Source organism: Dasypus novemcinctus, chromosome 2, assembly GCF_030445035.2.
Source record: "Dasypus novemcinctus isolate mDasNov1 chromosome 2, mDasNov1.1.hap2, whole genome shotgun sequence".
NCBI lineage: Eukaryota > Metazoa > Chordata > Mammalia > Cingulata > Dasypodidae > Dasypus > Dasypus novemcinctus.
The window spans coordinates 103,987,951-104,132,129 of NC_080674.1; the positions used below are offsets into that span (position 1 = coordinate 103,987,951).

General features: G+C 36.3%; 1 protein-coding gene, 1 long non-coding RNA gene and 1 pseudogene across 2 annotated transcripts; 1 reads left to right on the top strand and 2 right to left on the bottom strand.

The window, feature by feature from the left end:
• Positions 1-24,139: 24,139 nt before the first annotated feature.
• On the bottom strand, positions 24,140-25,410 carry LOC131273445 (uncharacterized). The gene is made up of 2 exons (XR_009180667.2): positions 25,275-25,410; positions 24,140-24,355 (listed from the first exon to the last, which is right to left on the bottom strand). It is a non-coding gene; the product is annotated as an uncharacterized lncRNA (long non-coding RNA).
• FAM174A (family with sequence similarity 174 member A) lies at positions 25,247-66,665 on the top strand. Its single transcript, XM_023588456.3, has 3 exons — positions 25,247-25,937; positions 45,243-45,377; positions 60,089-66,665. Exons 1-3 carry the CDS (start codon positions 25,501-25,503, stop codon positions 60,090-60,092), a joined length of 576 nt encoding a protein of 191 aa, XP_023444224.2. The 5' UTR covers positions 25,247-25,500; the 3' UTR covers positions 60,093-66,665.
• Positions 66,666-103,898: 37,233 nt separating this feature from the next.
• On the bottom strand, positions 103,899-105,654 carry LOC101426977 (pyruvate kinase PKM pseudogene; annotated as a pseudogene).
• Between the last annotated feature and the right edge of the window lie 38,525 nt (positions 105,655-144,179).

The following is a 144,179-nucleotide window of genomic DNA, read 5'->3' on the forward strand; positions in this document are numbered from 1 at the left end:
GGATGAGCATGGGAAGCTGATGCTTAATGTCTGTAGTATTTTTTTTTTTTTTTAGGTACTAGGGCCAGAGATTGAACCCCAGACCTCATATGTGGGAAGCCAGTGCTCAACCACTGAGCCACATTGGTTGCCCTGGGTGGGAATTTTGTTTGTTTGTTTGCTTGTTGTTTGTTTTTGTTTTTAAGAGGCACTAGGTACCAAACATGGGACCTCCCCTGTGGGAAGCAGGTAATCAACTGTTTGAAACATATCCACTCCCTGTAGAATTTTTAATAAGGTTGATTGCAAATGGAAATGGATAGAGATTATGGTAACATGTTACTGTGAGTATCAGTAACAGTGCAGATTAATGGATGTGATTGGGATTGAAAGGGGAAATTTTGCATTGTATATGCCAACAGAAGAAAAATTAGGGGATAAACTTGGAACTGTATAACATAGTGGCAGATGTTGAGGATGAATGTGGTTGATAGTACAAATAAAGTATGTTCTTCTGTGAACTTTAACAAACTTATGTCACTATTGCAAGGTATTAATAATATGGGGTTATATGGGGAAAATACAGCTAATGCAAACTACAGACTATAGTTAAAAGTAATACTGTATTTTTTTCATCAGTTATAGCAAACTGATGAAAAATGTTAAGGGTCAATAATATGGGGGTATAAGGAGTATTGGATTTTTCTTTTTGGAGTAATGAAAATGTTCGAAAATTGTGGTGATGAGTGCACAATTCTGTTGTTAGACTGAGAGCCATTAATTGCACACTTTGGATGGATTGTATGGTATGTGAATAAAGTCATTAAAAGAAAAATACACATATATTGAGATCAGTTAAAATATTTTTCTCATCTTATGTTTTTTTTTCTTATATCCTTTTTTGATGAAAAATTCCTTTTACAGGCAATTTTATTTTACCAGAATTATCTAAACTCTAATATTTTAAAATTCTCCCCATGTATACATTACATATACCTCTACCTTCAACAGATACTTACTCTAGTGACCTCAGATAAATGTCTAATACCATACTTTAATTTGAATAGGCCAACAGTCTTAAGTTTCCAGACATTCAAGATCTGCCACCCCAAAGTATAAATCTGCAAAGTTCTTTTTCAGAATGAGATGGATTTCCCAGACATAAATATTTCCACCCTCACCACTCCTCTTCAGTAATACAGTATTCCTGGGAAAGACCTTTCCCTACTTTGTACAAAGACCTTTCACACATATTCTGCTTTACAAAAGAAACAGTATTTCTTAATTCAAAGCTACATTTTATCTCATAGTCATTCTAATAGGAATCTTAAAGTCATTTATCTTTCCATTTAAAAGCCTTAAATCAGAGAATTTTAGAAATATAAACTCTCACTCATGTAACACAGTTCCATTTGGGTAGAAATACTTTATGAGTGATTAGTTTTGTGTGAAAAGATAATAATTCTCTGATTGACCAACACATATTGCACACATGGTATATACAATTAATCATTCTTGTTTTATCTATTTGGGGAAATTATTAAACTCTCTGTATTAAATATTAAATAGATCTTAAGGAGAAATTTACAGTAGACATTAGGAACTTAGATGTAACTAAATTGAATAAAACCAAAATACCTATTCCTGTAGTAACTTATTTTACACAATTTTTATAATACCATTGGGAATTCCCTATCCTTATCATATGTAATACCATAAATTATTGCTAATTACCATTTTTCTTAACATTGGCTGGTAGAGAACTTATGTATATCAATTTTGACTGCAGCAATGCAGTCAAAGTTAGCTAAAGCAGATTACATTATGTGGCATAGTTAATGTGTGACTTACTCCAATGAAAAGAGATGTCAAAAATGCATTTTGTTTCTAAAGGACAATTATTTATTTTAACTGAGTATTTGTAAAATTTTAACCCATTGTTCAACAGCATATCGTATTCTCACAGCATCTCTCTACTCTTTCTAGAAAGTCATTGCAATTTCATTGAATGTATGTTTATTATATTAGCTCCTCTCATCTGACTATAAGCGCCTCAAAAGTTGGGACTATATGTTATTTGAACTATCAATGTCAGACACATTAAAAAGTTCCTCCTCCCAGAACTAATAATAATTGATATTGTTTTAGAATCAAGCAAAGGACAGCAAATTAATGCTAGGAAAAACTAAAAGGGAATGTATTATAAAAGCAAAAATTCAGAAAAGCTAATGGTATGAAAGTAGCTAGACCTTAGAAAATGTTAGAATTAGAAACTATAATACTGTTTAAAACAACCAAGCAACCAGCCGAATAACAAGCAAACCTACAGTAATTGTTTCTGTCTTCCTATCACATTACATTTCATTCTATAGCCAAATAAGCTTTGAGTAAACCCAAGCCCACATGGCAGAAAACTTAGCTGAGATTTTTCATTTGATTCACTCAAAAAATATTCTCAGATTGGAGTCAAATCTTAATGCCAATTCTAACTTCATCATACTGGATTCTGAATGGTCCTCCTTAGGTCAAGTACCCATCTAGAACTGACCATGTATGGCTAGGAAGTGGGGTCACAATGCCTAGTGGGCATGGGAGTGTGGGTGTGAAGCAGCTACCAAAGAGGGGTGCTGGGAATGTCTATATAGTACTCACTGAAAAATTGGAAGAATGGATGAATGAATGAATCACATTAAAGCATATAACACCTTTAAAAAATTCTCACCAATTATCTTTGATTGACAGATGCTTGTGGTGTGAAGTATTTTTCTCCTGGTGACCAGCAAAATAAGCATTAAAACATTTTTTTGTAAATGACATCATTCTTGGATATTTGTTTTCCTTCCTTTTCCTTCTGCTGTATTTGTCTTGAATTCAGAAGAGTTAGGAAGACTTTAAAAGTACAGTATTAGCTTTTCATCTTATTGTCTTATCTTTATTTCCCCTTCTGCTGTGAGAGAATATGTAGTTTTCACATAACAGGATGTTCAGTATATGCTTTTAGGATTGCTATATTTATTAGTGTCCTCCAGTGATTCATGTGGAACAAAGATTTTTGTTAGCAAAACATAGGAGGAGTGCAGATATTGAACACTGAAATTCCCAGTTTCTACTTCCCTTAGTTTAATTCATTGTCTCAAATTTAGTAATGCTTTCTCACACAGACACAATAAGATATATGAAAAATAAATTACCAATTCTGCAAACATTCTTTAAATTTTCAAAGTCCTTTCCTAGGCTACAGTGCTCTAGGTCAGGATGCAGGCCAAGTGCACCATCTGTATCTCCCCCAGCACAAGAGGTCAGCCAAACCTGGAAAAGCATCGTTATGCAATGGGGAGCAAATAAGCAGGTGCTGGGAAAATATCTGGATGGCATCATGAGCTTGTGGATGGTGTTTACTTGTTTGTTGTGCCATGGTGTGCCCATAAGCCAACTGGCATCATTTAAAGTTCTAGGCATAGGATAAATCTGCATACCTCTACATCTTAATATGCATTTATATAATGTAATTAAAACCTAGCAGTTTTATATACATTATGGGACATTCCTAAAGTGACAGTTAGGCTGCCATCACAGCTTTATTTTACTGTTCCTTTCCTACAGACACAAAATTGGAAAATCACAACAACGTTGGTGAGAAGGAAATGCTTCTTTGATAACAAACACAGATCCTCATTCTTGGTATGAGAGTGTTGGTTGATAAGGGGAATCATGGGTGTCAAATTCTGAAACTTATTTGCTTTGCAGGAAATCGTTTAGATAGAAAATATGTTCAGTGCTGAATTTTTAAAGACACATTCTTTTTTAAATATATTTTTTATTTTTATTTTTTTAAAGATACTTAGATTACATAAATGTTACTTAAAAAAACAGGAGATTCCCATATGCCATGCTCCCTACCTATCCCACATTTCCCCACATTAACAACATCCTTCATTAGTATGATACATTTGTTATAATTGATGAATGTTCTGGAGCACTGCTACTAAGCATGGATTACAACTTACATTGCAATTTACACTCTGTCCTCCACAATTGTGTAAGTTATGGCAAGATATATAATGGCCTATATCTGTCATTGCAATGTCATTCAGAATAATTCCCAAGCCCTGAAAATGCCCCTATATAATACCTGTTTTTCCCTCTCCCTCCCTTCAGAACCTCCAGGAGTCACTGTCTCTACATCCATGATATAAGTTCTTCCATTGCTAGGATCACAATAAGTCTATAGTAGAATAACAGTAAGTCTACTCTAGTCCATTGTTCATTCCCCTATCCTGAGAATTCTGGGATGGTGATGCCCACTCCACCTCTAAATGAGAGGGGCCTGTGATCCTAAAGGGCAGATGGATGGGATTAACTTGCTCACAGTTGCAAACTCTCTGTTCCTTGGGATGGTCACTGTCTGTCATCATCTCCCTGTTAGTTGCCCTGGGTGAGTCCAGTGAACTGGAGAGTAGGTGTTGCAACTCTGTTGAGATTCAGGGCCTAACTGGACATGGACAGCTCAAAGATTTAAGTCTCTTGGGCATAAACATATCAACTCTAGTACTGAGTATAGGTTCAAATAGAGGGGGCAGAATAGCTATGTGTAGGAAAACCATAACTGAATCAAACTGTCACAATGGGGAGCATAAATTCCAAAGCAGGGCCCACTGGCAGGGCACCAAACTCCTGAGCTGTCTGCCATGCCTGTAGTGTCTGAATAAGACACATTCTTAATATTTCTTTTCAGACATCAATATTTCCATTTTCACATATGGTTCTAGGCATACTTTGTGATGAATTTTATACACATGCTGGATGATTTTCAATTTTAAAAACACATTTGCCTGATAAAACAAGAACAATCATTCACTGATGTTTGTAAACTGTACCATAAAATGGTCTGCAAACCACAGCTGAGATTTTATTTAGCTTTAAATGACTTTTGAGTATATCATAAGCATAAAATTAAACATTTTCATATTAAATGTTTAGCTATATTAACTTACTTTAGAATAAAAAACACAATTTAATTTTTTAAAAATTAATTTATTGAAGTATATCACTCATACATAAACATATATAAATAATAAGTGTATAATAATAGTTGTGAACTTACAAAACAAACATATATAACATACAGGACTCGCATAACTCACCCTGCCACCAATAACTTTCATTGTTGTTAGAACTTTTTAACTAATGATTAAAGAGCATGTCAAAATATTACTACTAAACAAAGTATTTTTCCCAACCAATCCTATTATTATTTTTATATCATTTATGTATGAACATATGTAAACAATTAAGTGTGTAGTAAAAGTTGTGAACTTACAAAGCAAACATGCATAAACAAACTGGGGTCCCATACATCAACCCTCTACCAACACCTTGCATTGTCGTGAGACATTTGTTACAAATTATAAAGGAATATTGTCAAAATCTTACTACTAATCATTTTCCTTATCTTACACTTGGTGTGTTTTTCCCTCAACCCACCCTATTATAATTTTAAAAATACTTAAATATTTAAATTTAAATTATTTAAATACTTTTTATGACAGAAGTTGTAAACTTATAAAACAATCATGCACATGTGTAGAATTCCCAAACAACACCTCTCTATCAACACACAACACTGTTGTGGAACATTTGCTACAGATTAGATAATATCACCTGACTGTTACCATGTCCATAGTGTACATTTAGCTCTCATTTTCCATACTGCCTCATTATAAACACAGTACATTTTTTGCATAGATGCAAGAATATTATATTATTACTACTAGCCATAGTCCATAGGTCACTCTTGTTGTATTTTTCCCATGCTTCTCCACATTCCCAACACCCTGTAGTAGTGATACACATTTGCTCTAGACCACAAAGAACATTCTTGCATCTGTACCATCAACCACAATTCTCACCCACCTCTTGGTTTACTGTGCTATTCAGTTCCTAGATTATTCTCTAGCATTCTGTCAACTGGCATTTACATAACTAAACTATTATTTTCAGTCACATCCCCATTTATAAACTAGCTGTTACTCACTGTATGTTACCATCCACTCTATACATTTCCACAATTTTACAGTAAAGCTAATTAAAACTTCTACATACATTAAACATCAGTAGACCATCTCAGTCTTCCTCTTATCTTCAAGAATCCACCATCTACCACCAGGTCTTGAAGATATTTTCCTACGATTTCTTATAGAAGTTTTATGGTTCTTGCTTTTATTTTTAGGTTTTGATCCATTTTAAGGTAATTTTCAGATAAGATATGCGATTGGAGTCCTCTTTCATTCCTTCGACTATGGATATCTAATTCTTTCAGCACCATTTGTTGAATGGATTTTTCCACCTGAGCTGTGTGGGTTTGATGTAGGCTGGTCAAAAACCAATTGACCATACATGTGAGGGTCTGTTTCTGAACCATAAATTTGATTCCATTGGTCTACATGTCTGTCTTTAGGCCAGTACCATGCTGTTTTTACTACTATAGCTGTGTAATAAGATTTAAAGTCTGAGATGAGTGTTTGCTTTTCCTTATTATGAAGTTTCTGGCCATTCAAGTCCCCTTATCCTTCCAAATAAATTTGATGATTGTGTTTTCAATTTTTTTTTTTAATGCTAGTGGAATTTTTACCGGGATTACATTTAATCTGTATATCAATTTTAGTAGAATTGACATCTTAATTATATTTAGTCTTCCAATCCATGAGCATGGAATGTTCTTCCAGTTATTTAGGCCTTTTTTGATTTCTTTTAACACTGAGTTGCAGTTTTCTGAATACAAGTGCTTTACAACATTGGTTAAGTTTATTCCTGACTATTTGAGTTTTATCTGTCATATTTTATTTTCACCAATCTTTTGACAATTTCAGTTACTTTTATTGATGTATTATTCACTTCTAGACTCTATTCCAGCCTCTCTCTCCTGTCTTTTCTTTTCAAGCTCTAACACCCCCTTTAGTATTTCCTGAAATTCTGGTCTCTTGCTTAGAAATTCTGTTTCTGTTTATTTGTGAATATTCTAATCTTGCCCTTATTTTTGAAAGACAGTCTTATTGGATATAAGATTCTTGGCAGGAAGTTTTTCTCTAGTAATATCCTAAATATATTAGACCACTGACTTCTTGCCTCCATGGTTTCTGGTGAGAAATCAGCACTTAATCTTATTGAATATCCATTATATTTATGTTTTTCTTTTCTCTTGTTGTTCTCAGAATTCTCTCTGTCTTTGGCATTTGACATTCTGATGAGCATGTGTCTCAGAACTGGTCTGTTTGGATTTTTTTCAGATGGGAGTATGTTGTGCTTCTTAGACAGGGATATATATGTCCTTCAACAGGGTTAGGAAATTTTCCACAATTATTTCTTCAAATATTCCTTTTGCCATTTTCCCCTTCTCTTTTCCTTCTGGAACACGCATGGCATGTATGTTTGCATGTCTTTTGCTGTCATTTAGTTCCCCAAGAACTTGTTCAATTTTTTCCATTGTTTTCTTCATCTGTTCTTTTGTATGTTCACTTTCAGAGGCAATTTCTTCAGGCTCAACAATTCTTTCTTCTGCCTCCTCAAATCTGCTATTAAATGATCCAATTTTTTAAAATTTCATTTATTGCACCTTTCATTTCCATAAGATCTGCTATTTTTCTATGTATGCTTTCAAATTCTTCTTTGTGCTCATCCAATGTCTTCTTAATATCTTTAGTCTCTTTAGCCATCTCATTAAATTTATTAAGGAGATTTGTTTGAACATCTATGACTAGTTGTCTCAACTCCTTTATGTCATCTGGAGGCTTATCATGTTCCTTTAACTGGGCCATAGCTTCCTTTTTTCTTTGTGTGGATTGTAATTTTTTGTTGGAATCTTGGCATCTGGCTTACTAGAGTATTTATTCCGGGTGCAGTTTTTCTCTTTAGTTTAGGCCTTCCTACCCTTTCTCCCTTGCTGGTTGTGCAGTAGGAGCCAAACATGTAGTTGGTGCTATAAGCTGTGAAGGCTCAAGCTGCCCTCATTGCACAAGGGACCAAAGAAGCTTTTTCCAACTTTTTCATTTGCCAGGGATAGGGACAGAGTAACAGCTGTGTGGGATAATCCAAGTCATGCAGACCTAGACTGTAGTTGTCCAGAGAGACTAATGAAGCTCTATGCCCTGTTTTCCCCTGCAGGTGTGGGCAGCAATCTATACAGTGTGGTTCCAAGATGACCACAGTTGTCCTGGTAGACTTCCAACTTTCCATCTGTGCCAGCCAAAGGTATCTGCAGTTATCTGGGGAGGCTGGTACAGGGCCTGCCAGCCTTCTACCTGCTAAAGTTGGGGCTGAAGCCTAGTCTAGGGCTACAGGCCGATCTGGGTGAAAGAAACTGGTTCCTACTGTCACTGTGATTTTCCATCAGCAGGGCATCCCCTTGGGGCAGAGTCAAAATGGCAGCCACTGGCCTCTTTCCAACTTGGGCAGATTCACACCCTAGCTGTTCCCAGGGTGATATCTTAGCCAGCTGAGTCTACCAATCAGTAGCTGAAATCGGCAGCCAACCGTCTCCTTCTCCCCTGTTTTTGGGAAATAGAGCCTCCAATTCCAGCCACAGAACAGCTCCTGGGGTGGCTCATGCCACCAAAGTAGGATTATCACCAGCCTCTATAGCTTGGCTGGTAATTTCCTAGATAGGCTGGCACAGGTCCCTGCAGCTTCCTCCTTGCTGGAGGTGGGCCTGGGGCCTAGGCTAGAGCTGCAATTTGATCTAGATGGAAAGAAGCCAGTCCCCACCAGCACTAGGGTTTTCCATCCACCCTGCTTCCCCTCATGCCAGGCATGGAGTGAAGATGGCAGTTCTCAGTGTCTTTCTGATTTGGACAGGCTCAAACTTTTAACTGTTCTTAAGATTACGGTTTAACCTGCTGAATTTACTCATCAGTAGCTGAAATTGGGGCTCAACTGTCTCTTCCTCCCCCATTTTTGGGAGGTGGATCTTTCAATTCCAGCCATGGGACAGCTCCTGAGACAGCTTGTGCCTCCAATGGAGGATGGGCACTGGCCTCCGCGGCATGGTGCGCCCTACTTACAAGTCTTCTCTGCAGATGGGCAGTCTCCTTTCATTCCTCCAAGTATGTTGCAAGATGATCTTCTGGCCTCCTGGAGCCCTCAAACAGGTGCTTCAGCTAGCTTCATGTAGCTCTGGGTGTTTACTAACTGCATTATAGCAGCAGCTGATTCTAGAAGTTCCTTACTCCACTGCCATTTTACTGGTTCTCCAAATAATTTAATTTTTAAGTTTTTTTCTTGTTAAAAGGGGTTTTAAAACTTTTAAAAATGTAAAATTGTTATGGTTGTCAGGAACTATATCCTTCTTATCAAATTGTCTATTGAGGTATAGTGTTAGTGTCAGATTAGAAAATAATCTGTAGTACAAAAGGGCCCAGTTCTCAAAATGTGGAGATTTGAGTTCTGCTCAGCCTTTAACTAGCTTTGTGTCCACCATGCAAATCATACAATCTTCCTAGATATCTGTGATGGTTAGGCTAATGTGTCAACTTGACCAAGTAATTGTGCCCAGTTGTTTGGTCAAACGAGCAATGGGCTAATTGTAATACAAGAACATTTATGACTTTAGTCACCAGGGACTTTACGGCATAGATAGCTGATTACACTAACATCAGTCAGGGAGATTGCCATCAGCAATGAGTGATGCTTTATCCAATCAGTTGAAAGCCTTAAAAGGGGAGGTGAATTCAGCATTCAGAGAGAATTTCCGAGCTCATGTTTGGGCAGCCAACATCTCCCAAAAACTCATCAAGGACCTTCATTGGACTTTCATCAGAGTTGCTGGTTTGTAGTCTGCCTGCAGTACCTGGACTTGTGCATCCCCATGGTCATGTGAGAGACTTATAAAATCTCTTACTATTGGCAGATACCCCCTGTTGATTCTGTTACCCTAGAGAAACCTGACTAATATAGATTGGTACCAGGAGTGGTTCTTGAGGAACAGAGTCTTAAACATGGGATGTCTCAGGTGGTTCTGGCTCTTGCAATTGGTTCTCTACTCTAATTGGACTCGGGGTACTAATGACTCCCTTTCCATTAATGAAGAGGCCATGAATAGTCCTTGGCAAGAGTTGGCAATTGAGATACACAAAATATCACCACTGCATTCCCCTACTTCCACGCTTATAAAAAGTAAGGTTCTGGGTGAGAGTGTTTCCAACACCTTAACAGAGTTTTGTGGAATGAAAAGGTATAATGATGTTGGCTGGCTTCTCCTACTCTGGATAGTGTTAAAAAAGAAAGAGATGAGTTAAAGGCTTCAAATTTGAAACTTAAACACTGCATAAATTATCAAAAGTTTCTATGTGTGCTCTGAAAGAAAATCTTGCTTCCTGTAGTAACAGGCTCAAAATATCTAAGAACCAAACTCAAAATATCACTGTATGAGTCGCAAAGTTACAAAGGAAACTAAAATCTCAGCCCCACAGGGTTTCTGCAGTTAAAGTGAAGGCACGGATTGGAAAGGAGTGGAACCCAGAGAATTGGGATAGAGACATAAAGGATGTTGACAATATTGGTGGGATATTGGAACCCTATATTCTGCTGAGAATTTACCAGATAAGCCTATGATGGCCTGCTCTGTGGAGACCACACCTTGCCAACCTTGTATCACTCAACCTCCAGCCTGCCCCAGGAAGTCTGGACCTCCTCCCAGCCCTGATGCAGGTACCAGCCAAACTCCAGCATGCACTCCTGGTGTCCAGACTGCCCTGAAGAAACTGCCTTCCAACTCCTGCCTGAAGAAATTAAACCTTTCTCATCAGAAAAAAATGCAAGATTGCCCTGAGGTAGGTAGCTTACAAGGCATTTCTTTTTTTTTTTCTTTTTTTAAAAAGATTTATTTATTTATTTAATTTCCCCCCTCCCCCCTGGTTGTCTGTTCTCTGTGTCTATTTGCTGCGTCTTGTTTCTTTTCTGTTGTCGTCAGCAGCACGGGAAGTGTGGGCAGCGCCATTCCTGGGCAGGCTGCACTTTTTTCACACTGGGTGGCTTTCCTTCTGGGCGCACTCCTTGCGTGTGGGGCTCCCCTATGCGGGGGACACCCCTACGTGGCATGGCACTCCTTGTGCGCATCAGCACTGTGCATGGGCCAGCTCCACACGGGTCAAGGAGGCCTGGGGTTTGAACCGCAGACCTCCCATGTGGTAGACGGATGCCCTAACCACTGGGCCAAGTCCACTTCCCGCAAGGCATTTCTAATCCTTTTCCATACCCACCCCTACCACCTCTTTTGTCTTCCAGACCTATTACTAGACTAAAATCACAACAAGCCCACAAAGGTGAAATACAAAGTGTGACCCATGAGGATGTACAGTATACACTGAAAGAACTGCAAGAGTTTTCCAACTTATATAGACAGAAATCTGGAGAATATGTGTGGGGATGGATACTAAGGGCATAGGATAATGGTGGAAGGAATATAAAGTTGGGTCAGGCTGAATTTATTAGTATGGGCCCACGAAGCAGAAATTCTAGATTCAAAGCTCTAGCTCAAGGGGTTAGAAAGGGCTCTAACAGTTTGTTTGGGTGGCTGACTCAAACATGGACCAAGAGCTGGTCTAGCATGTCTGGAGGTTGAGATGGCCAATTTGCCCTGGTGTACAGTAGAAGAGGGGATTCAAAGATTTAGAGAGAATGCAATGCTAAAATGGATTTACCATTTGAGAGCTGCCCACCCACCCCAGGAATGTCCATAGGACACACCTTTAACCAGGATCGTGAGGCATAACTTTGTAAGACTAACTCCATCTTCCCTGAAGAGCTCTGTGGTTGCTTTCTCTGTCATCCAGATATTACTGTAGGGAGGGCTGTAATGGAATTAGAATACTTAAACATGTGGATGATTGGATCTCGGTCTGGTACAAGTCAAGTATCAGCAGTTAATAACCAAAAATGAGGTGGGCATGGCTACCACAATGAAAGGCACATTCAAAGCAGCACTCAAAATAGTCTGAGTTGCAGAGAATTATGGTGTTGTCTAATAGATCATGGGGTACCTAGAAGTGAAATAGATGGGCAGTCTACTAAATTTCTTCTGAATCTGTATAAACAGAAGAGTTCTAGGTTGAGAGAACAAAACCTCAACTCAAATTACAGACAGAGAGAATCATTGCCCCATAGTCAATTCCCAGACTTGAGACAGTTTACATATCCAGAGTTCCTTGAATGAGGAGAAGGCCATGTTCCCTTGGGAAAGGATCCTGTTAAAATGCCAAAAAATGTATACTGTTAAACTTCCTCCTACCTTTCCCCAGAGACCTATAGTCTTCTACAAGAGTAACTGTATTGGGGAAAAGGAAATGATCAGATATCTTGGGGATTATTAGATACTGGCTCAGAAATGACATTAATTCCAGGAGACTGAAAACATCACTGTGGTCCACCAGTCAGTTGATTAATGGAGTTTTAGCTCAGGTCCACTTCACAGTTGGTCCAGTGGGTCTCCATACCCATTCTGTGGTTATTTCCCCAGTTCCAGACTGCATAATTGGCATTGACACAGTTAGTAACTGGCAGAATCATCACATTGGATCTCTGACTTATGGAGTGAGGGCTATTATGGTTGGAAAGGCCAAATGGAGGCCATCATAACTACCCCTACCTAACAAAATCATAAATCAAAAGCAATATCAGATTCCTGGAGGGATTGCAAAGATTAGTGCCACCATTGAAGATTTGAAGGATGTGGGGGTGGTGATTCCCAGCACATCCCCATTCAACTCTCCTATTTGGCCTGTGCAGAAAACAGATGGATCTTGGAGGATGACAGTAGATTATCATAAACTTAACCAGGTGGTGACTCCAATTGCAGTTGCTGTGGTATCACTGCTTGAGCAAATCAACACATTTCCTGGTACCTGGTATGCAGCTGTAGATCTGGCAAATGCTTTTTTCTCAATTGCCATTAGAAAGGACTACCAAAAATAGTTTGCTTTCAGCTGGAAAGCCCAGCAGTATACCTTCATTGTCCTCCCTCAGGGGTATAACAATTCTCCAGCCCTATGTCATAATATTGTCTTCAGGGACCTTGATCATCTCTCCTACCCACAAGACTACATACTGTTCCATTATATTGATGTTATCATGTTGATAGGAAATAGTGAGCAAGAGGTAGCAAACACTCTAGACTTATTAGTAAGGTATTTGTATGAGAGAGAGAATGGGAGATAAACCAACCAAAATACAGGGTTCTTCCACCTCAGTGAAATTTTTAGGTGTCCAGTGGTGTTAGGCATGTTGAGATATCCCTTTTAAAGTAAGGGATAAGCTGTTGCATCTCATCCCTTCTCCGACAAACAAAGAAGCACAATACTTAGATGTTCTCTTCAGATTTTGGAGACAACACATTCCTCATTTGGGTGTACTACTCTGGCCCATTTACGAGTGACCAGAAAAGCTGCTAGTTTTGATTGGGGACCAGAACAAGAGGAGGCTCTGTGGCAGATCCAGGCTGCTGTGAAAGCTGCACTACCACTTGGGTAATTTGATCCAGCAGATCCAATGGTCCTGGAAGTTTCATTGGTAAATAGAGATGCTGTCTGGAGCCTTTGGCAGGCCCCTATAGGAGAATCACAACACAGACACTCAGGGTTTTGGAGCAAAGCACTGCCACCCTTTGCAGATAAGTACTCTCCTTTTGATAATCAGCTTTTGGCCTTCTACGGGGCCTTAGTAGAGACTTTACATTTAACCATCGGCCATCAACTTACCATGAGATCTGAGTTGCCTATCAAGAGCTGGGTATTGTCTGGCCCACCAAACCATAAAGTTGGGTGAGAACAGCAGCACTCCACAATAAAGTGGAAGTGGTATATATGAGATAGGACTCAAGTGGGTCCTGAAGGCACAAGTAAGTTACATGAGGAAATAGTCCAAATACTAATGGTCACTATCGCTGTCATGCTATCTTCTTTCCAGTGCAAAGTTTTGGTTTCTTGGGGGATCCCTTATAATCATTTGACTGAGGATGAGATAACTCAGGCCTGGTTTACAGATAGTTCTGCCTGATATGAAGGTACCACCTGAGAGTGGACAGCTGCAGCATTGCAGCACCTTCCTGGGACATCCCTGAAAGATGGTGATTAGAGCAAATCCTCCCAGTGGGCAGAACTTTGAACAGTGCACCTGGTTGTTCATTTTGCTTGGAAGAAGAAATGGCCAGAGGTGCATTTGTGCACTGATTCATGGACTGTTGCCAATGGTTTGGCTGGATGGTCAGGGAAATGGAAGGAACATGATTGGAAAATTGGTGACAAAGAGGTCTGAAGAAGAAGTATGTGCCTAGACATTTCTGAGTAGGCAAAAAAAAAACATGAAAATATTTGTGTCCCATGTGAGTGCTCACCAGAGGGTGACTTCAGCAGAGGAAGATTTTAATAATTGAGTGGATAAGATGACCACTCTGTGGTTAATGCTCAGTCTCATACCTCATACACTCCTGTCATTGCCCAATGGGCTCATGAACAAAGAAGCCATGGAGGTAGGGATGGAGGTTATGCATGGGCTCAGCAACATGGAATTCCCCTCACCAAGGTTGACTTGGCTACAGCCACTGCTGAGTACCCAATCTGCCAGCAGCAGAGACCCACACTCAGCCCCCAATATTGTACCATTCCTCAGGGTGATCAGCCTGCTACCTGGAGGCAGGTTGAACATTATGGACTACTTCCACCATGGAAGGGGCAGCAATTTGTTTTAATTGGAATCGATACATACTTCAGATATGGGTTTGCATTTCCTGCACAAACTACCATCCATAGACTTACCAAATGTCTTATCTATTGCCATGGCATTCCACGCAGCATTGCTTCTAATGAAGGAACCAATTTCACAGCAAATGAAGTGTGGAAATGGACACATGCCCATGGAATTCACTGGTCTTACCATGTTCCCTGTCATGCTGAAGCAGTTGGATTGATAGAATAATGGAATGGCCTTTTGAAGACTCAATTACAGTATCAGCTAGCTGGCAATACCTTGCAGGACTGGGGCAATGTTCTCCAGGAGACTGTGTATGCTCTAAATCAGCATCCATTCTATGGTGCCATTTCTCCATTAACTAGGATCCATGGGTCCAGGAATCAAGGGGTGGAAATGGAAGTGGCACCACTCACTATTACCCCTAGTGACCCACTAGGAAAATTTTTGCTTCTTGTCTCTGCAACCTTAAGCTCTGCTGATCTACAGGTTTTAGTCCAAAAAGGAGGAGCGCTGCCACCAGGGAACAGAACAATGATTGCGTTGAACTGGAAATTAAGACTACCACCTGGCCACTTTGGGCTCCTCTTATCTCTGAATCAACAGGCAAGGAAAGGTATTACTCTACTGGCTGGGGCAATTAATCCTGACTATCAAGGGAAAATAGGACTGCATCTACATAATGGGGGTAAAGAAGAGTTTTCTTGGAATACAGAAGATCCTCTAGGGTGTCTCTTAGTACTGCCATGTCCTATGATTAAAATCAATGGAAAATTGCAACTATCTAATCCAAGCAGGACTAACAATGGCCCAGAATCTTCAGGAATGAAAGTTTGTGTCACCCCACCAGGCAAAGAACCATGGCCAACTGAAGTGCTTGCTGAGGGTAATGGGAACATGAAATGGGTAGTGGAAGAAGTAGTGATTAATGTGAATTTCGACCATGTGACCAGTTACAGAAATGAGGACTGTAATGGTCATGAATTTTCTTCCTTGTTTCATTTGATTATGATTGTATATGTACACAAAATGAATTTCTTTGCCTTCTCCCCCAACCTTTTCCCTTATTATATAACAAGTTGTATCAGTTTGATGTCATAATATTTGAGGACTTCAAGTTTTAGAGTAAATGTTATCCAATAATTTGCACCCTATTCTTAGGGAATTAATGCATTTCCTGTTGTATGCAGGAAAGTTGAACATTGTTAGGCAGAAATATATATATATGCTTGTCTGTTATTGTTTTTACTTAGAGACTAAGTATAGTTTAAGGTTATATGTGTGGCTCCCAAGTTGACAAGGGATGGACTAATGTGTCAACTTGGCCAGTATCTGTGCCAAGGTGTTCAGTCAAGCAAGCAATGGACTAATTGTAATACAAGACATTTATGGACTTTATTCACCAGTTACTGTACTGCAAAGATAGCTGATTACATTTATATCAATCAGGGAGATTGCCATCAGAAATGAGTGATGCTTCACCCAATCAGTTGAATGCCTTAAAAGAGAAAGTGACAGAATTCCCCAGCTTGTGTTTGTTCAGCCAGCATCTCCCAGAAACTTGTCAAAGAGCTTCATTGAACTTTTATCAGAGCCCCTGGTTTGCAGCCTGCCTGCAGAACCTGGACTTGTGCATCCCCATGGTCACATGAGATTCTTATGAAATATTTTACTATTGGCAGATATCTCCTGTTGATTCTGTTTCCCTAGAGAACCCTGATAAATTCAATATCCCTTTTCTTTTCTTTTCTTTTCTTTTCTTTTCTTTTCTTTTCTTTTCTTTTCTTTTCTTTTCTTTTCTTTTCTTTTCTTTTCTTTTCTATAAAATTTACAGGAGGACATTTCCTCCCACAATCCATCAGAGTTCTGAAACTGTACTAAAATATGAAAATCTATTTTGTAGAGTTTTTCTTTTAAAATAATGAAATTTGATCATTTGGAAGAATCTGCATCACCTTTTCCATCTTTTTTATTATTCAGAGAGTTGTGATCGATGGATCCATGGATCCATGGAAACATGTGATCCATGTTTCTTTTGAAACATATGAAAATTCTTAAAAATTCTAAACTAGAAATCATCTTTTCTTATTCATTCTATAAATAAAAACAATATTTATAGATCACCACCCATGTGCCAGGCACTTCTAGTAGATGCCAAGGGCAGCTACAAATTCCTTCCATGAAAGAATTTACAAAGAATTTTTAAACTGCTTTCTCATAAGTTATACAGCTTACTGATGTACTTGATTTTTTTCTGCAGAGCTGATTGCACAGTGCTAGTTATTTAATTATGTATTTACTTTTACTGGGTTTCTAGACTATTTTGAAAAAAAAAGAATTAGGGCTTTTATTCTTATATGATAAAAACTGGCTAGAATTTGCAACAGCTTCCACTTGTAGATGAGAACATCATGCTCTAGTTCATCATTGTATTAGTCAGCCAAAAGGGTGCTGATGCAAAATACAAGAAATCTTTTGGCTTTTATAAAGGGTATTTATTTGTGGTAGAAGCTTACAGTTATCAGACCATAAAGCATAAGTTACTTCCCTCACCAAAGTCTATTGCCACATGTTGGAGCAAAATGGCTGCCAACAACTGCCAAGAGTTAGGGTTTCCGGGGTTCCTTTCTTCTGAGGGCTTGTTCCTTTTGGGCTCAGTTGCCCTGCTCTGTCCACAAGGCCAGCTCTAAACTATCAGGCAAGCAGCTCTGTCTCTCTCCCCAGGGGTCAGCAGCTCTACTACACTGTGTACTTACTTCCCAGACTCCGGCTCAAAAATCAAAACTCCCTTCTCTGCGGTGTGGTTTCTCTGTTGGTCCCCATCTACCAAGGGGGTACAGACTCAACATCTTACTGATGTGGCCCAATCAAAGCCTTAATTATTCTTTAATCAAGTAAAAGTGACTCCAATACAATCTAATATGCCCAGAGGAAAAGACCAGTTCACAAACATAATCCAATATCTATTTTTGGAATTCATATACATTCACCTATATCTCCTTGCCTTTTTTTGGCTTTAATCCCTAATCTATAAGCATAAAAGCAGTCAGGTAAATATCTCACTGAGAGAAGCTATGCAGTACTAATTCTGTTGTGAGAGTTTCATGTTAATGCTAAGAAAACAACCTTTTATACCTAAATGATCATTGTGTTAAGCCTAGATAAAGTGAAGACTCACTTTATCTAGAAGACTCAACATACAGTTCATGTTGTGAGAGTTTAGAACAAGGTAATTTGATAATTTGGTTTATTAGACATTTCACATTATATGGATTAATTTTTGTGTTAGGCTATTTATCTATATATTGAATCCAAGGAAATTCTATGCAGGCACTTCTAAAATAACAAAAATTTTGAGATAAATACCTGTCATTTATACATCTCTGAATTCTATTAACATGTTTAAATAACTAGAGTACATGCCAGCCTAAAGAATAGCTAGGAGAAAGGAAGAAGAATAAGAAATGGGAAGGATTTATCAGTGTGAATGGAGGAGAAGGGAGGGGGAAGGGAATGGAGAATGGAAAGAGAGAAGCAGAAGAATTGTGATAGAAAGTTAATAAGGAGTACTTTAGATGCCGAGCTAGTATTTGAGTTATCTGATTTACTACCAGTCCCCACAAAAAATGCAAGAAAACAAAATAATTTTAATTCATAAGGTGTTACTATTCTAAATGACTACATAAACTTTTTTGTTTAATGTGATTTTCAAAGTTAACCTTATTTCCTAGGAAACTAAATTATCATGGGATTTAGAAACAACCTAAATGTTCATCAATGGGGGTAGGATAAAATCTATTATTTTCCTTATAATGAAACTATTTATAGCAATATAACCAGGGTTGATTTATACAATAGACACACGAGGCACAGTGCCTAGGGCTCATCATACTTTTAGGGACCTGTGGAAATGTAATAATTTTAATTTTTTTTAATTGAAAGAAAATGAATATAATAATAATGCATCTAGTCCAGATTATATTCATCTTTATACAATTGTAGCTATAAAATAAATTTTTTAAGTCTTTTTATGGAGCAAAAAGGAGAAAGTTCCTAGAACCAACAAAAGGCATAATTAGACCGAGATTAGAACTTTGTAACATAATCTCATTATGTACTGAGGTGAATGAGCTCCACAGTATTTTTAATCAAAATTAAAAATCACAGTGCAAAACTGTATTTTAAAAATGCTTAAATTTACTAAAGGCTGCCAAGGCAATATGCCAAAATTGGGTTGGCTTTTACAAATTGATTCATTAGCTTGGTTAGTATCCAGATCAAGGCATCATGGGGAGGAGCTTTCTCCCTGAACTGCAGCTGTGGGTGAGCAGGCACATGGCAGCATCTGTACCTCTCTTCCCTCTCCTCTGGGCCCCTTGCTTTCAGCTTCTGGCTTCAGTGACTTCCTCTCAGCTTCTGTGTGTCATTGATTTTAGCTTTTGCTTCCGGGGCCTTCTCCCTCAGCTTCCAGGAGTTTTTACTGTCTATCTGAATGTTTCTCACATTTATAAAGAACTCCAGTAAGTGGACTGAGACCCAGCCCAGGCCACACAGTCTAATCAAAGGCCCTTAACTGAAGGAATTTAATCAAAAGTTCCCACCTACAATAGGTTTACAGGCACAGGAGTGGATTAGTTCTAAGGACATGATTTTATGGATCTATCCCACTCCAAACTGTCAAAGAATGCTACCATGTGTGCTCAAAAGGAAACATTTTAGATCTTCTGTACATGAATATCTCTGAAAGAGACATAAGAAGATGAAAACATTAGATTTTAGATAAAGGAACTATATAACTTGTGAATAGAGATGGAAGAGGGCTCTCACTAAATATCCTTTGACACATTTTAAATTTTTAATCATATGAATTTATCACTTTGGATAACAAACGTATTTTTAAAATGAATTATGTTTTCATAATATGGATGCATATTATCATTAGGAAGCATTTCACCTTTAGTATGGCATCAGGTATTACCTTCTAAATTAATGAGCTATTTCTAATATATTAGTGTCCAGATATCATATGCTTTTCCTGAAATTGAAAACTTAAGTGTCTCCAACAAATTCTAAATTTTGCCTCAGCTTAGCTGAAGAATAGCAAGATTTTGGTCACAAGATTTGTTCACAAAGATTTATGTATCATTTGCCTTGGTGAATTTTGTTTTCCCTTTCCAAGATACGTGTCCTGATTCTTAGGGTTTAAAATATAAATTTCACCCTCACCCCTCTAGCCCTCCTGTGCTACCTGTCAATATCAACTACCAAATCTCCACCTTGCATTGAAGTGGTCCTATGGAAATCAGATGTAAACAAATCTGTTACAGATAATAAATTTAAAATGAGGTCATTGGTATACATTCATTTAAGAAATAATTCATTGGCAGAGATGTAGAAAAATAATTAAATAAAATAATACTTTAGAAGTATTTTTAATAATAGTGTTCCAGCTAAAAGGGAATAGTCCAATATAGTAAATACATAAAATCAATCATTAAAATGCCTGTACACAAAGATATTTTGGACAAAGTATATATACTGCATCATTCTAAATAGATAATATAAACAAAAAGTATAAATATGTGTATATGAATAGGCACATAAATACTACTGGAATATTGGAAGGAAATTCTCAAAATTTACTTACAATAGTCTGATCTAATTAGGAGTGAAATTTGAAGTGACACAATATTTGTGCAAAATAGCCCTGGGAAAAGAGGAACCCAGGAAGCCTGGCAAATGTTGGCAGTCATCTTGCTCCAGCAAGTGGAAATAGACATTGGTGAAGGAAGTAACTTATGCTTTATGGCCTGGTACTGTAAGCTCCTACGCTAAATAAACACCCTTTACAAAAGCCAACCGATTTCTGGTATTTTGTATCAGCACCCCTTTGGCTGACTAATATACCCACAGATTCCAACCACTTCAATGGCCCAGAACTCTGATCCCTGCCTAATTAATAAGAGAGACTGACATATTCTGATTGACCTCACTCACTGCACGGCAGCTGGGAAACTGTCCCTAGGCAGAGATCCAGGGCAACTATTAGGTTCACCTTGTGAGTTTCTTTCCTCTCAGGAAAAACAATCCATCTTTATAGCCATTTGTCATCTGTAGGTAGTTGGTCTTCACAATTATTCATGTTCCTACTTAAATATCTTACACCTCACCCAATAGTACTGCTCTGAAGAACAGCTGTACAGAAGCACTGGGCTTCAGTCACTGTGACATTCCAATCCCTACCTTCATATTCTGGATTTTAATACTTTCTCTTGGTCCCTTGGTTCATCTTCTCTTTTTGATTATTCTTCATAGTCTCTTTTCTGGATATTCCACCCGATTTTCTTCATGGTTTCAGGGGATAGACGGAGTCACCTGGTGTGGTAGTTTTCTGCCACTTAGAGTTTGAGAGTATGAGACACTTTATGTCAGATGTAGCAATTAGTGATCATTTCAGTTGAGTCCACCTCATATCTTCCCTCATACTTTCTGGAAAAGCAAGGAGGTTTTGACACCAGGGAATGTTTACTGAATCTTGTCTTCTATTGAATTGTACTGAAAGTGACACGGTTATCAAATATCAATTTTCTCATTTTTCCTTGAAACATGAACACATTTTGTTTGGGGACTAGAATATATCCATCTAAATATGAAAATTCTCAGGTTCCCTAAAAGCTAGAAGTGATAATGGGACATGGTTCTCTTGAATGAGATGCACATCAAGGTCATCAGGTGGAGCTGTGGGGTAAGCCATTGTTTTTTGTTATTTAATGAAAAAAGGCATAAGTTGTTCTACATTATGCAAATTCCCTAAGTCCCCTTCCACTCACCCTCTCTGCCTCTGGAGGTTCTGATATTAGCCTTGAGGAGAATAAGACTCAGATATCCTTCTGGTCCCTGAAGAGTGATAGGCATCTGAATCAAATAATGGAAACCCTTAATTAGAAGATAATAATGAAGCCTAGGTTTAGCACCCAGCTCTCTTTTTTAACAGTTTATTGAGCTATATTATTCACATACTGTATACAATTCACCCATTTAAAGTGTACAACTCAATCATTTTTACTATATTCAGAGATTGTCCAACCATCACCACAATTTTTTTAGGACATTTTCAAAATCTCAAAAACAGACCCAGTAGTATTTAGCTATCGTTTCCATCTTTTCTTCCCTCTCCCCAGTCAGAAGCAAGCACTGATCTACTTACAGATTTTCCTATTCTGGATATTTCATGTGAATTAAAGCACATGATATTTGGACTTTTGTGACTGGTTTCTTTCATTTAGCCAATGTTTTCAAGGTTCATCCAAGTTGCACCATGTATTAGTACTCCATTACTTTTTTATGGCCAAATAATATTACATATTGTTGTATGAATGTGCCACATTTGCTTATCCATTCATCTATTGATGGATGGAATTTTGGATTGTTTCAACCATTTGGATATTATGAATAATCCAGCTCTAAAGAATCATGCATATGTTTTTCTGTGGTTCAATGTTTTTTAATCATGTGGGTTTGGCCTAATTAATATTCCTCTGTCTCGGTTTCCTCACTTGTAAAATAGGAACAATAATGGATTTTTGTGAAGGATTAAACAAGCTAATAATTTAATGTTTGATAGCATGGGTATCTGGTAACTAGTAGGTGCTTAGTTAAATGTTTACAATTATTATTCAAGTCTACACTAAGGAGTTTAAATTTTATTCACAAGGCTAGTGCTTCTTAACTGTTAAATCAGCTGAGGTGTTCCTTAATAAATTAGAATAATGGTAGTTTTTTCTTAGTATGCAGATGAATTTAAATGAATTGATATACATTTCTTGTTTTAAATAGTTTTCTGCCCTGTATGTTTTTAAATCTCTAATTCTTGATACAACTTTTTTCAAACCCGTAGATAAGTAAACAAGCAGTCGGGTAACAGTAATAAAAATTTCATAAACAACCAATTACGTTTTGTTTAGCAACTTGTCTTTTAAATAGATATGTGCTCAAAATTGTCATTTTATATTACACTTAGCATAATATTATAGTTCCTCCTAGAAATATTGTTTCTAGTACTTATGAAAGATTTGAATATATCATTATTTCATGATGCTTTATAAGCAATATGTTTTTCTGAAAAGTACACAATAATTTCCAGCTCCTTTCCTGCCTAGGTCATTGTTTTTGAGGACTGAAAACCTCTGAAAATTCTAGTTATTTGTTTGTTATTTTAAGAGAGATCTGAGCTTGAAAAAGTTTATTCTGACAGTAATATAGAGAGTTTAACTAAAGGTAGTGTTAATTAAAGATAAATAGACTCCTTTCTGAGACATGGTAGGGACTTTTTGAAAGATAAAACTGACTAAGGATGGGACTTTCTAAGAAAACTTGAGTAGTCCCAACAAAGTGGCATTTTAGGCAACATTTAGTGAATTGCTGGTCTCTACCCAGTAGGTATAGCCTATTAAAATAGGGCAACTATGCTATACAAACTGATGTATAGTTCTCTACTTTGCAAGACCGTCCTATGCAATGAAGAACTTAAATGTCAACCAATCATTATAACTTACCACTTAGAAGATCCCTAATTGCCTTTATAAACCACTGCAACTCACTACCTTGAGATGCTCAGTCCAACATCCCCAGTTTGAGATTTCCCTGCTCTAGCAGTTTCTTTCCATAAACCCACAGCTTTGATTATGCTGGTGGCTTTGCTTCTTTTAATAGTAGATAAGGCAGGGAGCCAAGCAGTGTAGTGCACAGCCCTAGCAATATAAACATTAGTTGTGAGAAGCTGGAAAGGAACAGAACGGAGTGATTCACAGGAAAAGATGTTAGGGAATTGGGCAGCATTTGACAACATCTGAATCCGGGAATGAGATTCTTCAACTTTAGTGTAAATGAAAATCACCCTGAAAGCTTGTTAAAAATGCATACATAATCCATAGCTTCACTACCAAAAAATCTGTTTCAGATTTCTAGAATAGAAACCTAGAATGTGCATTTCTAATAAATTTCCTTTCTGATTCTGATTGTTGAGAATCACATATTGAGAAACATTTAGAACATGGCTTGCTCTACTTGGAAACATTAATTTGATTCTGAAATTTCAAAATCATTTCACACTTTGCATGTCCCAGTTTCTGGCAGTGGTTTGAAGTCAGAAGCCACTGGATCCCTCTAGGTTCTTGGCTATGTCACATAAAAGAATTTAAGAACATGGCATTTTAGTTAGGCCAGTAAAAATAGTTTAATGAGAGAAATGAGAGAAAAATAAAAGTACACATCCAGACACGGATGAGGACTACCTCCAGGCAAAGAGGATCCTGTACCCTTCATAATACACAAGAATTTCTAACCCCAACCTGTTAACTCTCAGGGGACCAATGATGACGCCTTTTGTTAGGAGATACCAGGAATCAACGGGGAGGTCTGTTTCGAGTTAACCCGGGCTTCCCCTTGAAGGGGGGCTCCAAATGAGACCTCATGCCAGGGTCTCTGAGAGGTCTTTCCAGCTTTTTTCTTAGTAGCAGCCTTCCTTCAGGGGGTTTCCGGGTGGTGTCTCACAGACGCATTTTCTGCCGTCCCAGCTTTGACTCCTCTTCCCCTTTTCCCTGTACTAACCTCTCAGGTTGATGCAGATGGGAAGCCTGAGCACCTGGGAGAAGATAATGCCATTATTCAAGATGAGGAACTCAGAGATAACAGATTTTGGCATGAAGGAAAGATAAGTTGAATGTTGTGGGGGATGGGGATGCATTAAATACCATGTATGGTTCTGAATAAATTTAGAAACAAATCAAGAATGAAGAAGATGGGAAATCCAGAGCCACGTATTTCTGATAAAACACCGCGTTGGTCTCTGAAGCTAGTGTGTGTCACACATGGGTTTTCTCACACTGAAAATAGTATCAGATGACTAGTCCCTGTAATTCCACAGGCAGGAGCTTCCTGCATGCAGCTAAAAAAACAAACAAAAAAAACACCATCTTGCTCACCCTATCTAAAATAGCCCTTTACAAAATCTGTACTTTAGCTTCTGTACCTTTCATTCATAACTCATACAATGATTCAGAATGAGTGTGATTGTTTATTGTTGTTAACCCCATCTCACCGTAAGGGCTATGAAGGCATGAATACGTCTTATTTGTCCACCCTCCAATACACGGAATTTACACGTTGAAAGAAAGAGTACTAAGTGGCTTGAATAAATAAGTTTTAAAAAGGATAAATATTAACTTATCTTTCTGGTGCAAGAGGGTTTTTTGTTGTTATTGTTGTTAGTATCTATCTGCTCAACCCAAGTGCCACTTACTAATTAGATGTATTTGTACGGTTTTGCACCAGGAAAACTCAAAATTCGAGCTTCTAATCTCTTGTGCCTCCCGCATGCAAAGAGTTGTAATTCTTTTTTGTCTGTTTTCTTCCTTGTGACCCATCCCAGCTACCCCTCCTTTCCCTAATTAGGTAGGAAAGTAAGAAAACCCTCCTCCAAGTTCCTGTTCCATTTCTCCCTGCCGGGCCCCAGCGCGGGCAGCCTAGAGCATGTGACGTCACTGAACGCGCCCCGCCCGTACATGTTAGCAACTGAAAGCGTCGGTAGTAGCAGCGGCTGCGGATATGGGCGAACTTCCGGTTCTCCAGGCAGCTGATGTCGCTGCCGCCTCTGCCACCTGCCGCCGCCGGGCCTTAGTCCGGAATTCGGTCACTTCTTCCTCGTCCTCCATTGTGTTCATGGTCCTTCCTGCAGCCAGGGCACCGGGCCCGGCGGGTCCCACGTGGTGAGAGGGCGGACGCGGGACGATGAAAGCCCCGCACTGCTGCTCTTGCCTCAGCCGCCTCCTGGCCCCGGTCTTGCTGCTGTTGCTGCTGCCAGCGCTGAGCGGGCCCTTGGCGGTGCTGCTGCAAGCGGCTAAGGCCGCGCCGGGCCCAGGGCCGCCGGAACCCCGGCCGCGGACCCTGCCGCCGCCGCCTTCGGGCCCCACCGCAGCTCAGCTGCCAGGCCGTACTGCGGCTGAGGCCTCCGGGCCGCGGGGCGCCGGTAGCGGCAATGGCAGCAGCTCCCGGGCGGAGCTTGCGACGGACGGTCACGGAGGGAAGGCCGGGGAAGTAGGCTCAGTGGGCGGCGGCCTCGCTGTGAGTCCAAACCCGGGTGAAAAACCCATGACCCAGCGGGCCCTGACGGTGTTGATGGTGGTGAGCGGCGCGGTGTTGGTGTACTTTGTCGTCAGGACGGTCAGGTGAGCGAGCCTGAGAGGGGCCGCCTTGTGACCTTCCCCCAGATTGACGCAGGTTTCCTTGACCCGGGACCGCTCCCAGTTGCAAGGCTGGCTGCTTGAGTAAGAATGTGAGGATGACTGTCTTAACGCCTTGTTTTACCTTTGGGGGAATTTAAACCTGTGATGAAAAGGTTAAGTTCCGCAAAAACATGCAAGTATTAGTACCTCACCATTTCCACATCTTATGTGTGCTAGGCCCGACTCAAAGGGCATCCTTTCCCTGAACTGAGACTAATCTTGTGTTCCCTTGAATTTCAACCACGCTAACATGTGATACTTCTCTCTTTATACTCTCCATATTGTTGTGTATGTAACTTGTCTTTTTGCCTTTCAGAATGCAAACTCCATAAGAGCAGGATTCCTATTTATTAGTGGTTTTCAGTTTTTTGCCATTTTTTGCACATTGCTACCACTTAATATGAAATCAGTATTCATTTGAGTGGATTAATAGTGCGGAAGGGCCTTCTTATGGCTTTTAGGTTTATAAAATTTAGAAATAGTACCAGCTTATTAATGAAAACAGATGATTGTCACTTTTCCTCCACTATGAATGTCTTAGCAAGTAGAAAGGGAATTATATAATCAATTAGTGATATTTATAACTGTTATCATTAAACCTGCATTCAATACATTGCTTTGTTACTAAAGAAAAAAAACTTATGGCATCAATCATAGTATTAAAATAAAGTAATGTAATAAGATTGGTTTTGAAAAAAATCTATCAAAGTCTCTTGAAGTGTGTCAGTTGAGAATCACCTCTCTGAGGAGTTGACATATAGAGGAGTTGACATTAGAAGGAGTCAGCGAAGGAATGAGCTGAGGAGAAAAAAAAAACGAGATAGTTTCCTTTTCTTTAAAATAGATTAGAGGACAAGTTTTTCATTTAAAAGTTTCCTTTTGAACAAGTCAATTATCATGAATGGCAAACCAGCATAACTTGGCTTAAATAACTCATTGATAAAATTTAGTGTCAGCTAGTGGTTAATGGTTCTCCAGGGAAATGGACAAGTCCCTGAGACCTCTTAAGGGGATTTGCAAGATGAAAACTATTTTCATAATAACACATACTATTCCAAGTTTATAGAGTGCACAGAGTCCATTGATAACATTTTAGATTTCATGGTTGCAACTTTAAGAAACTACCACTTGTCAAGTTTTGGTGCACTATCAAAAAAAAGTAACCACTGTATCCGAAAAGGCTGTTAATACGCTCCTCCCTTTTCCAAGTTCATAATCTATGTGAAACTGGATTTTCTTCATATCCTTCAACTAAATGACACATTGCAAAGTTTGAAACAAATCTTGGAATCTAGCTGTTTTCTATTAGGCCAGACATTAAAGGAATCTGAAAAATGAAAGCAATGCCATTCTACAGTTTTTTGTTTCCTCTTTGAAAATACAGTTGTTTTTCCTATAATAAGTTAACATGCACATGCAAAATATGTTCACATGTATTTAATATTTTATATCGATTGACAGTTAAAATTTTTCTCAGGTATAATTAGTATGTTTAATGTTGATATATATAATCCATCTAAATAAAAGCTCTTTTGAGTCCTCAGCAGTTTTTAAGAATGTAAAGTAATCCTGAGACCAAAAAGTTTGTGAACCCCTGGTGTAAACAATATGAATTGGCCTAGTTATTATTGATTAACAAAGGCCAACAAATCTAGGTCCACCCTCTTAAGGGTAAGTTAGAAAATTTTCGGAGGGTATTACATATTAACCCCAGACCGAGACTTTTTCCTTGCTATGAAGAAAGATTAAAAACACATTGAAAGAGAATTTTTTTTTTTTAATTTTGTGATTGAATGTTATTTAATGTCTTTATGGGTCATGTAAACATCCAGAGTACCCTAAGTATTCTGTTTCTCATACTTTGAGAATCATGCATCTGATAAATTTTGTAGGATTTCCCTTACTCATTCTTTTTCTTGTGCTTCCATCTTATTTATAATTTTGTGTGCAAATGTTTATTGCCACCAATTTTCTATTTCCATTGCTGGAAAGCTTGGAAGAAGAGTCTTTTGATCTATTGGATGGCTTAGTAGCATGTTGTGTGTTAGCCAAATTCTGAGCTATGGCTTATTTAAACTGCATTCTATAAATAGCATCTAACAAGTTCTTGCAGTCCAAGTCTTAAATTTAGTTGGCTACTGAACATCAAAAGCTTGATTGATGCCAACAATGTCTGGACAATGTTAACAACTGATGCTTTTTGCTTCCAGGTTATGATTTCCATCCTATTTTGGTTAAAGCCCATGTTAATTCCTATTTTAATCCCTACTTCCAAATTGTATATGACAGCACACCAGCATTAGTTATTTGTGCCAAGAGGGAAAAATGCACCAAGCTCTTCATTTCTTAAGGAAGAAGTGAGGGGGCACTGAGAATATTTTACTTGTAAAGTTTTATTGCATTGAACTCCCTGAGAGTTTGAAAATGTTTTGTTTTACTCTAATTCAGTAATAATGAATACGTGGCCAGAAACAGCTTCCACTTCAAGAGTCTAGAAATACTCCAAAGATCAATCCAATTTGCTGTAGAAATTGAAAAATATGCACAGTAGGAACATAGTAGGTTTCCTAAGATAAACACTTCATCTCTATGAGATGAGGCTGCTTGACTGTCCTATTCTTTACTTCATCTCCAATGTGGGGAGTAAGTGCAAGATGTGGTAGACACTGATAAATAGTTCCTTCATGAATGAAAATTCTTATTTAATTATTTAAATTGCTTGATAAGTAGGTGATGTGGATTTGGAAACTTAAGGGTCCTTGCTACTTCTTGATAGAACAATGAAGTGTGAAGATCTTAATTGATATTTTGATTTTCTTCCCACAGTAAAATCTATAAGGCCAGAAAAATTAATCGTTCTATAGGGTTATAGTTAATTTTAGCATGTGTGTTGATTATATAAAAACAATTTCTGTTATAACTTCGTGAATAATGGTCTTTGTCTTAAAAGCAGGGAATTATTTCTTTTCTTCATGCCGATGGCACTCCTTTTTATTTATATTCACTGTGGTGGTTTGGAGACAAAGGCTTAGATTCCAGCACTGCCATTTTTCCTTTCAAGGATCTCTTGCAAATTGTTTAATCTCTCTGGTGTCAGATCCACCCTTGTGAAATATAGGAGAAAGCTATGTCAGATGGTGGGGATGAGCATGGAAGTTAGTATGATAACCATAACTCAGGTAGTAAGTATTTACTGAGCTGCCCAGAGCTGGGTCCTGGGGATACAGTTGAGAATATTGGGGATAAAGTGAGTGAAATAGACATTTCTTCCTTCTTGGTGCTTTAAGATTGGAGGAGTAGAGAGACAGTAATGAAACAATCACATCTATTAAGGATAACAAGGTGCCGTGAATAGGTATTAAAATGTGGGTTCTATTAATGCTTAGAGTTTAGTAGGTACATAGTAAAATTAACTTATTTTTTAATGGTTATCAAACCTCTATGCTTAGGTACAAAAAAGTTTCTTTAAAAGAAACCTTACTCTGTAATTGAAACATTATTTTTGAGATTTTACTCATCATCACAATACCATTAATTGCCTTCTTATGTGTCAGCTACAATGCCACATACTTTATATGCATTTTCTCCTTTAATTCTTGCAACAACTTTTAGAATAGGTACTGTCATTTTTGTACAGATGGAGAAATTGAGACTAACCAAGGTTAAACAACTTTTCCAAGGGCTCCACATACAGGACTGGGCAGAACTGCACTCAGACCTGGCTCTGTCTGAACAGACTCGGCGTGGTGTGATCACTTAGAGTGACAGATTTAAGGTGATATTGCACATAAAGACAGCCAGCTGATTTATGGAAAACGATTGAAATGGATATTGTCCACAGTGCCTTTCTGTTTAAAACATATGATTTCTGTTGAATGTTAAAACCCAAAATTTCATTATTTTAAAAATTGAGTCATTGTATTTTATGCATGATTTTTCTGTAAATCTACAACTTCTCTAATAATTTTTTTTTTTTTTTAATTAAAAAGTGTGACAACCTTAGCATTTGTAGGTTGTCACTTCTGGGCCAGGCTGAAATAATTTACAACCTTAACCCCCTAACCCCTTTCTGTCATCTAAAGATTTTATTGATATGTTAGACATAGAGAATAGTGATATTTCAAAGCAACTTCTGTCAATCTGATCATACATAATTCTACCTCAACTCCTCCTGGAGCAAGTCATCCATGAATTATGAATGTGGGATTAGTAATGTTATCCCTCCCATTTGGTTACTTAAGAAGGATCTTATTTTCTTTTTCCCTCAGAAGATTTATGGTTTTAGCAGTACTTGTAAAATCTTAAGACATCAATAGAATTCTCACAATGTAGCCAAAAGACAGGCAGTACTTCTACTGTTTATTTATTCATTTATTCACTGCATTTATTTGGCAAATTGTGTTGATCACCTGCTGTGTGCCAGGACTAGGCCTTATGATTATTATTAGCAATGTGCAAGTTTGGAAAATGTCCATACCTTCCTGGAACTTCCATTCTCCTTGTGTATATATCCTCAGAAAGTGGAGTTTCACTAGCAAGTGGTAACTGTCCTGAATTGCCATAGTTTCTTCAGTCAGCTACTTTATATTGCATACTTTATATCAAGAGAGAAACTCAGAAGCTTGGAAATGTATATGACAGGTACCATACTCACAAAATTGATATCTTTGCAGGTATATAACTTAGCACCCACAAATGTTTAGTCATGAACTTAAAGTATTGTAAAGCTGACTATATTGTCAAGTACCAACATGTTGGGGTAATGAACTGTAAGTAGTATGACAGGGAGATATGTCAGGGATCAGTGTGAAGTAAAGTTGCTGCAGAAGACTTAGAAAAACTCTTTGAGCACAGTGGTTATTTTATTTATCATTTTATCCATGATGGAACATAGTGCCTGTACCAGACATATACTAAATGAACAGATGTATGAAGTAGGTTTGATTAGTCTGAGAAAATACATTTCAGATAGAAAAATAGTAGTCATTATTTTATTTTATTAGCTTTTTCAATGGAAACAACCTTCCTCATCTTTCTCCTCTTATATACCTTTCTTTACAGGCTTCTAACTTTCAAGAAAGATTGTATTACTACTTATATCAATTACTTTTTTATCCTCTCCCCATTGAGGCAGGACACATTACTCTTCTAGAATTGATGTGTGACAATACTCAGAGAGTATTACTGACCAAGGAAGCTTGCCCAAGACTTAGTGTCCAAAGTTTTTACTGGGGCTCCACTATGTAGGTGTAATTGACTGATTGATTGCCCACATTGTTAATCATATTCTTCTGTGTTTCTCTTATAGTGATTTTCTTAATAAATTACTTAGGTTTTCATTATTTCTTTTTTGGAGAGTTCAATTGCTATATTCTTTAGTACTCATTTTTCCTAGAACAAGAAGTGGGTATACACTTGACAATTCTTATAATAACATGAAGATTTTGAATGTTCTTATGAGATTTTGGTTGGCATATAGTGTTACTCTTTTCTATATAACCAAACTAACTGAGTTATATTTTTCTAAAGTAAGTGTTAAAATACATTTTCCTTTTACTTTAGGTTATATAATTTTACTTTTTTTACCAGTCATCTTAATATGCTAAATAAAAGATTGAAAAGTTAAAACTCCATCTTTCTGTACTAGTTGCACACGTGTATATGTATAATTTCCTATTCCACTCCTCCAATTAAGATGATAGTTTTAGTTTTTACTTTCTTTTATTAAGTCTGTAGAACACTAATTCACATTAATAGCATGTTATATTTTGAATTTTTACCACCTATTGTTATAGTGCCAGTTTAAAGGAAACATTTTCATTCCTTTCATTAGGTGTATTAGAAACACTTGAAATTATATCACCTTATTCAGAGCTTTTGTAAAGTTCTGTGTTAACATTATGTTATCCTCACCTCTGAAGTATATCAGTGATTTTACGGATATAGGAACTGATATGAGAGGCTTGCTGAATCTTTCCCAATCTCAATGGCTTAGTAAAACCAAAGTTTATTTCTCCATTATAAAAATCCAGCTGCAGACCTGGATTATTCTCCAGGACAGTTGTCCTCCAAATGGTAACTCAGTGCTTTAGCCTGCTTTAATCTTATAGTTTGCCATTTCAGTGTAAGATGTCACAGTTGTCAGAGCTTGGTGAAAGAGAGATACTGGAGAATGCACAGGGTGTTTTGACAGCCTCACTCTAGAAATGACAGAAGTCAATACATGTTTTATTGAACAAAGCTATCATGAGCCTAATTGCATGAGGGCTGGGAAGTGTGTACATATGGGGTTGGGGGGGTGGGTTTGGTGGGGGGGAAACAAGATTTAATAAATACCAGTAATGTATATACCAAATGAGTAATATACCAAAAATCATCCATCAGGAAAGTGTCCAAGTTCTGCAGAACCCAGAGTTTTGTTTTCCTTCTGTATTACGTATTGAGTTCTTGAAGTAATTGATTATATTCTTATTGTTCATTGGCATGAATTTACATCTTACAGAATGGTAAAGAAATTTCTTATTGAGACTAGAATTAAGCAATTTTAAAATATTTTTGCAATTACTTGATTTGCATTATTTACCCATGCTTTCTAATAAATGACAAGCATTTTAATGAATTCATTGATACCCTTTGCAAAACTATCCCAACTCTCAAAAAGGTGATGCTGCCATACAGATGTTAAGTAATATAAAAACCGAATGTGGAGTATAGCTTTACAAATTGTTTAAAAGGAAAAATAGGAGAGACTTGGAGGAGTAAAATGTAGACTAACATTTGTTTTAATTGAACCAAAGAACAGAGACACACATATCATTTCTAAGATGGTGTAGGGGCAAGAAAGGTGCTTTATTTTAAGGATAGTTGTGCATGATGCCCCAGGCCAAGCTGAGGTCAGGACAAAAAGAATTCTACCTTTTAAGGGGCAGAATTCAAATATTTAGGTAAAAGCAACACTACACTCATTGCCCAACCCTCTGTGGAATCCTAAAGCCCTCAGGAGCCCAGTTTGAAAATAGTTGCATTCTCGAATCTCTGAAGAGAATGTGATGAAAAGGGTATTATGACCTAAGTGGAGGTGGGACTCCTGAATTTAGCTGGAAAAACATAGGCAGAATGAAGCTGTGAAAAACGAGTGGGCTTTTATAACCAACCCTGTGATTTTGACTAGAAACTGCTGAGCAAATGTGATGAATTTATGCGGAGCATAGGGATTGCTAGTAATACAAGAGTCTTAAAAAGAAAGGTATCAGAAGGAAATAGACATTCAGATATTTGGTGTCTCCCCATTACATGGCTACCTCAGCTGTGAACATTATCTTCTCACACAATCTTACATAGGAAGGAAGGAAGGAGGCCTGGAAAGTGGCCTTCTCTTCCTGTATTCTTTTTTATCAGGGAGAAAAATCTTCCATCTATATACCACCACGAGAAACATCCCTTTTTATCTTATTTGTCTGAACTGCTTCATCTGCTCATCTCTAGAAAATGACTGGCAAAGGAGAACTGTATTTTCATGATTGGTTTACACCAATTATTATGATCATTATGTATTGCAGGTGGGTTTATTGCTCTAAACCAAATCATGGTTCTGTTAAGCCAGAAAAAGGGAGTGGTCTTTTGAGTAGACAAAAAAAACAAAAAAGCGGAATCTGTTACAGTGATCAAAACTGAGATGGCCTATTGAGAAGGTAAATGTCCTTATTAATGCAAGTGGCTGCCATATTAATACTTTTCTCCACAAAGGGAGAAACCAGAAAATACAGTTCAATTAAGAGTCTTATTGAATCTGATTTAACGTAGGAACATTGCATTGGGGACCAAGAGACTGTTTTGGCAACTAATTTTGTGACCTTGGATAAAATTACTTTGATTTATTAAGAAGTCAGTATAGCTGAATATTTAAGAACTTACTCTGTGGGAATTAAATTACCTGTGTTTGAGTCCTGGCTCTACATTTACTGCCTAATTTTTCCCAATTTTAATTTTCTCCGAGCTCCACAGTGCTATGTAGAAAATGAGGGAACTTAACTCTTGGATTGTTGTGAGGATTTTAGCAAGTAATGCTTTTAAGTTATTTAGCTCAGTGCCTATCCTATGTACATGCTCAGTCAATATTAGCCATTCATACTGTTTTTGTATCTAGAATTGAAGTTGTAATATATTTTGGGGGTGGGATTTCACTATAACACATTTTCTAATACTCCCCCATATATTATAAAACATCTTTATTATTACTGTTATTTTTGTACTGCAATTTTCTTGTTTATGAAATAGAGGTTTGAAATATGTATCTCTCTGATTATTGACCAGTAATCTGCAAGAGAGTAGGACTGACAAGGCTATAGATAGAATGGGGGCAAGGGAAAACAAAAAGAGATTATAAGAGAAAGCTGAAGGATTGATCATTGAGCCAGTCAGAGACGAGGTAGGGTGACTCTTGGAGGTACTGGGTTTTAGGTGGGACACTGGTTGGAAAATATACCCATGCTAAATTTAGGAATGGAGAAAGAAAGCTTTTTCAAAACTTGCATCCCAACCTTTAGGGCCTAAAAGAGAAGACTAAGAAATGCTGTAAAAATAAAGAGGAGGGATAACAAGGAAACAATATACTATGCACTTTCATATAGTACAGTTCACAGCTAAACTATATAACATTTACTTAGAATTTACTTTACCTCAGGGTAGCCATCAGAATGCCATTAAGCAAGAGACAAATATAAGTCTAAGAACTGGCCATATGTGATAAATTTCAAGGAGTTGAGTGAGAAAAGGTGTCTATCATAGAAAGCAACATTGCAGCCTCCAAAATATAGATCAACATGCTTCTTTGTTTGATTTGTTTATATTATTATTTTTTAATTAGAGAAATGGGTTTAAAGAACAATCATACATAAAATACAGGATTCTCATATAACACCCTATTATTAACAACTTGCATTAATGAGGAACATTTGTGGAAATTGATAATAGCACATTTTTATAATTGTACTGTTATAGTCTTATGTTTTATTATAGGGGTCACAGTTTGTGTAGTGTAGTTCCTTGGATTTTTTTTTTAATATTATTCTGTTACCATCTATACAATCTAACATTTCCCCTTTTAATCACTTTAAGATATATATTTCAGTGCTGTTAATTACCTTCACAATATTGACCACCATCATCACCATCCATTACCCAAAATATTTCCATCATTCCAGTTAAGAACCCTGTACATTTTAAGTCTTAATTTCCTTTTCCCTATCAACTCCTCATCCCCTGGTAACCTGCATTCTAGATTCTGTCTCTATGACTTTACTTGTTTCAGTTATTTCAAATCAGTGAGATTATGTAATGTTTATCCTTTTCTGCCTGGCTTTATTTCACTCAACATAGTGTCTTGACGTTTCATCCATGTTCTCACCTATTTCAGAATTTCATTGCTTTTTACAGCTGAATAATATACCATTATGTGTATATACCAATCTTGTTTATTCATTCATCAGTTGATGGACACTTGGATTGCATCCATCTTTTGGCAGTTATGAACAATGCCACTATGAACATCGATGTGAAAATATATTTGAGTGCCTGCTTTCAATTCTTTTGGTGATATACCTAGTAATGGGATTGCCCAGCATATGATAGTACTGTACTGAGGTTTCTGAGGAACCAACAGTCTTCCACACGACTGCGTCATTTTATATTGCCAACAGCAAGGAATGAATATTTGTATTTCTGTACGTCCTCTCCAACACTTGCTTTTTTCCATTTTTTAAATAGCAGCCATTCTAATGGGTCTGAAATGATATTTCATTGTGGTTTTGACTTCCATTTCCCTAATGGCTATTAATGTTGAGCATCTTTTCATGTTCTTCCTGACCATGTGTGTGTCTTCTTTGGAGAGCTGTCTACTTAAGTATTTGTCTATTTTTAATGAAGTTGTCTTTTTCTTGTTAAGTTGCAGGATTTATACATATATTCTGTATATTAAACCTTTATTGTAATGTGGTTTCCAAATATTTTCTCCCATTACATAAGTTGTCATTTATTTTCATGGTAAAGTCCTTTGAAGCACAAAAGTTTTTTAAATTTTGATGTTAATCTATTTTTTCTTCTGTTGTGTGTGCTTTGGGTATAAAGTCTAAGAAATTATTACCAATTCAAGGTCCTTAAGATGCTTTCCTATGCTTTCTTCTAGGAGTTTTATAGTTCTGGGTTTTACATTTAGGTGTTTGATCCATTTTGACTTGATTTTTGTATATGGTATGACGTGGGGGTCCTCCTTTTTTTTGAAAATGGAGATCCAGTTTTCCTAGCACAGTTTACTTTTTGTTTTTTATTTTTTATAACAATAACATTTGATTTAATACCAACTTAACTTCAATAGCATATACAAACTATAACATAAAGGTGGGAGATGAAGGGGTGTAGAAACATAGTTTGTATATATATCCTTTGTTGAAGAGACTGTTCTTTCCTAATTGAGTCATCTTTGCCCCCTTGTTAAAAATCAGCTGACCATAAATGTGAGGATTGATTTCTGAGCTGTCAGTCAGTTTGATTCCATTGGCCTGTATGTCTGTGCAAATACCATGCTGTTTTGGTTATTGTGGCTTTGTAATACGTTTTACTATCAGGAAGTGTGAGTCCTCCAACTTCATTCTTCTTTTTCAAGATGGCTTTAGCTATTTAGGGCCTCTTACTCTTTCATATAAATTTGATGATTAGCTTTTCCATTTCTGCAAAGAAGTTGTTGGAACGTGGGGATTTTTTTAATCTATAAATTGCTCTAGTATAGGATTGAAATTTTAATGATACTTAGTCTTCCAGTTTATGAACATGAAATAACCTTCCATTTATTTAGGTCTTGTTTTTTCTTTTAACTATGTTTTGTTGTTTTCTGTATATAAGTACTTTAGATCCTTGGTCAGGTTTATTCCTAGATTTTGGAATCTTTTAGTTGCTATTGTGAATGGAATTCTCTTCTTGATTTCTTTAGGTTATTCATTGCTTATACTACTATAACCTTATTAAATACTACTGATATTTAGGGTGTTGTCCTTGTACCCCGACAGTTTGCTGAGTTTGTTTATTAACTCCAGGAACTTTCTTGTGGATTTTTCAGGATTTTCTGTATAAAGGATCATGCTATCTGTAAATTGGGAAAGTTTTACTTATTCCTTTCCAATTTGGATGCCTTTTATTTCTTTTTTCTTGCCTGATTGCTTTGGCTAGAACTTCCAATACGAAGTTGAATAACAGCTGTAACAGTGGGCATCCTTGTCTTGTTCCTGATTTTAGAGGGAAAGCTTTCAGTCTTTCACCATTAAGTATGATGTTAGCTCTGGGCTTTTCATATATGCATTTTATCATGTGGAGGAAGTTTCCTTGTATTCCTACTGTTCTTTTTTTTTCAAGAAAATGTGCTATCTTTTGTCAAATCCCTTTTCTTCATCAATTGAGATGATCATGTTTCTTGTTTTGTTACTTCATTCACTAATGTGGTATATTACGTTACTTGATTTTTTAAAATGTTGAACGAACTTTGCATACCTGGGATTAATCACACTTGATCAAGATAATAATTCTTTTAATATGCTCTTGGACTCAGTACGCTAGTATTTTGTTGGGGATTTTTGCATCTATATTCATAAGAAATATTGGTCTGTACTGTTCTTGTGGTATCTTCATCTGGCTTTGTTATGAGAGTGATTTGATATGAGAGAGGATAAATTAAGGAGTGTTCCTAACTCTTCAATTTTTTGTAAGAGTTTGAGAAGAATTGAAGTTAAGTCTTCTTGGAATTTTTGGTAGAATTCTCCCATGAAGCCATCAGGTCCTAGGCTTTTCTTTGTTGGGAGGATTTTGATTACTGATTCAATCTCTTTATTAGTAATTTGTTGAGATTGTCTAATCTTGAGTAAAGGTAGGTAGTGTGTGTTATTCTAAGATTTTATCCAATTCATCTATATTATCTAATTATTGGCCTACAGTTTTTCGTAATATCCTCTTATAGTCCTTTTTATTTCAGTAGAGTCGGTGGTTATGTTCCCCTTATCAACTGATATTATTTGTATCCTCACTCACTTCTTTGTTCTTTGTCAGTCTAGTTAAAGGTTTGTCAATTTATTGATCTTTGCAAAAATGCACCTTTTGGTTTTGTTGATTCTATTCTTTTTCTCCTTTCTATTTCATTTATCTTCTATGTTCCTTCCTTCCTTCTGTTTACTTTGTATTTAATTTTATCTTTTTCTAGTTTTTCCAGTTATGTGGTTAAGTCGCTGATTTATAGTTTTTCTTCATTTTTAACGTAAGCATTTCGAACTATAAATTTTTGCCTCAGTGCTTCTTTTGCTGAATCCTACACATATTATTAGGTTTTATTTTCATTTTCATTTGCTTTAAGATATTTCCTAATTTTACTTGTGATTTCTTCTTTAGCCCATAGTTTGTTTAAAACTATGTTGTTTAATTTCCCTGTATTTGTGAGTTTTCCATATCTCTGTTATTGATTTCTAGCTTCATTTCACTGTGTTTGGAGAATATACATTGTATAAAAAAGAAAATGCACCAAAATAGGAAAGGAAGAAGTAAAACTTTTGCTATTTACTACTGATATGATCCAGTACTTAGAAAACCCCCAAAAATCCACAACCAAACTATTAGAATATATGGACAATTTCAGCAAAGTGGCAGGATACAAGAATATTATGCAAAAATCAATAGTATTTCTATATACTACTAATTAACAATCTGAGGAGGAAGTAAAAAAAAATTCTGTTTACAATAGCAGCTGAAGGAATTGAATATTTAGGAAAAAATTAAACCAGGAACATAAAAGGATCTGTGTTCAGAAAACTATAAAACATTGATAAAAGAAACCAAAGATGATCTAAGGATATTCCATATTCATGAGTTGGAAGACTAAATATCATTAAGATGTAATTTCTACCCAAACTGATCTACAGATTTAATGCAATCCTGATAAAAATTACTTTATCCTTCTTTGTAGAATTGGAAAAGCCAACTATCAAATTTATCTGGAAGAATAAATATCTCCAAATAGCCAAAAATATCCTTAAAAAGAACAACGAAGCTGTAGGACCCTCATTTCCTGACTTTAAAGCATATTATTAATATCTAGCTACGGTGGTAAAAAAAACAGCATGGTACTGACATAAAGATAGACAGATTGACCAGTGGAATCAAATCAAGAGTTCAGAAATAGACCTTCACTTCTATGGTCAAGTGATTTTTGACAAGGCTGTCAAACCCACTCAACTGAGTCAGAACAACCTATTCAATAAATGTTGCTTGGAAACTGGATATTCATAGCCAAAAGAAAGAGAACCCCAATCTCAACCTTATGCAAAAATTATTTCCTGATGGATCAAGAACCTAAATATAAAAGTTAAAACCATAAAATTCTTAGAAGAATATTTAGGGAAATATCTTCAAGATACTGTGATAGGTGGTAGTTTCTTGGACCTTGTACCCAAACTACGAGCAACAAAAGAAGAATAGGTAAATGGGACTGCCTTAATATTAAACCCTTTTGTATTTCAACTGATTTTGTTAAGAAGGTGAAAAGGCAGTAAATTCAATGGGAATCAATCTTTGGAAACCACATATTTGACAAGGATTTGATTCCCATGCTATAATAAAGAGATCACACAAGTTAAGGACAAAACTAACAAGTAACCCAATTAAAAAAATGGGCAAAAGACCTCAATAGACAGTTCTGAAATGGTGATACAGATGGCCAAAAGACACGTGAAAAGATGTTTAACATCACCATCTGTTAGGGAAGTGCAGATCAAAACTCCAATGAGATGTCATCTCACACCATACAGAATGGCCATTATTTTGAAAAAAACTAGAAAACTCTTAAGTCCTGGAGAGAAGGTAGAGAAATAGGAACACACCTTCACTGTTGATGGGAGTATAAAATGGAGCATTCTCTGTGGAAGGTGATTTGGCAGTTCCTCAGGAAACAAAATATAGAACTGTCATGTGAACTGGCAGTACCACTACTAGGGATATATTCAGAAGAACTGAAAGCAAGGATGCAAGCAGATATTATATTTGCACACCAATCTTTATAGAGGCATTATTCACAATTTCTAAAAGATGGAAACAACCTAAGTGTCCAACAATGGATGAATGGATAAACAAGATGTGATACATGCATTCAGTGGAATGCTATTCACCTGTAAGAAAGAAATCAATTAGAGAAGCACATGACAACATGCGGAAACCTTGAGTACATTGTGCTGAGTAAAATAAGCCAAACACCAAAGGATGAATATTGTATGGTCTCACTGGTATGTACTAAATACAATGAGCAGATTTATGGAATTGGACTATGAATGTAGATTACTGGGAGACAGACGGAATGTAGGTTGAGAAGGGAGATGATGCTGGATGTATGTAGAATGTTTAATAAGGGTAATAATGGATGGACTTGATGGTAACACATTGTAATGAATATAACCAACACTGTTGACTTAAGAATGTGATTGTGTCCTGAATAGAAGGTTACTGTTAGTTGGAGAACAGCTGGAGGATAATCTAGGGACTGTATAACAATGATTTGGGGTATAGATGAGGATTGTTTTTAGTGATACAAACACAGGAATGTTCTTCTACTACATGGCATTAAAAATGTGATACATGGTAAAAATGTAAATTATTGACTCTAGTTAACAGCAATATTGTAATGTTTTTGTAGCAGAAACAAAGAAAGTACTATTTCAATGCCAAAATTTTCCAGAAAAAAAGAAAATTGGGTTTGGTTTTGTGAGATATGAGGTAGCAATGGTGCATATTTTCCCAGCCTTTTCTCAGCTGATGACTGAGCACAGCAGGGCTGGGCCATCTCCAATTAGCAGGGGACTCCTGTCGTGGGCACCCTTTGCTTGGAGATGCCCCATTTGCCTGGTCAAGGCTTTCTCAGAACTGCATTGTTGGTCTTTTTACCTGTCCTCCTTCTTTCTGCTGTTTTTCACAGGTGTCAGACATGTATCACCTTCTAAAGGAGTCCCTTGCCTTCCCCTGCTCACTCCTTCTTTATCTTTTACAGGCCTAAATCTTCTTATACCTCTAATTCCATATTGGCACTTGCTTCTCAGAGACCCTAATTGACAGCCATATAGGGGAGTGTATATATAACATATGCCTCTGTCTAGTTTTTAATGTATAATAGAAGAAATTAAGGAATAATATTACTTATATTATTCCATACTTACTATATACCCTACAGGAGTTCAGTTAAATGAAAACAAAAGGCAAAGCAGATATGAATCACATGAGTACAGCAAGTTACATTGAACAGTTTCTTACATTTATAGAGTAGTAAAATGAAATGGACATTTATTCTGTTGTGTTTATTTTATGTGGCATCATACATTTTTGCATAAAATTTTATCAAGCTTACTTTAGTAGTTTAGTTTTATTTTTATACTGTAGCTTATGCTTGTTATCTAAACAGAAATAGTTATTTCCAACCTGAGTATAATGGAACATTGAGGAAACTGCATCTGTATTAAGACAACTATTTGAATAACAACAAGATAAAAGGGATCTGATCAGAGTCCTTTATCTGTTCACATTTTGTGATAAACAAATTTAAGGCGATTATAGCTTTTAACTCTTCTTTCTCAGGTTCCTGTACTTCCTCTTCTACACTTCTGTAGGTAAAGTCCCTACTTTTATGTTCACTAGGAGTCGACTCAAGTTTTTTTCTCAGATTGCAATACATTTATTATGATACATGAGTCTAGTAGACAAGTGTGTACATATAACATGTATATAATTATCAATATATATAGACAAGTTTGTTTTCATGAACTGTAAAAATGAATGGATTTTAAACTTCTTTTACTCTTTTGTTTAAAGATAGTAGTTTAAAAATAATCTATAATAAAAGATAAAAGTAGGCTTTTTACTTAACATTTCAGTTTATTTTTTTATTGTATTATATTTTACATTTAACATTTGTTAGTATGTTAAGTGGACATTTGAAGCACTGTAATAATTTTAATGTTTTGCATCATATGTTTTGGCTTTCCCTGAGAAAAATAACTGCATATAGTAATACATATCTTGAATTACATTTTATATTTATATTTGCATGTAGCTGTCCATTGTAGCTACCACCACTACCTGTATCTTTGGACTGAGGATAGATATGTTAGGGGAAGTGGTATTACAAGTTTAATTTCTCTTTAATAATATACAGTTTTAAAATTTAGGTCATTCTTGTAGGAACTAGTAACTTTGCTATAATAGGAAATTCATTTTAATTGACTGGTATCTCTAGTTCATTTGGTGTCTAGTAATTTATTGTCTTGATATATGAAATAAAGAGCTTGGATTCATGTTTGGAGATAGTATTTCTATACATGATTAAATAAAAAGACAATCCATAAGCTTAGAACAAACCTTAAAATGCCTATGCCATAGGAGTCAAATGTCTTACACTAAATTCAGAAAGCAAAAAATAGTGTTTTAGCAGATGAGTTTGTCCACTCATTGAAAGGTTGAAAATTCATTCAAAGTACCTTGAAGATGTTGGAAATGAAGAAGAGCATCAGCTGGGATAAATTCTTTTTTATTTATTTATTTAATTTATTTAATTTATTTATTTCTCTCTCCTTCCCCCCACCCCAGTTGTCTGTTCTCTGTGTTGATTTGCTGCGTGTTCTTCTTTTCTCCACTTTTTGTTGTTGTCAGCGGCACGGGAATCTGTGTCTCTTTTTGTTGCGTCATCTTGCTGTTTCAGCTCTCCGGGTGTGCAGCACCATTCCTGGGTAGGCTACACTTTGTTTCGAGCTGGGCGGCTCTCCTTATGAGGTGCACTCCTTGCGCGTGGGGCTCCCATATGCAGGGGACACCCCTGCGTGGCACAGCACTCCTTGCGCGCATCAACACTGCGCGTGGGCCAGTTCCACACGGGTGAAGGAGGCCCAGGGTTTGAACCACAGACCTCCCTTGTGGTAGGCGGACGCCCTATCCATTGGGCCAAGTCCACTTCTCAGGGATAAATTCTTAAAATCATGTCACTCTCTATTTAACGCTTGCCAAGAATCCTGTGACTGGCAATGACTTTTTAGTATATAATATATACTGTTGACTTTTTAGTATATAATATATGATCTGGAAGAATTTGATTTATTTCCGAATATAATTTCACATGGCATTAACTTCTTCATTGACCAATGTGACCAGAATATTTGGAAAGCCATATGCTTTAGAACATTGAGCAATAGACTGGCAAAAGGGAAAAGGAGACATTATAGTTCAATACCTTTATTTTATGCTGACAAGTGGTTCCACTAACTCATGTTTATTCCCTTTTAAAATCAAATTAATACCTGTAGATATTATTAACTTGATGTGGTTCTAAAGGACCTATAGTGAACTAACTCCATTATCCTTTTCCCAGTTGTGAGGTAGCACTTTTTTTCTGGTCTTAGTTTTTCTGTTGCTTATTTTCATAAGTCTGAATCTAAAGTTGTCAAACTATGACTCACAGGCCAAATTCCATTCACTGGCCTGTTTTTGTAAGGCCTGTGAACTAAGAATGTGTTTTTGCACATTCTAAAGGGTTGTTTATGAAGAGGAAAAACTGAGAAGTCTGTGGGACAGAGACCATGTGTGTTTTGCAGAACCTAAAATATTTGTTTTCTCATCCTGATGCTTTACAGAACAAGTTTAGACCTGTGGTCCCAGTCCATATGGTGTGTGTGTGTGTATGTGTATGTGTATAGGTGGGTAGTACAATGCCTGATATATTGGAACACTCAAATATTTATTGAATATATGTGTGCATGCATAGGACAGTGTTTCTTCCAGGGTCCCCACTCTTATCTTTGAAGGGGCTCATATTGTACTTTATAGTTGGTGCTGGAGTCTAAATAGTTCCTATAACATTTATTCTATCAAACAATGTAAATCAGAATTTAAGTGAACTCAATTTTAGCTCTGATTCTTTATTGAAGTACCTTCTTTTGTGTTTTTAAACTCCAATAGATGTTTTTGTTAATCACATTTTCTTGTGTGTAGAGTTGATGTCATTGAATTGGAGATGACTTAGATATTGATGGCAGGGTCATGGTTATGGATATTGCTAGAATGCAGTATCATTCAGGCCCTCAACAAATATTTAATGAGCATCTTAATTGGCCAGACACTGTACTACAAAGTGGTTAGACAGTGGTGAACCAAATAGGCAGGGATTCTGCCTGCATGGAACTCAGTGGGACAGATAGGTAAATAAATACCCAAAGAAACATATATATAAGTAAATATAAATGCAAATTTAGGTAAATGATTTGAAAGAAAAGATCAAGTTATTTGAGGGAGAAACTGATAGGAGGGCTCTAAATCTGGAGATCCTTTCATATATACTGATTGCAGTTTATGTTGAACACTAACAGTTTTCATTCTTCTATAGCAGTGGTTCTCAAATTTAAGCATACATCAAAATCGTAAGGAGGACCTGTTAAAACACAGATTGCCAGGCCCTACCTTCAAAGTTTCTCATTCATTATGTCTTGAATGGAGCCCTCAGATTTGTACTTGTAATAAGCTTCTAGATTTTGCAAATTCTGCTGATCCAGGGAACCACACTTTGAAAACCACTGATCTAGGCTAGTGGCTTTCAGTATACTGGAATAATTTGTAGAGCTTTAACAAAATATTGATGCCTAGTTCCTTTCCCTCAGGATTCTGAGTTCATTGGTGTCCACGAATGGCCTGACATGGGATTTTTCAGAATACTTTAGGTGATTATGATGTGTAAACAGGATTGTGAGCTACCAGTCTAGAATTTGAGTAATTTATATGCATACATTATCTTAATGGAATGGGGTACCTTACCCTGCATTACAATGGGAAGGAATGGAGGAGATGGGAAAAGGGATGGGATGGAAAGCTTAGTAGTATAGATGTGGTACCTGATTTAAGACTTAATGGATTATCTGTCAATATCATCAGGTTGACAGAAGGAGAGGATAGTATAAGACAGAAGAAACAGTGGTGGCATGTAAACATGTAAGAATAGGTTTTGTTTCAATTAATCCTAGGTAGTCTGTCAGTTATATTTCTAAAATATAACCATTCTGATACTGAGTACCTGTTATATTAGCGGCAGAGGAATAGACCGAATAATTTATTTTTAATTTACAAATAAATGTGATGTAAGGATCATTTATCCCTTATTAACATTATTTTCACTTAGGAAATTTTTCTGTTTTATAGAATGAGAAGAAGAAACCGAAAGACAAGGAGATATGGAGTTCTGGACACTAACATAGAAAACATGGAATTGACACCTTTAGAACAGGATGATGAGGATGATGATAACACATTGTTTGATGCCAATCATCCTCGAAGGTAAGTGTTTAGCTGCTTAATTCTGTGAATTAGTATGCAACTTCTTATCAAGTAAATTGGAGAAATAAAGTAGAATTTTATTTAACAGATTTTATTCTAACATTCTGTTTTGTTTAATGAAGTTCTTTCTGTTACCCAGCCAATAGCTCCTATTCACACTGCTTTGCTAAAATAACATAAACAACAGAATATCATCTCCAAAGGAAATCTTTATATTTTAGATCTCTTTGCAGGGCTTTCTTCTTTAAATAGTGTATATTAGTAATATATAGTAACTATATGGATATATGAACTATTTAATGTGGTAGTAGGAAAGATTTAGTAAACTTGATTTTTGTTTTGTATTTTGAAGGTATTTTAGTTTTTAGTTTTGGTTTCTATTTGTAAACAGTGCTTCCTGATGAAATTCTAAGACTAATGGTACAAAATACAATAATGTAACTATCATGTGTCTTCTCAGGTTTTTTCTCATTGAATGCTAGGATCTTTTCTGAGAGGCTTGGATACATGAAAATAAATGGGGTGAAGTCTCCATTCAATAGTAAAAGAAATGTTTGAATGGAGGGGAATTACTTGGGTGAAGGAAACCTAGATTTTAGAGCCCCAGTATAAGGCAGGATATAAAAATTGTGGAGCTAATTAAAAAAGATTCAATGAAAAGTGAGTTAAGAAATCCCATGTATATAAAGGGCTTTCAGTTGTTAGCAAGTCATTTATTGAATAAAAAATACATTGATGAAATGCCAGTTATATAGCAAGAATAATATTAGAAGCTAACTATGCATTTATTAGCAAAAAAACCCTCTCTTTGTAAACTAGGGGCCTGGTTCCAGTGAAAACAAATTTTTAAAAATTCAAATACTCTCTGAAAATTCCTTAAATTGCCTGTAAAGTATTGTGCAATTCTTAGTAAGTCTAATATTGTCAGCTGTTGGTCATTTCTATGTGTGGACCAGGTGAAGTTGCTTCCTTATATTTAGGAGCCGTTGTGTACAAAAGATACTTACCTTTATATACTAGAATCACTTTAAGAACAATGGGAAATACATTTGGAAATTTTTATTGACTGAGGGAATAGCAAATCATTATTCTCATCTTGTTTTCACCCTGAGGAATGTCCTCACTGAGTGGATGGAATCTTACAATTTTTATATAAAGAATAATTATTATTTTAATTTTCTACTAAGCTAATGTTTTGTTTAAACAAGCTAAAAGCATATGAGGCACCTCCTACTGAAAACACAGGGTATTCAAGGGTCTAAAAGAAGTTAAATAGCTGCTCTGTCAATATTTGTGAGAAAAAACGGTGAGTGAGTGAAGTATGAGCTTTGAATGCAGAAGGAAGAGTGGTGAGGAAAGGCTGAATGGGGGAGTCAGAAGCCAGATCATGAACCTCTTGTAATCCATGTTAATCAATTAGAAAAAATATAAGACAGTGGAAACATAATCAAATTTGTATTTTGAAAATTACTATGCATAGGTTGGAGGAGAGCAAGGTTAAGAGTAGGGAAGCCAATAAGAAGACTGGTGGTACCTGAGCTAGAGTGATAATTGGAAGGTCGAAGGAAGTAAATTATTCTGGAGTCTGTGGAAAGTATGATCGGCAGGAGTTAGGGACTGTGTTTGGAAGATGAAGGAAAGAGAAATGGTAATAATAATGGAGAAGCAAATTTCAAGGGTAATGAAGTCACCTTGAGTTTTTTGTCGTATGACTTCATTTATTTTAAACAAAACAAAACTATATATGCATATATCTAAGATAACTTAAAGAGGAGACCAAATTGCTAACTGTGCCTATGTATTCATTAATTTATTCAATAAATAAATGAATAAGTACCAGCTATTTATGTAGCAGCTATTTATGTCACACATATTTAGGTGTGTGGGAGACATTAGTGCTATAAATCCAAAAAGAAGAAAAAAAAATGTCCTGACATTGTGGAGCTTCCCTTCTAGAAAGGAATAAATAAGACTGTGAGGTTTACGGTTCACATTTATTTTCACTTTCCCTTCTATATTCTTCAACATTTTCAGGGATTTTTTTCCTACTCAAAGATCATATTCATGCATTAATTTTTAAAAACAAAGCTTTATTTGGAAATATTTTGAAGCTACAGAAACATTACAAGAATAAACTTAGTACAAGGAATTTTTTTTAATCCTGTTTCACCATTTTTTCTCTTGAACACACTTTCTCTCATAGTATAGATATGGCAGATACACCCTCTTTTTCTAATAAAAAGTTCCTCATTTTTTGTTTACATGATGTTCTGATGTTTCCTCATTTTAGATTCATGTTACTGAAATACCACATAAGTCAATGCTGTCTCCTTCTCAGGGCAGCATATCCGGAGGCACATTTGTGCTTCGTTAGTGGTGATCATTGGTTTCCCTTGCTGCTTTTCAAATAATAAGGAGACATTTTAAGATCATACAACTGTCATACTTCTTATCAAAATTTCCGCTAGATTAGCATTCATTCATGAGTCTTGCCTTATCTAACCTTCCCTAGGGTTACAAACAATGCAGTCAGTGTTGATATTTTATTTTTGTATTTATTATCTGTGTAGAATTATGATTTTCTTTTTTTTTCAAAGGCTTATAATTCATTGCCATTCTTATATTTTAGTGTTTAAATGGTCCCAGATTTGGCCAGTGGGAACCCTTTCAGTCTGGCTTCTGAGTCCCTGTGACTTAATCCCAACATTTTTCTTTTAAATACTTCTTTAGCAAGATATTCCAGGCTCATCTTGTACTTACTCTGTCCCAATCATGGGATCAGACATTTCTCCAAGGATCCCTAGTTCCTTTAGTAGATACTAGGTAAGCTCTTTGCTATAGGGGAGTTTTTCCTTTTTCACCCTCTTACAACTATGAAATGTATATGAAATATATATTTGAACATGTCTATACAGATATATGAACTTATGCATGTATATATGCATACACATATATATGCATACTTGAGAGGCTATTATTTGTACCTTCAATTTTCGTCTATGTCTACTGGATTCACTCTTGCCTTCTCCCTTTCCACATTTGTATTTTCCTTCTATCATGAGAACCTTAGTTCCCAACACCATCAGACTTCGATTTATTTACTCTATTCCATAATAAAATTAAAATAGTTTCATAATTTCTTGTCTATGTCACTATGATAAAGAAACCTGTTAAAAAAGTTTAGGACTCATCTGTATTTTTGTTCCCAACAACCCCATTCAGCCCAAAACTGAGAATATATAGTTAGATATTATGTTTATAAATGACATTTTTTTCTTTTCAGCACGATGTTCATTTGAAATATAATTTGATTCACTTGTTTCCTTTGCTTTCTGATTTAGTTTTCCCCTCCTTTTCCTCATTATTTTTGTTTTTAAATGTGAAAAACACTAACATGCTTCCAAAAGTTAGAGTGATCCAAAAAAAAACCACTCAGAGAAGTATCATGCCTGCTTGCTTATATATCTTACTCTCTACCCCACCCTTTATAGAAAGTCAACTTCATTATTTTCAGGCCCATCATTTCTGTAGGTCTTTTGTTAAAATTGGCAGATATATGTACTTCTTATGTTTCCCTTTCTTCTTATACAGGAGTAGGTTATATACTATATATGCTTTTTGCACTTTTCTTGTTGCACTTAATATCTCCGTATCAGTTCATTGAGATCTTTTTCATTTTTAAAAAAAAACTATGTAGTACTCTATTGCATGAAATATACTGTAATGTATTAGATCAATTACCTCTGCATTGACATTTAAGGAGTTTTCAGCTATTTTGCAATTACAAATAATACCACAATAAATCACCTTGTACAAGTGTATTTTTGTATTGTTGGAGGTATATTTTCAGAGTAAATTCCTAGGAATGGGATTGTGGGTCAAAGAGTATGAGGTTAGTTTTGACTGTAAGGACTGGAGGTGCCCATGAGGTATCCCAGTGAGCATAGCAAATTGGATGGATTCATTCTTTTACTAACAGCAATTATTCACTGTCTGACAGTACTCTGCTAAGCTCTGGGGATATAGTAGAAAGCAAAAATGAACAAAATACTTACCTTCATGCAGTTAACAATCTAGTAGATAGCATAGGCCCTCAATTCAGAACAAAGGAGTTGTGGCTAGAGATACAGATTTGTAACTTACCATTATTATACTTCAACCTTCCCCAAATCTGTGATGATGTTCTTCTCTAGGTTAGGCTTACTTTTGCCTCTTTTAAAATGAGCAATAGGTTGAATATTTCAGGACACCAAGAAGTAAGGACCAGCAAACGATTTTTCTATTGTCTTTCTCTCTACTTCTCCAAACAATATTAAATATCATTTGAATAATATCCACACTGATTCTAGACCTCGGTGTGGTTTTTTTCATTCTAAGCAGATATGGAACCCTATTTTTTTTCCTCGCTGTAGGGGAAGGTGGATATATTTCTTTTCTACTACTAGTCAGCAGCGTCACGTAAGTGTGGGCATAGATGTGTTTATATTCCTATTACTTTCGGTAATTATTTTCTGTGATATGAAGTCCAAAATGTGTTAATTCATTTATGCTAATTCAATGGGCTGGTCCCTCTCTGATCTTTTAAGTTGGTATTAGAGTTGAAACATTAATTATACCATCTATTTCTTTATCATGTGGATGTATGTTGCAGGAAAGGTGCAAAGAGAACATATAACTCGCTATAGTAACAGATGACCATGATGCTTAATGCCATTTTTTTTCTCCCAATAAAGGGGAAAAAATAATGCTTATATGGAAAGTGTATTTTAGGGTCTTCTTAGGCCCTGAAACAGCAATTTAACCAACAGTTTCCAAAACAGCCATGTATACTAATAGAAGAACTAAGGGAATGGATGTAGCAATAGAGAGAATGTCTACAAAGAGATAAAATCAGAGGTCCTATCACTGAGCCCCAGTGAAGACAAATAAGGACAAAGCAAGCTGAGAAAATGATACCAGAGAAAGAACATTAGATTCAGATGAATATGTTATCCTGGAAGCCTAGAAAAGTGTAATCAATAGTCCCAAATTCCACTCAAGGATCAAAAGAAAAAAGAAAGTGTCCATTAGGTAAAATTGAATATTATTCATTGGTGACCTTGGGTGAGAGCAGTTCTGGAGTAGTAGCAGGCAAAGTATAGTGTTTTGGAGGTGAGGAATGTGGCAACCCAGTAAAAGTAATCACTTTTTTACTTGCGATGGGGAGTAAAAAGAGGGCAGTATCTAGAGGATTTGATGGTGTCAGTGTGTAAGATGTTCTAAGATCAGAAATAGTTTATAGATGTAGATCCCCAGGATACTGGTAAAAGATATCGTCTTGGTGGATGAGCAGTTCCACCATTCCAGTCTCCCTGAGCCTTTGTGTATCTTCCTTTATTGTGGATCAAATTAGTTCTGGGATTTCAACTTTATTTAACGTAGGCTACCTTTAGTATATGTGTGGCCAGCAGTTTAAAAAAAACACCTGTTAGAGCCTCTTTCTGACCCTTCAAGCTAAAACATTGAATCCAGAATTTCTGCTTAATGAACTCAGCAATAAATTTGACCTGATCATTCCACTATGATCATTAAGATCCATTCCTACCCTCTTCCTTAGATTTCCCTCTATGTAAATTGGAAAAATCATCTATTCTTGTTGGTGTAGCATAACTCCTTGTACCTCATTTTTTACAGCCTTCTAGAATTTGAATCTAGTAGTAGGTCTAGAAGAAAAGAGAGGTGGTGATGGTGTATCCTAAGGAGAATCAGCAGTGTTTTGCAATGTAGTTATCTCTAGGGAGCTTTTTCAAAGAAACTATAACATTTTAATAAAAAATGACTTTTTTGGTCCACTCTATTAAATAAATTTTTGTTAGGTGTCTTATATAATTCAGTCTAATATAAAAGCTATATTCTGGCGGTACTGAGAGTTTCTAGTAAATAGGCATTTTTTCTTCAACTTTATTGAAGTAAAATTAAGATAAACTGTACATACTTAAAATATACAAATCGAACTATTTTGATGTATGTATACATATTCCACCAGGATCATAATAAAGGTAGTGACACCCGGATCATCATCTATATCATCTTCCAAATTTTTTGTTCCCCTTTGAAATCCATTTCTTTTTCCAGCTTCTTCACCAGGCAACCACTGATCTGCTTTCTGTCACTACAGATTACTTTGCATTTTCTTGAATTTCAGAAAAATGGATTTTTACAGTAGGACTTTTTCTTTCCTTCAGCATAATTATTTTGAGATTGATCTCTATTTTTAAGATAACTCTTTCATTGCTGAGGGTTTTTTTAATTATTATTTTTAATTTTTATTGCTAATCCACTAAATAAATATAGCTCAATTTGTTTCTCCATTTACCTGTTGATGGACATTTGGTTTATTTCCAGGTTTTAGCTATTACAAATAAAGCTGCTAAGAATATTCACATTCAAGTCTTATAGACATTTTACTTTTCCTTATGGGTAAATTCCTAGCAGGGAAGTGGAGATAGGTCATATATAGATGCTATTTTCCATTTTATTTAGGAATCTGGCAAACTTTTCCAAACCATTTTGCATTTCTAATGGAAGTATAGGGGAGGGAGTTCCAATTACTCTACTTCCTTGGATTCACTTAGAATGGTCAGGGCTCTGTTCATTTCTTTGTTTTTGTCTTTGTCTTTATAATAGAGGAGACATGGTGTATCCCATTGTAGTTTAGATTTGCATGTCCTTAAGGACTAACAATTTTGAGTAACTTTTTATGTATTATTTTGTAAATTGTGTCTTCAAATCTTTTGTTCATTTTCTTATTTCTTAATAATTTGAGCTGTAAGAATTTATAAATTTCAGATACAAGTCTTTGATGTATGTGGTGTGATGTATGTGGTGTATTTTCTCTGTTCCGGAACTTTCCTTTGCATGTTCTTAATGGTGTATGTCAATGAAAAAAAAAGTGTTTAATTTGATGATGTCCAATTTATCTATTTTATCTTTTATGACTTGTGCTGTTTGTGCTGTACCTAAGAAACTTGTGGTGGTATGCAATCTCAAGGTTTGCAAAGATTTTCTCCTGTGTTTTCTTCTAAAAATTTTTGTAGTTTTTGGTTTTATATTTAGTCTGTAATCCAGTTTGAGTTAATATTTTTGGTGTACTGTAAGAGACAGTATCAGTTTGGTTTTTTTTTATCTTGATATCTGGTTGATACAACACTATTTATTAAAGATTTTCCTTTCCCCATTGAATTGTTCAGCAACTTTGCCAAACCATTAGATCATATATGTGGGAATCTGTTTTTGTACTTTCTATTATATTCCATTAATCTATATATTTATTTTATGTACATAATATATGAAGTTATTTGATTGAAGTAACTTTATAGTATGTTTTAATATCAGGTCAGGTAAGCCCTCCGGCATTGTTCTTCTGTTTTTACACGTTTTTCGGCTGTTTTAGGTCCTTTGCATTTCCATATATAATTTAGAATTGCCCTGTCAATTTCTACAGAAATCATCTGATGGAATTTTGAAACCAAGCCCTCTAATTTCTTCATGAATCTTTCTGAACACCATAGATAGAATAAAGTGGTACAAGGGCTGAGAAATATAGCATGTGATCTGTTTCCTGTTGTTATTGTTCTGAATAATGCTACCTTCAGTAGCCAGAATTACTACAAATATCCTGCAGTGGGTGGGGGTGGGCTTTCCAACTATTTTACACCAATACCTCTAGTGATTATGGTTATTTTTATGTTTGAATATTGAATATTAAACATTTACTTTATCAATCAAAGCAAATTTAAGTCTGCCTTCAAAGAACACAGGAAATGTAAAATGATTGCAGTTTAGGGTTTATCATTGACATGAAAGGATAGTTCCTTTGCTGATTTTTTGATGTACTTAATAAACCTTTTCTTAGAACTACTGAATGTTTAATTGAATACTTTAAAATATTATTGTCAACCCACTGAAAGCCCGGAATAATTTAATAAATAAACTGCTTTAGTATGTACTTACTTAAGGGAGATAAATTACCTCTCTAATTAAAGGTAGTAAAGTCTATTTGAGATGATAATTTTTCTTAAGGGACTGTGCCTTTTGCTAATAAATCAGCATTTGAACCCACTCAAAACTCTACTTAAACATGCTAAACATATGGTTAAGATACTCAACCATAAGGCAATAATTACTTAGTTTGATTAGTGAACTCTCTATATGTGACCATAGTACATTATTGAATTGGATTATGAGCAATGAAGAAAATACACTTCCCCAGCTCTCCAAAACCAAAATACTATTCTTAAACCAATGATTTCGTTCAACTTATGCTCTTGAAGTAAATATTTTATTTGAAATTGCTTATTTAATTCACATCTCAGCTATCTTGATTTTTTTAAAATTATAAAGTTTGTGGCTTTACTTCTATTCCTATTTACTTCTCTCTCATATTTCTTCACCCAGAATTCTTTTAGTATATAAAAATTAACAGAAAACTGCATTCTGGTAGAGAAAATAATATACAAATAACTAAAAACCAGGGTTGAAAAACTAAGTAAATGGTGCAGATTTTCATCGAAGGGCATAATTCTTTCTGGCCTGATTGAGTTGGAGTAACAGAACTCCAATAGGAGTTCTTGTAAAAGCACGTGTTACTAATTACTTGCGCAGAATGTTTCAGACACTTTACATATACTGTGAACTCCCCAAGATGATCTCGTGAGGTAGTTTGTATCACTCTCATTTTAAAGACAGGAAAACTAGACTCAGACAGTTCAAGTGAGAAAGATGTTCCTTTTTGTTGTAATCTCATTCCATTTGTTTAATATTTATTTTATTTATACCTATAAAGAGAATGATTCTCAGTTCTATTCATTCTCTATTCTGCTACTTTTTTTGTTCTTAGTTTTTCAAATGGGGAAAACAACCGAAAAAAGGGAGAAATAGAAATAGTATGATTTGCCACATTATCAACTGCAATGCAGAGTCATGGTAGTCAACATTAGAACTACTAGTAATTATCCTTAGTGATTTAATCTCTTATTGATGCTGCCTTAATTATTTTAAGTGTTTTCTGAAATTAGTTCTTCCGTTTCCAAATTCTATCTACAAAATAACAGGAAGCAAGTCATTTCCTTGCTTATAATTTTATCATAGTACAAAGGTATTTTTTTTGTAGTTGGCTCTTTCTGACAGCCAGTAATGTAACTTTTAATAAACCAAAATAGTAAGTGATTGTTGCTGTTTGGTAGGACTTGAGTTATTTTCACTGTTTCTTTGTATGAGATTGAACTATATGAAACTGCCAATATACGATTTAACCTAAATTTCCTCAAGGAAATGTATTATTGCATATAACAGGATGTCATGGATAGGGCAGACTCGAGGCCCAGTGCTCTTCTTCTCTGTGATTCCCTTGGTTCTGTCCATCTTCACGGATTGGCTTCATTTTTCAGACTCATAATAAGATGGTGCCAGCTGTTCCTCAAATCACACCCAGAATGGTTCCTTTCATTAGAAATTAGGGAGTAGCTGTCCTGTGTCTCTTTCTTAGGAGTGAAAAAAAAATGAGAGATTTTTCTTTTTATATTGTTGACCAGAATTAGGTCATGTGATCATTTCTACATCAAACCTGAGAAGAAAAATGGAACTACCACAATTAACTCAGAATTACCATTTGAGGTGAACTAAATATTGAGGAGTCAACCAGCATTGCCACTTTAGCATTGAGGTTAATAGAGATAAATGGGAAAATTTATAGGTATATGGAAAATTAAATAACTTGAACAGCTTAGTTATGATAATATAAGTTCTGTAGGAACTACTAGAGATATTTTTTGTTGTTTAATTTACTGAAACATTTTTCACAAAGGAACTATAAAACTGAAAAAGGAATCTCAATTCTTGAGCTGTTACATAGAATGTTTCAGCCCTCTCTGACAGAAAAACCAATAAGAAATCAAGAGACAGTATATGCTGACTAGAACTTAATTACCTTCATTTGTCTCAAAGAGAAATGTTGGAGACAAAACTCATAACTAGTCATAAAAATGCAAGTTTAACACAATACTTTATAAAGCAAAACAGCTTATTGGAGCAATACCTTCTTCCTATTCTGTTTGATACCTATTGAACAGCAAAATATTATTATTATTATCATCTTTATACTACACACTAGAGGACATTTTGACCATCTTGGTAGCAGTTTTTAAAGCAAGTATTCCTATTGCTTCAAGGCTGTTTTAGTAATTTCTGCCAAGTATATAATTTAAAAATCCCTAAATTTGCTTTTTTGGCCACTTCTATTCCACTTCACTAAATTTAATGTTTTATTGTATGTGTTCATCGCATTTTTTTGCTCAATGTTTCTTTACCACAAGATATTTTCTGGTTATTAATACCAGCATATAAGAGTGAAAAAGCAGATTTCCTATAAGTGTTCAACCAGAAACCCTCATTACAAAGATCTTACTTAAATATTTATATATTCAAATATAGTTCCAATTTCTAAAACGCAGCTTTAAGTTTTGGATATAACATTATCAGAATAAACTCTAAGATTAGCCAAAGCAAATAGAATATAGGAATGTGTTAAAGTATTAATGTTTGTTTTAGAAATCAGTTTGTATTTTGCAATGCCCAGTGATACATTGGTAGTAGATTAGCCTGCATTTAATTTATCTACCTAAAGGAGTCTATGTTGTATTAGTTATTACTTAAACAGGTAACCAAAGATAAATTTCTTCTAGGTTTTTTTTGGTGTTACTTTTCTGTAGGCATTGAACTTTAAAGAAAATTTGCCTTCCTCTGTTAATAGTTAGACATCACAATGTATTTACTGGTTAAGAATATGAATCATTTGTATATTATTTTAACAAATGTGTCACACAACATTGTGATTGGTGATACTGTTTTCTCATCTAAGTGCACTTTGGAGCTACACTGTCTAACTTGATAGCCACTAACCATATGTGGCTCTTGAGCTTTTGAATAAGAGACTGAATTTTTAATGTCAACTAATTGAAATTTTAATTTACATTGCCTTGTATAGCTATTGTTTAGAACAAATCTGAGTAAAACATAGTTCTAAAGCAAAAGCCTTTGACTGGTCTGGCTTAAACTAATTCTATTAAATGAAAACTCTTTATAACAGATGAATCACAAGTTTCTGTTCTAGCTTTTGATTCAGGATATACACTTTCTTGTGATTATTTGGATTACAGACTTTCTGAATTATATAGTGGGATAGATTGACATGCAAGACAGAGAGTACCCCAACCATGTTGCTGCTTTACATGAATGGGGTTGCTTGCACCATGGGGACCAGGACTTCAAGTTTATGAATGGAAACAGACTTATAAATAATTATTAAAGCATTGACCTTTCCCTGAGTGCTTTCAGATTGTTTTCATTCTGTAAAATCCAAAGTCATTTTATCATCTTTTGAAAGATCTGAAAAAAAACTCCTGAAATTTACTATTTGCATGTTCATTTAAATGGGGGGAAAAAAAAAGTATTCTTGCCAGCAGCATGGCAGGGCATTGTTTTCATTCAGACTTGACTTGAATTTATAGCTATTTTGATATTTGATGTTTTTTAAACTAGTTTTAAAGCTGTCCTTAAGGTCCTGCTCTTTATTGTATCACTATGTGATATGTAGAGGCAGAGAATTCTTGAAGTTTGGAAAATACTCAAATGGAGTTTTCCATTAAATTTATTACTAATACATATTTGCATTTACTTTGCTTTTCAGAAAAGTATGGTGAATTTTGGGGGGAAGTGTTGGGTTTTTTACTGCAAGTATTGGAAAATCCTATATTATAGAGAGACTCAAATTTATTTTTCTCACATCATGAGAACTCTACAATGTTTATCTCGTAGCATTGACTTGATGGGTTCTTTGATAACAGGGTCTACTTTTATGTGATTTTCTCACACTTTTGCTCGTGTTTGTCTTCTCTTGATTGTATGACTGCTATAGTAAGTAATCTTATCTGTGTTCCACACAACAAAATGGTGGGAGACCAGGTACATCTGTATCAAAACTTACAACAGACTTTCATCCCCTGTCTCCAACCAAAAATTAAAAAGTAAATAATTTTTAAAAAATCAAGATTTTTATTAGCAAACAAAAAAGAAAGAATGAATGTTAAATAAAATATAACACTTTATTCAAAATATTTTCTGAAGGCTAAATTTGGCAACTGGCAAGAGAAATGTTTAGGATTGGAGGTTATGACTTATGAGGAGTCTGTGATTAGCAATTTTACAATGAAGTAAGGGGTTTGTAGAGCAAAAGGAGTGAGCACACCAATAGTTAATATGCCCTGTTTTTGTTTGGTTGTTTTACAGAGAACAAGAATTCATTTCCAGAGCCAGAATAGCTTTTTTTAGTACAATGGGAATTCTGTAAACAGTAGAACAATAGAGTATTTACAGCTGATCTAATCTTTAGGTTTGAATGACTAAGCCCTCTGTGACTTAGAAGTACTGTAGTACAATAAGAAGTATCAAAATATGATTCTGTAGACTCCTTTGCTTCTAGTGCTTCGGTCACTGATTAACTGAATGACCTTTGATCAGTCACTTGAATTAATTCTTCCTTCTTCCAGAATCACCTGCCAAATAATGTAGTTAGATTGCATCTATAAACTCTTTACCAGCTTTTGAGTACTATAATGTTACCTTTTTTCATCTTGAAGACTTCCTTAGAAAGAGAATCCTTAACTCTCAAACACGATTTGTTTTACTTTTTTTTTTTTAAAGAAAGCAGACCTTATAGTTTCCAGCATTTAATGGATCAAGATAGTAGTAGAATTCCAGCTTCCTTGTCTAGTAGAACAAGGTTTTTTGTTGTTGTTTTCTGAGTAATTTTCAAGGTTCATCTGTGGTTCCGCAATAAGAAAACAGGAAGTTCTATTTGTTTGTATGGTTTTTTTTTTCCATTCTGTTTCTCTTCCCTACCATCTTCCCCTTCATTGAGCAAAATTCCTAGCAGATAATAAAAGCACATTGTATGTTTGATGATTAAATGGATAAAAGCCATTTTTTTTTAATCTCTGTCACTATTACACTGAGTACCACACACAGCCCAATCTGTTGAATTCCCTATTTTAAATATACTTGAAGACAGAAGACATTAAATGTTGTGGTTACCATTTAACCTACATTTGTTTTCATGTGAGACTATAGCACATTTATGTACATTTGAAATACATCTGTTTATACTGGTTGTATTTGTCACTGCTGCAGAACTTACTTGAGCAAAGATATAACATTCTTAGTTTTACTGTATCTTAAAATCTAATGGTGGGCGGCGGACTTGGCCCAGTGATTGGGGCGTCCATCTACCACATGGGAGGTCTGCAATTCAAACACCGGGCCTCCTTGACCCAGGTGGAGCTGGCCCATGCGCAGTGCTGATGTGCGCAAGGAGTGCCCTGCCATGCAGGGGTGTCCCCCGCCTAGGGGAGCCCCACATGCAAGGAGTGCGCCTAGTAAGGAGAGCCGACCAGCATGAAAGAAAGTACAGCCTGCCCAGGAATGGTGCCGCGCACACACGGAGAGCCAACACAAGAAGATGACGCAACAAAAAGAAACACAGATTCCCATGCTGCTGACAACAACAGAAGCAGACAAAGAAGACGCAGCAAATAGACACAGAGAACAGACAACTGGGGTGGGGAGGGGAAGGGGAGAGAAATAAATAAATAAATCTTAAAAAAAAAAATCTAATGGTGAAGAGTATAAATTTACCAGTTTCAGTTAACTCATTTATTTCCAGCTTAAACTTTGGCATTTTATGAGCTTAAATTTACCCTCAAATTAAAAATACATTAGAACCTATTTTCTTTTACTAATCATGTAGAAGCCTCTTATATATTGCTGACTAAAGATTAGAATAAAACAAAATGGAAAAATATATACATTACTTATTCTCAAACTAATCTCCAATGAAGAAATTGTTAATGATGATTATAAAGAGATTTATTGATTTAGTAAAATTTGTCTATCTTTGGTATTCTTTCAGTTTGACAAAATGCCTTTGGTTGTGATGGCTCTTAGTAGCTGAAGTTTCTTTGGAAGCGAGGGTTTGGGTTAGGTGATAGTAGAGCAAGGGGTATAATTAAAATTAAGGTCTATTAAAAACATTTGGATGAAAGTAGAACCTCAATACATCAACAAGTCAGTAAGAGGAGAAAATGGGCAAAATTGGTCCTTTGTATTTTATGGAAAGTCTCACCTTCTCTATGAATCATTTTTCTCACCATATTAAAATATTATAAGCTTTTTTTTGTTTCTTAGAATATATTTCCAGACTTACAACTTCAATTAATTGTTTCTGAAGGTTTAGAAGCAGGATCAAAGAATTGTATTTATAGAAACTGTTGAAGCCAATAATTATATTGTATACTTAAGTCAATTAAAGTCCTTTCTAAATATTATATGAAGATACAACTGTGGTGTGACTATAGACTTAGTCTATAGTTACCCACATTAGTTATATTATATATAAAATCCTTTGGAAAAAGTTAAAGTTATAATTCAGAATTATCTGATATAATTAATATTGACAAAAAATCATGTTTTATTGGTATAATTTATTATAATTCTCTTACATTAATAGTTTATCTTCTTCCCTTCAAATCTTTGTGAATATTAAAATTTCTAGATAAAATTTTATGTAGAAGTTCATACATTTTTTTTTTCATTGTTATTTTTTTGTCTTTTTCTTGCAGATAAGAATGTGCCTTTCGATGAGAGGACTTAATCTTTCTACAGTAAAGGACAGGGTTCTTCTGTGTTTAAGGAATAAGAAGCCACTATATCAATGGGGAAGAAAGGGAGGGTATTTAAGTTATGTACATTATGACAACCTTTAATTTGTTGTTACAATAAATATTGTATGTTTATTATATCTTGTATGTATAGAATTGCTCTATTAATGGGCTCAGAGTCCTTGGGTATAAACTGTACTATAATAGAAATCTGTTTGAAAATTCCTTTAGAACAGTGTTTTCTGATCATTTTTGTTTGTTTGTTTTTTGCCTACCATATTATTGTAAACTGTTTTATGTACTAATCAATTAATGCTAATTTTTTTTGCTGGTATCATATTTTAAAGAACTATAAATTCAGACAACCAATCGGTATACAAATATAATTAGCTTTTTCTCGTACCAAGATGAATTTCTCATTTTTCAGGGGAAAAGAAGCCAAATTTATTACTTTGTGTTTGGGTTTTTAAAATATTAATAATGTCTGAGTTATTGTATTGCAAAACAATACTATATGAAATTATTTTACAGATAGAACTTATTTATAAAATAAACCTAATGACTAGAATTATTAGTAGATATTTTTATTCAATTTCTAAAGAAAGCTGTCAAAAAAGTGTTATTGTGTTTAGTAACTTCCATGTTAAGATACCTACTTTGATTAGATATATCAGAAAGTGAATTTTAAAACCAATTTATTTGTTTACGAAATAGTGCGAAATAGACATAATGGCAAAACTGGTACAGTTAAAACCCTAATTATGTTATATGATGAGGGAATGGGAATTTAAGTGTTAAGTACATGGACTCTGGCCCCAGACAAACCTGGATAGAGAGACTAACTTCATTATAATGAATCTAAAAGTAGGTTATTAAACTTGAGTTTTTCACATTCTGAAGATTAGAGGAAGAAATAATAGAAAAAACCTGAGTCACAGACTCAGTTGTTTACACATGCCAGGGAGGTAATTTAAATGTGTGTCAGTAAGGATGGGCAGTGGTAATAGTCTGTCCGCAAATCTCACTGGGTTGCAAAAACAAAGATTTATTTTTCACTCATTCAAACTCATCCATTTGTTATGGACTGTAATTCTACTCCATGTTGCCTTTCCTCAGGGACCAAGGCTGATGGAGAAACAATGCCTGAAATATTGCCTATCTCATAGCTTAACATCCAGACAGTGAACTGTATGCTGGCCTGTAAGTTACTGCCCAATTAATGTATTTCACCTTCACCTACATTTTAAACCCAAGCAAACCAAGAGGCCACTTCATAGTTCAACAAGGCAAGGGATGGATTATCCTCTGGGCAAGGAGGTGGATTGGATTATTTGACCATTTCTAATGCTACCTTAGTTTTACCTGTGTGCTAATTGGCTTACCACATTGAGTGTATTTACCTTGCTATCAATATGTATGTTTATACTGTATAAACAGGGACTAAAGTAAAGATATATTTCCTCTTCTAAAGGGATCAGCCTCAGTTCAGCTCCCACTGATAAATTTGTGGGTTATTTAGTCCCATACCTACATCTATTTTGTGATATGTAAAAATCATATCCTGTAGTATCTAGGAAATAGTGATAATTCATTTAAATAGCTGCTGTTATTTATAAGCTGACTTTTGCAGTAAAACTAAATGGAAATAAGAAGTTACCAGACAATAAGAATTCTAATAATTAAAGTACCTTAAAATAAAAGTAATGCTTATTTTCATAAAGGCCTCCAAGTTGGTTTTTAAGGAGCAAAGCATTTTGATGGTGACAGAAACTTTATTGGAAATACACAAGTTCTCCAGGTGAGTAATTTATAAGGAATAACCACCTGGATATGGGAATTCTGGCATTTTTTTAAGTTTCTTATTTGTTTCTTTCATATAGTCATTTCTGAACTGTTTTACGATTATAATCATAAAAACCCACACTTTGATTAAAGTGCCAGGTAGTATATCTATAAAGTCACCTACAGATTTGTTAAGCAGAAAGTTTAGCTTCATTAGTTGTATAATAAGAAAGCTGATGAAATGATTAGGATTTTTACTTAAGAAGCTATATTTTAAAATAACCAGTGATAGGATATCTTGTTTGTTATAAAAGCATCTAATTATTCTCCTTTCTCATTCTGTACTTTCACTGGTTTATTGGCAAGGACCAAACCTAGGAATTCAAATAGAGAATAGAATTGAGTTCATAGCCTAAGAGGATAGTAAATGGTAAGAAAAGATAGATTTTCAAATAGTTCTTAGATGCTCTTCTATGCTTTAATTGGATGTTTCTGACCAACCACCTCTTGGGCTTCTTTATACCCAATTTGTCTCAATTATTAGGTTGGTAACCACTCTGTGGAAAATAAACTGTTTGGCCAGATGTTCAAACCATACCTTTTCAACTTCTGTGGTTTACAGGTTTAGTTCTTTACCAAGGATGTAACCTGTTACTTTTTATCACCTGTCCCTCACATGCCCCCCCCCCCCCTCTTTTCCCTCTTTTATTTTTTATTTAAATTTTACTATTTGAGGTCGGGGTTTTTTTGCACTTTAGTTTTAATTTTATTCATTTTCATTTATTCAGTATATTTTTAATTTATTTACCTTTTTTTATTCTCTTTCACTTCTACTGAATGAAAAGAAGGGTAGTTTGTTTCTCTCATGTTGGGAAGGAAAAAAGAACCTATAAGAAAAATGGTTGAAGGGATAAGTACTTTGAAATAATCCATTCCTTAAGCAGGAAATTAATGTGCTCATTTCCCTGATTACCCCTCTGGCTATCCCATCACTTTGAAGGATGGCATTCATAAACAGCTTCACATTTGGTGACTTTTAAGAATCAAAAGTTATTTTCAGTACAGATGCTAAGCTGGATCATATATATATATATATATAATATACCAATGTTCCCTCACATACCTCACTATTCAGAAGTTGAACATTTAAAATCCAATGTATTTTGGATCATATATATATATATATACCGATATTCCCTCACATACCTCACTATTCAGAAGTTGAACGTTTAAAATCCAATGTATTTTTTCCATCCATGCCAAAATGTAAACCCAAGAGGCAGGAGTTGAATATGTAAGGGAAGAAATTTTGAAGGAGAGACCCTCTATGCAATGTACATGGCTGGCTAATTGAGAAACCATGGATGTTACATCTTCATTAATAGATGCCATTATAGATCCAGAGTACAGAATCTATGGCTGGGTGTCTGGCTTTATTTTTACATCAGACCCTAATAGAGAGGTTTATATTTGTACCTTTCAGTCTTTCAATTCTTATAATACAGTTTCCTTCTTTACCCATGCCATGCCACCTTTTTTTATTTTTTATTTATTTTTTGAACTTTGAAACTTAGCTAACCATATTCCAAGAAAGAAATAATTTTTAGAAGAAATGATCTATCTAGAGTTGCTCTTTTCCAAAAGATTGTGCTGATTGATCTTACCTTAGGTTTTAGGATATGTTACATCTATAGCTCTGGGTGGAGGTGTATCTCAGATCTGACAACCAATCCAAAGTCACATGTCTGTTGCTTGAAAACAGGTAAATCTGCAGCTGTCCTGGACCTCACTGTTTCCCTTGGTCCTAGTTTACCTGAAACTTAGCTGGATTATCTGTGAGACACTGTTGGTCATGAGAAGCTTTCTTCTAATCAGGTAAAACAGTTTGAAAATTGGTCTGAGAGTCCAGTTAGGGAAAGGTTCAGAGACATTTCAATTTGAAGAGGTGAGAAAATTGAGCTACAAGGGAAACAAAAGCTAGGAAAAGAAGGTTGCACCAGGATTTTATTGCTCCAAATCTGTGCAATGAAGTTCCATGCACTTGCAATAAATGCACCATACATTTTACTCTGGAGACAGGTGAAGCTATTCTGACATTGCTAGTACAGAGAGCAGAGGGGAATTTCTTGTCCTACTTCTCAAGGAGTAATGGAATACAATTCCTCTGGTATACAAGAGTGAACACTTAACATTTTAAAAATAAACCCTGCAAAGTTTATAATGTGAATCTTTCTTACAGTGTCTTTTAATATAGACTAGTGTATCATACTCTAATATATTTCAGGAAAAGTAAGTTCACAGCAAGTTAAAATAATTCAGTTTGTATGCAACCATCTGATAGTTTAGATTAACTGAAGGGTATATTTTAAGAGTATATAAGGCACCCATTCCCAAAATTTAGTCTGAAACAACCTGTGAGAAGAATCATTCTCTTTCCTTGCCTTCTCTGATATCCTTTGTTTGTTTGTTTTATCTTCTCCATCTCCTTTTGTTTGTAGCTCTCTGTACTTTTAACTTTCTCCTAGGTCCTTTTCTCTCTACACTCTGATCTCTACATAGGCAACTCATCATTTCAGTTATCATATATTTGCAGATTTCTCACAAAGGTGTAACCAGAAATTTTCTCTGACATTTAAGACCAGTATATCCATTCCTTACATAGACTTTCCACCCCCACATGGATGGCCCAGAGATAATCCAATTAATGATTATCCTGTCACCAACTAGGTCATACTCTGTGCTCCCAGTTCCAGTGAATGACACTATGGAGGTTTGAAGCTATGTGCCCTGGAAAAACATGTTCTTAAACTTAATCCAGTCCCAGGCATGTGAACCGTTGCAAATAGGATCTTTTGATGAAGTTACTTCAGTTATAGTGTGGCCCCGCTGAGTCAGTGGGTATTAATCCTATTCCTGAAGGCTTTGCAGGGAAGGTCACAGAAAGAAAGAAAGCAGCCAGAAGTTGAATGTCAAAGGGACCCAGAAGAGAAGGGAGAAGCCAGGAGAGGCTGGCATGTGTATTGCCTTGTGACACAAAACCCTAGGACTGAGGATCACTGGCAGCTAGCCAGCCCCAGAATGCCACAGTTTTCTGGGAGAAAGCATCAAAATCGTAAGCCAATAAGTTCTCACTGTTAAAGCTAACTCATTGCATGGTATTTGCTTTAGCAATGAGGAAACTAAAAGACACCAAAATTGATTCAAGTATGCAAGACAGGAAAATTCCTTGGTATCTTCCTCCCCTCCCATATCCAAATCAACAACACATTCTGATGATTGGTAGTATCTTCAAAATCTAACCTCTTTCCATCTCCACCTTTGAGTGACCACCCCAATGATCTTCAAATCTGTTCTTGCCAATCTAGTTCCAACTCCATTATCTTCACACTACAGCCTGAGTGACCTGTGAACAATGCTGTTACCATCCTGCTTAAAATGTGTATATAGTTACACATTGCCCTGAGTACAAAGACAGTAATACTTCATTTAGCCTAGGAGACAATGTACGTCAACCACTGGCCACATTGGCCTCCTGTCATCCCATGGTCAACCTTGCTCATTGCTCTTCAAACACCATTTCTTGTTTCATGCCCTGTACTTGTTATGTTCTCCCCTACAACAAAGCCTTTGTCCGTGCCATTTCTCCTCCCTGGAATGCTCTTCCTATTTTCTAATTACCACCTTCTAAATTTTCAGGGGTAGGTGACTCCCTTAGGTAAACTTCTCATGACCTTCCGAACAAGATTAAATCCTATTTTAAATCAATAGCAGATGCCATCTGTCTTTGCCATAAATCTACATTTGTGTGATTTTTCATTAATGTCAGTCTTCACACTCTAAGACTGTAAGTTTCAAGAGCACAAGGATGATGTCCTTTTATTGACTATTTGAGAACTATATATGGAAAGATCCCTGAAGAGAAAGCCACACAACCTCTACTGGTGGGTGAGCCAAGGAAGTACAGGTGAACAGGATGATGTTTCTGATCAGGAAAAGCATTGAGGTCCAGGCAGATAGAGATAGTTGGATAACTGAGCTCCAGTGTTGTATGCTGTAGTGTGATTGGAATAATTTTAGCCAGAATTTTTAAAAGGAATATGTCTAAATACCTATCAAAACCTTAATGTCCTCAGTAAATTACCCTTTGTTTTAGAAGGGCAGAATACTTTATAGTCTTTTGTTGATGCCTCTCCTTACATGTGGGCTTTCGAGCTTGCTTGACCACTGGTAAGTAAAAGAAAATGATGTTCTGGAACTTTTGAGGCTAGGACATAAGAAGCCTTGCAGTTTTATCCTAGGTCTCTGTAATACTTGTTTGTGTAACATTGCTGTGGGGGGTGAAAGCTACTAGTTAAACCTATCCTGCCACTGCCATACTTCACCATTGAATTGCAACTCAGCATGATGGTATTCTATCCTATATATGCAGAATCTTCTAGAAATATTGGTCAGATTTTGGGAAGAAGGTTATCTTTAAAAGGAAAAGCTTATTTTATCATTTTAATCTCCTTAAAGATACAAATTAATAGCCATTGGTTGTGGATGAGCTAAATGTCAAGTATATGTTGTTTGATCACTGAATTAAATATATATTTGGTTAGATCTAATCAGTGTTATAAATGCTGTTGGGTAAAATATGGTTTACTTCTCTTTCTAAAATTCAAATAGCATAAAATAATTTGGCCTTTTGGCAAATAATTATATACAATTTTATTACAATAAAGAGATATGAGATTGCTGACTTACAAATCAAAAAGCGTTTATTAAATACTTTGTTTTGGACTGTCTTAAAGCTGGAAAGAAATTTAAGAGGAAACAAAGGGAGGAGGAATCAGAATATCAGGAGTATACAAAACACATTTTCAAATAAGATCCTCCATTCCCTTTTAACTAACTGTACTAAATAGATCAGAAATGAACCACCCAGGTGAGCCCTTCCTAAATTCCTGACCCACTCAATTAAGAGCAAAATTAAATGGTTGTTTTAAGTAACTAAGTTTTCAGGTAGGGATCATGCAGGAATAGATAATCAGAACAAAGCCGCCTTTATGGGATTTGAATTTTATTATCTATATACTTAACCAGTAGGTGATTCCTGAGAGTATAGGAATATCTTAGGAACTCAGCTGTGGGAAATTACTGAAGAAATCAAATTATTATATCAATGTTATTGATAAAAGTCCTGGAGAGTAGAAGTACACATTCTTACATGTATAAGACATGCATTCACTGTCCTGTGAAATTTTTATGATATATGATGCAACTAGATCAGGGGTTGGCAAACTAAGGCCCATAAGTCAAATCCGTTCCACTGCCTATTATTGCAAAAGTTTTATTGGACACAGCAGGACTCATTTGCTTACATATTATTCATGATTAATTTCACACTATAGTGGCAGAATTGAATAATTACAACAGAGACTCTATGGTATGTAAAAGATAAAATATTTACTATCTGGCCCTTTACAGAAAAAGTATACTGACCATTGAACTAGAGTAAAGCTACACTAGAGACATGGCATAAAGTTTGCAATATGTATATGTGTGTGTGTTTATATATACATATATACTGGTTATATATACACACAAAGAGGGCATTTGTCAATTCCCAATTCAAATTTATTTCCAAGCTAAAATTATTGGGGATATACTCTTATAGAGTAGAACTTAGCGTCTTAGTTTCCCATTTTTATGGTGAAATGAACAGATATGTTCTATGAAAGAATTCTTAGTCTTCCACTGGGTGCCCTCTTGGTCAATCTTCATGTTGAAATGTCATCTTCCATCCAGGTACATATCCTAATTACATTCTTCAGTTTCCATAAGAGTATGAAAATCTATATCTTAGCATGTGAGTCCATGTTTAATTATCTACAATATTTATACTGCAGTGTTTTATCAAATTCATATTGTATTACATTTATCTAAAGCTCACTAGCAAGAAGTTTTTATAAAGATTGGTAGCAGAATTCACTGGCCACCAATTCCTCCATGTTCTTAAATTTATCCTTGGGTTAATTCAGACTGTCAACATGCTATACAACTGAACTACGTTGTTTTTTCTTGGAAAATTGCTTTACTTACCTGGCCTTTTACCATAGCTGACAAGGGGTGTTATAAGATATATTGCTGTGAAATATAAGATCTTCTTTATTATAAAATATGTATATATATATGATATATATATAGGATCATATATAAGGATTAATGAAAAATATTTATTTCAATTCTTTGTTTCAAAAATATTCATATTTTGTGGAGCAGGTGTAGTTCAGTGGTTGAATGCCTGCTTTGCATGTACAAGGTCCCAGGTTCAATCCCTGGTACCTCTTAAAAAAAAAAAAAAGTTGAGGTTTCTTTTGAGCAGTTAGTCCTCTCTCTCTTTTCTTTAAACTTTATGTACTGTGGCAATATTGCAATTATATAGCTTATTCTTCTTTCCCTTTGTCCATAAAAGTGAGAGCTGAGCCAGCAGCCTCTGTATAGAAAAGTACAACTATTTATGATATTATTTGTGTACTCAGCTCATTCCTGGCTAAACATGACCAAGAACCCAAATAGAAGATTATTTTTTTCTAATATCTTGAAGTCAGGAATCTTGTGGTTGTGGGTCTTCTTCTATAGCTCAAAGAATTCTTGGCCAAGGTCTCTAAAAATGTCTTCGCATTTCTTTCATGGTCTCAGGATGATTGTTTCAGCTCCAATCATTGTGCCATTGTTTGTCAAAAGTAGGAGGAAAGGGCAAGAAGGAAAAAATGGTTGGCACTTTAATAGGTGTTCTAGTAATTTATTATATCATAATAAACTTTCTCATTTTATGGGTTCTGTGTATTGACTAGGTTCAACTGGTTCTCACTTGGTTTGTCTTAAGTGGTTGTGATAAGATGGTGGCTAGGGTTGGAGTCATTTATAGGCTGTATTGAGCTGAAAGTCCAAGGTGACTCAATCATACAGCTGGGAGTTGATTGCCTGGGAGCTCATTTGGAACGTTTACACTTCGCTTTGGCTTCTTGTGACACGGTGGCCTAGTTTTGAGAGGGAACATCCCAAGAGTGTTAACAAGGTTCAAAGGTGGATGCCACACGTCTTCTTAGATTTGAGAATATTACTTAGGTCACTAAGCTCAGATTCTGGGAAAAAAAAATTAGAACCAACCTCTTCATTTGAAAAGGATGATGTTTGGGCAGGGAGGGAAGAAGTCAGTAGTTACCACTTTTGGAGACTATCAACCATTGGCTGCACTCTGGCTACTAAGTTAATTATACCTCCCACATGCAAAATAGACTTATCCCCCTCCAATATCCCCAGCTTCTCATTTGATTATGGCATTGGTTTGAAGTCTAGGATTCATCATTTAAATGAGACCCAAGGGAAGATGAAGGTCCAGTTTCTCAGGTGTGGTTCCTGAAATGTGGTTTTTCTAACTGAAGAGTTTTGAATTAAAGAGATAAGTTATCTGCTCAATAAATTCAATAATTTATCCATGTATGAATCTATATGAACATTGAATATTGTAATGATGATAAAGGGTATGAAATTCACACACACACAGAACAACTGACTTTTTTTTTTAAGATTTATTTTTATTTATTTCTCTCCCCTTCCCTCCCATTGTCTGCTCTCTCTGTCCATTTGTTGTATATTCTGTGTCCACTAGCATTCTTGTCATGTGGTACCAGGAAACTGTCACTTTTTTTGCGTCATCTCGCTGCATCAGCTCTCCACTTGTATGGCACCACTCCTGGGGCGGGCTGCACTTTTTTTTGCATTGAGCGGCTCTCCTTGGGTGCACTACTTATGCGTGGGGTACCCCTATGTGGGGGACACTCCTGCGTGGCATGGCAGTCCTTGCACATGGCAGCACTGCATGTGGGCCAGCTCACCACACAGGTCAGGAGGCCCTGGGTATCAAACCCTGGATCCTTCATATGGTAGGCAGATGCTCTATCAGTTGAGCCACAACCACTTCCCAATATTGACATTTAAAGAGAAATAAGATCTGACAGGAGATGCACAGTAGTAACTGGCCAATAGCAATTCTGAAGTCTAGCTGAGGACATGTCACCAGTTCCTTGATTGCCATTTAGCTCTGCCAATTAGGCTCCTGGCTTTATACTCTTAGACTTCCTGTATTTCCGAATAGAAATAGCCCATGTTGGCTGTGAAGTAGCTTTCTTAGCCTGTTTTCTGCCTATGGAAGACTGTTGGAGCCCCTAAGGCCTATTGCTTTTGAGTTGCCGCTATCCATTTTAGCCCAGTCTTATTGGAGTTCATTCCTTAGACAAAAGCCACTCCACAATTTTTTTCCCCAGAAAGGCTCACCTTAGCTTTAAGATTCTTAATCCTATTTTCTAGTTGAAAGAGTATACAAGTCACTCCTTGATAGTCATAGAAACATTTTTATCTGGTTGGTGCCCTGTCATCAATGTTTCTGAGGTCTCAGTAAAGAGTTTTCCAATCACACTCATGTTCTGAGTTTTACATTGATGCTGTTACTGAAAATGCCCTGGGTTTGAGTTTTTCTCTGAAGCCATTTCTTACTCTGAGAACACTTTTGCTGCCTGGAAAGACGGGATGATAAATGGTCCTTTTTGAATCCAATATGTCTTCACTCCTTTCCTTTTACTCTAAATTCTTCTTATTAAATACTAAATATTTTCTCCCTTAATTCATTTTCTCTACATCTGTACCTAATCACATGCATCTAAAAGAAATCAGGGAAGTAGATGTGGCTCAAATGATTGGGCTCCCATCTATCATGCGGAAGGTCCAGGGTTCGATTCCTGGGGCCTCCTAGTGAAGACAAGCTGCATGGCAAGCTGGCCTGGTGGAGAGCTAGTGCAGCAAGTTGATGCAACAAAAAGAGACACAGAGGAGAGACAATAAGAGATGCAGCCAACCAGGGAGCTGAGGTAGCACGAGAGATTGAGTACCTGTCTCCCACTACAGAATGTCCCAGGATCCGTTCCTAGAGCTGCCTAAAGAGAAGACAAGCAGACACAGAAGAATGCACAGCAAAGGGACAGAGAGAGCAGACAACAAGGAGCAGGGGAAGTAAATTAAAAAAAAAAAAAATCAATTGGCACTTTTAGTATTCTTGGAAGTCTCCTTAGCCACATAAATTAATCAATTAAGACTATTTTCTATTTTCCACATTTCTATAGCATGTTATCATTCAATTTTTTGCCACTGAATGATTACATATGACCTAGTCTCAGAAATCACTGAACTTCACTTCTGCTGTATTCTATCAGTCAAATCAGTACTGAAGCTATCTCAGACTCATCAAGGGAGTAAATAGACTCTACTCTTCCTCTAGGTATGCCAAGAAACATTCATCCAGAGAAAGGGAAGGAATTTATGATGGCCATCTCTAGAAATTATCTACCACCTCAAAATTAACCTAAAAAGCTTAGTATATGTTCACTTTTTTTCATTGACCAGAACTGTTTCAGAGTTCATTAAGGGGGCAACACAGTGACTAGGACATATATTCCTTTTGTTGGGGTTGCAGCCAACCACAGAAAATAAAATTTCCCTTAATGAGGAAGAAGGAAATGGATATTTAGCAGAATAAATAGTATTTGTTACAGCGCATATCTTAGCTACTTAACATTCTTTACAGTTCCTTCTTTCAAATGTTGGAATACACTATCTCTTTTCCAATAGAGACATCATAAATTTTCTACTAATTATTTTTTCTTTGTACTCAAAGTGCAAAATGTGAAATATCAGCAATAGGACTAGTTGTAGTTTTGGCTGTCTGGAAAATTATTAACCAAAAGATGAATTATCTCTGCCCAAAACATGGACAATGTTGAACATAAAAGAGATTAACTGTTACCAAAAGAATAAAAAAAAAAAAAATCCATTCAGAGAAGGGGAGGATTAAGAAAATACAGATCGGTCACTGATCCATAGTAATTTTCCAGTCCTGTAAGTTAGGAATAGCAAAGACTTCTTGACCTAGATGCAGTGGCAGAGTAAGTCCAGGGTCAGCCAATCTTTTACTTCCTCATCAGCTTCTTTGGTCCCAATCTCCACCCTCTGTGATAGTATACAGATCTGATACTTTAGGCTTTTGTATAGCTTTCAACTATTACTATCTATGGGTGTGTTGGAGGAGGCTATGAGTTCTTATTTTAGTGGGACAAAGATGGTCTCAAGATTTTCCATTATTGGTCATCATAAAGTGCCATCAAAGCCTTAGTAGATAACTAGTGTCCAACAGTAGGTCTAATTATAAGTAAAGATCTTATCTAGCCAAAACTTTTAAACTTGAAGATTCTTCTTATTAACTGGCCTTTATACTCTTCCCATTAACCTTCCTTAAGTTAATGACCATTGACTTGGGATAATTTAAAATAATAGACTCAGGAGAAGGCCACATCCCTAGTCTTTTCTGTTTGGAGATTAGCTACATTTGCCTGGCTGCCTACCAGGTTTATCCCTTGCTATGATTGTGGCTTTGCTATCTTTGCAATGCTTCAGTTTAAGATATTAAAGATAGTTTTATTTTTCAGTTTTCTAAGGCTCCAAATTATAGGATTCTCTGGCAATATAGACTTCAGGATATAGGCAGAGAGTGCTTCTCTTACCAAACTGGCATTCTTCCTCATCTGTGCTTTTAAGGCCATTCTTCACCTGGATTCTTCTAGGTTTTGTAGGAGTTTTCTAAATCTGATCATTTCCTCTTCTTTTTAATATGACAGCCTGTCATCACATAGTTTGTTTCATAAAATATATCCGGTGACAATTTGCCAAGTGTTTTCTATTGCATATAAACTGCGACCAACTTTTTTTTAAGATTAATTTTTATTTATTTATTTATTTCCATCCCCTCACTGTTTGCATTTGCCGTGTCGTCATTGTGTGCTCATCTTCCTTTTGGGGGCAAGAGAAACCAAACCTGAGACCTCCCATGTGGATGGGAGGTACCTAATCGCTTGAACAACCTCCACTCCTATGTGCTATGTTGTGTATCTCATTATGTTTTCCTCTTGTCTCTTGTGAAGTCATCTTGTTGCATCAGCCCACCACGCCGGCCATCACGTCAGCTTGTTTCTTTAGGAGGCACCGGGAACCAATCCATCAGAAACTGCTGGAGCCATCCCAGGAAAGGACACCTGTGATTATGTATGCCAGAAGTTCAGATTTCCCTGCAGAAAGGCTGCCTCATGTGGCTCCTTTCTATCCCTAAACTTCTGCTTGGTATTGCAAAGCAGGCTGGGGATTGAAGTTTTTAGCTTTACAACCTCAATTGTAAAGAAAAGCAAACTAAAATGATGCCAAAATGAGTGTTGAATAAATGTATATATAAGATCTGCTACACCTGGTTTCATTTATTTTTCCCTCTTGGTTGATAAGCAACATAGCATAATGGCAAATACAATGTGGTAGTTTCAGCATTCAGACTTCAGTGACACTCAGGCTCCCCTAGCTGCATGGCCCAGGGTATTACTCAATTTTTACAAACCTCAGTATCCCCATTTTTAAAAACTGGAATAAGAATACCTGAGCCATAAGCTTAGTTTGAAGATTAATTAGGATAGTGCAAATAGAGATATTAGCATAGTATCCATATGCAGCAAATTGTAAGTGATAATTATTGCTATTAACCTTATTTCTACTTTGGAGAAATCCCCTAACTTAGTTTTTTCTCAATTTGAATCTTGCACTGTTTTTATTTGGAAAGCTACTTCAGAGTCTTGAAAATATTTTGGAAGGACACATGATTTAAATAAACAAATGATTCTGAGTACCGGAGAATTGTGAAACTTTAAGACCTAGAAATAAATTATGTCAGGGATTTCAGGGAGATTTATAAAGGCCTTAAGTAACAAAAGTATCACCTCACATTTCTCTTTGAATTACAGAGAATGTAATTGGTTCTTAATATATAGTCATTGATTCCACAAATATCTCTGAATCACCTACTATGTGCAATTCACTCTGCTAGATTTGGAATATAACACTGAAAACACTGACAAGATCTTCATAATATGGATTTTACATTCTATTAAATAGTCAGGGAGCTAGATAATAAAGAAGTATATGAACATAGGTAAAATAATTACTGATTGTGATAATTACTATGAAGGAGATACCTAGTTGCTATGTTAGAAAAATATTGGTGGGAGGAGAGGGGTGAGCTACTTTATGCAAATTCAAGGAATGCTTCTCTAAAGAGGATACATTTAAAATGAAACCTGTACAAATGAGAGAACTGGGGAAAAAAATCAGCAGTAATGGGAAATGTATGTGCCTCATCAAGTTGGGCACCTGCCTACCCCATGGGAGCTCCTAAATTCAGGTCCTGGTGCCTCCAGCAGATGCCCACACCCATCACACCAAGCTAGACACTGCACCCTGCCAAACAAGCAGACACCTAAATGAACAGATGCCATAAGCCAGCAGATGCTGCAGCCCACAGGGAGTAGATCTGGCTCAGGTCGTTGGGCACTAGCCTCCCATATGGGAGGTCCCAGGTTTGGTTCCAGTGCCTCCTGGAGAAGGCAAGCAAACAATGAGCAGACAGATGAGAGAACCATGACGAGAGGGGTGTCGGGGAGGATAAATTGAAATAAATAAATCTTTTTTAAAAAATCAGCAGGAATGCATTCCAGGGAATTCATTTAAACTATTTGAATTTGAACTGAATTTGAACTGTTTCAGAAACTGAGTGATCAGGGTTTCTGGGGATTTGTGAGCTGATAGAGACTAGTGCAACATTAGAAAGGCAACATGGGCCAAATTATGCAGAGCTCCAATAATCTGACAAGACATTTGGATTTTTTATGTCAGAAATGCAAATGGGAAGCTATGGAACAGTTTAAACTGGCGGAGTCATCTAGTCTAATTAGTGTTTTAAAGATTCCTCTGGCTGTTATGTAAAGAATAGATTGGAACAGGTTAAATGAAAATTGGAGGGACTAGTTAGGGGGATTTTGACATATATAGGTGATATATGGGACTAAGGTAGTAGAAGATAAAATGGATTTAAATGGATGATATCTGATACAATTGTGACATACAAACCACCAACTGGGCCAACTGATGGATTTGATGTGGGATATTAAATCAGTCAGGGTTCTCCAGAGAAGGAGAAACAGAATTTTCTCAAGGACTTTCACTCTTTCTCCTTTACATTTTTATAGGAGCAAAAATGAAGGGTTTTCTATATTGTTTTTTACTGAGATTTATTATAGGAATTGCAGGGCAGGTGCAAATTGAGAACTTAGATGAAGGTTTCATGAATACCCCAAGAGAAGCTGCCTGGCTGAAGCAGAAATAGAAATTCTTCTGACAGCTGAAATCATGTTTTCTTTTTAAGGCCTTCAAGTGATTGGATGAGACTTCTCACACTGCTGAAGACACCCTCCTTTTGTTGACTATAGGTGTAATCAGCCATAGATGCAATCAAATGACTAAGGATTTCAATCCAAGAAATATCACAAACAGAATCAGGCCAGTGATTGACTTAACAACTGGACACCATAACCTAGTCAAGTGGACTTATAAACTTAACCATCACAGAGATTAAAGAAAGAAAATGGAGGCATCAAAATGACTTCCTCTTTTATTGTTTCATTAATGGGTCAATTGTAGTATTACTAACTAGAGAAGATTAGAAAAGATTGTTTGAGGTCAGTGTTTTCTGAGCATAACCAGTAAATCAAGAATTTCATTTGCCCATGTTAAATTCAAGATTTTTATGAGATGACAAAATGAGGAAATCAAGTTGATTGTTGAATATGGATCAGGTCCTCTGAGGCAGTGAGGTTTGCATTTGAGTATTGTCAAAATACATTGGTGTTTAGATTCATGACTCTTAGCTGGAGATAAAAACTGTGCATTATCAACATAAAGATTATGTTTATCTTGGGGGAAAATGAAATCACCTGTAAAGATTATATAGATTTAGGAAGAGGTTATAAGATCACTGTCTGATGAACCTCAATGTCCAGAGTGTGTGAAGAATTTTTAATTATGTCTGCTCTTGATTCATTACGTTACAGATTGCAGAAAAGTGTGTGAGTGCATGTGTGTGCATGCATAGTATTGGATTCTGAGGAAAAAACCCTAAGAGTGAATGAGATCACCTATGGAAAGTGTATAGATTTTGAAAAGTAGAGGGCCCAGCATGAGCCCTGAGAGATTTTGACTTTTGAAGATTAAATAGAGGAAGAAACACAAAAGAATTGTAAAAGATCTGCCACTGAAATTGGGGGAAAAAGCAGAAGAGTTATGACACCATGGTTGAGAGAAGAAAGTGTTTGAATAAAGATGGAGTGCTCCACTATATAAGATACTGCTGAAAGTTCAACGCCATAATATAGAAGTATACACTGGGTTTTGAAATATGAAGGTAATTAGTGAGCTTACTGTATTACTTTCAATTAAATGATGGGGGCTATAGCCAGATAAAAGTAAGTTGAAGACTGAATTTGAAATGAAGAAGTGGAGACAATATAGAAAATCCTTCATTTTTGTTCTTATAAAAATGTAATTGGAGAATGAGTGAAAGTCCTTGAGAAACCAAAGGTGATGGGGATCTAGAATTCATGTGGAAGTTTTGGTGTTTTATAAGAGAACAAAGTTTTCTACTGCAGACACTGATAGGATTGAAGCATTGGTAATGGAAAATTGAGGGGTTTTATATCCAGTTTTAATGAGGCTAACTGTAAGAATGGGGCAAAGGAAAGGATAAGGGAGTCTTAGAAAAAAGTAGGGGTGGTTATAAGAATAAAATTGGAGTTATGTTTTAAAGGAAATGGGAAATGGCTGTTGTATGGGCAATAAGCTGTATATTATGTGTGGTTGTGTACAATTAGATTAGATTTTGCTAAGTGAGTGAAAAAGAAAGAATGGAAGACAAGACATCTGGGACTATTTGCAAATGATGGTTAAAATGATAAACAATGGAATCTAAGCTGGAAAATGAGAGAAAGGAAAACATGACAGTCTTTATGGTCAAAGGGTTGGTGATGAAGTTTTGCAGAAGAGGCAGGAATATTTTAAAATTAAACTTCCAAGATGGAAAATGATTTTTGGGGTGGTAGGGTATTTGAAACTGAGGTTGTGAGGATGGTATTAATTCTGGTTAATCTTTTATTATTTATCTTGTTATGATAGAATGTGGTTTTAAAAAAATGGGTCATGTGGCCAAGGCTTTAACATTTTTTTCTATAGATTACAAAAATTGGGCTTGGAAACAGGTTTCAACCAGTAGAGTTGAGATCACTACTGAAATGTGATATAGTTCATAACATTTGGGAATTATCTCAGGTAATAATAGTGGGGCATAAGTAGATATTTCATTGGAGAATATTAGAAATCAAATAATATAAAAATACATAATATGTAGGATGAGTTCAAAATATTTATCTTATGAGGTGGACATAAAGAAATATAGTGTATCAGAAAAAAATCACCTTGAATTTAACTTGATCTATTCTCCAGTTTGCCACTAATACATTACCTTTGAAAAATGAATGCCATTATCTAAAACCTTTGACTAATTAAGGGGATTTAGAAATGGTGAGTGCTAATATTTGACATGACATATCAAGCAAAGACTGTCAATAAGTTGAGGTCCTTAGTATATATTTACCTTTTGGTTTCTGTTCATTTCTTTATTTTGTCTTTGTACCCTAGCAGCATGTCCTTGCAGAGTAAATGCAAAATGAAAACCTACAAAGGCTATTGTCAGCATCAGACTCTACATTGCAGCTGTGTCTCACATCAAAGTTGGCTGACCAGCATGATCTAGGCTTATGTTTCCATGATTAGCAGGTCTTGATTTATGCAAAAATACCTATTGGCCTGGCATCAGGGTCTATAAACATAACTGCCCCCTACTTGAATGTGTTTTTTTCTGTATTTATTTTTCACTTCATCCAAAAAGCTTAAAACTATTATTTTCCTCAAAGCTTAGGGAAAAGTCAGTCTCATTGGCTAGGCCAGCTTTTGTGTATGTCAGTTAAATTCTATGGCAAGCTGTGTTAATTACTTATAAACTATGAGTCTTTTAAATGCTTCATTTTGGAAAGAAAAAAAGCCTATCCACTTTTACCCCCTTTGTTCATAAACTGAAAGAGGAAAAGAGTAATTAAACAGCACAGGAAAATTAAAAATTGGATAAATTTTCTAAAACCCAGTAATTTTTAAAGGGTTGTTTTTTATAACAAATATTAAATTCAGCACAAAATGTTTATATCAAATAAAGCATAGTTTTGTGACTCAACCTAGTCAATTTTCACATTTATATAATAGCCCTTTTATCACTTTTTACTTTTGGAAACTCCAATCAATTCTATTCAATTCAGCAATGATTTAATGATCACTTACCTCATGAATAGCACTAGGCTGATGCATTAGGAAATAAAAATGATAGTTATTTTCCCAGGCCTCAAGGAGCTTAGATTATATATAGTGCTTTAAAAGCAATCCAGTCCAGTAATTTTTTTTAGTTTTGAAAACCATGTAGATTTTGTTTCAAATGTATGCTTTTAAGACTAGTTCACAGTGGATATTTCTATATTAATTTTGTTTCTAAACTTTCACACAATCAGAAAGACATCTTCCAAAGATTCAAGTCATTTTGACTTGATACTTTTCTCCATTTCTCTTATTCAGCTCATACTTTTCCTTAGAGTTCTTTAAGGAATGCATCTTAGCAAATTTTCTCTTACAGATTCTTTGGTCAACTTTTTTCTTTCCTTATATATTTGCTGAATTTTTCATATCACTTCTGGCTTAGTATACTTTACATATTTCAATGATGTGTTGATGATCAGGCCATGAATAGAACCTTGAGGAATTTAAATAATTTACAGCTTTCCTTGAGAGAGCACAAGTTTTCTGGTCCTTGGGGCACAATGGAAGATGTGTTTTTCAAACATATGCCAGATAAATCAGTAGGTTCAAAATCTCAGATTCAAGCCCTCGAGTGTTGTAAATAAGCATAGGTATTGTTTTTGTGCTCAGAAGTTGTAGAATGAACACATGATAAACTGCAAGATATATTAATTATATACATTCAAGTACATTGGCAATTATCAGCAAGCCTGTTTCACTCTGAAAAGTATGGTATAACTGTCAAGAATTAAGATTTTTAGTCCTGTTTTCTAAAACAAAAAGTTTCATCATAAAAATTTTGGAAAATGCAAATTGAGGACATGAATTTAAAATAATCTGATATTCTATCAATGTGACAAGTTGTATATGTGCACACACAAACATGCAAATGTACAAAGCATACATATATGAACCATAGTGTAATAGCTGTTTTGTAATTTAAAAAAGAATATATGCTCATATGCCAATAAACAGTCCTTTACATAATTCTTTTGTTAACTATATAGTATTCTATCCTGTAATTTACGTAATTAATCCCTACTTTCAAATAATCATTTCACTCTGATTTGTCCCTTTATAAGAATGCTAAAATAAATATCATTGTACATAGATCTCTGCCTAGATCTCACTCTTTTAAGATAATTATGTCATGATATTAAGTGCATAAGGAAAATTAAGGAATATTGCCTTTACCCTACAAATACATAGAAATAGTTTACGAAACAATGACACAACATCACTGTGTTAAAAATAAATATATGAAAAAGAAATATTTGGAAAGTCACAGCAGGAAATGAAGTCCTGTGGCCCAAGAGGTGCTGTGCTTGGAAGCAGGAGTTGGGTATGGAATTTCAACCCTTGAATATGAACAGGGTCACAAAGCCTGGCTTGCTACATTCACCAGAATATAGTCCACTCCTAGGGCAACAAACTGCTTACATGTCGTAAAGGGAATAAAAATAGATAGTATATCTTGGATCCTGGCCAAACCACATGTGGGTTTGAAACACAGATGCTGCCATCTAGTCTTCTGCAACTTTTTTGGATGACATGTTTTTGAGCTGTCAGGGCTGGGCTGAAATGGCCACAGAAACTACTGCACAGGGAGGGTTCATCTTGAGGAAAAGAGGAACATTCTAGTGCAAGAAGAGCTTTCAAGCTAAGATTTGCTGGCTTAAAAAATGAGACATTTATTTCTGTTACAAAACGAGGATCTCAGTTTGTCACTGGCTTTGCTCAATGTAATTGTTCAGTGATCTGGATGAGTTTATTCCATGTATGTTTATTGTGAATATTAATTCTAATATATATTTGGTCTTACTTTTGTAGTCTTGTTTTATGCTTTCTCTATACCATGATGCTTTTGCTTCATTTTCTTTTACATTTTATTGAATTCCTAAGTTCCTCCTTTTCCCCCTTACTCATTCTGAAGTAATAGATTCTATTTCTAACATCTCCGTGATTAGACTTAAATATTGAACAAACTTATTAACTTTATGTGTTTTCTGACACATTTCAAAATATAAAAATATTTTACCTCTTTCCCCCATCCTCTACCTCCTCCTTCTATTGCCTTCTCCTTCTAAACTTATACTTATTTATATTTAACAACTTGGTTACAAATGACTTTGCTCACCATTACTTCTTGCTTTCTACTCTTTTCTTCTGGGGTCATTTACTTCTTGTTGACATCTATCTTTTAATAGCCATTTCCCCTTCTTCTAGCCTTCCCAGAGCTAATTAACATTTAATCATATTTTCCCTACACATATATTTATTTTATTTTCACTTTTGAGTGAAAGATTAGCTGTATAGAAAATTCTAGACTGATACTAATTTCCTCATAGCAGTTTGAAATAATTAATCTATTGTTTCTGACATTTTTAAATCGTAGATGATAAGTGATTCTTCTTTTGTTAGTAGTCATCCTTTTTTTCGAGATTAGATTTTTTTTCTCTTTGTCCTTAATATTAAGGAGCTTTAACAGAATGTGTCTAGGTGTGTAATTTAGAGCATAAGAGACTCTAAGATGGGAATCACAGGAATATAACTATCTGCTATTTAAAAGAGACATACTCATAGTAAAACAGCACAGAGATTGAAAATAAAAGGATGAAAAACTTTTTAGCTAATAAAAGAAAAATGACATTATATAATAAAAGTAAAATTTAAGGCAAATAATTAAATAGGATATAAAGGTGAAGAGTCTGGCTCCTGGTTAAAACCTGTGTGTAATTTTTGAGGGCTGAGCATAGGTAATTACAAAGGCTTTACCTGACAACCCTCATGGGGGTGGGGGCCAGGGATGCTGCCCTCCTCACACCAGATTTAGTGCAGTCATCGCATCTCAGTCTCTGAAAGGAGTTGCAGTCCAGCACACAGGGCCCCAGGTCTGTCGTGCTCTGGTGCATGTTTGGATTCCTACCTCAGGGACCTCTGAAGAGATCTCCCTATCAGGGTCCAAAACCTAAGACTCTTCAGATGTCTCTGCTAAGTCATGTCACAGAATCAGAGGGAGGAGGGAGACCTAGAAGACACTTTCTTCGCTTTGACTCAGTACATTTACACCTCTAGTCTCTCTTCCCTCAGCCCCTGGGCCCATCAAACTGCAGGTGCCTTTTGTTCTGGGCTCTCTCAGCAGTGAGATGATCCCATGTCTGCTTTGATCCATCAGACCCTCAACCAATGGCCCCTTTCAATGGGGAAATGGAATAGAGGGGAATTAGAATCTTGCCTCAGTTCACCTTCCTGCTTGTACTATCCCAGAAAGTGATTAAAGACTTCACCATTTACTTTCATTTAGGCTTTAACTGTTTCAGTGAAGGACCTTCAACACCTGACAGCTCAGCTCAGTTCTCTCTCAGCTTAGCTCACCTTTTGAAAGGAGGTCAATTAATGTTAAAAGAAAGATAATATCAGTCATAAAAGTGTATGTACCTAAAAGCATTACCTAGAAAAATATGAGGTAAAACATGAGGGAATTAGAGGAGAAGACAAATTTATAACCACAGAAGGGCTTTTTAAAAATATGCATTTCTAAAAATAAAGTAAAAAGTAAAAAATACACTTTTTTACTTTTCTAGCATTATGGTGTATTGATGATTCAAAAGACCTTCCAATTGAAAAGCAACTAGGTCATATGACACACTCTGAGACATTGCTGGTCTCATATGAGGTAGCAGTCGTCTCCAAGGAAAATCTCTCCCCCTCAGATAAACAAACAAAAAATGAGGAATTCGTTCTAGAGATGCAAACTACACATACAGACAGTGTGGATATCAGTAGCATAGAAACTCTTGGAATACTGAACTTTGTGCCAGTATTAAGGTATAGGAAATGCATCTGGAACTTCTTGGTAAGACTGAGCACCTGAGAAAGGCTCAAGAGGACCCTCATGAGTGGTGCTTTCCAGATACCGAAAGAAGCAGAAGCAAATTTTATCTGGAGGAAAGTTTTGTCCATTTAGGCTCACCTCACTCTCACAGATTAAAACCAAGCAATTAGCTCACAATGAAAGATCACAAAATACAGGAGTTCAGCAAGGCAGCATTTGTTACAATCAGCGGAAATAAAATATCATCTTTAGATGACTAAAGATTGAACAAAAAATAATTTAGAGAATTTTATAAGACTTGCAGAAAAAAATTGAAAAGAAAGGACAATTGTAAAGTAGCAAGGAATAAATGATTAATAGAAACACATAGGCAAATTTGAAAGAAAAATATATCTGTAGTACTAGAAAATCAATATATTAAACAGCAGAATAGATGTAGTTAGATAAAATTTAATGAACTGAAAGATATATCTGAAGAAATTGCCTGGTTATGCAGTTCTGGACATATTTTAAAGGTGTAGACAACAGGATATGCTCATGAATTGGGGACAGTTTATAAAAGAAAGAGAGGAGTCAAGGATAACTCCTGCGGCGGCTTGCTCAGTCGGTAGAGGTGGGGTCTGGCTGCGGACGAGGGGTCGGTCCAGCTCTGGACGAGGGGTCGGTCCCGCCTGGGACGAGGGGTCGGTCCGGCAGCAGACGAGGGATCGGTCTCACAAGGGGTTGCGCGGTTCGGCTGACGGGGTCGCCCGGCGAAGCCGGCGACGAAGGGGTCGCCCGGCGAAGCCGGCGACGAAGGGGTCGCCCGGCGAAGCCGGCGACGAAGGGGTCGCCCGGAGAAGCAGGCGACGAAGGGGTCGCCCGGAGAAGCAGGCGACGAACTGGGGACAAGGGAGGCCAGGCCCTTGTCGGGGGCTCTCAGGACTGGAGGGCGCACGGCAGAAGAACTACCGCGGAGACAAGGTAAACACGCAAGTCCACTTTACTGAGGGAGAGGCAACAGTTTTATAGGGGCTGGGTAAGGCTGATTGGTCGAAGCCACGCCCTGTTCTGATTGGTTGCCGGCGAAAGGTCAGTGGGTGGTACTGGACGGGGGAGGGGTGGTGGTTAGGGATTGGCTGTCGCTGTTGCTGGGGGAAGGGGCAGGGTTTCGGGATTGGTGGCTGCTGTTGCTGGGGTGGAGGGCAGACTTGAGTTTCCCGCCCACGCCTGGCTGTTGCTGCTGTTGGGGGAGGGGAAAAGGGCGGGCTGGATTTTTCCGCCCACACCTGGCTGTTGCTGCTGTCGGGGGAGGGGAAAAGGGCAGACTGGAATTTTCTGCCCTGCGCCTGCGCAGGGAGAAGGAAGAAGAAGGGTGCTGCCCCACAGGCATCGGGTGGCGCCATCTGGGAAGAGGGGCGGCCGCGGAAGCATGGCTGCCGAGAAGGGGAGACCCGAGGGCACTCTGCGCCCATGCCGAGCTTCCTTCAGGGGTGGCGGTGAGTCCGACCAGCCACCCTATTATGGGGGCAGCGGAATTAGGCCTACCACGGCCGCTCCCCTGCCAGGCCAGCAAACCACACTTCAGCCCGAGGGGTGACCGCATTTCCCCCTTCTTTTCAAATAAGGGCCAGGATGGCAGCAGGAACAAGTAGCTGAGGCCCAAGAGGCAGTAAGCAATGAGGGAAGCGGGGCTGAAGAGGGAGGTGAGTATGACGGGGATACAAATGTACAATTTGGGGGGCAGTATCTTGCCATTGCAAGCAAGGGTAGCCAATGTCCAATTCTTGTTGATCTCGGTGGCTATAAGGTCCATCTGCTTGTTAAAAGTCCAGGATGACAGCGCGTTACAGGTAGTTCATCTCTTCTTGGCGGCGAAGAGCGGTAGATGCAGACTGTGTGATGGTCTGGAGGATCGCAGCGGTGAGGACAAGTCGCGTCAGGGCACCAGCGACGGTGGTGGCGGCAGCATCGGGAGTGGTGGAGACGTAGGCGAGGACAATAAGAAGGCCAAAGTCTTCACGGGCGCGAGAGAGGCTGATGTTAATGGGGCGGGCTGACATGGGGCGGCCCAATCTGCAACGCAGTAGGGGTTCAAGCGAAAAAAGGAGGGGGGCGGGGGACGAGAAAGGACGCTTTGGATGGCTGAGAAGAGGAGTGAGGTCGAGACAGGAGGAAGCTCCGCAGAAGTATGGGGAGCTGTTAAAAGCAGAAACGTTATTAGATGCTAGAAAGCAGGCCGCGGGCCGGGGAAAGCGGGTTGCGGGCCGTTTCGCGGGGCTGGAGCTGCTTGAGAGCGATGGCGGCATGGGGGGCCGTGGTTACAATCTTCTGGGGTGGTAGCGGCTAGACAGATGGCGGGAAATATTATCAAGAAAGCAAAGGTTATGAGAAAGAAATAGAGTATTAAAGGCTGTGGGGGAAGTGAGAAGATCATTTAGAGGATAGGGTTGAGAATGGTATGTTTAAGACAGAAGCTTTGTGGTTTGTAGGAGACTGCTTTATAAACGAAGGAGAATGAGGGCAGTAAATATAGTAACGATAGATAGGAAGATGACAGTGAGGAGGAGTCTTTGTTTAAGGTTCCAATCGTCCGGCGCAACAGTGGCTAGGCCGATAGCGAGGGGTGTTGCTAAATAGACAATGGCTGCAAAGACAAAATCATCTTCTGTTTCCTCAAAAATAACTTTTCTTTAAATACTTAGTAGCATGCAATATTAGAAACCGTTTCCTACAAGCAAGTTGGTAGGGAAGCTTGGTTGCTGTTAATCTTTCCTGTTATAAAATTACCTTTTATTATCATTATCATCAATTCAGTTTTATATATATATTTAAGAATGACCTTTTGGAATTAGCCATTTAATACCTTAATGTAAACAATGCTTTATTAAACCTTTTATTATTATTTATAACCATATAGACTATTGAAGATAAATTTTATCTTTACAGAACACATTCCCTTACGTAAAGTTATCACAATACTTTTTACACTTGCCGCATGCAAATTAAGTTTCAAGAGTTTATGAAAAATTAGCCATCCTATTTTAGGACAAAATACGTCTTTTTGCAAAACTTATTACATTTCAGTTAGCATTTTTACAAACTTTTAACCTTTTTTAATATTCATATAAGTTTTACATTCTTTATATTATCCTGTGAAGAAAAATAAGTTATTCATTTTAATCTAGGCAAGAACAACTTTTTATGAAGATGTACAGTTAATTTTGTTAATTAAGACTTACAATTTTTTTTAAAATTGTAGATATCTTATTAACATTTAAACTTATGTATTAATATAATAAACTTAAGTATTAATATAAGCGCTTATTTAATTTTTGGCCATTTGAATAGAGCTCTTTTAAAGGTTTCTAGTAATTTATATTTACCATCCGGAGGTATCACAATATACGTTGACATTGAACGAACAGACAGACAAACACAGAACAATTACAACACATTAACAGAAATATATAATTTATTTACAGTTGACTCATAATTCTTACTTTCTTGGTATAGCTGCTTTTAAATCTTTTTTTATATAGCATATCATAGATTATACCCTTCAAGATTTTTTCTGGACTTTATGTTGCCTGTAATAAGCCAGGAGGGAATCTTTTACCTTCCTGCTCCACAGCAAAAGTGACCCTATCTATAAGGCGAGTATAGGTGTCCGGGTCCCAAAGCTGACACGTGGTAAGCCACGGATTAAAGGGGAGAAGAAGGTCCCAATATACTTGAAGCTGTTTGAAAGAGATCTTACACCAGTGAGTGTCTAGGAGACCAGCGAGGGCCCGAACTTGTGGGGCTTGCTTAGCAGATAGGATGTTACCCATTGCTAATGGCCTTTTGGAGCCGATAAGAAAAGGGGCCCTTACCTTGAGAGCGCGGCGATGGGAGCCGAGGTGCGCGGTGAGACGAGGGGTCGGAGCCGGTGGGGCTCCGACGGTGGTCGCGGGCCAAGAGAAGGCCCCGACGAGGGGAGGGCGGGATGACGAGCAGTGGAGCAAGGCAAAGGGGAGCAAGCGCGGAGGGGAGGAGGCAGAGGTGAAGGCAGGAGAGGAGGTGCTCAGGCACGCGCTCCTGAGAGTTTTATTGGTGCCTCTTAATCATAGCGGGTCGGTATAAGCCCCCGACATGGAAGGAGAAAGCCATCCAGCGATTCTCCCAGACCACCGTGGATCATATGAGGTCACCAAGGTTCAGGAGCAGCAATGCAGAGCGAAAAGATAGGGGTGAGAAGAGAGGAGGGCATAATGCTGTGGTAGGGTTACTTCAGACATGCAAGCGCGTGCTCCCGAGAAATCCAAGGCTCCTCTTAATCATAGCGGGTCAGTATAAGCCCCCGACATGGAAGGAGAAAGCCATCCAGCGATTCTCCCAGACCGCCGTGGATCATATGAGGTAGCCAAGGCTCAGGTAGCAGCAATGTTGCACGAGAGAAGTCCCAAGATAAGAAGAGAGGAGGGGGTAGGGCTGTGGTAGGATTACTTCAGACGTGCAAGCGCACGCTCCCGAGAAATCCAAGGCTCCTCTTAATCATAGCGGGTCGGTATAAGCCCCCAACATGGAAGGAGAAAGCCATCCAGCGATTCTCCCAGACCGCCGTGGATCGTATGAGGTAGCCAAGGCTCAGGTAGCAGCAATGTTGCACGAGAGAAGTCCCACGGTGAGAAGAGAGGAGGGGGGGGCGCCAGGTTATGGAGTGAGGCTGTGGTGGAGTTGCCTTGCCCCACGTTGTGCTGTGGTGGGGTTGCTTTGCCCCACGTTGGGCGCCAGCTGCGGCGGCTTGCTCAGTCGGTAGAGGTGGGGTCTGGCTGCGGACGAGGGGTCGGTCCAGCTCTGGATGAGGGGTCGGTCCCGCCTGGGACGAGGGGTCGGTCCGGCAGCAGACGAGGGATCGGTCTCACAAGGGGTTGCGCGGTTCGGCTGACGGGGTCGCCCGGCGAAGCCGGCGACGAAGGGGTCGCCCGGCGAAGCAGGCGACGAAGGGGTCGCCCGGAGAAGCAGGCGACGAAGGGGTCGCCCGGAGAAGCAGGCGACGAACTGGGGACAAGGGAGGCCAGGCCCTTGTCGGGGGCTCTCAGGACTGGAGGGCGCACGGCAGAAGAACTACCGCGGAGACAAGGTAAACACGCAAGTCCACTTTACTGAGGGAGAGGCAACAGTTTTATAGGGGCTGGGTAAGGCTGATTGGTCGAAGCCACGCCCTGTTCTGATTGGTTGCCGGCGAAAGGTCAGTGGGTGGTACTGGACGGGGGAGGGGTGGTGGTTAGGGATTGGCTGTCGCTGTTGCTGGGGGAAGGGGCAGGGTTTAGGGATTGGTGGCTGCTGTTGCTGGGGTGGAGGGCAGACTGGATTTTTCCGCCCATGCCTGGCTGTTGCTGCTGTCGGGGGAAGGGAAAAGGGCGGGCTGGATTTTTCCGCCCACACCTGGCTGTTGCTGCTGTCGGGGGAGGGGAAAAGGGCAGACTGGAATTTTCTGCCCTGCGCCTGCGCAGGGAGAAGGAAGAAGAAGGGTGCCGCCCCACAGGCATCGGGTGGCGCCATCTGGGAGGAGGGGCGGCCGCGGAAGCATGGCTGCCGAGAAGGGGAGACCTGAGGGCACTCTGCGCCCATGCCGAGCTTCCTTCAGGGGTGGCGGTGAGTCCGACCAGCCACCCTATTATGGGGGCAGCGGAATTAGGCCTACCGCGGCCGCTCCCCTGCCAGGCCAGCAAACCACACTTCAGCCCGAGGGGTGACCGCAAACTCCAAATTGTTTTCCTTTAGCATATGGTAAGAAGGAATTGCCTTTAACTGAAATTGAGAAGGTTTGGAGGAGGTATACCAGTACTTCATTCAAGTTTAGTAAGTTTGGCATGTTTATTAGACATCCTGTTGTTGAGTAGGCAATTAGAAATATAAGATTGAAGATCAGAGAATGTCTAGGCTGGAGAGATATGCATACTTAGGAATATTGGCCTATTTATATCATGAGATGAGTCATGATTGCAAAGGGCATGAGTATAGCATAAATGGAAAAGAGAAAATTTCAAGTATTGGGGTACTCCAACACTAAGAGGCAAATAGAGCAGAGAGAGGAAGAAAGAGAAATCTGAAACTTTATAATAGTACATTATGTATATATATATAGAGAGAGAGAGAGAGGTTCTGTGCTGAGAAAAGTAACCTTATACTTTATAGAGAGAAAATCTGCGTTTGAGTTTAGGCTTTGTTCTGCCTGGATGGTGGGCCTTGGACAAGTAATTTAATCTCCCTCAATAAGGAATTTATCAAAGGTTATTCATATAGTTAGTTAGGTCTATTTATTGTTTCTGTCCAGTTTAAATGCCACTTTTCCAAAGAAGTCTTTTCTGTGCATTTTTGCAAATCATCCATCCCAGTTATTTCCTATTACCACATCTTGTTTGTTTTAATGTGTTTACTCCCATTCTAAACTTTGCTTATATGTTTACTTGTTTATTTTATTCTAAACTTTGCTTATATATTTACTTGTTTATTTTGTCTCCTTCTCCCTCACTATCATTCCAGAAATGTACACTCCATTGGGGTAAGTTTTTGCCTCTTTCACTACTTTCTCTTCATCTCCAAGCATGGTGTCTGGGGCTCAGAATAGGATTGATAAATAACATGAAATACATGAGGGAATTTCCCAAGAATGAAAAACACTGAACTGAAAATTTGCTTATATCCTAAAGGATATTCCACTGTCTGAGCAAATTATTTTAGATTCTTGGGAGACTTAAAAATTTATTATGTATTTGAAATGCTCCTCAATTTTCCAAAAGTAAATAACTTTATATTTTTAGAAGCACAATTTTTGTGAATCACTTTGTGTGGCTGTTACCCTTTTTAGCTATATCTGCTTATACTCATTAGATCCAGACATTTTAAAACATTGGGCACAAACTTTCATACTATCTACATAGGTGAAACAACAGTTCTGGAGAGATTATTGTGGGAATTCTCCCACAATAACAGGCATACACATACATACACACACACACATGCTTCATGGTCCTCCTTTTGCAATCTGAAATATGCCATAGACTGATAGATATATATTATTTTCCTACTTATGAGGACTTTCCACATATCTTAACAATTGAAATGATATTGCATGCACTACCATATCAAAATTCCTGAGGGAATTTCTTTGTATTATCCCTATTCCCTTTTGCCATACATATTCAGAATTATAGAGAATTTGATTTCATGTGTCATACAACTATGACAAGAAATCTCATTCTGTCATTTCTTCTGTTTTCTCTTTTTCCTATTCAGATTCTGTGAGTACATGAGAAAGAGATAGTAAATTTTGAAATTACAGATGTTTGTGTATTTTCTTTTCATAATAACTCATAAAAACTGGAATTTTATCAAAGCATCATAATCAGAAAATGTTCTAAAACAGACAATTCTCACAGGAAATCAAGCCATCCTCTTGGAGAAACTGTGCAGTTTCTTAGCAAAAACCACAAATAGCACATTTGCAGCTTCCTAAGCCACTATCCAGACACATAAATTATTTAAAGACCACCATCTTGACTTTTATAGCTAAATAAACTCTGTGGACACTCATGATCTCTTTATGTCAGTGTTAAGGATTTATGATCTCTTCATTTACCAAAGAAAGAGCTTTTTAATTTGGCCTATCAGTTGAAGGATGTCTGGTAGTATTATTTATTAGAAAATAAACAAATTCAGCAAGAATGAAAAATATTTCAGAACTCCCTTTGAAATCTCTTTTAAACAGATGTATGATACATTCGCTTTCTAAAAAGGTACCTCTGTTGTGATACAAATACTGATATTTTTCTTATTTTTACATTAACTTATTAAAGTGGCTATAGCTATGATTACAAAAGTGATCTCATCATTGAAGTTATTATAATGACATTATTTTATAATTTCCATTGAAATCATTTCACCAATTCATATATATTTAACTCATCTTCCTTTGTAGTAATGGGTTCTAGAAACTAACATTTGTACTAGTAGGAAATACATGAATAATTTTGATTTTGTCTGAATATTATGTGTTAAAATTTTATAATTTAGATATCAAAGTTTTTAACTTTTAGTTTTTTGCAAAAGTGAAATTATGTCAAGTAAAACCTTTCAAAACTATCAGAAATCTGATCTGCTTTTTTTTAAAAAAACAATTTATTTCATAATTACGGTCAATAAGATACATATTTACTTAAAATATATAGTAATATAATTACTATTGAGATATATCCTTTTGTATAAATATAAATTTTTCTTATCTTCCTTTTTTTCTTAGTATCACTATGGATTCATGTGCTTTTATTTATTCAGTATTTCACAGTCAAGTGCAGTTACTTGTCATACTTTAATTTATTCTACATTTGGCCAGTGGGAGTCTTCTGTGGCCTTTTGGTAACCTTCTCCAATAGACTTTGTTGTTTACTTGCACAACAGAAGCCCCAGGATCATGTTGTATTTTATTTGTTCTAATCTTAGAATATGTCTAAGAAGCACTGGTTTATTTTACAGGGTATATGGAAACCAAGGTCTGAGTGTCTGGGTTTTAGGGTACTCATTGCTACCTTAGTATCTGAATCCTTCAGGGAACTTAAAAATCATATAACACAAATTAAACATGGCAGATTTCTTAACTTTGATATTATAATTTTACTTCTTTTCTCTTATACATGAAAAAGCTCAGTCCATAGTAATAATAACACAATTACTTATTTGCTTTAGTGTAAAATTTAAATAAAAAATTGTTATGAAATTACAATATAAATAATTTGACTAACCATGAAGCTATTGAGAGAAGTTTAAAATTACTTTGCAATTGTTTTTATAAATAAAAAAAAAATTTCACTAATGATGTACAGTCTTAGTTGCCCTCAAAAGTAACATAAAGTATTGTGTGTGTGTGTGGTTATGGTATCAATTTAATACACAGCTAAGTTTAACTCAAGCTATTCCATTGCCACCCTCTCTGCTATCCACATTTGCCTAATTGTCCGTCCTCAAGTCCTACTTTGTCAATATTTAGCTGGGTAATATTGATTATGTGCTTTCTCTTCTCTGCTTATGACACTTCTTAATGTGACTTAGGAAATAATGTAACCATCCTGGTTAATTTCAATATATATTGATGTTTTTTGACCTGAATTGACCCCTTACTCATGTTTTATTATTATTTTCACTCACGTGTGCTTGACTTACTGTCATAATTTTCAAGATTCCCTCCTAAAATTTCATTCTCTGGATGGCCCCAACCCTATTTCTGAACTTATTCACAGCAGTCATTTGTCTTGATAAAGCCAACTATGTGGTTAATATTTGAAATCTCTATATTTAGGAAGTCAAAGTTATTTTCTCTGAATCAGTCATCTTTCCTGAATGCTTAGAGATTTTAATGAGATCTTCTGGGCAATGGCCAAAGCTTCAAGTCTGGATGGAAACTCTTAAGTCATCCAATAACGGGTCATCTATGAAATGTGGTATGTGCTGCTTCCAGAAAACTGAGAAGATCAATCAAGCGTTTTAGTTCTTTCTTACTGACAGCACATGCTAAGCATTTACACTTTAAATATGCACACACAGTCTGGGAAAATGACCACCACACAATGGATTAATGGACACACTGAACATAATATATGATCTGTGCTTGGGCCATGACTCCATTTGCCATCTAGCCTCTTTATGCTGCCACTCTTAAAGGAGGGCTATGATGCAAATTTGGAGGCTGGTATTTATTTCAGCTCAGATCCTGTATGTATCTCACTGCCCTCAAAATCTTTTGGAATCATCCTTACCTTAATGTATTATTGGGAACTGTTACTTGTGCAAATTAACTTAATTTGCTTTAGGGAAAGAATCATTCTCACATACACTTGATATTATGTTACAGAGTTCTCTCAAGTGAAGGGCTCTAGGTATAAAAACTCACTTGGTGCTAGAAACTAAGCAAGAAAGTATGGCTTTTCAATCATATGTGATCACAAACTTTCAATCTTTTGGGGTTAGAGCAAATGAGTCCTCTATTGACTACTCATTTATCTTTCATAAGAGCACTGTGGTCCATTAGTCCTCACAAAAAAAAATACCTACAGAGAAGGACACCTGGTTGCCATTCCAACTTTGCAGAATTTATCCACCTTGCCTCTGATAGTTAGGGCTACACCTGCCATGTACTGTTCGGGAATCCTATCATCCCTAGTGACATTAGTGAACCCAGTTCTAAATTAGCACTCTGTCACCTCTGGTATTTTAACAGTCACAACTGAACTTGAGCTTCTCAAGAATGCTGGTGTGCCACTGACTAGCACAATTCCTAATGCTTAGTCAAGGGGTATCCTACAGAACTCCTGGGAAAAATAGTCAGTAGGTGTGGTTTCTGGTCTTAGGTGAGACACTCATTCTTTCATGCCTGCCTCTCTGGGCCAGTGTGACCCCTTTGTAAGCACGGCCAAGGCAGTTGTAGCATCTCTACTCCACTTACTATTTGCCATCATATTTTTTTCAGCTTCAAGGAGACTGTGTAAGATTGATTCCAAGTGTCCTAGTCAAGGATATTGAATCTCAAATAATAGGAAAGTGTCTCATATCAATAAACTTTCTATTATGCATGCCTATATTCCTCTCTAACCTTAGTTCAGCATCTTCAACATCTATCCCCAGAAATTTTATCAAGGTTTCTGCCAGTATATTTTAACCAGATCTTTTGTTGTACAGATTAGTGAAGGATTCCTTTCCTCTGAAAGCATAAAGAGTTCTTCCCATGCTGATGTGACTATAGTTGGCCTAGAAGCCTTGAGGAGAGTTTGGGGTTGATCTTGAGGAAGGCAAAGGGAGTTGCTATCTTCTAAATTGGATCCTGCCAGCTCACAGGAGTGAATGTAGTACATTTATTTGTTTTATGGCAAAATTCTTGCTAAATTAACTTTCAGAGCATTTTACATTAGCATATTCACAAAATCCTTATACTCAATAATTCTCTACTACCTGTGATGTGAATTTAGTTTAGTCATCGATTTTTAGTCCAGAGAACTTATATTTGCAAACTCAACATTTTTTAGTTTGTAGTCTCCTAATATCTGTGTTAAGACAAAGGTCAGAAAACATGTATATGTGGGTGGATGTACTTTACACAACATATAACAAAACTTTCTTCTTGATATATCTATTTTTAGGTTAAATCTCTCACTATTCATAAAAACTGACAGGTCAACCAAATTGGATTATGAGGAATAAAAGACTCAAAGGATGACATTGAACAGATTTATAGCAATATTACAACATTTGGCAGCTTAACTTAAAGAAAGAGCTTTTTAAGCCATTCAGATATTGTTTTAAATCCTAGTGTCATTACTTAAACTCTGAGCATCCATTTATTAAGCTACAAAATTGAAAAGCTTTTTATATTTTTAGGTTGTTGTAAGGATGAAATGAGATTATAGATAGTTTTACATTTAGCTAAATCTTAACTTTCTTTTACTTCCTTTCGACATGTACTCTTGAGACCATTTCTTTCCTCTCCTTTATTGTGTGAGCAAATTCTTGAACAAATTTACAACTTATAAAGTATTTAGCAGGAAATCTCCCAAAGACAAAATGTAAAGGAAATTTATAGATTGGGAAAAATTTGGCAATACCTATGACTACAAAGATTACTTTTGCTATTATTCAAGATGTTCATACAAATTGCTATTGTACAAATAAATAGCTCATTAGGAAAAGAAGCATAGGCTGTCAAAGATAATATAATAGAAGAGAAAATGCCTAGTATTAATAAGCATATGAAAATATATTGAATGTCCCTAATAGGAAAGTTTAAATAAAAGCAAAATGATAATTTCTATCATTAATTGGCAAAAATTTAAAAATGTATACTGACAATATCCAGTGAAGGAAATTCATAAGAATCAGTACTATTATAGAATTGGTAAATGAGTTAATGAGTGCTTTGCTACAACTTTATTTGGGGTGAAATAAATGTGCAATATCTATTAAAGATATAATTAAGCTGGTCCTTAATCCAGTTATGTCAGTAGAATTCTATAGTGATCTATAAATACCTATGGAAAGAAAAATACCAGTACTTAAGCCATTTGCCCCAAGATATTTATTATAACATTTTTGTAATGAGTAAGAGAAGAGACTCAAAATCAGAACACAACAAAGTGAAAACAACCTCAATTTCATTTAAGAGGGAAATGGCTGAAGGAATGATGGCATATCCATACTATGCAGCAACATTTTCCAATAGAACTTTCTTTGGTTTGGGAAATGTTCTACATCTGTGCTGACCAATGTGTAGTCACTGGACACATATGGCTACTGAGCACATGAATGTGGTTAATATGCCTGAGGAGCTGAAGTTTACATTTTATTTAATTAATTTTAACTTAAGTAGTCATTTGGGGCTATTCTCTCTTGTATTGGACAGTTCCACTGTTGAATACCAAGCAGCTTTTAAAAAGATAAGTTAGATCTCTATATCCTGACCTGTATAGATCCCAAAGACAAAAGAATACATTGTAGAGCAGTTCATATATAATATTACACATTGTTATTTAGGATGAAAGGCAATAGAAGACCTGTATATGAATGTTTTGCACATGAATAAAAATTTACAACTATATGAAAGGATACACAACAAATTTTAACATTCATCATATTAAGAAGAGAATATTATTTATAAGGAATAATATAAGGAGGATAATATTATTTATGTAGGGCTGTTCATCTTTTAAAAATTGTTACAACAAATATGTATTAGTTTTGTAGATTAAAAAAATGAAAAAAATGTACAAAACATACATTAAATAGAAGAAGCAGCAGCAAACTTTCTGCAAAATCAGATCATAGAGGCAATGATAGTGACCCAGGAGACCAAGGGAGACAGCCTACTGGAAAACTAAAATTCCAGTATGAAAAGCAAAAGTAAGTAAATAAATCCAGAATACATACGTACATAATTTCACAAGTGCTTGGAAAGTCCATCAGCTGTTATTGGTATAAAGATCACTCCCATTTATCTTATAGCCATGATCCCTCTGAATTCACATTAAAATAAAAATGATAGAGGCCCGTCTGTTTCACCTTAAATTAAATAGTCCCCTAATGTGATTTCATTTCTCTGCCCCAAACCTGCTACTCCTCATGTCATTCTTTCTCAGTTAATAACACCTCTTCTCAGTTAATAATAATATTTACCCAGTGCTCATGCCACACACCTAGATGCTATCCATAATTTCTGCTCCTCTGTCTCTCTTACCTACTTCTAACCACTCAGCAATCACTTTTGATTTTTGTCCCTCCTGACCATCTCTCAAATTGGTCCATTTACTTATGCTGTCACTGCCGATAAGTTTATTCAATCCACACTCATCTCTCTCCTAGGTTACTATAATCATTTCCAAAATAATTTTTCTTTTTCTAATTTTACAACATCCAAAGTATTTTTTGACTTAAAACATAGGTAATTTTTCAAAAGCTAAAATTTGATCATCTAACCAACCTCATTAATGTCAGCTCAGAACTTTTAATGTAAAGGTATCTTTCTGGAATTCATTTTACCATACACTTGCCACTACTTTCTATCCTATATATATTTTTAGTCCCTCACACATATCATCTCAGGTCTGAGGTACTTCACATATATAGTACTCTATGGCAGAATATTCCCCATCTTTACATAGTTAACTCTTAGCTTGCATGCCATTTATTCCAGGTTTAAAGACAGCTGCCCCAACCCTGGATTATGTGTTCCTGTTATGTACTTTTCTAAAAACTATCACAGCAGTCATCCCACTGGAACTTGTTTGGTTACTTATCACATAATGAGAGTTCTTCAAAAATAAAAACTGTGAAAACAATGCCTGAATCATCTTCAGGCTTCCACGGTGTTACATCTCCAACATATGTCATGGTAAATATTAAATTATAATTCTTGAATGGATAAACAAATTAATAAATATATTTATATAAAATATTTGTTTAATAATTAAATCATATTATCAGATATATATCAAATGCTGTTTTCAGGACCCAAGGAATATTTACATAGATTAGTTATATATCATGTCAAAGGGGAAACAACAAATTCCAAGAAAATATTCTATGGACTATATTTCATGCGTAAAATATCATAAAACTATGAACAGAAACTAATAAAAATAATCTAACCATGTAGAAATTTAAAAATATTAACCAAAAATATCAGATTGAAGACAAAATCATAATAACTATAGATTCTTTTAAATTAATTTTAAATTTCAAAAATTATGAACTCTGGCCAAATTGGTATTCAGGATGAATTTATAAACTTTTTTCAAATAAAGAAAAAGGGGACATAGCTGAGAGAAGTGTTTGATTCAAAAAACTTTAAAAAGAAACCACTACGAGCAAGGCCATAATAAATTTACATAGGAAGTGATAATTTTGAAATATAAAATAAATGTAAAGATTGGAAATAATATAATGCTTAATCAATAATTCTAACATATAGTTGTTTGAAACAGTAACTAGAGAATATTTTGACAATGTTATTCAGTAAAAATAAAACAAATACTTAACATTGAGCATGGGAGATGGGAGATACAATCATAGATAAAGTAGAGGTTACAATTAAGAGAATGCTATATACAACTCTATGTTAGAAACTGAAAGTTTTGACTAAAATATACTACTTTGATTGAAATAAGCTGTTTCATTGGAAGTTTTTTTTTAAAATAAATAACTAATGGAGGTTTTAAAGGGGAGTTATCAAACCCACAATAATGGAAGTAAGATGCACCTGATAAATATCATGTATGCTAAATCTCTGGTTTTACTTTTCCCTTCCTAGGTGGGTTTGGCTTGGGGAAAAAAACAAAATTAGTTTTACATAATTAAATATACACAAACCATAGAACAGATGATAAACTCAAACTATCCCTACCAATACCCATCATGCAGACCTGTCCGTCTGTAAATTCAAAAGATTTGTTATATATTGAACAATCTCATATATTTAACAGAGTGTATTTGTGGTCTCATGACTAGAACAATTACAGTGGCCCAATATATATCTAATAGCAAACAATTAAGCATACATAGTTGCTGTGCCATCAGAAGGGATAGCTTAAAGCACTATTTACTAGCCTTTCCCTTGAAGAATGTCAGTGGATGTATAGAACAGTTCTAAGTCAGAATTTGTCCTTCAGTAAGGAAAACCATAAATTTTCTCCAAATAGCAAAGAAGAATTAACGAAATAAATAAAATTTAAAGTGAGGCCTCATTGCTAATATTTTGTACTTTTAAAAATGAATATTGAATATGGAGAGATGTTTGTGGTGACATGAGGACCCTAGAAAGATGAACTGCTGAACTCATGACTGATCTTTCCATGATTGCTTTCTCTCTTCTTTGAGTAACAAAACTAAAATAGCTTGCTGAGATCATTAAATCTCTGATTTAAAGAAGGACAGCATGGACAGAACTATCTTTCATATTTGGGGGATCAGGAAGAGAATATAAATGGAAGCCCCTGTCCTCCCAATACTATCTTCTCACTCTTCAAATCCAGCAGTATTCACTGGCCCCAGGCTTGGGGCTGTTGAGTCTGGGAATTCTTGGGCCCAAGAATCCAGAATGTGGTCTAGAAAGGAGGCAGGTGTGAGGTCTTCTAGACCTTACAGATTTTGTTATCCCACGGGTCAGCACTAGGGATTCTAAAGTTATAGAAGAAAGTAATTATAGTCTATGAAAGAGAATAGCAAGAAAATAAAAATTATAGATTAAATGTAAATTCAGAATAGGGTGTTAGCAAAGAGCTCTACAAGAAGTGATTATTCAATTAGGAGTGAATGGAGGCAAACAGGTATAAGAAGGTGAAGTAAAGTAAATTAGAGGAAGATTGAGCGATGTGAGCAAGATCTGAAGTCAGGAAAGAACTTGGAATCCTCAAGAAACTAAAAGAAGGCCAGTGTGGCTTGTTAGTATTTGATGAGAGATACGCAGAGTCCAGATTCAGGAAGGACCTTATAGGCCAAGTTAAGATTTTTTTATTTTTCTCAAAATTCAATAAAAATCCCTTGAATGGTTTTAAGCAGGGTATTGCAAAGGTTTATAAATTATTATTCTGTCTGCTCTATGGAGAATGGGCAGGAGGAAGGCAAGTGTGGACTTGTAGAGGGATTTCAGAACCTATTGCAGTAGTCTAGTTGAGATAAAAAGATGGCTTGTATAATTCCTGTGGGGATGACAAAAAGAGCATGGATTCCAGGTATATATTGCTAGCAAAGTTAATAAGATTTTATGTTGGATTGGTATAAAAGATGAGAGAAAGGACAATTTCAAAGAATAAGGCTCTGATCACTGGTTAGAAGAGCCTGAAGTCAAATGAGATGATGATATTTGAAGAAGCATACTTTGGAGTGAGGGAGAAATCATGTGTTTATATTCACAGATAGTATATTTCAGGTGCCTGTGAGATATGCTAATGGATAGAACTTGGGGAGAGATAGCGTTGAAGATAAGTACTAGAATATAGATGGTATCTGAAACCATGAGAATGTAGGACATCATCTAAGAAGAAATTAGAAAGTATCAAGAACAATAACAACAACAAAAATAACAGACCCTAAGACAACCCTGAGTTATTCTAACACGGGAAACAGAGACAGAGAAGAAGGAACTGGGAGAAAAATGGAGTGTGAGAAAAGGAGAAATAGTACTAGAGTTTAGAGTCTTGGAAGTCAAAAGAACAGTTAAGATGGAGTGGGAAATTTGAAAGCTCTATAGATGTAAAAATTATTTGGATTGAAAAATGCCCATTAGATATGCCAACTTTGAATTTGCTTGAGCAGGAGTAATTTCCATATACAGGTAAAGAAGAAAGTTCTAAAGCAAATGATAGGTTATTAGATATAGGCAGTACTGTTTGAAAACTTGGATTTATAATTGGGACAAACTCATTATTGAAAAATATTCCAGTTTTACTCTACCAGACCCCTCCATATTGAGCCTATTCTATCGATGTCCAACTTAGCTAGGTCATATTCATAGGCCAATGAAATTTCCAAGAATTTCATGGTATTATAATAAAAGAACTTTCTGCATTTCAGCATTTCAGATGCCTTTATGTACATTTTCACAGAAGCCTCTCAAAGACCCTGGAAAATAATGATTCTAAGCACCGGGTTTTAAAAGATTTTAGCAAACCACCTCAGAGATCTCACAAACAAACTGAGGATCAGAGTCGCTACTTTAGGCAGCTCATGGCCTGTGTGTATTCATTTTTTTAAAAATTATTGGATCCTAATTCTGTTTGACAGTAAGAAAATTGACTTTGGAAATTTATATTCCTTGATGTCTTGTTTCTTGCTTAAAAATATCAAGACCTTCCATTGGAAGCCTTTTTCGGGAAAATGCTGTGTTTTATTTAAAAGCGCTGTAACAGTAACTTTCTAAGTGTCATTCCTAGGTAACTGGCCTTTTTTATTTAAAGTATTTCCAAAGATATGACTCTATAAAGCAGACATCTTAGTGTTCTAGTTTTCTTCTCATCAGTGACTTTTCTCTCATATTCATTCAGTTACCAAGTTCTTTCTTTTAAATAATGTAGTCAGTAGCGCAAGCTTAACTTATTAGAAAATCAAGCTATATGCTTTCCACTTCATACATCACCACCAGCAATAAAAATCCTGAGATCAGGATGTTGCTGGCAGTACTTTTGACACTGCATTAGGTAGAATAAAATCCAACTTGCTTTTCGGAAATTCACAGCTCAGCATTGATGATAATAGTGCAATTGTTTTTTCCTCTGTAAAATAAGCAGACCTGATTTCTAGCTTACCAGGCTGAATGTATGTGCAGTGAAAGAGTGCTATTTTAAGTTTGAAAATGAACTTTTCTGTCCAAAGCTCTACTTTCAAATAATGTACTTTATTCAAAATGATAGAACTTTTAATGCTGTTAGTGAATCACAGAGGGTTTAGGTTTCTAAAAATGACTTCATATGAGAATTTTAAATTTCAGTTCTTTCATTATATTTGAGAAGTAGGACAAGATTTTCTGTCCTCTTCACCCACATGATGAAGATGTTGATGTTGTTTAAAATAATCATATATTAAAATCTATCTGTAGTATCAAGAAAATATTCAAGAATTTGTTACAAGAAGGGTTTCATATTTTCCACTTCCCACATTGCCCCAAGAATGGCTTCAAAGGTGAGGGAGGGGAGGGCAGAAGTACAGAGAAAAAACAGGAGAATATAGAAAAGGAAGCCAGGTAGAAAAAAGGGATACTTGGAGCCGTCTTGAATCTGTACACATTGAAAGGTAACCCAAGGGGAAATATATGTTTTGCATTAATCTCTGGAATTGATGTGTGTTGAATATCAACACATAATAAGAATGTTTGCTAGTTGATTATTTGTTTCTGGTAATGGCCACTGTTTGTATGATATATGATCTTCAATTCCTCTGCTTCAGGCATTCACAATCTGAGATGGCCTCCATGACACAGATACACAGTTATGAAGAACTAGGTTGAAATGGGAGTATATATTCCTGTGTCAAAAAGCGATTTGGAAAATGAATGGAATGTAGGTCGCAATTATACACATGGGTCACTAGACATCCCTGAATACCTCTAAATGTCTTTATGAAGAAGTGATTATATACTTAATGAAGAAAAGGCTACAGAATTTCCTTTAACAAGCTAGGAAAGTGTTCCATTTTTAGATAATTTTTTAAGATACAAAGGAAATATATTTATAATGACTACTGCAATTCTTGTTACAAAGTGCTTAAAAGAGATCTGTTTTTATTAGCTTTTCATCTGTAAAGCAAGACATCTAGAGTGTTGAGCTTTTTAATATGCATGAATGTGCTCTGATTCTATGAATGGTGTGTGATAATCTAACCACATCTATAAATGAGTAAATTAGGTTTAACATGATTGAGCTGCAGAAGTAATGTTTCTCTTGGAATAGTCTATAGAGCCCTTAGATATCAGTCACAAAATGTTATGTAGGTTGTACACTGCACAGAGCTACCTATTTAAAGAGAGTGAGAGAGGCATGGAATATAGCATCTGTGCCCTGGCATAGGCTGAGTTTTCCCAAGAGGAATGAATTTATAAAAAATACTCAAGTTCTTTTGAAGGCTAATAATGATAGACTTTATGAAAATTAAACAACATATTTTAGTTATCTGGTCTGTCATGTTAAGGTAAAATCTTAAACATTCTTTTCTTAGTATGAATCAGGAGAACCCTAGATATTTCCAGACAAAATGTTACATATAAAACTTTAGGTTATTATTTTACACAGTTCTTTTTTTCCCCAGAATACTGACACTCATAAAATACAGTAAACTTTGCATATATATGAAGCATGAGGAATAGAAAATAAAATAGGTAACTGGATTTAACCTGTTACATGAGGACACAATAGCATTTTGAGGTCATCCTAGATTATTAAGATCATAATTGGTAGTCAGTCAATATTTTTCTCACTCTGTTTCTTAAAAAACTCATGATAAGTATCAACTATATTGGGAAAACAATGTCTGATGCCATTGTAAATATAAGGCAATACAAATGTTTGATTGATGAACATCTAGTTTGGGAATGTCCTTGGATTATGATAATGCTGTACTTACATATGAGGGATAAATTTCTCCCCCTTGATTACATCTCTTCCTCCAAATAATAGTTCTGGATCTCTTGTGACTCCCAGAGACTAAAGTTACAGATTTTCCTACTTATTATGTTCCCATGTGTCAATTTCTCCCCATTCTTCATTTCCTATATTTTATTTCTTAGGTACAATGAATTATACTTCAAATAATCTCACACATATGTACATCCTTATCTCCTTTTGTACATTTTTCCTTTCTCCCCACCTCCTTTCTGTGGAACATAAAAAATCCTTTCCCGCCTCTCCTCTCAAAGTTATTAATACCTCATCTTTCTATCTACTTTCCCCAAACAACAGTTTTGAAATGTCATGACTAATTGCATTGTCGAGTAGTTTAACTTAATCCCCAGTCTTAAAACAGTATTATTTCTATTGTGGCCTAAGCAGTTTTTTTTTTTTCAACTAGCTCTGTAATTCGTAAAACATTTTTGTTCCTTTTTAGTAGAAGATACATGTGAAATAGTTTAATCCACTTGTGGGTTGGAAACTGCATATAGGGTCACTGGAATGAAAAAAAGTTTGGGAAAATCCTATGATGAAAAAAAAATCTTAAATGAAACTCCCCAGAATAGGAGGTTTTCTCTAATTTATGTGGAGTGGTAGTGACAAAATGCCTGGAAACTATCCCATCAATTGCCCATATTTAAAAATATTTATATTAAAACAAAGCATGTCAGTGTTAATTAGCTTACCAGGTGCCTATTCCTGCTCTGCACATTTTGTAATTTGAATGTGAAAAAGCTTAGACTAAGAAAGGCTTAAGAATAGAGATGTATTTTAGCAACAGAGTTAGATCACAAATGGGTTAGGACTTCATAGTATCTCATTACAGTGGACATTTGACATTTTAGTGGTCACACATCCTAACTCCTCTCTCCCTTAGGTCTCACATTTAGTTAAAATGGACACATATTTTCTCTTCCAACCACATAGCAGGAAAATTGCTGTTCAGTGACCCAGGTGCAGCCCATTAGACAAATATTTTTGGATTTAAATCTTAAGGGCATGATACAAAAGCTCAGGGAAGTTTCTGATGATTTTGCAGAGTCTATGGTGGTGATGAGCATATCCAGGTGCAGCTGCAGGTACCCAGCCTGGTAGCACCAGAGGCAGCATCCAAGCCAGATCTTATCTAAGGTGGCATCTGGGTTCCTATCTCTGAGTTTCTGTCTGATTCTCTGAGAGTATTAAAAAATTCCTCCTGAGCCTCACAAACTTCCAAAAATCTTTTCAATAATAACTTTCTAATAAATTACTTTGTTGCTAGAGTTACACTTATTTCCTTTGTTTATAATCAAAACCTTGACTGCAGTCATTTTCTTATAACATTCTAAATGGATGGATGGTGATAATGGACTCCATCAAAAGATGGCAACTTAAGCAGCAAATTTATCATTAAACTTTTTGGACTTGATTGCAGCAGAGAATCATATTCACCTTCCTCCCACCCAGGAAGAAGCAGGTGTAATTGTGAAATCGTATCACTATCTTTAGCATCATAATGTAGAGGGTTATTTTTTTTTCAGTCGTTACTTACTGACACACAGGTAGGCTCTATAGCAACAGGCCTGGAGGTGGCTGCAGCAGTGGGGAAAATTGAAGGTAGAGGAGGGAGTGCTTTCCTGCAGGAAAACAGAAGCGCACAGTACACAAACGAGGTGGGAGTGGGGCAGGCTAAGGTGGTTGGAGAAACAAGTAAAGGCCAGGGCCATAGTCTGATTAAACTGGAACCACTGCCCCATGCCTGAAGGCGCCTATTCTAGCTGGCTGTCTTCTGACATTCCCCACCCCCTTGGGACATCTCTGGGCATTCATTTCCTATGGGAACTGAATGAAGTACACAAAGGAGAGGGAGCTGTTGCCCTCTTACAATAAGCTCTGGGGCCTCTAGTCCTGACCCCCTCAATCTTTCCTTGCTTAGGAGTGAAGGTGGAGGGCACAGCCTGGGAACCTGATTCTGGGCTACACCACCCAAGCAGGGTCTAAAACCAGCTATTCAGCCCAGACACTTCAATCTTCTTTGGTGTGCCAGCTGCCCAGTGCCACACTACAGCCTAGAACCAGTACTACAAGCACTGCTGGCCTAATGGATGGGTTGGGGGAGGGGATGAGACAGGGGCTGGAGAAGGGGCTCCGAGGTCCCTCACAGTGTAGGCGTTACATGCAGGGTATTGTCGAAGCTGGAGCCAGACCCCATCCGGTCCGTACAGTGACCACATCTCCCCCAGGAAGAAGCCCCGGGCCTTGCCAACATTCATGGCCACGCTCTCCCGGAGGTCCACATCATCAGCCCAGGCCTCCTGGACAGGGTCCTTACACACAGCACAGGGAAGCCGCCACTGCCTAGGTGAGCCTGGAAGGCTGTCTGCTGTTTCCGGGTCACAGCAATGATGGGGCACGGTTGGTATCCGGCCACCTGGTGAGCAGATCTGCCAGTGTTGCTGAAGATGATTGTGGCCCCACTGCAGCATTTGAAGGAGGCCTCCATGGCACTCAGGGCGGTGGCTTCAGTGGGGTCACTGGTTTTGGGCGCCAGGCATGGGGAGCTCCTCAGATAATTTCAAGTGATGGATGGCGGCCTCTGCCTCGTGGACAATCAGGTGCAGTATGTGGATAGACCCCAGGGTAGTTCTCTGTGGCTGTTTCTCCAGACAGCATGATGCAATTGGCTCCATCTAGGAGAGTATTGGCCAGATCTGCAGACCGGGTGGGGTGGGGTCTCTTGATCACACTCTACCCCTCACTTCAGATCCTGAATGTCTTTTTCTGACACAGCAGGCAGGTTCACAGCAACCCCTAGAGGGTTCACACCCTTCTTGCTGCCCAAGGAGCCACCAATTTCCGCCAGGAAAACAGAACATTTCTCCTTCCACAGCAGAGAAATAAGTCCATCACCCATACAGATTTTACTGCCCACTTCCACCACTTTGCAAATGTTCTTGTAGTCCAGGACAGGAGATTCTTGTCACCTTTCTCCATGTATGTGTTATCCAGAGTGATTTCCAGAGTAGCCCCTTACCTCAGCCTTCCTTCAGAGGTGCCGCTTTCCTTGATGATCTCAGGTCCTTTAGGGTCCAGGGCAACAGCAACTGACCAGTAGAGAATGGGGTCAGAAGCAGAGCTTTCTGTGGCTGCACACACTTCCTTGATGGTCTCTGCGTGGTACTCGTGAGTTCCGTGAAAAAAAATTCAGACAGACTGCATTCATTTCCAATTAAATCATCTCGGTCAACATTTCCACCAATCGCCAAGCTGGGCCGATGGTGCAGATGATGCCAGTGTTCCGGGCCATGGTTGGTGATGAGCCAATGTCCGGGTGGCAGATGCACTCCAGGGATGTGTCTGCTATGGCCACGTGCAGCTGCTGGGTATGAATGAAGGCAGTTGCAGGTGCACTATAGGGCTTCGGCTTGGTTTCTGAGGTCCTTCCTCAAAATATAGTTTTGGTAAGACTATAAAGAAACTGGTGTCAACAGGCAATATTCAGTTCAGTATCCTTCAAACGACTTTACATGAACACCTAAAGAGTCATCCTTTTCATTACAAAGCCTACCTTTCAGAAGGGAGACTGTAATACTGGCAATACTATGCAAAAAATGCTGTAATTGAGTATTGTACAGCTATTGGTAAGGGTGCAAAGTTTCAGGGGTAATATCAAAGAAAGAAGAGAAATATTTTCTTCTATCTAATTTAGAGGTAGTGAAGGATACTTAAAGAGGTGGTAAAAAGCTTTAATACAAGAGTCTAAATGCAGAAGTAGTAAGATTGTGAAGCACAAAGAAAGGAATGAAAAGAGAAGGTGCATCTGTATTTTTATACCTTGTGTCTGTGGTGATAAAACCAGCACTGTCAGCATCTATCAGAAGCAACACAAAGGAGACTAAGATGTCTGCAGTCATTGGATAGAATTGTATGTATAAAGGAGGCATGAAAAAGGGACACCAGCCACTGCTGAATAGTTTCTCAATAATGTCTCTGCCTTAGTAACCACTTTTCTACTCACTATAAGCATCATTTCTCTAGTGCTGTACTCTTGATTATGGGAGCACTGCTATTAGCTATCATGGAAAAGCAGCAGTGTCTAGCTCAAGAGTAGCAGCCAGACTTCCTGCTTTTCTCTCTGTTTGGAAAGAGTCTATTCATTTATTTACTTATTTAAGGGGACAGTGCTGATTGTCAAATACATTTTAAGGATAAATGTTGAAGCAGAAGGATGACAGATTGTGAATCCATGGAAATGATTTTCAGTCTTCTTAAACCTATGATCACATTCATAGTTTCCGCCTTGGTCTCCTTCCTGTCTTCTTTCATGCTCAGTAATGTTTATTTTTTAATAGTTTCTCCATGTTTCAAAACCGTAGGCAATATCCTGAAGTCTGTTGAAACCACAGGATAGAGTACTTGCAAGAGATTTTTTTTTTAATGGTCCTGTGAAACCGTCTTGCTGGAGACATCACTAACAGAATTTTCAGTGGAATGGTCTGAAGTTTATTTAGGTTTAGTAGGTAACAAAAATGATGGAAATAAGTCAGTAAGTCATTCACAAAAGGACAAATAGTGTATGTTTAAGTGACAAATATCTATCTCACATATATGAAATGATCAGATTATGCAAATTCATGTAGTCAGAAACTAGAATACAGGCTACAAGGGGCCAGAGTAGGTGTGGAGAATGAAGAGTTAATGCTTATTTGGCACAGAGTTTCTTTTGGGATTGATGGAAATTTTTGGTAAATGAATGGTGGCACAACATTGTGAATGTGATTAACATCACTTAAGTATATATTTAAAAGTGGAAAAATTGGTAATTTTAAGTATCTATGTTAACTGAATAAAATTTTTTAAAAACCAGCAGAACTGTAAAAAAATAAGTTAATGAATAGTATTAGAGAAATAACTTTTAAAGAGCATTATAAATAAACTATTGAAATTTTCTGAAACACCTAATTTCATAAAGATAATATCATGCTTGTTAAAAGCCCTGGTATAATTTTTATTTAAAAATTTTTTTTTAATTATTTCTCTCCCCTTCCCTGCCTGGCCCAGTTGTCTGCTCTCTGTGTTCATTTGCTGCATGTTCTTCTGTGTCCGCCTGTATTATTTTCAGTGGCACCTGGAACCTGTGTCTCTTTTTTTTGCGTCATCTTGCTGCATCAGCTCTCCATGTGTGCAGCGCCATTCCTGGGCATGCTGCACTTTCTTTTGCCCTGGGCGGCTCTCCTTACAGGGCACACTCCTTGCACATGGGGCTCCCCTACGAGGGGAATACCCTTGTGTGGCAGGGCACTCCTTGTGCGCATCAGCACTGCGCATTGGCCAGCTCATCACACGGGCCAGGAGGCCCTGGGTTTGAACCTTGGACTCCCCATGTGGTAGGCAGATGCCCTATCTGTTGGGCCAAATCAGCTCCCCCCCGGTATAATTTTATACACCATATACATTTATTAAAGAGTATGGCTTAAATATTCTTACTTTGTTAATACAGGAATTTCTACTTTGGTAATACTTTGTTGGCATGGTTTACTAATGGCATAGGTCTTTTATCTGAGCAAGATTTTACTTACTTTATAGTAGTATAGATTTTGCTTTTTCCTTACAACTTCAGATAATCTCCTTCTAGATTGCAAGAATTAATATTTCCTTGTAATTCTATATTTATTTTCTTCTCTGTTTCTCAAACATTTCCTAAGACACATTCCGGCTATTTAAGAGCACAAAATCATCAAATTTGCTATTGTTACAGAGAAATGAGCCTTTCTGTGGAAGAGGCAGATAAAATATTTTTAACTGCATGTGTCAATAAAATTACCAGGGCATATCTGATTCCAAAAATTTTCAGTGATCATTATCAGTTATACTAGATGTGAAGTAGAAAGAACAGCTTGGTTTTTAGGGAAAGAATTGGATTTCAACACTGTCAGAATAAAAAATCTTGTTTTGACTTGTACAGTGGGCACATTCACTATGTAAGACACAGATGGCAAAAAACACAGATGGAGAAACAGCAGAATGCCATCTTGGGAAGTCCTTTTTTGACCAAGACTTCAAGGTAAAGCCCTTTAGAGCATAACTGTGAAATAAAGGTGGGGGGGGGGGGAAATTGTTGATTCTTTGGCAGAAAAGAAAAGAGAAATTTAATTACTCTTACATGTTTCTCTTTGCATTCGATTTGGATTTTTTTGTTGTTGCTGTTATGAAAATGAGACCGATTCAAGAGAGGTCTGGATCTGAATTTCTTGTCGAGCAAATGCCAATCATACTGGTGGTAGCTCCACCCTCCAAATAAATCATGTATAATCAAATTGTCCCACCACTGTGAATACTTTAGAGTGCCCCTTATCTGCTTCATACCCACAGTACTTTAAATCACCTTTTAGCTTTAGGTTTTTTTTTTTTGTTTTTTTTTTTAAATATTTATTTATTATTATTATTATTTTTTAATTACATTAAAAAAATATATGAGGTCCCATTCAACCCCACCGCCCCCGCCCCCCACTCCCCCCACAGCAACACTCTCTCCCATCATCGTGATACATCCATTGCACCTGGTAAGTTCATCTCTGAACATCACTGCACCCCATAGTCAATGGTCCACATCATAGCCCAGACTCTCTCACGTTCCATCCAGTGGGCCCTGGGGGGATCTACAGTGTCCCGTAATTGTCCGTGAAGCACTATCCAGGACAACTCCACGTCCCGAAAACGCCTCCACAAAAAAGGCATTAATTATGAAGATATCTGTGTTAGTTTCCCATTGCTGCTATAACAAATTACCACAAACTTAATGGCTTAAAATAACACAAATTTAGTATCTTACAGCTCTGGAGTTAGAAATCCAAAATGAATTTTAATAGGCTAAAATCAAGGTGTTGGCAGAACCTTGTTCTTTCTAGGGCAGACGTTCTTGACCAGGGGTACACAGATCTCAAAAGGGCCCATGGAAAGATTTCAGCGGATCTGTGAGCTTGAATTAAAAATTCAAAAAAACGTTATTCTTGTGGGGTCATGCTAGTGCAGGTATGGTATATTTATTAAATAATACACAGTATATGTGGACTTAGTATGATTTTTATTTTGATGTAGTATGTTCTGAGTAGATAACTGCCCACAAAAAGATGGGTAAACCTGGCGGAGATGGTTTTATGATGCTGGGGGAAAACTCAAATTTCTAAATGTTTGCCAAAAATGACCTTTTGAACAGATGTTGAACCACATTAGGTTATCAGATATTGAAATTGTGGGAAAGTTGTAAAATGTAATTTTGAATAGTCCTAAAATTTAATTTAAAGACATGCCAATGTTGAGTGTCATAAAACTATCTGCTGCTACATTCTGAGAAGGGGCCCATGATTTATACCTGACTGGCAAAGGGATCTGTGGAACAAAAAAAGCCTAAGAATCCCTCTTCTGGAGGCCCAAGGGGAGACTCCATTTCCTTACCTTTTCCAACTTCAAGAGACTGCCTGTATTCCTTGGCTCATTGCCCCTCCTTTCATCTCAAAGTCAGCAGCATAACATCTTCAGACCTCTCTCCCTGTACTCTTCCTCCATCAACATATCTCCTTCCCAACTATGATTCTCCTACCTCCTTCTTAACAGGACCATTTTGATTACAGGAGGCCCATCTAGAAAACCCAGGATAATTTTCCCGTCTTAAGATAGTTAACCACATTTGCAAAGTCCTTTTTGCCACATAAGATAACATTTTCACAGACTCTGGGGCATGACATAGACTACTTTGGTGATGAGCACGCATGTGAGTGGGGGGCATTCTTCTTTGTACTACACAACATTCTTGTAGTAGGTGTAAAGAATAAACAATAAGTGGACCTTCTTTTAAAGATAACTCAGTGATGCAAAGTACATGTTAATCCAGACTATGCTGTCTGGAAGTTATGAATCTCCTTATCAGAGGGTTTTCCTTTCAAAGACAAGGGAAAAGGAGATCTGGCTCTCATTCTGTATGCATATTCATATATATGTAGTTTGGGGGCTAAGATAGATTGAATCTACTCCAACAAAAAAGAGGGTTTTACTCTTAATCTGCATTCCTGTGAGTGTAAACCCATTTGTAAGCAGGATCTTTTGACAATCTTATTATTAGTGAAATTGTGGCCAGATTGAATTAGGATAGGTCTTAATCTGTATTACTTGAGGGAGGATTTATAAAGACAAGGAAGTGGGCTACAGTCGGCAAGAGAAAACCACAGGAAAAAGCCAGAAATCAGCAGAAACTAGAAGAGCAGACACAAAGAGAATGAGATCACCATGTGACAGGAGGCAGAGACACAAGCCAAGGAACTCCAAGGACTGTAGCAAGGCTTCATCCAAGCATTACAGGTTTTTTGGAGAAAGAATGGCCTTGCCAATGCCTGATTTTAGACCTTGAAGCTCCAAAACATTGAGACAATAAATTCCTGTGGTTAAACAAACCATTGTCTATTATTTGTCACAGTAGCTCAGGAAAACTAAGAAACATTGCATATGTGTGGCTTAGAATACATTTTTTACACAATTTCCTTTAATTGTTATATTATTAGTAATTTATATTTCTATTTTGTACTGATATCAACAATTACTATCCCCTATAGACTTCTAGCAGCTCTCCAAATGAAACTTGTCATCTAAGGTTTTTCATTCTATCTTCAGTTTTTACTTTGCTGTTCTTGTACCTGGAGAAGACTCATGGTTGCCTTAAACAAAACCTACATCAGGGTATTTATAAACTAATATAGTCATATTCATTAGATTCTATTCCAGAAGAAAGGGGTAATCTTTATTCTTCTACTAATCTCCCTATATCCCCTGTCCAGAATCTTGCTCACTTAGCTATGACTGTACCAGTAGGTATGTTTTAGAACTTTGGGGTTGTTAGTAATCTGTATATTACATAGCACAATTTGTTATTATTTAATATGCATATGTTTAACTTTCTTTTTCTAATAATATTAGGCAATCACCTATATTTCAATATATAGTTTTATATTTAGTAAATAGATGAAATAATTGATGACCTATATTTGTTGAAAAAAATAGTATTAATGAAGAAGCAGGAGAGGCATGCATGCTTATTCAGTACAGCATTCATTACCTGACACATTTTCATATGAATTCTACAATTCAAGTAATAAAATTAGACTTTTTGATGGTTTTAAGAATTATGATCTATGTAGTTTAGATCATTGATATGTCTTTAATTGAATAGCCATATTGTACTGATAAAAAATACCGTTGCAATATAATTCTTTTAGGTGACATTTATAGCAATTACAAGATTTCTGTTATAAGACTTACTCTTATTGTTATATGTTACTGTTCAATTACTAAACCCTATTATGAAAATTATCATCAGAATACTTATTATATTTTTAATTTGAGTGTATTAAATGTACCAAACACATTTAGAGATCATCTATCATCTATCTCATATTTATTGTTCACGTATTACCTTCATACTAGCTCTTGTTTTTCTGCCAGTAGTTTTGCTCAGATTGCTTCTCATCAATTCAGAAAGCAACTCTACAGCAGCAACTTTCCCTAACCTAGGAACTCTAAAGAAAGCCCTGGAGTACAAACAAATCCTCTTCCTGACTTGGTATGCTGAGCAGGCTAAATTGTGCTTATCAGCTGGCCTGCCACTTAGATTTTCAAAGAAATTGCCTGCTATATTATCAAAACAGGTCGTCTTTGAGGAGAATTCATTTTGAAAGCACTGGTACCTGTTCCGAAGCTTCTTCCTTCTGTTTCCTGATCACTTGAGTGCAAGACAATTATAAACAAAACAACAACAACAACAATAAAATAAAGTTGCCCCCCCCCCTTTTTTTTAGAAAAGGATCTTCATTCTGGTCTATTATAACCATATATTACAATATAGGATCTCTGATAATCAGGTACATCAGAACTCTCAGCTACTAGTAAAGTACTTACTTGAAGAGAAGCTGATATGCCCCACCTGTACTCTTACCATTAGGGATTCCATGTTAGATTTTAATTCTTAAAATTGTAAGATTTCTTGGGGAAGTTTTCAAAAAGTGAAAAATGACTTATTTTATGCATATTTCCATTTCAAAAACTTATAGTTTTATTTTACTTCTTTTTTCTCTAAATATTGGTACTTATAAAATGTGTCAATATGTGATGGGTTTTGCAAAGTGCTTTCTTTCAAAGGTCTTAATACACCATTAAGCTTCTTCATATAGGAAGAAACATTCAGCCTAGTTTTACAGATGAGTAATTGATGGTGCAGGAAGGTTAATTGTTTAAATCAAGGTCACACAGTTTTTCATTAATAAAATAAGGCCAATATTCTTCCAGTGTTGGTTCTTCAGTAGTGCTAGAATAAATTCACATTGAGCTTTTAGATATTTTTTATTTTCTGGGAAATGAAAATGCATTGTCTTGTACCTAGCTTTCTAAATAAATTGTGAGGTCCTATTACATTTTGTTCTTTTATCCTGGATATAAATTTTTTTTTTGCTTTTTGTATACTTGAACATTTTGTGTGCTAGCATGAGAAAATGTTTTTAAAGATTAAATTAGAGGGTAAAAATGTTAAAAATATTTCTATTTTCCATTCCAAAAAGCAAAGTATATTTACAACTGCAAGCAAAACAGTTCCTCCCATGTATCCCATAAAATCTAAGCTTCCTCTCCATCTGAAGCTTCAAGATTAAAGAAGGAAAAATATAAGGGGTATGCAAATATGAACCAAAGTAGACTTATTACTATTGGAGTAATGGAAGAACTTGTAATGTTGATATAATGATGGTGGTTACCAGAGGTTCTGAGGTGAAGCAGGAGGGAAGAATAGGTATAACATGGGGATATTTTTAGGGCACTGGAATTGTTCTACATGATATTGCAATGATGGCTACAGGCCATTATACATTTTGTCAAAACCTATAAAATTATATAGTGCAAAGTGTAAACCACAATGTAAACCATAAACCATGGTTAGTAGCAATGCTTCAATATTGGTTTATCAATGATAACAAATGAACCACACCAATGTGTGTCACGCTTATGCATGCCTCAGCAGGATCCCAAAGACAGCCAAAGTAGATACAACCCCAGGTACTGTTGTTCCTGAGGGCTCTGGAGGCACACAGGTTCTGTGGTCATGGCAGATAGCTCTGTAGTTCAGTGCCATGTCACTAGGCCCTACTTTGGAATTTGTGTTCCTGAGTGTGATGGAATTGGCCTCAGATATGACCTTAATACACATGCCTCTTCTGTCACTTTTACTGAACCTGTGGTTGGTACTAGCATTGGTGTATACTCAGAAGGCTTGAATCTCTGGACTATCCATGTGCCAGCTGGGCCCTGAGCTTCAGCAGAGTTGTAACTCCTCCTCTCTGGTTCAGTGGACTTATCCAGGTCAGCTAAAAGGGAGGTGAAGATGGTCAACTACCACACCAGGGAACTGAGCGTGATGTACAGATATTGAAACATAGCTACCAACCATGGTTCCAATATGGTCTACATTATGGCTTATATTTTAGCCTATATATTTTTATAAATTTTTGGTTACATTATGGTTTACATTTTAGACTATACACTTTTATAAAGTTTTGGTGAAATTTAACATGGCCTGTGTCCATCATTGCAGGATCATGCAGAGCAATTCCAATGCCCCCAAATTACCCCCTCTTCCATCTATTCTATTCCTCTCTTCCCCTCCCCTCAGGGCCCAGAGTGACAACGAAACTTCAATGCTTGAAGGACAAGATTCATAGATACTGGCATCAATGCTGAGGGCTTGACATACTAATCTGTCCTCCCTCAATTGGAGCCATCCATGCTCTCAAAAGAAATCCTTCCTTTTGTTTGAGAACATCAGGCCTACCCAGGATGGGGGCATAACACCTTCCGTTCATTGTATGGGTCTCTGCCCACTGATATAACATGATATCACTGAATTTGGCAATATATTAGACTTCATTTTTGAAGCTTTGGATCACAGAGGGGTTCAACTATGGCAGGGGAGGAGCACTGGTGTGAGATGTCATTGATGGGGGATGCATGAGTGGGAGGACATGCAGATAGGGTACATAAATATGTTCAGATATTCTTTGGCTATTGATACAGCAGGTAGAGTCTCACATGATAACTTAGGGAGTGCTGAGTTCCAATTCTGGGAAACTGTCACACTCCCCAATGGAGCAGCAACAATCCCCCAAATACAAGGCCAAAGACTGGTGAAGAAGGATGACCTAATGATGGGCCCTTGATACTGATAACTATGCTTATGAGTCGGTGTGCTTGAAATCTCAACTAGTTCTAGACCTGCAGAGTGCCTAAGCTACCTCCTGAGAGCCTCCATGTTGCTCAAATGTGGCCACTCTCTAAGCCAAACTCAGCATATAAATGCATTATCTTCCCCCCAGCATGGGGCATGACTCCCAGGGATGAGCCTCCCTGCCACTGAGGGATTACTACCAAGCACCAGTTGATGCAACTAGAAGAAGTCCTTGAATAAAAGGGGGAAATGGTAAAGACAAATGCATTTATATGCCTAAGAGACTTCAAAGAGGTCATTAGATGGGTCGTGCTTATGCATGTCTCGGCAGGATCTCAGAGACAGCCAAAGAAGATACAATACCAGTAGTGGTGCTTCTGAGGGCTACAGAGACACCTAGGTCCTATGGTCATGACAGATTGCTCTGGAGTTCAATGCCTTGCCAGTGGGCCCTACTTTGGAATTTGTGCTCCTGAGTGTGATGGAGTTGGACTCAGATGTGACCTCTCTACTCATGTCTCTTCTGCCACTTGTACTGAAACTCTGGTTGGCACTAAGGGTGGTGTATGCTTAGGAGACTTGAATCTCTGGACTGTCCATGTGCCAGCTGGGTCCTGAGACTCAGCAGAGTTGCAACACCTACTCTCTGGTTCATTGGCCTTACCTAGGTCAGCTAACAGGGAGGTGAAGATGATCAACCACCACACCAGGGAACCAAGAGGGTCTACAACTGCAAGCAGGAGAATCCCATCCATCAGCCAAGTGGGATCTAAGCCCTGTCTCAATTTAGAGGTGGAGTGGACATTGCCATCCCAGGGTCCTCAGGATGGAGGAATAAAATATGGATTAGAGTGGACTTACTGGTATTCTACTATAGAATTATTGTGACTGTAGCAATGGAAGAAACTGTATCATTGATGTGGAGACAGTGACCATGGTAGCTGTGGGGGGAAAGGGTTAGGGAAGAAACAGTGTGATATGGGGCATTTTTAGGACTTGGAGTTGTTCTGAATGATATTGCAGGGACAGATGCAGGGCATTATATATCCTTCTATATCCCACTGAATGGACTGGGGGAGAGTGTAAAATACAATGTGAACTATAACCCATGCTGTGTAGCATAGCTCCAAAATGTACTCATGAAATGCAATGAATGTGCCCCTCTGATGAAAGAAGTTGATGTGGGAGGAATAGGGGGTGGGGAGTGGGGTATATGGGGGACTCATATTTTTTAATGTAACATTTGTGTGATCTCTGTACCTTTAAAAAAAAGATAATTAAAAAGGGAAAAATATATAAATATACATAAATAGGAAGATAATAATAGATTTTTAAAGTTAAATATGAAATGTGAAATTCTAAAAACAAATGAAACTGAGGAGAATTCAAACATTCCCAGGGTAAGAAATAGGATTTTTATCTTTTTTGTTTGTTTATTTTTATTTCTAGCTCTTTAGTAGGTATCTCAGTGTTGGATGTGATCATACACAAAAACAATCCTTACTGATCATATCAGTCTGAATCTTAAAAATTAAACAAAAATGAAAACTTATGAAAATTATATGTTCAGTGCTATGACATTTCTTCCCTTTGGTCATTTTCTCTGCTTTTGTTGTCTAGCAATGTTCAAATCCTTCTTTCCCATTAGATGTGAAATTTTTGAGTGCAGGGACTATGTCTTAATTCCTCTTTTTCACCTCAAGTTTCTAGATTAAAATCTGCCTCACAATAAGTACTTGGCAAATTGTTGAATGATTAAGTAACTTGCAAAAAAATCATTTGAAGTCTTGAATGTTAATATGTCTTTAAGAAATATTACCTAATTTCAAATCCTTTTCTAAGGTTCTTCTCCATCAACCCATTCACTCTGATCCTCATCTTAATGCAATGGAATTTAAAAGGAGGAGGATTTACATTTTGACTGAGGAAATTAATGTAATTAATAATAATATCTTTATGAAATTGAGGAGATAATTTTGATATGGGTCTTAAAAGAAAAGCAGCAGTTTGAAAGGAGAAATTAAAGTTGTTAGAATGGAGGGAAAAAAGACAAAGAGCCAGTAACAAAAGAGCAAACGTAACAGTTTGATTTAACTGAAGTCTAAGGCATGTATATGGAAAAATTGTTCAAAGTTAGGTGAGAGCCTTGACTGTCAGGCAGATAAACTTATCTTAGTTTGTTAATGATTAGAATCCATTAGTATTTTAAAGGTCTTCTTTTTTTTAGTGTATCATTCCTCTTCTTTTCTTTTATTTGATTGTACATTCAGCTTCAAAATACAAAGTGATCATTCCTAACTTTCTATTGACTGAGCTGTAAATGAACTTAAGTTTCCATTACACGCAGATTTTCCAGACATCAATCAGGCTTTTCTCTCATTTAAAAAAAAACAAACATATTTCTGAATGTCATTTTAAATAAGAATTCACTATATGAACTCTTCCCTGGCTCTTGATTCAGCTATTTGGGTCCTCTCTAGGTAAATGAATGTGCCTTTACTGTACCACCTGACTCCTTAAAGATCAGAGCCATTTTTATATTTTAGATTCTTGCACATAACAAAATATAGACAATACCAAATTAAATTATTTTCTTTACACCTTGGTAAATTTAACCCCTAAATATTAATTTAATTTTGATTCAGTTTTAAGCATTTGAGGCCTCAGTATACCAAGGTATGAAAGCCTTCCAGTAGTTCCATAAACCCTTAGAAGCATTTTTTAGTATGTTATTTTTGATTTTGTGGCTCAAGATCCATTTTCCTTAGGATCTTGAATGCTTGTTTTGGTCCTGTTTAAAAAAATCCCTTTCCTAACCTTCTCATCAATACCACTACATGTACAATGAAACTGTTGGTTCAATCCCAAGTTATTCAGAAATGGAATTGAACTGAGGCTTATTTGTCAAACCAAGTGAGTCAGAATTAGGTAATTATTGAAACATCAGTGCAGGTACCATTACTTTTAACATTATTTCACAAAGGACATTTGAAGACACTGATAGGAAGTTAAAATAATAAAAATAAAATTAATTTTCCAGTCTCATGTTCAGTTTGCTCTGATTACACATGTTTGTACCAGATTCTGAAGGTCTTACAGAATGAATTATATGCAAACAACCTAAGGATATTGTACAACATCAATACTACTAAAATGTGCTCTCTTGGAATTTTAAGGACCACACATTTTTTCCCCCTCTCCAGAGCACAGCCTCTTTCCTGATCATTGATAATCTGTACAATGTGTTATTTGGTGCTGATCCTCTAGTCAGATTGCCTGCTGATCTAGACAGAACAAGATGTTGTCTTCACACTTTGGCCATCAGCCCATTCCTTGCTCCTCTGACTCTTCAGTTTTCATCAGACCTGTAGTCAGATTTTACTAAGCATGAAAAAGTGATTCTCTCCTCAAACATGACAAGCAGAAAAACTACCACTTGCACTGAGCACACTTAGAGTCTTTAGAGGGTAGCAAGGAGAATTCAAGTGTGGAGAAATCCTTCCTGCAGCTTTACTGCTAACTTAGATGACTTTACCTTCCTTTCCACAGCTGTTGATTTTTTCAAGTAAATAGACTTTAGAAAAATAGTATGAACTAGATCCTGAAGGTTAAAATATTTTTCCTTATTGTATTTTCCATGTCTATTAAGGTTAAAACAAATTTACCATGAACATAAAGTGGTCATCTGACAACACCCTGAAGTCTGAAATTTCTGTTATTATATTTTCTTCCCCATTAGGTCTGACTCCTGTGTAACTATGCCTGTAGGGATGGAGATACTCCCCAAGCAGGTATTGTTTTTCAAAATTATAATATATTCCTTTCATGAGTTCTTCTGCATTTCTCTCCTGGAGATAATAACAATATAATTTTGGCATAGTCTTTGGTGGGAACTCCCATTTATTACACATGACGAGAAGAAGATTTATACTTAAAATGGTCACATTACTATATTCATGATTACATTTACTCAGCAACTTGTTCATTAAAGGTTGACTTAGTTTACTGACATTTTCCCTCAGTGATTCAGATGAGAATAACGGTAGGCATTTAATTTGGAAGGAACAATGATCTGGGATTATGCAGAGAATTGAGATTCTGTTGTATTTCTCTCTGATATGCCCTGCCATGCTGCAGCTTATGTGTGAGTATAAGAGAATACAAGGCCTGGGACTCAAGAGACTTAAATCTGACCCCAGTTATCCCACTTTCCACTTACATGACCATGGACAAAGTTCACTTCTTCCTACTTCAGATTCTTTGGCTATAAAATAAATGAAGGACTTGGCTATCTTTAAAAATTTTCTCAGGAACAAAAATTTTTGCCTTGCTGTATTGATAACTTAATCGTGACAAACTTTTACTCAGGAATATTAATGAGTCAATTAAAAAAATGTATGAGTTAATAGGTTGGACTGCAATTTTATAAGCTGTAAAAAACAGAATCCTGTGTGGAAAAATAGGATGAATACAATATACATTTATGAGTCACTGAATCATGTCTTCTCCCATTAATTTAGAATATTTGCATGAGATAGCTGAATTGTGTTGCCAGGATCTGTAAAGGTCAAGTCACCTTTCATATAGAGTTCAGCAGTGATAGTGAAATGTAGTGTGCTAAGCAAAATGATGAGTCCTTTAGAAAATAAATGTTTGGATTACATACTTCCTTAGGAAGATTAGATGATTAAAGATAGTATATACAAATAAATAAAAAAGGTAGTCAAATATTTTTAATACTCCTCTAAGTTTTACATGTGATACAGTGCATCAAAAGAGTAGGGAGAGCTTAATGGCTGTGGTTTTACCTTGATTCCTTATGAGACACACTTAAACTTGCTTTATTTCTTTACCACCCAGGAGAGAATAACCAAAAAAGACAGCAAATTTGTTTCTCACACAAGCAATGTTGAGCCATTATTGCAGTCACTATTCAATCTAGTCAATGTGTTATGACAAAAGTACAATGCAGATTGATTATGCCATTATCCCTCCTTGTGTGCCTCCTAGCTGGATGGACAATTGCAGCTTGTTTTTAGGGTTTAATGTGTGTCCATGACCTTAGTGAGAAGCCCAACTTTACATGTGAATGAGAATGAATCACAGGATGTGAGTAGAAATATGTTTATCACTTCATCCTTAGCAATCCTGGAAGGTGTTGTAAATACATTAACTTCTCTCTTCCTATTTTGGAAGGTATGAAGCCATCAAGGACAGGAAACTAAGGGAAAAGGAAGGAGTAGTAGAATAAAAAAGATATTTTATAACATCTTCTCTAGAAAATGTGGTGAACATCCATTGTTACGTAAGTAGCAACATTGGTCTTTCCTCCACTGTTCCTCTGATGTTTGCTGGTAGGGACACAGTGTGAAGGGAAATTGTTTGTATACTCATATACCCATTCAATGCATTGAAAGCATAATTGCTTCAAAATTATTGTTAATGGACCCACCAACATTTTTGAAAAAGAAAAAGCCATGTTTTCTCATGTCAAAAATTGAATGGCTCTAGACTGCTGCCTAATCAGCAACTCGTGTGGAGAGTGAATGCTGCCTACCTGGAATGTCTTGCTGTCATAACATTGACACAGAGCAGTGGGAAATGAACTCCTGGCTTAAAACTCAGTCCATAAGTAATTAGTCTGGGAAACTGATGCTTTGGAAAGGGATCCTGAGCCACAGGTATAAGAATTTACATTTGGAAAATAAGATACAAAGAAACAGAAAATAAGAATATAAAAAAATGGGTTTTAATTGCAGAATCATGATTTACAAAACACTAAAGACTAAAGACAGGAAGAGCAGCAGCAGCACAGTTAGAGGAATGAGAAAGGACAGTGGAAAGACACAGGTCCCCTGGTACAAAGCATTACCATCTAAGATAGCAGCTGTCATAAGGCAGAGAAAAGGTGATAAATATAATCCTCTGGGAATCCAGTGGAAGTGTCCAAATTCTCCCAATTATTATAAATAAATGAATGAATAAATAAATAAATAAATTTCTTTTATTCACTTTGTGGACTGTCAATTCAGGTGAGGGGAATTGAAACAGTATTCAGCCAAATGCAGTCCCAGCTGTCATAACATCCCCAGGCAGCTGGCACACTTGAAACACGCTGTGACACTGCTACTAGGAATTCAGTAAGTGGTGTAGAAGTATTTCCTGGAAACGTAGATGCACGCAATTAGGTGGAAAGGAGTGATTCAGTCCAAGAGTAATGCACAAACCTGGAACTAATGAACATTTAAGATAAAACATTGGCTCTAACGGCCAGTGTTAGATGGGTTACATGATACGGCACTGCACTCTGGGTCACTAAATCCCAGTGCTGTTAAGAGAGTAGCCACCTGAGCTCAGACCATTTTATTACAGGTCAGCATTCATGGTCCATCTTTGTAATTTGGATTTCTTAGAGTCAGTTTCCTTCCTGCCTGACATATTTAGCAAATGTTTAAACACTTTCTGAGAACTTCTGAGAACATGATCAGCACATGGTTTCAAGATACCACCCCAGATCTCACACAATCTCAAAGCAGAAAAATGCAAGTAACATTCAGGCAGATAACAAAGTGATTCAACTTTGCATCATCAACAATTATACAAAATGACAAACCATGTATTTGCGATGATGTAATGCAATGGAAAATTACCATCATCATCTATGTAATATTCTTACCAAAAGTTTCAAAATCAATTCTACAAAAAAGAAAACAAAATGACAAATACACACTGCTAAATATCCTTCAAATCTCAATATCCAGAAAAAGAAAATAAAAGTGGCCTAAGCTCTTCAAAAGTATCAATGTCATTAAAGAGAATAAAAGGTGGGGGAACTCTAGATCAAAAGGAACGAAAGACATCTGAAAATCAGGTGAAATGCATGATCTTCTTTGAATCCTGAATAGGAGGGCAAAAAGCACAAAGATATTTCATGGATGGTTGCATATATGACTACAGAAATTAGAAAATATTTTCGGACAATATTAAATTTATAGGGTAATGAAACCAGAATATTTTAGGAAGACCCAGTTGTGATGCAACCCTAAGAAAGGCCTCTGCATGGGTATGTGCTAAAGCAAATTAGGGCCCAGGTGTCCCTCTGATCAGTCCTAGCTACCTTTGCTGCTGCCACCACATGGGGAACCAACCAGAGGAGGTTTTTCCTTCAGAGAGAGAAAGAACACTTTCAAGATCTTTGGGGCCAAAAGCTTACACAATTTTGAGAACCGTCTTTAAGAATAAGGGTTAAATATAAATACAAACTTAGATGCAACATTAAATATTCACTAGCATAAAATCAGAATGAGAAACACTGAACAAAAATTTTACAAACCAAAACAACCGAGAACTACCATTGTCTTAAAGAAGTTTGCTTTGAATTGGACTGTTAAGAACATTTCGGGGGAGTGCACTTAAGTAACAACAATTGTGAGTGAGGGAGTAAGGAAGAAAGACAGATTACGGCAGAGAGACGGAGACTGAACACCGATGCTGCTGTCCCAGAGGTCTCGGCAAATTCCTCCAAGAACTCTACACCTGGAATTGTGTTTCATGATTGTCCCTATGTGAGGAAGGATGCCATGAGCTCTTCCTAACATGTTAAAAACTGTATATACTTGATTCAATACTCAGCCAGTTACTGCAACACTTTCCCTGTTTCCCAGAGTTTTATGCAGTTGGCTTTGCCAGTTTTTTTTAATTGTTCAATAGTCTGTGGAGGAAAGACACCTGGAGCATCTTACCCAGAATCTTAGTTGACCTTAATTGTCCTTTTTTATTGCAAGAGCTAACAAATGAATTTCTCAAAATTAGTAGAATACAAAATCACATGAAAATCCATATTTTTCTATACTCTAGAAATGAGCACTATTAAGATAAAATTAAAAAAGGAATTCTATCTATAAAAGTAAATAAAAGAATCAAACACCTAGGAATCAATTTAAACAAGGATGTTAGGATTTGTACATGGAAAACTATAAAGCATTGCTAAAAGAAATCAAGTAAGATTTCAATAAATGGAATGATATTCTGTGTTCATGGATAGAAAGATTAAATATTGTTAAAATATAAATTCTACCAAAAGTGATTGAAAGGTTCGATGTAACCAAAATCAAAATTCCAACAGTTCACTTGGCAGAAATGGAGAAGTTAATCCTTGTATTAGTCAGGGTTCTCTAGGGAAACAGAATCAACAAGAGATATCTGTCAATAGTATGTGATTTTATAAGAGTCTCTCACATGACCGTGGGGATGCAAAAGTCCAGGTTCCGCAGGCAGGCTGCAAACCAGGGGCTCCAGTGAAGGTCCAATGAAGGTTCTTCATGAGTTCTGGGAGATGTTGGCTGTCCAAAGATGAGCTGGGAAATTCTCATTCATGCTGGAATCACTTCCTCTTTTAAGACATTCAACTGATTGGATAAAGCATCACTCACTGCTGATGACAATCTCCCTGACTGATGTAAATGTAATCAGCTAAGATTTATCACTGCAGTAAAGTCAATGATGACTTAAGTCCACAAATGCCCTTGTGTTACAGTTAGCACAGTGCTTGCTTGACCAAACCACTGGGCACAATTACCTGGCCAAGTTGACAAATAGCCTAATTATCACAATCCTCAAACTTAATATGAGAGAGAATGGTGCTCAGAATAGCCAAAACTATCTGGAAAAGGCATATGGACTTCCAATTTTAAAATGTATTCCCAATCTATAGGAATCAAAACAGCATGGGTTCTGGCACAATATCAGACATATAGACCAGAGAAATTAAATTGAGAGTTTTGAAATTAACCCTCCTGTCTATGGCCAACTCATTTTTAACAAGGTTGCCAAGTCCACTCAATTGGAAAGAACAGTCTCTTCAATAAATGGGGCTGGGAAAACTGGATATTCATATATGAAAGATTGAAGATATATCTCTACCTCACAACATAAACAAAAATTAACCCAAAATGTAACAAGGACCTAAATGTAAGAAGCTAACCTATAAAACTACTTTAAGAAAACATAGGGAAGCATCTTCAGGACTATATGTTAGGCAATGGTTTCTTAGACATTACACCAAAAGCACAAGAAACAAAAGAAAAAAATAGGATTTCACCAAAACAAAAAAAAAAAAATACAAAAAACTTCCATAGATCAAAGGGCTTCATCCTGAAAGTGAAAAATCCAATAGAATGGGGCATAATATCTGGATAAGTGCTTAATAACCAGAATATGTAAAGAAGTCCTACAGGTAAACAACAAAAAGGCAAACAATGCAATTAACAAATTGGCAAAAGACTTGAACAGACATTTCTCCAAGCAAGATATACAAATGGCCAATAAACACGTGAAAAATGCCATTACAGAAATGCAATGAAATATCATTTCTACCTACTGGAATAGCTACTATTAAAAAAAATAAAACACAAAATAATGTGTTGGAGAAGACATGGAGAAATAGGAGCACTTGTTCATTGTTGGTATGATTGTAAAATGGTGCAACTGTTGTGGAAGAGTGTTTGATGCTTACTCAGAAAGGGAAGTATAGAATTAACATATGACTTCACATTCTCAGTGCTAGTAATAAACCCAGTAGAATTGACAGTGGGACTTAAACAGTTATTTGCACACTGACATACATAGCTTCATTGTTCACAATTGCCAAAAGATGTAACCATTGCATATATCCATCAATAGATGAAAGGATAAGGAAATTGTGCTACATACATATGATGAAATATTATTCAGCTGTAAAAAGAAATGAAGTTCTGCTACATGTGGCAACATGGATAAAACTTGAAGATACCCTGTTGAGTGAAATAAGCCAGACACAAAAGGACAACGGTTGGGTGAACCTGTTGATATGAAATAATTAGAGTAAGCAAAATCATAGAAACTAGAATTCAGGTTAGCAGTAGCCAGTATTGGCGCCAGAATTGGGGATTCATGCTTCATTCATACAATTTCTGTTTAGGGAAATGCTAAAGTTTTGGTAATGGTGTTTTGGATAGCACAACATTGTGAATGTAATTAACACCATTGAATTATATATTTGGATGTGGCTAATAGGGAAATTTTTAGATTGTGTATATGTAACTAGAGCAAATATTTTGACAAAATCATAGGCTGTACAACAGACATAGTGAACCCTAATGTAATTTATGGGTTATAGTTAATAATGTAATTATAACAATATTGTTTCATCAATTGTAAAAAAGTTACCAGTCTGATGAGAAATGTTAATATTGGGGAGAATTGCATGTGTGTGTGTGTGTGTTTGGAGGGAATATGGGAACTCTGTATTTTTCTCCATGATTTTTCTTAAATCTACAACTTCTCTAATAAAAAAATTAAGAACAACAACAATTTAAAACTGGCCAAGGAATTGAGTACACATTTCTACAAAGAAGATATACTAATAGCCAAATAAGTACTTGAAAAGATCTATAACTCTATTAATAATTAATAAAATGCAAATGAGAACCACATGAGACACCACTTCACACCCAGAAGTTTGGCCATAATAAAAGATGGACAATAACAATTATTGACGAGGGTATGAAAAGATTTGATCTTCCTCTGTCGCTGGTAAGTATGTAAAACTGTGCGTCTGCTTTAGAAAACAACTTGACAGTTCCTTAAAGAGTTAAACAAAATACAATTAAATTAAAAAAAAAAAAGAGTTAAACAGAGTTACTTTATGACCCAGCAATTCTACTCCTAGGAATATACCCAAGAGAATTGACAATATATGCAAGAATTTATATGATAATTGTTCATAATAATATTATTCATATCACCAAAAATGTATTGTCAATTACATTACAAAGACAAGATCTAATCTAAATTACTATGAAGAGTGACGTGTACACTTTTACAGCCATGACAAATTTTAATTGCTATAATAGATAAAAAATTACATTATTAGCATCATACATTTTTTTCTGTATTTCTATATTCATAGAGGTAAAATAGTTCATAGTTAACTGACTGTGCTTTTGTTTTCAGTAAATTGACTCTGATTCTTACCCCGTTTTATATTGAAATGCCAATCTATTACTACTTCTTTTTGACAACTATGGTTATTAGGTATTTGTTATATATATTACAAGTTTCTCTTCTCCAGTATATTGTTTGACTTTATCAGGTTGTTTATGGTGCCATTTCTATAACAAACTTTTAAACATTGATGTTTTTAATTGGATGTTTCCAGTTTACTGTGTTTTATATAATTTTTGAAAATATTTACTGCCAAGATTATAAAAATGTTTTTTAGCATGTTTGTTTAGTATTTTGTGATTTTATTTATCTATTTGTACAACAACCCTACTGGTCATGACTTATGTTTTATTGTGTGATAGCAAATTAGCATCCTATAAAGTATTAACTGTTTAGGATCATTTATTTTAAAAAAACATCTTTTCCCACTGATTTAGAATGCCAGTTTCAGCATATAAAAAATCTCTTTAGATTTGTTTTTGGACTCTGTTCTGTTCCCTGAAACTTTCTATCTATTCTTGAGCTGATATCTCACGATTTAATTATTATACCTATTTTTCTTCTCAAATTGTTCTTGGATTCTTAGATTCACATCAGATTACATTACAGTCATAGGTTATTTTATTATTTTTAATTATTTAGTATTATTTTGGTCTTATATCCTTCTGCAAGCTTTTATACCTTTTTTTATTTGCATAGTTTCTGTTAAGGGTATTCATTTATTTTATACAGTATGCTATGTGTATTAGTCAGCCAAATGGGTGCTGATGCAAAATACCAGAAATCTGCTGGCTTTTATAAAAGGTATTTATTTGGGGTAGAAGCTTACAGTTACCAGGCCATAAAGCACAAGTTACCTCCCTCACCAAAGTTTATTGTCATGTGTTGGAGCAAGATGGCTGCTGACATATGTAAGGGTTCAGGCTTCCTGGGTTCCTCTCTTCCCAGGGCGTGCCTGTCTCTGGGCTCAGCTGCTCTATTATCTCAACAAGGCCAGCTGTAGACTATTAGACAAATGGCTCATTTCTCTTTCCAGAGGCTTCTCTCTTTCCTCAAGACCAAGCTCCTCTGTGTGCTTACTTACCAGGATCCAACTCAGGACTCCAACCTCCCTTCTCTGCCTACAGTTACTCTGTGAGTCCCCGCCCACCAAGGGGTGGGGACTCAACATCTACTGACATTGCTCAATCAAAGCCTTAATCATTATTTAACCAAGTAAAAGTAAAACCTCTGACTCCAATACACTCTAATATGCCCAGAGGAAAAGACCAGTTTACAAACATAATCCAATATTTCTTTTTCAAATTCATCAATAATATCAAATTGCTACACTACGGAAAAGAAAATCTTACTTTTTTTCCTTTTTAAATTTATTATTGATAATGTTTGGAAAACCCTCACTTACTTTATTTATTTTAAGGACCTATCTTTACATAGATTTTTAAAGTTTTTTCCCTTGATTTTCTATTTATACCAACATGTTATCTGACTATATTTATTTTGCTTTTTTCCTGCCTGATAATCATACCTCTTATTTTTTTTTATACTCTTATATAGAAGTTCTAGATCAGTATTTCATAACAGTAGTGACTGGACCATCCTTGTTTTATGCATTTGACATTAATTATTCACAGAATGATGAAATGCTGTAGCTGTTTTACAGACTTCAGAAAACATATAATCTAGCCCTTTAAATTTTCATATGCAAGTAAGGGGACCAAAGTAATAAAATGAGTTGCTTACATTTACATAGTTCATTAATGGCACAACTTCTACTGGTATTCTAGTACTTTGGCTTGCATTTAAGCTCCTTTCTAATAAAAAACTGCCTTTATTTTCAGGGCAATCAGTGAGTCCTCTGAGTAAAGTTTCACTCTATTGTACTAAAATATTGTTATTTAATGTATTAATACAATCCGCTCAAAACTTGCCAGGTGCACATACACACTAGCAGAACCCTCACTCTCCACCACAAAACTAGGTGCGCCTCAGAACTAAAAAAAAATAAATAGAGATGAACAATAAACTCTTTACTCTGACCTGGTAGTCATTACTTATATGCTTGTTTATTACATACACAAGACTGCACATATAGTCTTTGGTTCACAGATACTTAGCATATAAAAATATCAGATCAAATTTCTTTCTCCTTCTGATATTCTATTTACAACTTAAATGTGATTTAATTTTATTTCATCAGAATAGTTTTGCTGAAACTGTGACTATGTCAATATGACATCACTATTACTTTCAAGAAAATACACAGTTTAACTGCAGATGGCTTTTATCAAAGATGTGTATAATAAGTTTTGAAATTCAAGAAGACAATATTCTCTCTGCACATGGGTGAATATTTTGTCAGAATCAATTATGGAACACGTAATTTCGTGGATACTGGCTAATTAATGCAAAACCCTGTGGAACTGCCAGGGAATTGAGTTCTCCCTTGCACATGAGGACAATTGTTCTGATGGGTCAAGTTTCATTAAGCTAATGATGTCTGTTGCAGGAAGTGTCTTAAGTACATTTAGATGATATTTCCATGTGTCAAAACTGTTTTGTGTCATCAGAGCCACATTTCATTGTGGCAGAGAACATGTGCTCCAGTTCTCAGCAGGTTTCTTTTAGTACATTTATATAACCTAATTAGACCCATCAAGGTGCCTACATAGCCATTCTATTGGGCATCTTTATGGAAAGGTTTTATTTTTGTGGTTCATGATTTACTGGTATGAACAAAATCTGCAAAAGAAACTGTAGTCTAATTGTCCCTCACTTTGGTGATCTTGTTAAACAAAAGGGTGAAGAGCACAAATCTTTTCTATATCCTTACCTTATATCCTATTTGCTGATCAATGAAGACCTGAGGAATTGTGATATTGTTCCATTATACTCCACATTTCATGGAAATGGAGACATTTTATAAGCATGCTATTTACCACTCTATTACCATGAATTAACCTAAACTCTGTTTGATAAGAAGCAGGTGCTCATATCATAAAACTACTATAAAAATGTGAGAGGACAATACTGTGTTAAGCTAGGTATGTCCTGAAACTGTGTCTCTGAAACCTTTCCATTTCTTTTCCCTTAATAAGCAGCCCCAGAGGAAAAGGCTGTCAGGGATTTAGACATTGCCCAAATCTATATGGAATTCCTGATCTTAATAATGAAGTATAAAATATATTGAATGGACAAGGATTGTCTAGTCCATATCTGCCCTGATGACTTACATAAAAACAAGTATTTTTGGCACTTTTCAGGTCTCTGAAGAGAGATCAGGAATAATAGATCCAAAGTAAATTGCTATGGAACCACTTAACTATATGCTTTCTCTAATTCTAAATCTATGCTTCTCTAACAGCATAGATTTAGTAAAGAGGTACAAGAGTAAGAGACTCCAAAAGAGTCATCATTGTGAAAAGTATTGTTATTTATAACATGTAAGTATTTAAAGATTATTTGGGGAAAGGTTCTCCTTGAACATTATAACCCATAAATTTTGGCCTAGATTCTATCTGTTGCAGCATACCTGGATTTTAGGACTAAGGTTTGGATCTTGAGAATGGAATTCACCAGTGATCTGAAAGTGACACTAAAGTTACCAGTTGGCCCAGAGGTAGACAGGCTGGGTGACTGAAGGCAAAAGTAAATTGCTAATGAATTTCTGCAATTTCTCTTCTCAGATCTTCATGCATTTCTTTTAAGCAATGTTAATCCATTTATCAGTATTCTAAGGGCTACTTCTGGTAGGGTAGGAAAGAAAAACTTCTAACCTAGCCCTTTCTACCATTCATGCACATGGCCATGAAGACATTTATGTAGCTTCCTACATATCCAAAGCCTCAACAAACCTGTTAAGAATATGAGCAGATTATAATACCAGAGTGCTAAACACAATCTTTTATGAGTCTTATATTTAATTAATGATATTTTTGCATCACTTTATGAATATTTACTCACCATTTTGCCTATATATATATATATATTTTTAACCATATGTAAAATTTATACTGTGATTCAAGCAGTCAATTACAAATAGCCTAATTTTTTGCTACAATGCTGTAAAATTTGGGGAAATTGTGCTGCATATAAAAATATAGAAAATTAGCATAATGAAATGCACATCTGGATGTTTGGCTTGATGCCAAAGTACTGATTACTTTAAAGTATATTTTAATCTATATTTTAGCATTGCACTGATAAAATAAGAACAGGAGGTTGTTCCTATATTTCAACCGTCAGTACACAACTAGGAATCAAATTTAAATTAATTTTCTCTCTTAAGTTCCTCACAGTTGTTGATTCTTTCCCTACTGTCACATACGTTCTCTCCAGGCTCAGAAACAGAGTTTTTTAAAATGATATTTGCTAGAGCTGGAAACAATCTAAGATCATGACTAATTACTGGCCTATTTATTGCTGAAGAAAGGAAATTCTAAACTAAAAAAGGTTAATTTTAGTTTTCAGATTCTAGGCTTATTTTTGTTTTTATTCATCATTTTATCTCTTCTACACATCATAGTGCCTGGCATATAGAGAGCACTCAATATTCTTAAAATGATTAAGGAAATTAATAGAGGTAATTTTAAAAGTAAAAGTCATTGGGGGAGAACAGGACTTCTTGGCTTGCTTGCTCAAAGAATGAATAGAAACTAAGAGCCAAAGGTCATTAGAGGTAAAGAGGATTGTGGACAACTCTGTGCACTTCAGGATTCCTGTCAGCTAGCACACCTTTCTCAGCATTATTACGTGATAATCATTTTCCCGGGGAAGACATCTCTTGAAACCACTGAATTGTGTTATATAAAGTGCAAAGAGGGAAACGGACTTTGGCCCAGTGGTTAGGGCGTCCGTCTACCATATGGGAGGTCCGCGGTTCAAACCCCGGGCCTCCTTGACTCGTGTGGAGCTGGCCCATGCGCAGTGCTGATGCGCGCAAGGAGTGCCGTGCCACGCAAGGGTGTCCCCCGCGTGGGGGAGCCCCACGCGCAAGGAGTGCGCCCATGAGGAGAGCCGCCCAGCGTGAAAAGAAAGAGCAGCCTGCCCAGGAATGGCGCCGCCCACACTTCCCCTGCCGCTGATGACAACAGAAGCGGACAAAGAAACAAGACCCAGCAAATGGAAACCAAGAACAGACAACCAGGGGAGGGGGGGAAATTAAATAAATAAATAAATCTTTAAAAAAAAAAAAATAAAGTGCAAAGATTGCTATTGATTAGAATAATTATAATCTATTAAAAACCTTAGGTGAGCTGGACCTGTGGAAAGAAGTCCTGCTCTGCTTTTAAATTATACCAGGTTAGTAAGCATAGTATATTATTTGATATTAAAAGGATTTCTTAGATTCTACAAAATTATTACCCATTGAAGTTGTATATAGCTATGTATTTAGCCTACATCATATGTCAGAACCATTCTTGCCTGATGGAAATTTAAATGTTATGTAAGACTTTCCAGGGCTTTTATTACAACTATACATTGTTGCTCAACTTATTGAGCATGGTTCATTTTTTCAAAATAATTTAAGACTTGAAGATAGAAGCAAAGTCATTTCTCAAAATGCCAAATCCAAGAAATAGCATAAGAGAAGAATGTTTTTTAAACAAAATTTTTGGGAATGTTTATTCCCATTTTGTTAATCTGCATAAAAATATTTACTGCATTTGGGTACTTATTTAGCAAAAGCTCTCAGCCTCTTAAAAAGCTTGTAGTTCCAGTTCTCTGGTTACCTGATGAATGTGTCATTTTCACCTTAAAGGCATTAGCTCTATTTGACAAAGTTTACTAGATCACAGCATTGGGAGCTTAGAGGAAAAGAACCTTTCTTCTGACTGTAGAGGAAAGAGCCCTGGCACCGTGCATGAGTTGGTTAGTAGATCTTAGTCTATTTGCTATCTTGGTATCACTGTAAGGAGTGGAGTCTGTGAGACAGGGATAGATGCTGTTTCAGAAGTTCATAGCAGGAGTTAATATAGAAACCTACTCAGGGCCACCACAAAAGTTTGTGCAAGTTGTACATTGTATAAGCTTGCCAGAAATACCTCCCCTGGCAATGTCAGTGCAACTTGGGCCCAATTTGTTTTGTCCCTTCCTCTTGAAATGCCAACCCCTTGAGCATTTATTTATTAACAGGGATAACAGTCATTTTAAAAAGACAGTCCCTTAAGTTCTATTTTCACAGCTTAGATAAAGGAAGAAGACAAACTTTTGTGTGTTTCTGCACTAAGATCTCCTATTTTAGGTAGTCAAACTGTGTCTTGGACATTTCTTTTTAATGCAAAAAGAGTACCTCATTTCCATTTTCACCTTTCCCTAGGTCTCTTATTTATAGAATCTTAATAAGTAAGTTTTTGGGCTTTCAGAAAATCCTAGACCAAGAGCAGAAGCATAACCAACTGTGTCTGGTGACATGGATATTGATGGCAGCAATTTCTAACATGAAAACTGACTCATACTTTAAAAAAATTATTAGGTGAATACAGTCTTTCCCCACAAGACTGAGGCACTATAACATTAGAAACTGCGTCTGATTGGTTCACCATATATCTCGAACCTGTCACCAAGAAATTGCTCAACAATGAGTTTGTAAAATAAAATTAATGAACACATTAAAAAATTTTTTAAGATATATAAGTTGTTAGGGGAAAAAACTGTAACAGAATATCTAGCTAGTCATGATATCTGAAAGCAGAAAAAAGTAGTACTGACATTAATTCATTTAAATGGATAAAGAAGAATTAACCTTTATTTTATACTTTTCTTGTACACATATTATTCCTTTATTCCATATCATTACCTTACCCTCTAAGAGGGGTATTAAAATCCTGGGATATAATTTGTCTATTTCTTCTTTTAGTCCTATAATTTTGTGTTTAATATATTTAGAAGACACCACTTTTTTAGTTACAAAATCATTTAGATTTCTTACATATTCTTGATAGACAACCCTCTTATGAAATGAACTTCTTTATTTCTGGTAAAAATTATTTCCTCTGGAATCTATTTTTTTTTTCTGATGTTACTATAGCAATTCAACTTTCTTTTTATTAGTTTTAGCAGGGCACATCTTTTTTACATCCTTTACCTTTTTAAACTATTTGTGTCTTTAGACTTAAAGTATACATATTGGAGCCAACATAGAATTTGCTCTTGCTTTTGAATCCCTAACTTTTAATTGTGGTATTTAGACTATTGAGCTTTCCTTTAGTACTTTAAAAATGTTGCTTCATTGTCCTCCAGTTGTCTGTTTTTCACAAGAATTATTCTGCTCTTCTTATCTTTTTGCCTTTCTATGTAATGTTCTTTTTTCCTCTGAATTTAGTAAAGATTTACTTTTTATATTTTTGGTCATTACATTAGTTTTCTGTTGCTGCTATAACAAATTAACACAAATAGTGTTTAATGCAATATAAATTTGTTATCATAAAGTCCTTTAGGCCAGAAGATCAATTCAGGTTTCACATGACTAAAATCAAGGTGACGGCAGGCTTCATTCCTCTTTAGGGAAGAATCCATTTCCTGCTTATTTAGGTTGTTGGCCATATTTTGTTCCTTGTGGTTGTAGAGCCAAGGTCATCATTTTCTTGCTGACTCTAAAATGAGGACCATTTCCAAATTCTAGAAATGGCCCTGTCCTTTTGGCTTGTGCCCTTCATCCTATATCTTTAAAGTCAAAAACAGTAAGTTGATTCCTTCTCCTGGTCCATCCTTGTGATCTTACATGCTCACATCTCTATTTGGCAGACTGGAAAAGTTTCCCACCTTTTAAAGTTAAGTGTTAAATTAATTTAAGCTCATCTGGACAATCTAGAAAAATCTTTCATTTCCAAGGTGCTTACCTTTAGTCAATTTTCAAAGTCCCTTTTGCCATATCAGTTACATATTCACAGGTTCTGGGGATTAGGATGTAGCCATCTTCAGGGGCCATTATTCTGACTACCACAATTTATATGTGCCTTAAGGTATTATTCATGTTACTTGTGCTTGTTGTTTGCTGAGGTTCTTGGATAGATTGGTTTTTAACCTATTTGAAAATTTTCACTTATTATTTCTTTAAATATTTTTTCTTTCCTTCTTTCTCTATCCTATTAGATGAGAAATGGTTTAATATTGGTTTAATTATCCTCCATTCTTGCTGGTGGGAATAGTACCTGTTTCCAACTCTGTGTGAGCATCAGCACTATTACCACTAATCCTTTTGGTGCATTTTTCCCTCTGTAGCAGGTTGTTTCCTCACATGTATTTGCTGACAAGTACTCTGGTGGATACACAAAGGCAACCTTTACCAGATCTCTGGAGTTCATTGTACGTGCAGCTCTTGCCTATCCAGTGTTGTGACCTGGGAACTACAGCCCCTGTTGTCTTCCTGGACCCTCAGCTCTGTCTTTTCAACTCAGTAAAGTAGGATACAATTTGGATCTCCCTCTTCAGATCTTAACCTGGAAACTCTCTGAAAACACTAAGTCTGGGCATTCATAAGGCTCGTTTTAATTGTTTCCTGTCTCTGAGGGAGCTTGCTCCTTCATTACCTAATAACCAGTATCAAGACCATTGTTTGATAAATTTTGTCTAGTTATTTGCTTAAGGCAGAAGAATAAATAATTTACCAACAGCTCTACCTTAACCAGATGCAGAAGTCTCTCCAGAGATTTCATTTAACATTCTAGAGCACAACAGAGAGAAACCATCAAGTGCCTTAATTTTTGACTAGCAGTTTATTTTCTTTTTAAAATAATTTGTCCTAAACAAATGCAGAAGGGCATTTATTAAAGAAGAATAAATATGTGAAAATGACAGTTTCTAGCTTGATAGTAAAAAATACAGAGAAACTTACTATGACAAAATGTTGAGTGATTATGACCATGTTGGATATAGTAATAGTAATGGTGACTTGAGATATCAAGAAAAGTTTCAATTACAGTCACTATCCTGTGTTTATGAAATGGGAGAGTAAGGTAATATAATCAGTTTTGTTTTGTTTTTACATTCTTAAACCAAAATGGCTAAACTTAAAGCTCATTTTATTTTTCATGAGAGGAAGTCCTCAGCTACTTGCAGCATGTTTTCTTATGGACTAACTCAATAATATGGTTGTGTGTGCAGACAAGGTCATGACTGGTTTCTGACGCAGCAGCAATCTCTCCATCGGCATCTATGAATCATATATTTCACTTTGTTCTTTCACTAACATGCACAAGAAAATATCAGAGGTTTATATTTTACTCATCATTTTGCCGTCACATACTTTAATCAGATCTTCAGACCACAGAAACCCAGAATCTGCTGTGTAACATGTTCCTTCAGAAATAAAAATAAAATTTTGCTTAAAAGGAATATTATGCTGAATACTCACACCTCAGTCATCAAAAATACAGAATCAACTTTTATTCCAAAGAATTAGAATAGTTAAATTACTTTCTTTAAGATCAGACATCAATTTAGGGGAATATTAAAATTACCATTCTGATTGTGCAAGAGCTCTAGTAATTAAAAGTGACTGTGGAAACAATTTATAATACACATAAAAGAAAGAAAAACCGTGCTACTTAGAGGTTTAGATACAAATAATTTAAAGAATCCTATTTTCTTTCTTCAATCCAATTTGGCAGTTATAATTTTCCTCAATCTTGTCACCTAATCTTCTCCATCTCTCCACTACGAAGAACACTGTGAGGAACAAAAGTTCATATAGTGTTCTGCCACTGGAATGAAAGGTGAGCCCTTGCTCTTTGAGGTTGAGATTAAAATAATTGGTTATCTGAATCTAAACTAAATAATATCATGAATAGAGAGAATAAAACAGCATTATCCTACCCAGAAAATTCTGTTCTCACTAAAAATGGTAAGTATTGCCTTTATTTTAGATGCATTTTTATCTTTAATTTCCAGTCCTGCAATAGCTCAGAAATGAATATGCTAATTAAGTTCACTATTAGAGGCATATATGAAATATGCAAAGGTTGTCACTGCCATATCACCTTTTCACCCATTTTAGTAACTGAATTAAATATACCCACTTCATAACAATTCTTAGATATGGTCTAATGTTGGTAAGACTTATCTAATATGGTAAAATTATTTTCAGTAATTAGAGAAGCTATCACTTATTCCATGGGAGGCAAAGGGATAAAAATTCAGTCAACTAAGAACCATTTTCCTTACAGTAGAGGGAAACAATTAATTAGACAAGAGAATTAATAAATTATCCAGCTAAGTCCCTGGAGAGAAGGTTTACAGAGTGTGGATTCAGTGCTTAAATATATTGTCTTATACTGGGGCAATTATAATCAAATTAGATATTAGAGAAATAATTGAAATCTGAGATCAAACCAGTCTTTTTCTGTGAATATACAAAGTATACACCAAGAACCAACTGTTTTAACTACAACTCTGATAGTTCTTTGCATCTGAAATTAAATTATTCTGCTAAAATTTCTCATCTCTCAAAAGATTTGTGGCAACACATACTGGGGCCTTTTTCCTTCCTTTGCAAGTACCTTTGTGCATAGCCTGAGAGTAAATGAGGCTGAAAATTAATTCACATGGCATTTTAACCAATAATCAATAATCTCTGTTCTGCAAGCAAGATGCAGCCAAATGCATTTAGTAATCATTTTCCCAAGAGTCATTCTGTTTACTGCAAATCTGAAGGGAAACAATCCATTTCCATTCCAAATTTTTTCACCATGTGAAACTCTTATTTTTACTAAGGTGCCAATATCTAAACTATATTCTTTTCCCCACTGAGACATTTAATTTACTCTGTAAATAGAGTTGCTAGTTATTCTTCACTTAATACATGTTTGTGTAGTTTTATTTAATGCTACTTGGTGGGCTGTTTATTCTAAGACAAGGCCACTTGTGTTTTATTTTGGATATATGGTATTAGGTCAGGGTTCTCTAGGGAAACAAAATCAAGAGGTAAGAGCTGTAAATAGTATGATATTTTATAATATTCTTTCATGTGACCTTGGAGATATGCAAGTCCAGATTCCACAGGCAGGCTGCAAACCAGGGGCTCTGATGAAGGTCCAATGAAGGTCCTTGATGAGTTCCCAGATGTTTATTGCCCAAAGACAAGCTGGGAATTTCTCTCTGAATGCTGAAATCACTTCCCTTTTTAAGGCATTCAACTGATTGGATAAAATGTAACTCATTGCCACTATATTTACAAAGTTCTGTCTCATTTGTTTAATCCTGATTTGACTTGGGAATTTTAAGATTTTGCAATGTTAAGAATGACACAGAGCTAATGTTTACTGAGTCCATCTTTTGGACCAGTTCCCTGAACTGGGTTCTGCAAAATAATTGACAGAGATGGGGAGAGGAAGAAAGGGGCAAGCAAGGAGCAGGACTGATGTTTTTGAAGCACTGCTGTATGCCTGTGGTCAAAAGGTTTATGGATTGCACAGGCAGGCAAGATATATAATGTTTTCTAGCAAATTGAAGCTGACTCTGAACACTCAATCTACGGGGCTACAGGAGATCTATGCTGATTACGGCTTAGCAGGATATATTTGGCTTTGTTATGAAACAGTATAAAGGAGTGATAGAGCATATCATGCCTGGCAAAAGGTTGTTCTTTTGAAGGTGGCAGGTTAAATGCTCCATATAATCTGTGAAATACAATTTTAAGGGATATTACATCTGTGTCCCCATTTGGGAAACCCATAATAGAAGCATGCTGACCTCTACAAGCAGAAATGCAGCACGGGAAGTGGACTTGGCCCAATGGATAGGGTGTTCGCTTACCACATGGGAGGTCCGCGATTCAAACCCCAGGTCTCCTTGACCCGTGTGGAGCTGGCCCATGTGCAGTGCTGATGTGTTCAAGGAGTGCTGTGCCACGCAGGGAAGCCCCATGCACAAGGAGTGCGCCCCGTAAGGAGAGTCACCCAGCACAAAAGGAAGTGCAGCCTGCCCAAGAATGGCGCTGCACACATGGAGAGCTGACACAACAAGATGACTCAACAAAAAGAAACACAGATTCCTGGTGCCGCTGATAAGGACAGAAATGGTCACAGAAGAGCATGCAGCGAATGGACACTGAGAGCAGACAACTACTGCTGGGGGTGGAATGTGAGGGGAGAGAAATAAATTAAAAGAAATGCAGCACAACATAGACAGAGGGAGAATCATGCAAGCAAATGAGAAGCTACAAACTAAAGGTGAGCTGGTGATGGAAAGGATTTCCTCATTGAAAGGACACATCTACATTGTTTCACTCAGTTAAGCATGGCTCAGGAGGTGACTGACTATTGTCAAATCTGTAATTCCATTCTTAAAATTGTTTATCTGTAGGTTGGTTTTATCAATGCTGGAAGTAACTAGGTTGTAAATGCATTCTCCAAAAATTTACATTTATATATCTAAACACGGACCAGTCAAATTTTGAAGGAAAATAAATTAAATTATAATTGTGTAACTTTCAGTTAACATACTCCAAATGTTTCTTCTTTCAAAGCCTTTGCTTTATAAAAAAAAAATTATGGGTTTGTTGTTGAACCAATATTCCTTATTAACTCTGGGGTGGGAATAGTTCCATCAAAGTCCCCATCCTTCTTTGTGTGCCATTAGGCATCTGCATTCTCACATGACTTCTAGACTGAAGATTGCCTTAGAAGTTCACTAAAAAGGAGAATAGAAAATGTCTATTCACTTGGAGTTAATGCTTTGGAAAGCTATATTCCCTAGAATATGGGTTCTTAACATTTTTTGTTCCACAGATCACTTTACCAATCATGTGAAACCACAGACCCCTTACTACGTCCACACTACATTGTGTTTTATTTAATAAATACATCATACATCACACCTACACCAACACGTCCCTGCAAGAATAATGCTCACGGACCCTTGTTAAGAATTCCTGCCCTAAAAAAAGCTGTTGTGAGTCAACTCAAAGTTATTTTGATTCTTCTATTAAGCCATATCTATAAAGAAACATAATTGACTACAATTAATAAGGAGAGTATTGGCTTTGAGATCCCATTTCCCCCCCACCTTAAACCTCAGTATTTCCACTGTGTGATTTGTGCTTCTTGGGCAATTATATAAACTTTCTCAACTTTAATTTCCTATAAAAATGATGTGTTTATAATTACTTCATAGGAATATTATGAGGATTAAATGATGATATATACAGTAGAAAGCCACTTATCTAACAGGATAGGGACAGGTAGCTAATTGATTATTTAGTTGGAAATTGGTTAAACCAGAAATGTGCAGTGTTCCAAATGCCACGGAAATTGATTAACACAAGAAAAGGAGAATCATGGGTAGTTTTATTATTTGGTTATGTGGAGATCAGTTAAGAGAGTTTCTTCTGCATATGAAAAAATTTAACTCAGAGGCTGGAAACTGGCTCACCTTATAATTAGTTTTCACAATGGGTTAACCGAGAAACTCAAAAATTCACTCTTTTATTGTTGTGGTGGTTTGGATGGAAATATTTTCATTATTTTTTTCTGATTTAAAATATATGTTTTTAATACCAATATGTAACAAACAGAAAATAGCTTCAAAGAAGAAAGCAAGGGAAGCAGCTGTGGCTCAATTGATTGGGCTCCCATCTACCATATGGGAGGCCCTGGGTTTGCATCCCAGGGCCTCCTTGTGCAGGCAAGCTGACGCACGGCCTGTGCCTGCGGAGAGCTGATGGCCCTCACCTGCGGAGAGCTGGTGCAGTAAGATAACCCAGCAAAGGGAGACAAGCAGACACAGAAGAACATGCAGCTAATGGACACAGAGAGCAGGCAGCAAGCAAACTGCAAGGGGGAGGGAGGGAATAAATAAATAAATAAGAAACTTAAAAAAATAAGAAAGGAAAAACATTCTATATTCATAATCTATTAAATAGTGTGAATCAGTTATCCATATCTGAGAAAAGTTAGACTCCTACCTCATATTTTTATAATAATAGGATACGGGGTGTCCAGTTAGTAAAACTGCAAAATTTATAAAGGACTGTATAAAGAATATACATTTTAAAGGGGAATAGCAATACTATTTTAAATTTTATACAATAGGAGAAGTCATTGTTAATCAGAGCAACCACTTTGGATAATGATATGACAATGTCTAGTGAAATTGAGCATTGCTTGGCCTATAACCCAGCAATTCCACATCATGAGGTGTACTTTAGAGAAATTATTGAGCAAGGGCACAAAGACACATCCTCAAAGATATGCTATAAGCAATGGAACACAATAGAATATGATATGTAATAGTAAAATGTTTTTAAATATCTAAATAGTCTTCGAAATATGATACATTTCATAAAATGGAATATAATACTGATATCTTTAATAAACTAGTTTAAATTATTTATTTTGTGCTGTGCACTGCTGTGATTTACAAATATTAACTCACCTAATCATCAAAGTCTTGTAAAATCAAGAATACTAAGTATTTTCATTTTATAAGTGCAGAAAATGAGGTACAGCAAGTGTTTGTACCTTTGCCAAGGTAACACAGCTAATAAGTAGCAAAGGATAGAAGTTTAATCTAGTTTGGCTCCAGAGCCTTTAATTTTAACCAGTTTGTTTTCATGCTTCTTTGGTGATGCTGAATGAACTAAAGATACATGAATAAAATAGATAAATCTAAAAAACATAATGTTATAGGAAAAAGCAAGCTGCTTTTCCTATGATATCATACTGAATATGTCTGTATATTCAGTATGATATCAAATATAGGATCATATAATGATATACGTATATATTCAGTATGATATCAAATATAGCATCATCTTAAGGCAAGCAAAATAGCACTACACATTGTTAAAGGATATATGAATATACAGTAAAAATATTTAAAATTAATTAAAAAGTGAATATAAAAGAGTAAAGTTATATTTAAGATAGGGGGTTATTTCTGGAGGAAAAAGAGAAAGGAAAATGAAACCAACAAGGGTGCACAAGTGGCTTCAAATGCATCAGAATATATGATCTGTTTAAAGCCAAAAGATCCAATGTCAATGCAGGAAAATATTCAAATGTATTAAAGCTGCATAGTGGGAATAAAAGGGGTTTATCATATTAATATTTAAAATTATTTCAAATATATAGACTCTAATGTATATGTATATTTTATATATTCCCCTTACCAGAGAGAATATTAATCTTTTATATGGATTCTTCTACTTTTTTATGAATACATACAGCATACTTTCTACACTCACATATATACTTATAACACATGCACACACACATACACACATCCTGATTTATTACTGACTTTAGAAAATTTAATGATATATTGGACATTTCTTTCTAAAGTCAATAAATACATTTATAGTATGAATTTTAGCATTTGCATTGCATTCTATTGTTCTCCAACCACTTTTTTGATAGATATTATGTTGTTTCAAATTTTTCACTATCATGGGCAATGCTGCAGTGCATAAACTTTTACAGGCATCAGAATTAGTTCAAATTCTTGTAAATTAAAAAAAAATACATGAACTATTTGCTATTCAGTGTAGAGATTCAAATAAATGTTTCTTGTTGCCAACCCTGTCTGCAGAAGGTAAAAGGTATAAAATATCCTCTATACAAAGTCTTTCCCACTAGTATTGCAGGTCCTGTAAATCTGTTTAAAATTAACAGATTTTTAATTACAAAAGTAGACATTTTTCTTCTATATGCAATTGACCAGCAAATCACATTTAAGCATCATCGTATTGAAATTTCACTATCTATATATATACATTCTCTCTATATATCTATATAGATATAGATATAGATCCCTATATATACATATGGATCTCAAAGCACAATTCAGACACTGGAATTAATTCTCACAACATAAGACTTTGAACTGTTGTCATAAATTTGGTCCTTGTTGCCCATCTCATCATACTGATCAAGGGTCTTACTGAGAGTGGAAAGAAATTCGGCTTTCCTACTTCCCTCGTTAGGGGATCTCTTGATCCATATCTTATGTGAAGAAGATGGTATTGGAGAAACCTCCACCAATGTTTCTTGCTCCTTTAACATTTAATTCATCTGTGAACTGGCATGGATCAACTTGGACAAACCAAACCCAAGTTCTTTGCCCTTAAAACTTACTGGTCTAGCCACTGAACTCACTTTTTTTTCTTTCTTTCTTTTTTCACCTTTGTTTCAAGTAAAAAATTGGAAAAGAAGCCTGAGAAATTCAGGATGTTTGCCCTATTGAGAATATCATCATAATTCATCAAGGTGCCCTCTCACACTGTTAGAATCAGCTGTCTGTATTCTGAAGACAGTTCTAGAGGCCTCTATGGAATCATCTTCCACTTTGTCCCCATTTTACTCATTGACTTTCAAACTTTCTGGCTATTTTGTCATCCACCTTGCCTGTGGCTAAATAACCAACTTTTCCTGGATGAATCTTCTTAGTTACACTCTTTTACAAGAAGGGTATTTCTATTGCTTGTTTTTAAACCATCTAAAATTTAAACCTTCTGCTTGACAGCTTTTAAAAAATGTTCATCAATTTTCTGACACTCATATCATCCTCTCTAACGGGTCTCCTATCGTGATATTTCCGTGGGATGGTTGACCTAATTTTTTATGTTTATTCACATCCAGAAACTGACAAACTCAAGTTTCAAGCACCAGATCACACTTGGCCTCACTTGTCATGGGAGGAGAATTGAACACACAATAATTTGTGATTTTATGTCTTCATACCTTTGCTCAAATATTTTCCTCATCAATTAAAACTTCTGCCTCCATGCTTGCCAAAATACTCATAATTCACATTCTATTGGAAATGAATTTCCATATGTGTTTTTTTAAAATATATATTCCTGCAGGAGTCAGAAATGATCATCTCTCTTTATCCTATGCAATTTCACATTTATTGAGCATGTGTTAAACATAAATTATTTTGCTTGATACTTTATATATACCATGTCTTTTAACTTTCACTAAAACTCTAAGTCAGTGGATCTCAATTTTTTCAAAATTCAATGCCATCTTTTTATAACAATTAGTTATTTATAATAACTCCTATTAAATTCACAGAAAAACTGACAGAAAAAAAACAATATAATGTTATTTCATGGAAAGATAAGTAAAATAAAGTAATTTTAATATGATGATATACATACTAAGTTTTATTTTTAGATGTTTGATATATATTTTAATATGTAAATAAGCATGACTGCAAAATAAAGGTTTAATGAAGTAGACAGACTTTAACCTACTTATATAAATAATTTTGATTTCAGAGAACTCAAGACATTCAGTAAATGAACCAGAGGAAAGCCAAAGAGAAGACATATTATAAGACACTGATATAAAAAGAGTGCAAAGTATAACAGACCAGACAGTAGTATATACTAAAAAGCAAAAAAGTGGGAAATAATGTTAATAGAATAAAGGAAAATCATGCCAAAACAAATTACAAACTGCTGAATTGGAGAAAATGAAAAAAGTGTGATGTAATTTCACCAAATTCTATTGTAAAATTGTTATTTAATTTTGATATTTTTAAAAATTTCATTAAGAAAAAAATTGTTGGCAGAGGAACCAGATCTTTAATTTGAGGGCAGCATTATAAAATACAATTTCAAATATTCAAAGGACAATTGTTAACTTTCCATACTCTTGGACACTTTTTAACAAAAGATACAAATGCAGATATATCTGTATTTTATGCACGCAAAAGACACAAACAGATTGATACAAGTACATGATTTTGGCAGCTTAAATACTGCATTTTCCTTCTGGGTTGTGATTTCTGAAATGATGACCCATTCTTGGTAATGTTCAAGAAATATAATTAGCTTTCCCTTGATTTGCATACTAACACAGAAAATTCAATATAACCTAAATTTGTTCGAATGTACTTTGTATGTATAAGTAAAACAGAGTTTCCAGGCTCAGGTCATTATAAATAGGTTTTAACAAGTTTTCCACTTGGACATTCAAAAATCTGATGTGATGCAGATTTTCACAGCACTGAAAAGCTATTGACATCACTGCCCCCCCTCCTTCATATGCTAATACTGCTCCCATCTCTGTGGAAACCATTAATATTTTCAAGGTTCAATCTTTTTTCCTCACTACAATGTAACTTTAGAAGCACTAGTTTCTAAGAATCTTTGTATGATTGAAGTGCCTAGTATATTTTGCATGCAGTGGGATTATATAAATAATAATTCCCCATTAACTGAAAATTAATTGATCTCTTCATTGTATAGCTAGGCACTTACATTGGAAAAAAAAGTCTAAATTAGTCAAATAATTGCCTATGACATAGCTCTGTTTAAACGTAAACCCCAGTCTTATCTGAATCTATCAGTCATCAAATCATGTTAACTCTCAGCAAATAGAACACAGTGTGAGACCTCAAGGCTATTTCAAAAATTCATCTTCTCTCCAGAGAGTGTAATAAAATGGAATGTTTTGAAATGCATCTTTTCAATCCTAAGAAAGCAGGAAAGCATCGGATTCCCCAGTCTTTCCAGCCAAGTGTGACAATTCTTCATCTGATTCTGTGTATTTTCTGTTTCTTGGAAAGCTTTGATAACTCCCTTATTATCTGCCATTTTGCGCCTAGTTTAGAAATTAAATGAAAATCATTCTAGATGACTATATTTTCTCTAGATCAGGGTTTTCTAACCTTTTTTTCTTCAATGGACCCCTTTGCCTGTCAGGTTGAAAACCATGTATCCCTTCTCAGAATTTAGCAGCAGATAGTTTTATGACACTCAACATCAGAGGCCAGAGAAAATAAAGGTAAGAAGTTGATTTTTCTTCAATGTAAGCTCACAGACCACCTGGTTAAGAACCTTTGCTCTAAGTCAAAACAATTAACTTTACAGTGAACTGTAAAAGTCAATTTTTATTTGAAAACACACTGAGAGCCTAATCATGATGGTAGCTGGACAATGTATAGGGATAACAGAAATGAGACTGGAAAAAAAATTAATCCATGGCTAAGGAATGGAGACAAGGCCTACTCTTGTCCCTCTATACATAATATAATGATTTCCATTCTACTCATCCCTAGGATTACTCGGATATTAGCAACAACACTGCCACATATTTCTCCCCCATGTTCCTGTGGTAACTGTCACTTGATTTAGTCTCCAATGTTGATTGGAACAGCTCAAAAAGAATCATGACTTTCTTTCCAGCTTTTGACCAAATAAATACTTGACTATGTCTCTCTCTCAATAAGCACACTCACATTAAGTCATCA

Bases quoted from the DNA above. Each gene is read 5' to 3' on its own strand.
- FAM174A (XM_023588456.3), top strand. From the start codon at position 25,501: ATGAAAGCCCCGCACTGCTGCTCTTGCCTCAGCCGCCTCCTGGCCCCG. The intron at 25,938-45,242 runs GTGAGCGAGCCT...TCTGTTTTATAG, and splicing joins TTTGTCGTCAGGACGGTCAG to AATGAGAAGAAGAAACCGAA.